Source organism: Dipodomys spectabilis, unplaced genomic scaffold (assembly GCF_019054845.1).
Source record: "Dipodomys spectabilis isolate Male_0828 unplaced genomic scaffold, ASM1905484v1 ptg000147l, whole genome shotgun sequence".
In the NCBI taxonomy this organism is placed as follows: Eukaryota; Metazoa; Chordata; class Mammalia; order Rodentia; family Heteromyidae; genus Dipodomys; species Dipodomys spectabilis.
In genome coordinates, this window is record NW_024870824.1 from 7,615,540 (window position 1) to 7,740,651 (window position 125,112).

General features: G+C 44.3%; 9 protein-coding genes, 1 long non-coding RNA gene and 1 other non-coding gene across 14 annotated transcripts; 6 read left to right on the forward strand and 5 right to left on the reverse strand.

The window, feature by feature from the left end:
* Window positions 1-11,305: 11,305 nt before the first annotated feature.
* On the reverse strand, window positions 11,306-13,181 carry Cd14 (CD14 molecule). Its single transcript, XM_042692057.1, has 2 exons — window positions 12,949-13,181; window positions 11,306-12,855 (listed from the first exon to the last, which is right to left on the reverse strand). Exons 1-2 carry the CDS (start codon window positions 12,949-12,951, stop codon window positions 11,728-11,730), a joined length of 1,131 nt encoding a protein of 376 aa, XP_042547991.1. The 5' UTR covers window positions 12,952-13,181; the 3' UTR covers window positions 11,306-11,727.
* A 1,770-nt stretch (window positions 13,182-14,951) lies between these two features.
* On the forward strand, window positions 14,952-21,931 carry Tmco6 (transmembrane and coiled-coil domains 6). Of its 4 annotated transcripts, XM_042691987.1 has the most exons (12): window positions 14,952-15,073; window positions 15,223-15,335; window positions 16,768-16,883; window positions 16,988-17,171; window positions 17,948-18,052; window positions 18,195-18,280; window positions 18,489-18,605; window positions 18,822-18,933; window positions 19,039-19,225; window positions 20,757-20,851; window positions 21,110-21,277; window positions 21,522-21,931. In XM_042691987.1, exons 1-12 carry the CDS (start codon window positions 14,989-14,991, stop codon window positions 21,630-21,632), a joined length of 1,479 nt encoding a protein of 492 aa, XP_042547921.1. In that variant the 5' UTR covers window positions 14,952-14,988; the 3' UTR covers window positions 21,633-21,931. The 4 variants fall into 4 exon arrangements, with proteins under 4 accessions (XP_042547921.1, XP_042547922.1, XP_042547923.1 ...); XM_042691988.1 differs by lacking the exon at window positions 21,110-21,277; XM_042691989.1 differs by lacking the exons at window positions 14,952-15,073; window positions 15,223-15,335 and having other exon boundaries at window positions 16,799-16,883; window positions 17,101-17,171.
* Window positions 21,932-22,136: 205 nt separating this feature from the next.
* On the reverse strand, window positions 22,137-26,377 carry Ndufa2 (NADH:ubiquinone oxidoreductase subunit A2). The gene is made up of 3 exons (XM_042691991.1): window positions 26,227-26,377; window positions 26,002-26,108; window positions 22,137-22,329 (listed from the first exon to the last, which is right to left on the reverse strand). Exons 1-3 carry the CDS (start codon window positions 26,325-26,327, stop codon window positions 22,238-22,240), a joined length of 300 nt encoding a protein of 99 aa, XP_042547925.1. The 5' UTR covers window positions 26,328-26,377; the 3' UTR covers window positions 22,137-22,237.
* Window positions 26,378-26,522: 145 nt separating this feature from the next.
* Ik (IK cytokine) lies at window positions 26,523-43,951 on the forward strand. The gene is given in 24 exon segments (XM_042691992.1): window positions 26,523-26,631; window positions 28,071-28,137; window positions 30,132-30,224; window positions 31,397-31,456; window positions 33,062-33,229; window positions 33,397-33,511; window positions 34,151-34,221; window positions 34,319-34,365; window positions 35,833-35,996; window positions 37,189-37,297; window positions 37,858-37,897; window positions 38,043-38,109; window positions 38,111-38,149; window positions 38,151-38,240; window positions 38,242-38,294; window positions 38,532-38,551; window positions 40,857-40,906; window positions 40,908-40,949; window positions 41,168-41,241; window positions 41,927-41,984; window positions 42,801-42,888; window positions 43,078-43,187; window positions 43,317-43,351; window positions 43,436-43,951. Coding segments are annotated over 24 exon segments (1,704 nt in total). The 5' UTR covers window positions 26,523-26,615; the 3' UTR covers window positions 43,464-43,951.
* On the forward strand, window positions 40,203-40,306 carry LOC122118275. Its single transcript, XR_006149313.1, has one exon. It is a non-coding gene; the product is annotated as a U6 spliceosomal RNA (small nuclear RNA).
* Window positions 43,952-47,143: 3,192 nt separating the features above from the next.
* On the forward strand, window positions 47,144-52,103 carry Wdr55 (WD repeat domain 55). The gene is made up of 7 exons (XM_042692046.1): window positions 47,144-47,414; window positions 50,512-50,612; window positions 50,694-50,781; window positions 50,890-51,069; window positions 51,150-51,249; window positions 51,339-51,508; window positions 51,589-52,103. The coding sequence occupies exons 1-7, from the start codon at window positions 47,227-47,229 to the stop codon at window positions 51,905-51,907; spliced, it is 1,146 nt and encodes a 381-aa protein (XP_042547980.1). The 5' UTR covers window positions 47,144-47,226; the 3' UTR covers window positions 51,908-52,103.
* Window positions 52,104-52,315: 212 nt separating this feature from the next.
* On the reverse strand, window positions 52,316-54,814 carry Dnd1 (DND microRNA-mediated repression inhibitor 1). The gene is made up of 4 exons (XM_042692047.1): window positions 54,789-54,814; window positions 54,520-54,637; window positions 53,790-54,251; window positions 52,316-53,246 (listed from the first exon to the last, which is right to left on the reverse strand). Exons 1-4 carry the CDS (start codon window positions 54,810-54,812, stop codon window positions 52,789-52,791), a joined length of 1,062 nt encoding a protein of 353 aa, XP_042547981.1. The 5' UTR covers window positions 54,813-54,814; the 3' UTR covers window positions 52,316-52,788.
* Window positions 54,815-55,227: 413 nt separating this feature from the next.
* Window positions 55,228-70,013, reverse strand: Hars1 (histidyl-tRNA synthetase 1). Its single transcript, XM_042692044.1, has 13 exons — window positions 69,863-70,013; window positions 69,526-69,615; window positions 63,503-63,622; window positions 62,132-62,227; window positions 61,018-61,143; window positions 59,846-59,953; window positions 59,611-59,709; window positions 59,297-59,390; window positions 59,036-59,163; window positions 58,706-58,948; window positions 57,656-57,772; window positions 57,281-57,427; window positions 55,228-55,669 (listed from the first exon to the last, which is right to left on the reverse strand). Exons 1-13 carry the CDS (start codon window positions 69,950-69,952, stop codon window positions 55,598-55,600), a joined length of 1,530 nt encoding a protein of 509 aa, XP_042547978.1. The 5' UTR covers window positions 69,953-70,013; the 3' UTR covers window positions 55,228-55,597.
* Window positions 70,014-70,145: 132 nt separating this feature from the next.
* Window positions 70,146-79,643, forward strand: Hars2 (histidyl-tRNA synthetase 2, mitochondrial). The gene is made up of 13 exons (XM_042692178.1): window positions 70,146-70,368; window positions 71,786-71,860; window positions 72,427-72,546; window positions 73,102-73,197; window positions 75,299-75,424; window positions 75,520-75,627; window positions 75,990-76,088; window positions 76,370-76,463; window positions 77,247-77,374; window positions 77,460-77,702; window positions 77,871-77,987; window positions 78,429-78,575; window positions 79,378-79,643. Exons 1-13 carry the CDS (start codon window positions 70,261-70,263, stop codon window positions 79,435-79,437), a joined length of 1,521 nt encoding a protein of 506 aa, XP_042548112.1. The 5' UTR covers window positions 70,146-70,260; the 3' UTR covers window positions 79,438-79,643.
* A 3,062-nt stretch (window positions 79,644-82,705) lies between these two features.
* Zmat2 (zinc finger matrin-type 2) lies at window positions 82,706-89,621 on the forward strand. Its single transcript, XM_042692168.1, has 6 exons — window positions 82,706-82,771; window positions 83,107-83,200; window positions 84,159-84,282; window positions 85,426-85,499; window positions 86,538-86,683; window positions 88,555-89,621. The coding sequence occupies exons 1-6, from the start codon at window positions 82,754-82,756 to the stop codon at window positions 88,696-88,698; spliced, it is 600 nt and encodes a 199-aa protein (XP_042548102.1). The 5' UTR covers window positions 82,706-82,753; the 3' UTR covers window positions 88,699-89,621.
* A 795-nt stretch (window positions 89,622-90,416) lies between these two features.
* LOC122118223 lies at window positions 90,417-104,932 on the reverse strand. The gene is made up of 3 exons (XR_006149300.1): window positions 104,922-104,932; window positions 101,553-101,556; window positions 90,417-90,612 (listed from the first exon to the last, which is right to left on the reverse strand). It is a non-coding gene; the product is annotated as an uncharacterized LOC122118223 (long non-coding RNA).
* Between the last annotated feature and the right edge of the window lie 20,180 nt (window positions 104,933-125,112).

The following is a 125,112-nucleotide window of genomic DNA, read 5'->3' on the forward strand; positions in this document are numbered from 1 at the left end:
TCAGCATTTCAGCTCCAGGCTAGCGCTCTACCACTTGAGCCACAGCACCACTTCTGGTTTTCTGAGTGGTTTATTGAGGTAAGAGTCTCATGGACTTTTCTACCCAAGCTGGCTTTGAACTGCAATCCTCAGATCACAGCCTCCTGAGTAGCTAGGATTACAGGCGGGAGCCACTGGTGCTCAGCCCGCCCCCTCCCCCCTTTTTGGGGGGGTCCGGTTGTGGGGCCTGAACTCTGGGCCTGGGCACTGTTCCTCAGCTCTTCAGCTCAAGGCTAGCGCTCTACCACTTGAGCCATAGTGCCACTTCTGGCTTTTTTCTTTTTGCTTATGTGGTGCTGAGGAATCGAACCCAGGGCCTCAGGCATGCAAGGCAAGCGCTCTACCACTGAGCTACCTTCCCAGCCCTTATTCCCCCCCCCTTTTTTCTTAATCTACTTAAGGACATGTCAATTTTGTTAATCTTTTCCAAGAAGCAGAATTAGTTTCTATTTTTTAATTTAATTTATCTCTGCTCTAATTTGATTGTTTTCTAGTTTCTTCTGGCTTTGGGTTTAGTTTGTTTTTCTTTTTCCAGTACCTTAAGATGGAAAGTTTAGTCATTGTTTTGAGATCTTTTGTAAATATGAAACAAAATATGTCATTTTAACCATGTTTAAATGTGCAGTGCTGTGACATCAATTACCTTTATAAGTTATGCAACCATCACCAGTATTTGCAACAGTTTTCATCACCCCAAACAGAAACTCTGCACTCATTAAGCAATAACTCCCCTATCTCCCTCCCCCTAGATCCTAACAACCTTTAATCTCCTCAATGGCCTATTCTAGATATTTAATATAAGTGGAACCATAACACATTTGTCCTTTTGTATCTTGTTTATTTCATTAGCATAATCTTTATAAGGTTTGTCCATTAACTCTACTAGAACTCTACATCTTTTTCTCCTTCCTTTCGCTTTCTTTCTTTCTTTCTTTCTTTCTTTCTTTCTTTCTTTCTTTCTTTCTTTCTTTCTTTCTTTCTTTCTTTCTTCTTCCTCTCTCATTTGTTTCTTTCCCCTCCCTCCCTCCCTCCCTCCCTTCTTTCCTTTCTTCCTTCCTTCCTTTTTTCATTTTTTGCCAAAACTGAGACTTGAACTCAGGGCCTGTACTCTCACTCACTGTTCTGGTTCAAGGTTGGTACTCTACCACTTAAGCCATACCTCCAATCTAGCATGTTGGTGGTTAATTGGAAATGGAATCTCATGGACTTTTCTGCTCAAGTTGGCTTTAAATCATGATCCTCCCACAAGCACCCAGCATAGTAATTTTCTCTTAAATATATTTTTATTGTTATTATTAAGGTTGTGGTACAGAGGGGTTATTTCATAAGTCAGATAATGACTACAATTCATTTTTTATAATTTTTTTTGGTCGGTCGTGGGGCCTGAACTCTGGGCCTGGGTGCTGTCCCTCAGCTCTTCAGCTCAAGGCTAGCGCTCTACCACTTGAGCCACAGTGCCACTCCCAGCTTTTTTCTTTTTGCTTATGTGGTGCTGAGGAATCGAACCCAGGGCCTCAGGCATGCAAGGCAAGCACTCTACCACTGAGCCACCTTCCCAGCCCACGACCCTCAGCTCTTTAGCTCAAGGCAAGAGCTCTATTGCTTGAACCGCAGCATCACTTCCAGCTTTTGAGTTTAATTGTAGATAAGAGTTTCACGAACTTTCCTGCCTGGGCTGGCTTTGAGCCATGATCCTCAAATCTCAGTCTCCTGAGTACCTAGGATTACAGGCATGAGCCACTGGCACCCAGCTTTTTTTTTTTTAATTTCTTTTTGTCAGTCGTGGGGCTTGAACTCTGGGCCTGGGTGCTGTCCCTCAGCTCTTCAGCTCAAGGCAAGTGCTCTACCACTTGAGCGACAGCGCCACTTCCAGTGATTTATTGGAGATAAGAGTCTCACAGACTTTCCTGCCCTGGCTGCCTTCGAACAGCAATCTTCAGATCTCAGCCTCTTGAGTAGCTAGGATTACAAGCGAGAGCCACCCACGCCCGGCACACCCAGCTTTTATAGTGATTTTTGCATGTATTAGTTTTCCAGTTATTTTTTCCTCATGACACATTTGTCAACCACAATGTTATACTTATCACAAACAATATTGAATCTCTAAGAACTACCACCATGAGTCAGTGGCTCAAGCCTGTAATTCTAGCTACCAAGAAGCTGAGATTTAAGGATCATGGTTCAAACCCAACCCATGGTGGAGACTCTTATCTCCAGTGAATCACAAAAAGCTAGAAGTGGAGTTATGGCTCAAGTGGTAGAATGTGCCAGATTTGAGCAAAAAACTTAAAGGACAATACCTTGGCCCTGAGTTCAAACCCCAGTACTGGCATAAAAACAACAAAACAATCTGATGGCTCACACTTATAATCTTAGCTATTCAGGAGGCTGAGATCTGAGGATCTTAATTTGAAGCCAGCCTGGGCAGGAAAGGCCATGATACTTTTTTTTTTTTTTGGTTGGTCGTAGGGCTTGAACTCGGCTTGGGCGCTGTCCCTGTGCTCTTTAAGCTCAAGATGAGTGTTCTTTTTTTTTTTTTTGGTCCGGTGTGGGGCCTGAACTCTGGGCCTGGGCACTGTCCCTCAGCTCTTCAGCTCAAGGCTAGCGCTCTACCACTTGAGCCACAGCGCCACTTCCGGCTTTTTTCTTTTTGCTTATGTGGTGCTGAGGAATGGAACCCAGGGCCTCAGGCATGCAAGGCAAGCGCTCTACCACTGAGCCACCTTCCCAGCCCCTCAAGATGAGTGTTCTACCACTAGAGCCACAGCACCAATTCCAGTTTTCTGGTGGTTTATTGGAGATAAGTGTCTCACAGACTTTCCTGCCCAGGCTGGCTTTGAACCATGATCCTCAGATCTCAGCCTCCTTAGTAGCTAGGATTATAGGAGTGAGCTCCTGGCAACCAGCACCATGATACTCTTATGTCCAATGAATTATCAGAAAACCAGAAGTAGTGCAGTGGCTCAAAGTGGTAAGGCAATAACCTTGAGCCTTGAGTGAAAATGTTCAGGGACAGCACGTAGGCCACAAGTTCAAGTCCAAAAACAAACAAATAAAACCTACTGGTTCCAGTGCTAGTGGCTCATTCCTATAATACTAGTTACTTAAGAGGCTGAGATCTGAGGATCTGTTCAAAACCAAGAATGGGCAGAGAAATTCTATAGACTCTTTTCTCCAATTAACCATCAAAAAGCCAGAATTAGCAACATTGCAGAGAACTAGCTCTGAAAAGGAAGGGAGAGACCACCAGGAGTTCAAGCTTTCGTATCAGCAGCAACAACAACAAAAATACTGAACCAAGCAAGGAACCAGTGGCTCATCATACTACTCAGAAGGCTGAGCACTGAGGATTGTGGTTTGAAGCCAGTCAGAACAGAAAAGTCCATGAATCTCTTATCTCTGATTAACCACCAAAAAGCTAGAAATGGAGCTGTGACCCAAATGGTAGATGGCCAAGACGAGAAAAACAACAACAACAACTCAGACATAGCACCAAGGCCCAGAGTTCAAGTCCTGGGACAGGCACAAAACAAAAACAAAACAAAACAAACCTCTCAACACTTGAGAGGGTAAGGTAGGAGGATTGTGAGTTTGAGGCCAACCTAGGATACATAGCAAGAGACTATCTCAAAAAACACAATGTTGAGAATGTGGCTTAGTGGTAGAGTGCTTGCCTAGTATGCATGAAGCCCTGGTTTCCATTCCTCAGTACCACATACACAGAAAAAGACAGAAGTGGTGCTGTGGCTCAAGTGGCAGAGAGCTAGCCTTGAGCAAGACAAGCTCAGGGACAGTGCCCAGGCCCTGAGTTTAGGCCCTAGTACTGGCAAACGTGTACACACACACACACACACACACACACACACACACACACACACACACACACACAAACTATCCACAGATTCTAGGCAGTCTTCAAATGTTCACTGAATATGATTTTATGTGTGTCATAAATAATATTTTGTGATCTGAAGAATAAATGGGGAAAGAAGAAACACTAGAAAATGTGCCTCAAATTTATAGTCTCTGGTTTTTTTTCAGCTCCATATCTAGCATAGGGGAGAACAAAGAAGACCCTGGAAGTCACCATTGGGTCCTGATGTTCTAATTGCTCTGCCTTTCTTCATCATCCAGAGTCTTCCTATGCTATTTTCATATATAACAACTGTAACTTTCAGTGTCAAGAAAAGTATGTCTACATCATCTTTCCTGAGCTGAAGTCACTCTGCATTTTAGAGAACTAGTCTAAGGAATAAATTCATTGTAAAATTGGGAGGCAGGAACAGAAAAAGAAAAAGTGCCTCAAATGTTTTTGTTGGAGGGCTGGGAAGGTGGCTCAGTGGTAGAGTGCTTGCCTCACATGCATGAAGCCTTGGGTTCGATTCCTCAGCACCACATAAGCAGGAAAAAGCCAGAAGTGGCACTGTGGCTCAAGTGATAGGGCTCTAGCCTTGAGCTGAATAGCTAAGGGACAGCGCCCAGGTCCAGAGTTCAGCCCCCACGACTGATCAAAAAAAAAAGTTTTTGTTGGAAAAATAAGAGTCAGTAGGAGAGAGCAAAAATAAAATAATTTTTGAGGATAAAGACCCTTGTCTTGATAGTAAGAGAAAAGAAGAGAAGGTGCCTGAGGAGGTTGAGATCTAAGAATTGAAGCCAGTATGGGCAGACAAATACAAGAAATTCTTATTTTCAATTAACCAGCAAAAAGCTGGAACTAGAGATATGCTTCAAGTGAATTTGTGTATGTCTAGTTTCAGATGACATAACAACAGAACAATAAGAAGCTACAGGGAAATAAATTTTAGCTCAGTAAAGAAAGTCCTTTGATCATATAATACTTTCAGTAGAAAAGCCATCATAGCACATGAGAAATTTGACGTTGCCATGTGGAAACAGGATCCTTGCTTCTCTTGGTCCATCTCTCCATACTTGCTTCACTTCCTTCCTTCTCTAGGGTTCATTATTCAGCCTTGCCCAGTCCATTGGATTTCTCAATCTCTGGGCTGCACTGGAGATACCCTCAACTCTTACCCAGGCTTAGACGAATGAATCCTGTCTCTTTGTTGCTTTCAAGAAAAAAAAAGTCATAGATCTTAAGATTAGAATCATGACATATAGTTTCCAGTCTTTAAATTCAATTGGGAAAAATCTCTCTCTTCCTCCCCACTCCCCCCCCCCCACTCTCTCTCTCTTTTTCTCTGTGCTGGGACTTTGAACTCAGAGACTGAGTACTTACCTTTATTTTTTTCTTTTCTTTTTTCTTTCTCTTTTCCTTTTTTTTTTTTGGGCCAGTCCTGGGGCTTGAACTCAGTCTGAGCACTGTCTCTGAGCCTTTCTGTGCTCTACCACTTGAACCATAACACCACTTCTGGTTTTTTCTGAGTGGTTTATTGGAGATAAGAGTCTGACAAGACTTTTCTCTCTGAGTTGGCTTCTAACTGCCATCCTCAGATCTCAGCCTTCTGAGTAGCTAGGATTACAGGCATGAGCCATTGCCTCCCCCCACTCCCCACTTTGGGTGGTCGTGAGGCTTGAAGTCTGGGCCTGGCGCTGTCCCTTAGCTCTTCAGCTCAAGGTGAGCGCTCAACCACTTGAGCCACAGTGCCACTTCTGGTTTTCTGAGATAAGAGTCTCACGGCCTTTCCTGAGCTGGCTTTGAACCTCAATCCTCAGATCTCTGCCTCTTGAGTAGCTAGGATTACAGGTGTGAGCACCACGCCTGGCTTTTTTTTTTTTTTTGGTGGGTCGTGGGACCTGAACTCTGGGCCTGGGCGCTGTCCCTCAGCTCTTCAGCTCAAGGCAAGTGCTCTACCGCTTCACTTCCTTTTTTTTTTTTTTTTTAAATGCCTGTCGTGGAGCTTGAACTCAGGGCCGGGGCACTGTCTCTGAGCTTCTTTTGCTCAAGGCTGGCACTCTACCACTTGAGCCACAGAACCATTTCTAGCTTTTTGTAGTTAATTGGAAATAAGAGTCTCAGGAACTTTTCTGCCTAGGGTGGCTTCCAATTGTGATCTATAGATCTCAGTCTCCAGAGTAGTTAGGATTACATGCATGAACCACCACTCCTGGCTGCTGTTTTCCAATGTTGTCTTGCATGTGGCTTTGGTTTTGATCCCTGGTACTGCTGCAAAAGGGAGGTACAGTATAGAGTGTAGCTAAGAGGTAGAGTACTTTCCTAACATGTAGTAGACTTGGGATTTAACTCTTACTTCCATAAAGAATTATATAAACATTACTCCTGACACTTTTTTTTTTTTTTTTTGCCATTCCTGGGGCTTGAACTTAGTACCTAAGCACTGTCCTTGAGCTTGTTTTGCTCAAGGCTAGCACTCTACCACTTGAGCCACAGCACCACTTCTGGCCTTTTCTGTTTATGTGGTACTGGGAAATTAAACCCAGGGCTTCATGCATCCTAGGCAAGCACTCTACCACTGAGCTATATTCCCAACCCTTATTCCTGAGTTTTGGATCTATCTCCTCATAGCACAGTAACAATTTGCACACCAATACTTGCCTTGGACCATACTTTGCTTTACAAAATCCTGTATCATGTGGCCTATTTATTTATTTATTGTCAGTCCTGGGGCTTGAACTCAGGGCCTGGGCACTGTCCCTGAGTTTCTTTTGCTCAAGCCTGGTGTTCTACCACTTGAGCCACAGTGCTACTTTCTGGCTTTTTCTGTGTATGTGGTACTGGGGAATCAAACACAGGGCTTAATGCATGCTAGGCAAGCACTTTACCACTGAGCCACACTCCCAGCCTATTTATTTATTTACTTACCTTCTTACTTGTTTACTTATTCCCTTCTTTTCTTTTTGTCAGTCTTGAGTTTTGAACTCAGGGCCCGGGTGCTGTCCCTGAGCTCTTTCGCTCAAGGCTAGCTAGCACTCTACCACTTTGAGCCACAGCTCCACTTCTGGCTTTCTGGTGGTTAATTGGAGATAAGAGTCTCACGGACTTTCCTGCTCAAGGTGGCTTTGAACCAAGATCCTCAGATCTCAGCCTCCTTATTAGCTAGGATTACAAGTGTGAGCCACCAACATCTGGCTCTGGCCTCTTTCTGATTTCTTTCTTACCCTCTATCTATCTTTGATTATTTAGCTGCAACCTCACTTCAGGATATTTCTATTTGCTGTTCTGTCTGAAGTGACATTCTTTCATATATCCTCAAGTTTTCTCAATTTACCCAGATTTCTGTTCAAACATTCCTCATCAGAGAGGCCGTCCTATACTATCCTATATAAAATATGAAGCATATGAACATTATCTCCCCCTTCCTTGGTTTTGATTATCTTTGCAGCATCATAATCAGATATATCACTACCACTGACTTAGCTCATAGACTAGATAGCCTAAACACCAGAAACCTAATTTTCTCACAGTTTTGGGGCTAAGGAGTCCAAGGTCAAATCCCATCTCAGTTGAGTTCTAGTGAAGCCTCACCTTCTGGCTTGGAAAGGGCTACTCTCACTGCATCCTCACAAGAACTTGCCTTGGTGCGTGCATGGGAAGACAGAGAGCATGTGTGGGTTCTCTATCTCTTATAAAGACACTAATTTTATTGGATCAGAGTCCCACCCTTATAACCAAACTACTTCCCACCTTCAAATACTACCCCTAGTAGGGCTTCAACACAGTAATTTTTTTTTTTTTTTTTGCCAGTCCCGGGGCTTGAACTCAAGGCCTGGGTACCATCCCTGAGCTTCTTTTGCTCAAGGCTAAGCACTCTACCACTTGAGACACAGCACCACTTCCGGTTTTTTCTGTCTATGTGGTACTGAGGATTCGAACCTAGGGCTTCACACATGCTAGGCAAGCACTCTACCACTGCGCCACATTCCTATCCCAAAAATCGTTTTTAATTTTTTTGAGACAGGGTCTTACTATGTAGCCTAGGCTGGCCTGGAGTTTGCAATCCTTCTACCTCTCAGCTTACTTACTACAGATATGCACCACCATGCTCACCTTCAATATGTTAATTTTGAGGGGATACAAACATTCATTCCATAATACCCACCATCCAATTAGAATATGAACTCTATATGAAAAGAAACTTCTGCTTTATCCCTGCTATATTTCATGTATTTGTGATAGTGCCTACCACAATTGGACGCTTGAATGAATTGAATGAATGTCTCCAGCTTCAATCACAGTGCTATGTTACCATGCAATTCATAGTTCTGCTCATCTATTTTCAGGTTTCTGAGCTTTTGAACATGTTGGCAGATTTTTTTTTCTGGGATTGTCTTCCTGAGGAAGTGATATTCATGTCACAAGACCCAGATTCTACAAATCTATTTTTTGCAAATCCTCACTAAGGCCACATTCCCTTACAGTGTTGATTCCCCATTCTCTTCGAATTATAACTAACTTTATGTATCTGCTTCCCTTAATGGAGTGATAGTTCCACGAGGGCATATATGTTTCTGATTCATCTTTAGCTACAAGGCACAGGGCCTGAAGTAGCACGGGAGCTCTGTAACTTATTGATGTAGTATTTGTTAGAAGAGCTATTCAAATGTAAGTAACTATCTCAGTTCTTAGATACTAGAAATTTCCCAACAGGCTGGCAGAAGTCTCCTTGGAAACACTCAAGTTGGTGTTGCCAGTTAGGTTAGCTGTGTCCTGCTATTCTTTGAGGCTCACTCTTGTGAATTCTAACTCTCATCAATGTTTATCTCAATCTCCATTCCTAACTGTGTGGCTTTGGACACTGGCCAGAGCAAGTGGCAACAATAGTCTACAGGGATCACCCTTGACCCATTTGTCCCACTAAGGCAGGAAAAGAATGTTGAAACCAACCCTAAATCCTAGTCACACCCTAGGAGATACTCAAGAGTTCTTTCTCTCTCTTCTATACCCCCTTTTAAGATTAAAAGGGACTAAATTCATTTAGGGGGGGAATTGTGACCAGGAAACAGGGAAATTATATAATTTAAAAAATTTTTTAATTAAAAATTTTGTTTATGTATTACTGAGGAATCAAACCCAGGGCCTCATGCATGCTAGGCAAGCACTCTACCACTGAGCCACATTCCCAGCCCTATATTATTTTTAATAAGTATATAAAGGGCTCAGGCCAGGTGCTGTTAGCTCATGCCTGTAATTCTAGCTACTCAGGTAGAGGAGATCTGAAGATCACTGTTCAAAGCCAGCCCCAGCAGGAAAGTCCATAAGATTCTTATCTCTACCAAGTAAGCATCAAAAATCAGGGAAGTGAAACTGTGGCTCAAGTAGTAGAGCACTAACCTTGAGCAAAAATATCTCAGGGACAGTGCCTAGGCCCTGAGTTCAAGCCCCAAGATTGGCAAAAAAAAAAAAAAAAGACCAGACAGAAGATGAAACCAGGAAGCAACTAAACAAAGCATTCAAGCTTCTTTCCATTAAGTACTAAGTTACAGTGTCTGGGAGATCTAAAAGAGGCTGTTTACCAGAAGCTGCCTCTTCCTCTGAAATGGTAAAAACCTGGCAACTATCTGTGAAGGGATAGAGACAGTAAAATGAGAAGCTTTATCTGAGATAAGGAAATCCTAAAGCTTATCTATTGCACCTACGTTTTAGATAGGCCCAGAAGCTGTCTCCAAATTTCAGAATATTAAGTAACACCTTCTTTGGCTACTCAGAACCTTTGCCTAAGGCTTGGGGGTTGTTGCCAGATACTGGTACCTCGCATAGGTAATCCAAGCTATTTAAGAGGCTGAGATCTAGGGGACCAGCCAGTGCAGGAAAGTCCTGAAGACTCTTATGTCCAATTAGTGACCAAAAAGCTGGAAGTGAAGGTGTGGCTGAAGTGGTACAGTGTTATCCTTGAGTGAAGGGTGGGGGGGTTGGGCAGGGTGGAGAGTTAGATAGCACTCAGGCCCTGAGTTCAAGTCCCTGTACAGGCACCAAGCAAATAAAGGTTGGGGGTTGCTGATGGTTGTATGTACTCTGCCAACTCATTAAAGTTAAAGGCAGTAGATGATAGCTGCCTTTTTTTTGCGTCTTTAACTCTCAATGTTTCTCATTCACTCTTGATTAAACTCCTTGCTTTGCCACTGTGTGTGTGTGTGTGTGTGTGTGTGTGTGTGTGTGTGTGTGTGTGTGGTGTGTTGGAGACACTAAGACTGTGATCTTTACCTCAGAGACCACCACCCATTGGTAACATGAGAGGTAGTGTTAGCAAAACGAGCTCCCTTTCCATAGCTTAGTCCAATCTTCCCTTCTCCACAGCTTAGTATGCTCCCTTCCTAGGCAACACTAGACCCATGTAGTAAAGGCAGTAAATTATCAGCCTCCAACCCCCCCTCTACCTTGGGATGGCACTTCTCTGGGGCAGATACCACCATATAAGGCAACAAGAGCCCCTTAGAGTGACCTTCAGGTCTGAGCAGCTGTAGGACCCCTTATCTACTATTTGGGCAGCTGCCATAAATCCTAGTCTGTGATGATGAAGCCCCTGGCCCACACCTTCACACTGGATCTCCACCTCCTTGCCCCTTCTAAGACTCCTAGGTTATATAGGTCACCCCAGACAATAGCTGGTGCTTCTTCTCTCTTCTCCCTTGTGAGAAGGGGACTTGCTGGTCCCTTTCCCAGAAATAAACCTTTGTTCTCTGTACCTGGATAGCCCCTTTCCCAGCAATAAACCTTTCTTTGTTCTCTGTACCTGAATGTTTTCGTGGTTCTCTGGCAAAGTCTAATAATCTTTCAGGTAGCAATCACGATCTCTGGTGGATGTGGCTGCTCCTCCAATGTAGTAAACTGTACCTCAGTAGATGACATCTCTGAGTCTCTGAGTTAAAGGGGTTTCCGATGGGGGGGGGGGGGAGATGGGAAGGGATGGTAAGGGGAAACAAAGGAGGAGGCAACAATGCTTGATAAGAAATGTACTCATTACCTTGCCCATGTAATTGTAACCCTTCTGTAGGGTATTTTCACAATAAAAAAAAGGGGGTGGGAGGGGGGTTCCAGGGCACATTCTGTCTATTCTGCAGTTGTGAATGCACTGAGATATCCTATTTGCAAATCAAAGAATTAGCCTGAAAAGGTTATACTCATAAAACAGAACAAAAGATCTTAGTTTGAAGATGGACCATACCTTGTTTCTTTTCTCCATGCTCAAATCCCCAAAATTATGGGGAAGTGACACAGTAAAAGCCACCACACATGTGGGGGCAGAGGAATTTAATGCCACCAGAGGATCCCTGGAATCATGACTTTTATACCTTATATGGGACGGGAGGCACCTTGGGCCCTGTTGGAATAAGGGAGAAAGAAAGAGTATAAAACAAACAAATGACTCGGGTTTATTATCTTTGGCTCTTAGAGACTGCATGGAAGAGGAAATATTTGGTATTTTGTGCCAGTTTGGAAAGTCCCTCCCCCCTCTCCCCGCAGACATTGTTGTTTCTTTCATGCTACAATTCTGTTGAGAAATGTCTCTGAAATTCTTCTCCTGGGAAGGGCAGGACGGGTTTCTAGTGGATTCCCCACCTGACACTTTTCCACCTGACACTGTGCAGACAGCCATATCAACTCACACAACTGACACCCAGTAAAGGTTTGTTGAGTGAACGACATGGACCTGTGGTTTAAGGTTTTAATAAAGCTAGTGCATCTTTTTGACTAGTCAAGGAATGCGATTGTTCTGAAAGCCCTCGGGGAAACTTGGGGAAACTAAGCCCATTCATTCTTCTCCTGCAGCCTTAGGCAAATCTCCGGGCTCCTTGGAGCAGAGCCAGCGTCCCAGACATCCCCACCGCCAGGGATGAATGTGCACAGGCCGGGACCACGCCGGAGTTCTCGCTGTCCTCTTGGGGTTCGAAAGCTCCAGGCGCTAGGAAGGGATTTCCGTGCAGTGACAGATTACCCACCGTGGGGAGCTCCTCTGGTAGAGGCGCCCTATTTAGCTGGTTGCAACTGAGATCAAGCACGCGAAGCTTGGCCGGCAGTCCCTTAGGCACCTGCTTCAGTCCAGCAGACGACAGGTTGAGAGAGCTGAGCTTGGCGGGCCACACACACTCGGAAGAAGTAGGGTCTGCCGTAGCGCGCAGCGGGTTGTGGCTGAGGTCTAGGTGGCTGGGCTGCACCCCCGCGCTGGCCAGCGCCGCGCACACGCCAGCGGGCGTCTGCATCCCCGCATTGCGCAACGCTAAACTCTGCAGTGCCGGGAACTTGTGAGGGCAGAGGGCCGAAAGCAATCCACGCTCACCCAGAGCGGGATTGTCAGACAGGTCCAGGGTGGTCAGGGCCGAGAAGATGCGGACCTGATCGCAGGAAAAGGCTAGCGAGTGTGCTTGGGCTATGTTCAGTACTTTGAGGCCGGGTTTGAGCCACTGCTGCAATTTGGCTAGCCAGGTACCTCCGGATGCCCAAGACACGTTGCGGAGGCTCAAGGTGGTGAGCTCAGGCCCGGTGGCCCCCAGCAGCCCCGGGGGCGCGGTGCCCGTTACCTCTAGGTCCTCCAGCGTCAGTTCCTTGAGGCGGGAAAAGCCTAGCACACGCAGGGCGCCGGCCAGCAGCGGGGCAGGCACCCGTGCGGCCCCGAGAGTCAGGCGCCGCACGCGCAGGGCTCTGACTACATCAAGGTACTGCCGCGGGTCGGCCTCGGGGTCCACACGGCTTAGAAACTCCTCCAGGCTGCGGCCGCCGCCGCGAATCTCCACCTGGAGCGCAGACACGCACTGAAGGGCGCTGGACCAGTCCGGCTGCGGATCGGTGAAGTTGCAAGCGCAGCGGACGTCTTCATCATCCAGCTCGCAGGGATCCGCTGTGGCTGCTGCAGAGAGGCGCAGCAGCGGCAGAAGCAGCAGCCACAGGCACGACACGCTCTCCTGGAGGGAGACAGCGGAGGTCAGGCAGGCTCCTAACCTGTCCCTGGAGGTCCTCAAGTGGCGGTGGTTCCACCCCCAAATCGCGTAACTCACCATGCTCACAAAGTCCTGTGAAAGCCTTTATGGCCCAGGCTGGCTCAGGGAGAGACTTCGGCTTCTCCCCTGTACAGCAGGGCTCTCCAGCCTAACTTCCACACGGCTATCTGTCCTAACTTTTTGGCAGCCTCGATGAGTTTATGTAATCCTGGGAGGTCACTCTGTTTCCTCCTTTGTACACACGCTGGTCACTGCCCCCCTTCTATTCCTCCCCACAGCGCCAGTCACTTCCTTCTAGGATACATTGCAATGAAGTATTGCAGGGTGGGAGGGAGGACCAAAACAGAAAGGACTCTTTAGGGCATTAAGGGGTTTTGATGCCAGGCAGACTGAATGACTCAGGCACCTCATGGTTGTCTGGAAGGTATGAGGAAGGGGAGTTCCCTACCAGTACCTTAGGCCAGGAACAAATGTCTCAGAGGATGGGAATAGAGACAGTACTTTTACAACAACCCTAACAATCCATTCCCCTAGACTCTTGGAGAAAGAACTAGCTGAAAGTCTTGTAAATTTATACTGCCTTTTAACTGAGGAGTTCTTCCCCTATCTCAAAGAATTCTTAGACTACACTGGCCCCTGTGTGCCTTTGTTGAGCATTCCTTGAGAGCCTGAGTCTGCCGGTGCAGGTCTCTATGACTTTCCTGAGGATCAAGATATGAATATGTCTCAATGTTAAATAACTAACTTTGGGGCAACAGCCAGGCTTAGAATCCTAGCTGTATTGCTGAAGTTGCAAGACTTGGGGGAAATTCTGGGCTTTGGTGTGTGTGTGGGGGGGGGGGGTGCACGTACCAATCTTGCAACTTGAATTCAAGGCCTTGTGCTTTTCTTTTCAAAGCTGATGCTCTACTATTTGAGCCACATCTCCAATTCCAGGATTTTGCTGGTTAATTGGAGGTAAGAGTCTCTGATTTGTTTGCCAAGGTTGGCTTCAAACTGTGATTCTCAGACCTCAGCCTTCTGAGTGGCTAGATTATAGGTGTGAGCCCTTGGTGCCTGGGTTGGCTTAGGCTTTTTAATTTGGAGATAAGAGTATCTCTCTGAGAAAAGTTCTTGGTTCAGAGCCATGTCATTGAAGGTAGCCTTCTTCCCCAGAGTCTATATTAAGATAACTCAGGTCGCTGAAATCTGGCTCCTTTGCAAAAACCAGCACCTTCCAGGAGGCACTCTGAACAGAAAGGTCCAAGCTAAAGAAGAAAAGAGCCCAACTTTCATATTAACTCCCATGAATAGCTATCATTTTTTCTACCAAGTGCCAGAGTTGGAGGGAAGCCCTGGAATGGAGACATGATTGAGATACAGTCCCTCAAGGACTCCAGTAGATGGTAGAAGCAAACCTCAGTCCTGAACTACAGTTCACTTACAGAGGAGAAATCTTCACTTACAGAAACTCATAGTGGCTCTGAAGAAGGAAACAGCCAGCCCTGTAGAAGTCAGGACACTGGGCTGGTTCTTATAGGGATGAGTGTTGCCAGGCAGGTAGATGCCAAAAGGTCTATCAGGAAGCTATAGCTGCTTGAGCAGATGCTTCAGTCCAAGTTTCTGGGCTTTTGCCTAAGAACTTCCAGGAAGTTCTTACTGGAGGAAGTAGCAACACCCAGGCCCCACCCCAGCCATAGAATGGGTGGATGAGAGCATGGAACCTAAGCAAAAAGTTAGAAAGACCCTATCTCAAGCAATAAACTGGGTCTGGTGGTGTGCAATTTGTAATCTCAGTTATACCAGGAGTTGGTAGGAGGACAGGAGACTAGCTTGATACACTGGTCAAGAGGGGGCAGATAGATCACCCTTGAAATAACGGCACAGAAATTCCGGGCTCCGCCTTTTGCTTAGCATATCCCCGCCCCCCGATATCGGCCCCGCCCCACCGCCGGTCTCATCGCGCTGGGTCCCGCCTTCATTTCCGCGCTCAGCCCCACCCTCCCAGCCTGTCTTCCGGATTCTGCGTCGCGGCTGCGCAGTCCGAGCCGTTCTTCCAACGCTTTGAGACCTTGCTGACGGGTTTGCTGGTCTCCTTGCCTATCTTCCAGCTCCATCATGTGGAGTCATCGGCAGAGTCGCCTCAGGCCGCTGGCCTGCGGAGTGGAGGAGCTACGGCAGCGGCGCCGGGAGCGGGAGGCTGGTGCGAGAGGACTAGGGAGGTGGGAGATTGGGGGGGGGGGGTGCGGGTTGGAGATTAAAGGAGTGGATCCCTGAGTGGGAGGCGCGGGTTCAGGTCCCGCGCGCCGTGCTTTCACGCTGAGCCGGCTTCCTCGGTTCCTCTGACCGCAGCACTGCGGAAGGCGCGGAGGGAGCAGCACCTGGTCAGCAAGAGGCTGCTGAGAGAAGATGCGCAGGAGGAAGCCGGGAGCTCAAACAGCGCCGTGGTTCTTGGGGAAGCGGAGGTGAGGGGGCCCGGAGGGGCGTGTGCTGCCAAACTCCCGCGGGTGCCTGAGGCTCTGACCCTTACTTGAACACCATCCACTCTGCACCTCATCGGGAAACTGGAATCAGCTGATTCTCCACATCAGCTCATCACCCTCCTGTCCCAGCCGTTTGTGCTCCAGTCTTTGCGTGCCTCGTCCGTGCAGTTGTCACCACCATCTCTGGATAATACAGTAGCTTCCTAGAACGTTTACACTTCCTACACTCAAAAATCACACCCAGGACTAGGAAGATGGCTTAGTAGTAGAGTGCTTGCCTAACATGCATGAAGCCCTGGGTTTGATTCCTCAGAACCACATAAACAGAAAAAAACTGGAGGTGTCACTTTGGCTCAAGTGGTAGAGTGCTAGCCTTGAGCAGAAGAAGCTCAGGGACAGTGCCCAGGCTCTGAGTTCAAGCCCCAGGACTGGCAAAAACAAAACACACACACAAAAAAAACCAGACCCAAATCCTTCCAGTGACCTGCATAGCTCAACATGATCTAACTGCTAACTTCCTCCAACTTAACCAAACCCAAATCCTTCCTGTGACCTGCAAAGCTCAGCATGTGTCTAACCTCCAACTTTGTCAGTTTACTCACCCTAACCACTGTCCCATTTTCAGTTACTGAAGCCATATACCAACCACTTTCCTGTGCCTCTGCTACTTTTTAGCAATCTCTCTCCTTTCCTCCCTCCTGAGTACAGTATCTGGAATATAGATGTTCTGTATCGAATGAGTAAACGAAAAAGTTCAGCACACACAGGTTTTACCTTGTTTTAGTATTGCCTGTATTTACCTACCTAGTTTACAGGGCACTTACTCCTTGGCTAGATTACTTATTTATTGTATGCTCTGTGATAGAACAGTGTGCTGGGCATTGAGGCAAAATAGAATTCTTTGAAGTGCTTATAGACCACTTTAGGAGAAAGATGTCCTACTTTTTACATAATGAAAAGAAACGTGGTGCAGAAGGGAGACTCCTAAGTGCCAAAGCAAGCCAGGAAGAGCCCATTTCTAGGGACAGTTGAGAAGAAACCCAAAGGGAGAGGGAATCTGGAGAGGATATTCCAGCTGAGTAAGTCATGAAAATCTTGGAAATGTTAAAATACACCAATTGCTGGAGTGTACATTGCATGGAGAAACTGAAGGAGTAGATTTTGCCAGATGAGAGATTTTAATGTTATGTTTGAAATAACATGTCAGGGTAGATAGTTTTATTCTTAGTGTTATTATGAGACAGATCCCTTTGTGTGGCAAGTGGCAGGACCCAATTCTGATCTGTCAGTCTACTGTCCCACAAAGAATGGTGCTTATTAATCATATTAGTTTCAATGACAATGGTTTGATATTGGAGGTCTTACAGGTGATGTGGACTTAGATCTTGTCTCTGGCAATTGTGTCCTGGTCTAGGTCAAGCAGTTCCTGTCACTAGCCCAGCGAGGGACAGATGAAAATGAGAGAGAAAAGGCTCTGGTCAGCCTTCGTCGAGGCTTACAGCATCCTGAGACACAACAGACCTTCATCAGGTCAGTGTGGGTGGGGTAAGTGATTGCTGGGACTCTGAGAGGATAGAAAAGTGTGGAAGGGATAGACTACAGGCTTAGCAGGGTTTTGATGTTCACTCATGTAGGCTGGAGGGCAGTATGCGGACCCTGGTAGGGCTCCTGACCAGCAACCGGGCCTTGTTGCAGCTTGAGGCAGCCCGGTGCCTTCATGAGCTCTCTCATTCTGAAATCTCTGCAGTGGCTGAAGCCTGCTTGCCAGCTACTTCCTACCTCCTCACCTACCTCTCTGGTCACAGCTCAGAATTCATAGTAAGTCCTGTCCCTTCCTACCTTATTCTGGGATTAGAATTTAAATTGAGCTTTTGCACAAATTTACATTTGCCAGTTTGAGCTGGCAAGTATAGGGACAAAAAAAAAAAAGTAATATATGTTTCCTCTGATGTCTACAGCAGTACATGCACTCATCATTTCCCCTCTCTCTTATATATATGTATTTTTTTTCATGCTAGTACTGGGGCTTGAACTCATCCTGGGCATTGTCCTTTAGCCTTTTTGCTCAGGGTGGGTGCTCTACCACTTGAGCTACAGTTCCACTTCTGTGTGTGTGTGTATGTGTGTGTGTGTATGTATTATTGGAGGTAAGAGTCTCATGGACTTGCCTGCTTGGGCTGCCTTCAAACTGTGATCCTCAGATCTCAGCCTCCTCAGTAGGATTACAGATATGAGCCACCAACCCCTGGCTCCCCACTCTCTTGTGAACTTCAAGAACAGGGCAGTTCTATGTTCCTCATCCCTGGCTGGTATGAAATGAGCCCAGCTTGACACTAAGCAAAAGGAAAGAAAGGTACATATCATCTGATTTAGTAGAAATAGTTTTATTGTTTAAGTTCATAGAGTTCATAAGCTTTGTAGATTAAGATGATGATTATCATTGTGAAGGTTAAAAGGTGTTTGTGACTTCAGCTAAGTAACTATGCCACATTACTGTGAAATTTATGTAATCACTTGATCTCAATAAAGAACTACTTGGAGGAAAAAAATAAGCCCAGCTCAATGTCCAGTCCAGTGCTTTTGTTGCCTGTCAGGAGCTGTGTCTGTATACACTGGGAAACCTCATCGTGGAGAGTGAGGCTGTGAGAAGGCAGCTCCTGCCACAGGGCATTGTTCTAGCCTTTGCTACCTGCATCCAGGTGAGTCCCTCCAATCTCCCTCCCTCACAAGCCTTCCCTCTCATCTATCCACGTGCCCAACCTCTGTTGGTTAAGGGGTGAAAGTCTCTGGAGACCTTATGACCCAGTTTCAGAGTCAGTTCCCTACACTGTGTACTTTTAGTCCCCTCACATGGCTGTGCTGGAAGCCCTTGGATATGCCTTGTCTCAGCTTCTGCAGGCCAAGGAAGCTCCAGAGAAGATTATTGGGTAAGTAAAATTGTATCTACTTCTTGGTATTCTAGCCCATGGATTCCTCATCAGCTCAGATTTCCAAAGCTATTGCACATTTAAACTTCAATGTGAATCTGGTTAGGAAGAGCTGTGGGTTTAGACACCATTCCATTTGCTTTAAGAGTTTGGGAAGATGCCAATGCATCTTCATGACTCCTCCTCACAGTTCTGCTTCTGCTGGCAGCTCTGTCCTGGACTCCACTCTCCCCCAGCACATGCTGCAATTGATGCAACCAGGTCCAAAGCTGAACCCTGGGGTCGCTGTGGAATTTGCCTGGTGCCTTCACTACATCATCTGCAGGTACATGGGTCACTTTGGAGAATTCCAGAGACCTTTTGTGGAGCTCTTTTCCATGTCACTTAGGTCTTTGAACTGAATTTGGCTTCTGGAATTGTGATTGTGGATTTTCATCTTTCTATAGTCCTTTCTTTTGTCCAGGAGACCTACCGGTTTAGGCTGTTTCCAGCTTAAAGGTGGGATTGACTAGATAGTGACTGCTTGCTTCCTGTTGCTCAGCCAGGTCAACAATGCCTTGCTCATCACCCGTGGGGCTCTGTCTACTCTGGAGCTGTTGCTGTTAGACCTGGCTGGGGCTGTCCAAAGAATGGAGGATGAAGGACTGGAACTAGTAGGTGAAAAGCATAGGTCTGAGTGACATTTTGTCATGTTTTGCCCATCTGGTGTCTGTATACCACCTTTCTCCTAACACTTGACCTTACAATTGTGTTTGCAGCTCATATGTCCTGTGCTTCGGTGTCTAAGCAACCTGTTAGCTGAGGAGCTGGTGGAGGCTGTGGAATACCAAATGCAGCCAAAAGATGAGCGTGTTGTAGTAGCCTTATTTATCCTCTTCCAGTTCTTCCTTCAGAAACAGCCCAGCTTGCTTCCTGAGGGCCTGTGGCTCCTCAACAATCTTACTGGTATGCAACACAATCTGCTTACACTGGACAGTTTATTTTTTTTGTTGGTTGTGGGGCTTGTACTCTGGAAGTGGGCACTGTCCCTCAGCTCTTCAGCTCAAGGTGAGTGCTCTACTACTTGAGTCACTGCACCACTTCCGGTTTTCTGGTGGTTAATTGGAGATAAGAGTCTCACAGACTTTCTTGCCTGGGCTGGCTTTGAACCACGATCCTCAGATCTCAGCCTCCTAAGTAGCTAAGATTACAGGTGTGAGTCACTGGTGCTTGGCTTGGACATTTTAATACCATCAAAATATTTATTAAAAATTAGGAGGGAGAAGTTGTTATGCAAGTGGAGATTGAAGAGTAGTACAGAGCTCTGGGGAACAGGGGACTTCAAACACCAGATGGGGCCCTGCATGCTCCTTTTGTTCATCCTACCTGCTATCCTGTGTGAAGGCCTTACACTCCCCAACCCATTTCTTTCCATCTGTGATGGGGGCACCTGGGGCCTTCAGTGATGGGACTACCTATTCATCTACCCACGGCTGCTACGTGGTCTCTTCTTATCCCCCGTCAATCACTTAGGCCTCAGTTCCTTCAGGATGTTATGAAAGAATCTCAGGGCCCCTATCCTCCCTCACTTAAGGTAAAGAAAAGGGGAATATAAGCTCCACACTCCTCCCACCTTTGTTCCTAGGCTTTCCCAAAGAGGCCTCAATAAATAATGTTCCAATAAAGCTTTGATCAGAAAAAAACATATTCAGACAGAAGTGCTCTCACCATCCTACAAATCCAGCTAGCCAAGGCCTCTCCACCTGACTTAATCATAGTGCAGGATTCTGGGAACAGGTGGCCAACCTGAATCTCATGGGGCTCCTGGAGTAAGGAGACTGAAAGTAAATAGAGCTCCCCAATCCCTGTGTGAACAGGGATGATCCATGCACACATTATGTGGACACACCAGGGCATGTCAGTACAGATGGATATGTTTACCACCACTGTCCTGAACTTATGCTCACATATACCCCAGGCACCTGGGTAGATTGCTGGGAACAGACATAGCACAAACATGGAATCCTTCCCTTCCTGGCTTAGTTAGCCTCCTAGTAGTAGCCAGACCCTAGAACTAACAGCTCTGGAGATAGATGAGCTTACACTTTGCTAATCAGGCTGAGAGGAGAGCCAGGGGCATGGGACTCTAGGTCTTCAACTCTGGGTCTGGGCACTGGCCTTGAGCTCTTTAGCTCTAGGCTAATGCCCTAGTACTTTGAGCCGCAGTTCCACTTCTGATGATTAATTGGAGTTGAGTCTCAGATCTCAGCCTCCTAAGTAGCTAGGATTACAGGCATGAGCCACTGGTTCCCGGCCTGGAAAAGCATTCTTTGTCCAGGAGGCTGCAGGGCAGTGCTTGCTCCAGACTGAGTAGGGACTGAACCTTCAAAGGGGCTAAGTCCTTATGGCCTAGGCTACAGTAGGTAGGATTAGGGATGGGAAAATAGCAATTTAAGCCCCAGTTCAGGGTACTTCATACTGATATTTTCCCTTCCAGCAAACAGTCCTACTTTCTGTACATCATTGCTCTCTCTGGATCTGATTGAACCCCTCTTGAAGCTGTTGCCACTATCTAATGTGGTGAGCATACTGGTATGTATCAGGAACATTGAAGTCCGAGATTTTGTAGTTGTGGTGTAAACAGGGGAAAAGGCTCTCAGATGTATGAGGGCTGGCAGGTGATATGGTATAGCTTCAGAGCCAGACCAGTCTAGCTTTGAAGTAAATCTACTAACCACAGCAAACAGCCAAGGTTTGTCTAATTGGCTTAGTGCCTAGGCATGTAGTCACAGTAGTTGTAATTGTGACCTCTGGTTTCCATCTCTCTGGGGACTGTATCTGTGTTTCTAGGTACTTAGGGTTCTGTGCAACATTGCAGAGAAGGGTTCAGCTTATTGCCAGCGGCTATGGCCAGGGCCCCTGCTTCCCTGCTTGCTGGACATCCTGGCCCTTTCTGACACTGAAGTAGTAGGTCAGAGTTTGGAACTGCTGCAGCTTCTATTCCTTTATAAGCCAGAGGTAGGTTTTTGGACTGGTTTCTAATTTCCCTTACTCAGTAGCCTTTAGTCTCATCATAGTCTTCTCTTTTAGTTAAAACTATTTTTTTTCCCTCTGGGCTGGGTTAGTCTATGTGGGCCATGGTTCAGAACCTTCATAAGTTGGGAGTATACCTATTTTCAAGAGGTGGGGTAACCCATGCAACTGTGGGAATTGACTCAGGGCACAAGGACCTTGGTGTTGAATTTTTCTCTTCTGCCCCCAGGCTGCCCAGGCCTTTCTCCAGCAGTCAGGGCTGCAGGCCCTGGAAAAGCATCAGGAGACCCAGCTTCAGGATCGGGTGCATGCTCTCAGGCAGACAGCTCTTCATAGGTGATCTGGATTCTTGATGCTGAGTGCCTTTCCCATCCACCCTCTCCCCCCCAATCTCCATATTTTTGGCCTACTTTCTTTGGCAGAAAACTAAGGAGCCTTTGTGGGTTAGAATCATTATGAGGTCTTATGTTTTCTCTTCTTATAACTAAGCCAAGATCTTTGGAATCCACCCCTGCAAACACCACCACCTCTGCACCCACAATGTACAGCATTGAGGACCAGAAGATCATCTCTGTTGCCAATCTATTCTTACCACCCTTCTTTTTTTTTTGCTTTAGCACCTAATGGCTTTTTAAGTAGCCAAAGTAGGGAGTGGACTCGATTCTACTTTATTTTCTTTAGCTTCTTGACTAGTAACTGACATGTCCCACAATGATAGCAGGTGGTGGTTTTTAAGAAGAAATAAAGTTTTATTTTTATATTAAACTGCTTTGTTTCAGTGGTCATTGCACAGTAACAGGCAGAGGGTAAAATAAGGACAAGAACATCCTGAAGGCAGCACTTACAGCCTAAGCTTTATAAGGAGTAAGAGAACACATTTTACCACATTGTTCTTAATCCAGCAGAGCCCAGGTACTCTTGCTCATAATTCACAGTGGCGAGACTTCAGGCTTTGACACTTAGTACATTCTCCAGGGCTTTGGTTACCTGATCAACATTGAAATTATTCAGAGAGACATTCTTCTCTTGGCCAAATGCTGAGGAAGAAAGAGAACAGTGACTATGTACTCTGAACAGTAGGACTAATGAAATTATACTTCTATAATTTATTCCTACTTCAGAGTCTTGTTAAAATCATAAAGGTAAATGTTAGAATTAATCCAGGAGTCTCATTTTAGCTGATTCAGGATGCCTACAATTAGAAAGTTTCAAGATCTTTTTTTTTTTGGTCAGTCATGGGGCCTGAATTCTGTGCTGTCCCTCTGTTCTTCAGCTCAATGTGAGTGCTCTACCACTTGAGCCACAGCACCACTTCCGGCTTTTTCTGCTTATGTGGTGCTGAGGAATCGAACCCAGGGCCTCATGCATGCAAGGCAAGCACTCTACCACTGAGCCACCTTCCCAGCCCTCAAGGAGATCTTAAGACATTTATTATTAACCACTATGAGCAATCCCTAGACAGTCTGGCTAACATTGGTTGCTGTGTGTTTAAAAATTAGTACATCTGGGGCTAGGAAGGTGGCTCAGTGGTAGAGCGCTTGCTTTGCATGCCTGAGGCCCTGGGTTCAATTCCTCAGCCCTACATAAGCAAAAAGAAAAAAAGCCGGACATGGCACTGTAGCTCAAGTGGTAGAGCGCTAGCCTTGAGCTGAAGAGCTGAGGGAGGACAGCGCCCAGGCCCAGAGTTCAGGCCCCACGACTGGACCCCCCCCCCAAAAAAAAAAAAAAAAATTAGTACATCTAATGCTGGGTGCTGGTGGCTCATGCCTGTAATTCTAACTACTCAGGAGGCTGAGATCTGGGGGATCGCATTTCAAAACCAGTTCGGGAAGCAGAGTCCATGAGACTCATCTCTAGTTAACCTCAGAAAACTGGAAGTGGTGATGTGGCTCAAGCAGTAGTGCGCTCGCCTTGAGCTGAAGAGCTGAGGGAGGGACAGTGCCCAGGCCCAGAGTTCAAGCCCCACGACCAGTCAAAAAAAAAGAAAAAAGCCTATCTAACATAATGTGCGGCACAGTATGTTGAGGTTAATTGTATCCATCTCTTCTAGTCAATGGGCTTTAAAAAATCCTTTTTATTTTCTTCAAACAGTTATTATTTGCCTGGTGCTGGTGGCTCATGCCTGTAATTCTAGTTACTCAGAAAGCTGAGATCTGAGAAGAGTGGTTTGAAGCCAGCCTGGGCAGGAAAATCCACAAGACTCTTATCTCCAATTAACCGAACCAAAGAGCTCCGGAACAGTACCCAAGACAAAAGAACAAAACAAAGAACAGTTGTATATGACATATAAAGATGTACATTGTTAGAACCAATTGCCTTAGATATGATTCTTTCTTCTCTGCCCCCAGACATTCCTAGGGCAGGGTATAATTAAAAACCAGGATTAAAATCACACCATTCAAATCTGGGCACTGGCAGTTCACACCTATAATCCTAGCTACTCAAGAGCTGAGCTCTGAGGATCGTGGTTCAAAGCCAGCCCAGGTAGGAAAATTCTGTGAGACTTTTATCTCCAATAAACCATCAGAAAAGAAAAACAGAAGTGGTGCTGTGGCTCAAGTGGTAGAGCTCTAGCCTTGAGCTGAAGAGCTGAGGGATAGCGCCCAGGCTCAGAGTTCAATCCCCACAACCGACAAAATAAATAAATAAATAAATAAATAAATAAATAAATAAATAAAATCACACCATTCATAGTCCAGCATCAGTGGCTCACATCTGTAACCCTAGCTACTCAAGAATCTGCAATGGGGGCTGGGAAGGTGGCTCAGTGGTAGAGCGCTTGCCGTGCATGCATGAGGCCCTGGGTTCGATTCCCCAGCACCACATAAGCAAGAAGAAAAAAAAGCCAGAAGTGGCACTGTGGCTCAAGTGGTAGAGTGCTAGCCTTGAGCTGAAGAGCTGAGGGACAGCGCCCAGGCCAGAGTTCAAGCCCCACGACCACCACCACCACCACCAACAAAAAAATGTGCTCTTTACCTGACTTTTGTAACTGTAATGCCTCTGTCTCACCTTTGCAATAAAAATTTAAAAATTAAAAAAAAAAAAAAGGAGCTGCAATAGGAGGATCCAGGTTATAAGCCAACCCAAGCAGGAAAGTCTGTGAAATTCATCTCTAATTAAATATGGTGGCACAAAGAGGTAGGGCACTAGCCTTCAGCATAAAAGCTCAGGGACAGTGACTTTGGCCTGTGCCTATGCCCTAGGTCCAGCAAGAAAAAGAAATGTCACACTATTCATGGTGGCTTGCACCTGTAAGCTATTTAGAAGGTTGAGATCAGGAAAGTTGCTTATCTCGTATAAACTACAAAAAATATTATAAGGCCAGGGTAATGCTGAATGACTAGTCAGAGAATCCCTGTGGGTTTTTTTTGTTTGTTTTTTGTTTTTGTTCTCTCATGGGGCTTGAACTCAGCCTGGATGAGTTCTCAGAGCTTTCTTTCTGAGCCATAGTACCACTTACAGTTGTCTGGTCATTAACTGGAGAGGAGTCTCATGGATTTTCCTGCCCGAGCTGGCTTTGACTCTCAATCCTCAGATCTCAGTCTCCTCAGTAACTAGGATAACAGGCTGCAAGCCCCAGGCGTCTGGCAGAATGCTTGAATATATGAGGTTAAACAGAATTAGAACCTTAGTGAATAAGAGCCAGTCTGCCATGGAAGATTGGGAGGTACACTCCAGGAAAAGGAGGTAAAATGTAAAAGGCATAATGCTGTTAAACACTAATTGCATAATTTTAGGTATATTTTATAAAGTTGTCTTTTTTTTTTTTTTTTTTGGGTCCGGTCGTGGGGGCCTGAACTCTGGGCCTGGGCGCTGTCCCTCAGCTCTTCAGCTCAAGGCGAGCGCTCTACCACTTGAGCTACAGCGCCACTTCCGGTTTTCTGGTGGTTTATTGGAGATAGGTCTCTCCTGCCCGGGCTGGCTTTGAACCGCGATCCTCAGATCTCAGCCTCCTGAGTAGCTAGGATTACAGGTGTGAGCCACCAGCGCCCGGCATCCGGCTTTTTCTCTTTTTGCTTATGTGGTGCTGAGGAATCGAACCCGGGGCCTCAGGTATGCAAGGCAAAGGCTCTACCACTGAGCCACCTTCCCAGCCCCTAAAGTTGTCTTTTCTAATCTTTCCACCTGCATAATTGAGGATTAGGTATGATTTAGGCAGGAAAACAACACAGGTTTAGCACGAAGTATCTGAACCCACACTGCCACATCTAGTTTGGTAGGGCATTCATCGATGGTAATGGACTAGTATGTTTTCTACTTGAAGCCTACTGTTTGTGTACCCGTATGCATGCCGGTACTGGAGTATGAAATTAGGGCCTGGCGCTGTTCCTTTTTTAGCTAAAGGCTGGCGCTCTACCCCTTGAGCCACAATTACACTTGGGCCCTTTGGTGGTTAACTGGAGATAAGTCTCGCAGCCTTTCCAGCCAGGGCTGACTTCATTCATCGATCCTCAGATCTCAGCCTCCTTAGTAGTTAGGATTACAGGCTTTGAAGACTATTCTGATCTACAGAAATCCCTACGCTACGAACCTGCAAGACTCAAATGTGTGTGTTACCCAAAGGCAAGGCATCATAGAGCGCTGTGAATGTGCACTTCATCGTTAGCAACAGCAAGGCTGAGGTTTTGGTTGTACTTTCTTCCCACATTTTTCTCGTGACCTTGGCCAGGGCCCTCTCTCGAGCTTCCAGCCGGGGTCCCAGCACTCACCATAGCGCGCCCAGAGCTTGGGCTGCACGTCGGAGCACTCGCGGATTAGAATGGGCAGGTCGGGGTGCGCTTTCTTCAGATCCACATAGCGTTTCTCGATGAAATCCCTGCGGGGTCGGAGACAAGGCGGCGCGTCCTAGGGCAGAGCGTCCCCAAACACTGGGGAGGTCGAGGTCATGACCCCGACGTCCCGAAGCCCTCCCGCCTCACCACGCCACGCCTCACCTGACCCCTTGGCTGCCCGGCGAGCGCTGGCACAAGTGGATGCGAATCTCACGAAGGACTTGCTTCGCTCCGGCCGCCCGACTAGCCGCGGCCGCCGCCATCTTTGCTAGTACGGAAAGCCCAATTCCAGGCCTTCCCAGTCAGACCAATAACGGAACCTTCAGCCTCTTCCACAGATTGGATGACGCTAGTGGGCGGGGTAAATATTAGCCAATGACATGAAGGTATGATAGATATCCGTGACGTCTCAGTTCAATCTCCGCGACCCAAACGAGGGGGAGGAAGCCGGAAGTACTGAGCGTTCCGAGGTGGATTGTGGGAAAAGCTTGACGCCGTCGGTTTATTGCCGGAGATTTGGCGCTTGCTTCTGTGGAAAGACTGCGGACAAAATGCCGGAGCGGGACAGTAAGACACTCGGGTCAACAGCTCTTTCTTGCTGTATCGCAGAACTGGGGACACTTAATTTAATTTGGCAGCGTTTAAGCCGGTGTCGTGTGGCGCTTGGAGCCCTACGAAGCCATTGGGCCTTCGGAGAGGCCAGGCTGCTTCACACTGAGTTTTGCTTTGGTTTTTTATGTTTTTCTGCGGTTCAGACCCACCAGCTTTGCCCTGGTTGGTCTCGAACTCTCACTCTCTTAGGTTTGCTTCTTTATTAGCTGGAATTACGGGCGTGGTCCACCACACCAGGTCTTTCCGAGCTTCCTTCTTGCTAATTTACGTGAGGACGGACGCTTTTTAAAAGCCCACTCTCACCCTTCCTTTATCTAAATAGTGAATTGTGCTCATTCCTCCGCCACAGCGTTGTTTTTGGAAACGGGGGAGGGGGGTGTCTTCCTCTGTTGCCCTGGTTGGCCTTGTACACTTGGTTCTCCGGCCTCACCACCCACTTCCCTCCGCCCCCCGTAGTAGTTGGGATTATAGGCATGCCCAAGGCTTGAGCTCTTTTGTTTATTGATTTTTGCCAGTCCTGGGGCTTGAACTCAGGAACTGGGCACTGTCCCTGAGCTTCTTTTGTTCAAAGCTACATTCTCACTTGAACCACAGCACCACTTTTCAGACTTTTTCTGTTTATGTGGAACTGGGAAATCAAACCCAAGCGTCATGCATGCTAGTCAAGCACCTACCACTAAGCTACATTAACCAGCCCTTGAACTCGTTTTGTTTTTGGTCGGTCATGAGGCTTGAACTCTGGGCCTGGGCGCTGTCCCTCAGCTCTTCAGCTCAAGGCTAGCGCTCTACCACTTGTGTCACAGCGCCATGTCTGGTTTTCTAGTGGTGGACTTTTCCTGCCCAGGCTGGCTTTGAACTGAGATCCTCAGATCTCAGCCTAGGTAGCTAGGATTACGGGCATGGGCAATTCGTGCCCGGCCTTGAACTTTTGATGTAGCATTTCAGATGTGCTTTTTAGGAAAGTGCTGATCCTCCACCTGAGGTAGAGGAACCTCTTTGTGCTCCCATAGCTCAGTTTTCCCATGTTAGCACTTACAACCTTCTTGATTACTGTTGTTCTTACCTCTTCCTTCTGTGTTGTTTACTGCTATAATTCCAGATTTTGTACAGGACTGACACATAAGAGCTGGATTAGCACTGGGGGGAAAAAAAGAGCTGAATTAATGTTAATTCTGCTTCCCCCCCCCCCCCCCCAATCCTGGGGCTTGAACTCAGGGCCGGGGCATTGTCCCTGAGCTTCTTTTGCTAGCACTCTTACCACTTGAACCACAGCACCACTTCCAGCTGTTTCTGTTTCTGGTACTGAGGAATTGAACCCAGGGCTTCATGCATGCTAGGTAAACACTCTACCACTAAGCCACATCCCAGCCCTAATGTTAATTCTTTTTTGTTAGGTGAACCGTTCTCCAACCCTTTGGCTCCAGATGGCCATGATGTGGATGATCCTCATTCTTTCCACCAGTGAGTATTTTGTTCCAGGACCCAGGAAATGAACTGAACAATGAATAAGTAGGAATGGTAGTGCTGATGAAAGAATCCTCTTGTCAGCAAAGATGGTAAAATATTTTACTTCCTGACCTTTATCTCTGGGAACCTTAAAGTGGATTGGATGTACTACATAAGGAGAAATTCTGGTAGGAAAAGGCCTAGTTTTTTTTAAAGTGTTGCTTAATCACATATACAGGGATTCTTCCCATACAAAATTAAAACATTGGAAATAAAAGTAAACTTGTGTTTGACAACTTTTCCAAATGCCTCCCCGCCTCCATCCCCTTTGGTTGCAAGTACTAGGGCTTGAACTCAGGATCTCTAGCTCTTGTTTTGCTTCCCCCCCCCCCCCCCCCAGGTCTAATGCCTAACCCTTGAGCCATACCTCCATTTCTGCTTTTTACTTCTGCCCAAGTTGTTTTGGAATGGAGGTACTCAGATCTCAGTCCCCTGAATAGCCAGGGTTACAGATGTGAGCTACCAGTGCCTGGCTTCACACTGGTTCTAATTTTTTTTTTTTTTTTCTGGTCATGGGGCTTGAACTTGGGGCCTGAGCGCTGTCCCTTAGCTCTTCAGCTCAAGGCTAGCACACTACCTCTTGAGTCACAGTGCCACTTTTAGTTTTCTGGTGGTTTATTGGAGATAAAGAGTTTCATGGATTTTCCTGGCCAGGCTGGTTTTGAACAGTGACCACTTGACCACTTTTGTTTTTTTTTAGGTTATGTATACCTGGCTGGACTCTAACCTATAGTCTTCCTGCTTTAACCTCTCATCACATGTGACTCCACTATGAGCTCAGTCTTCCTTCCTTCCTTCCTTCCTTCTTTCCTTCCTTCCTTTCTTTCTTTCTTTCTTTTTGGGTCCGGTCGTGGGGCCTGAACTCTGGGCCTGGGCTCTGTCCCTCAGCTCTTCAGCTCAAGGCTAGCGCTTTACCACTTGAGCCACAGCGCCACTTCTGGCTTTTTTCTTTTTGCTTATGTGGTGCTGAGGAATTGAACCCAGGGCCTCATGCATGCAAGGCAATCGCTCTACCACTGAGCCACCTTCCCAGCCCATCAAAGCTGAATTTTAGAACTAGGAGGAAAACTGGTTTTAAAGCAATACTGATTTTAAAGCAAAGCAGAAACAGTTGAATTAATAGCGGAAGTATTTTAGTTTGAGATAGCAGGATTACCTTTGGAGACTAGAGTCAGCAGGACAAAGAAGAGCTCTAGTTAGTAGATTCTCAAAGGAGTCCTGCTATAGTTTAGTTATGAAGGGAGTCCCTGTCAGGGTGCTATTTAAAATTGCTTCTTATACCATAAGTGCTCTTTCCTACAAATGAGAAATACTGTCATAGTGAATTGTTATTCTCTTAACAGATATTTATATTGTTTCCATCTTTCTTATTTTTCAGTCTTCTGTTGAACCTGCTTTGTAAACTTCTTTTTTTTTTTTTTTTTTGGTTGGTTTTGGGGCTTGAACTTTGGGCTTAGGCGCTGTCCCTGCGCCCTTCAGCTCAAGGCGAGTGCTCTACTGCTTGAACCATAGCACCACTTCTGGTTTTCTAGTTTATTGGAGATTAGAGTCGACTTTCTTGCTCGGGCTGGCTTTAAACCATAATCCTCAGATCTTAGCCTCCTATGTAGCTAGGATTACAGGGGTTAGCTACCAGTGCCTGGCTTAAACTTCTTGTATATATATATGAAAGTAATTGGCAAGGTTAAATTGAGATAAATGGAATTGCTGATTCATACGGTACATCCACTTTAGTTTTAATAAATACTGCCAGATTGCTTTCCAAATTGGTTCACATTCCCTTTAGCAGTATACTAGAGGATCCACTTCCAAAATTCTTATGCATATTTGATTTATTAAACTTTTTTAGTAAACACTAATGTGTTAAAGGACTTATATTTTCCTGGTTTCTATTAAAGTTTCATTTCCTATTGGATGTTAGTTTTTAAAATCTTTGGTATTTCTTCTAGATCAAAACTCACCAATGAAGATTTCAGGAAACTTCTCATGACCCCAAGGGCTGCACCTACCTCTGCACCACCTTCTAAGTCACGTCACCATGAGTAAGTCTTGAGGTGATCTCATCCTTCTCCCTTATTTCTTTATTCCTTCTTATCCCATTCTCTTTGTGGCAGTATTGGGGTTTAAACTCAGGGTTTTGTTCTCTATACTTGTGTCATGCCTCTAGCCCAAGACTAGTTTATTTTAATTAATTACTTATTTTTTGAAGCCTGTTGTTTGATTTTTTTTTTTCCCTATAAATATTGAAGCTCCAATGATGACTGGGATGCCATGGGTTCTGTTTCTTAGGGTTTGTTTCTAGGGACTACTTTAATAGTAGTCACTGGTGCTGCACTCAACAGCTATGTCAACTTGTTGTTGCCCTACACACTCTGGGACAAATACTTGGAGATATATAATGTCAGTATAGGTCCTTACATGTTTATGATACTCCTCAGAGGGGGTGGAATATGGTACTGGGTTTGAACTGAGGGGCTTATACTTGCTAAGCTGGTGTGTGATACCCCTGAACAGTGTTTACAATCTTGTTTTTCACGGTTTTGGTTTGGATAATAGTGTTGCTTCCTTTCCTCCTGAGCACAGACCACTGCATCCACCTTCCCTTTCATTGAGACAGTCTCTCAGATTTTCATCCCCAATGGCCTGGCACTACAATCATCCTAATCTCAGTCTTCCATGATATTTAGAATGACAAGTACATGCCACTGCACCCAAATATAGGTTGAGAAGAACTTTTCTTCCTGGACTCAAACTGTAGTCTTCCTATTCTCAGCTTCCTAAGTAGCTTGGATTACAGGTGTGAGCCACCAGTGGCTGGCTTAGGATGCTCTTTAAAGTGTGAGGACTACTTACCTACAAATACTGACTTGTATTTCTGCCTGATTGAAACTGTTGTTTTGGCTAGTTCTAGGCTTTTCTTTTTTCTTTTTGGTTGGTTGGTTGTGGGGCCTGAACTCTGGGCCTAGGCACTGTCCCTTAGCTCTTCAGCTCAAGGCTAGCACTCTACCACTTGAGCCACAGCACCACTTCTGGATGTTTCTGCTTATGTGGTGCTGAGGAATCGAACCCAGGGTCTCATGCATGCAAGGCAAACACTCTACCACTGAGCCACCTTCCCTGCCCTAGGCTTTTCTTTCGTCAGTCTTCAAGGCTTCTTGGGGTTCCCAGGGCTGAGGCAATATTTTACTATTGGTGAATTTCTTGTCTCTTCTAGGATGCCAAGAGAGTACAATGAGGATGAAGATCCAGCTGCACGAAGGAGAAAAAAGAAAAGGTGAAGGGATGGTGGGGAAAGAAATAGTTTGAAGTTTTCCTTTGTTGTTTTGAGGTTTTCTTTCTTCGTAGAGTGGAGTAATAAAATGCTAGTGTTGGTCTTGGGATTCAGCCTGTCTATATTTTGTTATCAGTCTCTAGCTAGAAAAATCTATTTTGTTGAACCTTTCTAATCCATGGATAAGATACAGATAATTTAAAAAAAAATTTTTTTTTTTTGTTGGGCGCTGGTGGTTCATGCCTGTAATCCTAGCTACTCAGGAGGCTGAGATCTGAGGATCCAGGTTCAAAGCCAGCCCAGGCAGGAAAGTCCATGAAACTCCTTTTTCCATAAATCCAGAAGTGGCTCTGTGGCTCAAGTAGTAAAGTGCTAGCCCTGAGCTGGAGAGCTGAGCCAAGGCCCAGAGTTCAAGTCCCACGACCGGAAAAAACAAACAAAACTTTATTTAGGCTCTTAAAACTTTTAACTATGTTAATGCATATAAACATTTAGCACCAGTATCTGGTATATAGTAACCACCACCAAATTGTAGTTACCATCATCATTATGTAATTTTTCTGGATCTACTTCTTTGCCTTCCTATTTTCTAAGTTATGGAGAAAAAAGAACAAATCATTTTTCAGCTGAAATTTAAAAGATAAAAACTCAGGGCTGGGCTGGGCGCTGGTGGCTCAAGCCTGTAATCCTAGCTCTCAGGAAACTGAGATCTGAGGATTGCGGTTCAAAGCCAACCTAGGCAGGAAAAGTCTGTGAGACTCTTATCTCCAATAAAACAACTCAAAAAACTAGAAGTGGCACTGTGGCTCAAGTGGTAAGAGCCCTCACCTTGAGATGAAGAGCTGAGGGATAGAGCGCAGGCCCAGAGTTCAAGCCCCACAACCGAACAAAAAAAAAAAAAACCCCAAAAAAACTCAGGGCTAGGAATGTGGCTCAGTGGTAGAGTGCTTGATTAGTATGCATGAATCCCCATGTTTGATTCCTCAGCATCATATAAACAGAAAATGCTGCAAGTGGCGCTGTGGCTCAATGGGAAAGTGCTAGCCTTGAGCAAAAAAGCTCAGGGACAGTGCCCAGGCCCTGAATTCAAGTCCAGGACTGGCAAAAAAAAAAAAAATTAAAACGGATTTTTTTTGTTGTTGTTGGTCATGGGCCTTAACTCGGCCAGGGTGCTGTCCCTCAGCTCTTCAGCTCAAGGCTAGCACTCTACCACTTGAGCCACAGCGCCACTTCCGGCTTTTTTTCTTTTTGCTTATGTGGTGCTGGGGAATTGAACCTAGGACCTCATGCATGCAAGCTAAGTACTCTACCACTGAGCCACCTTCCCAGCCCAAGAATTTTTGTGTGTGTGTGAATGTCTATGGAATCTGTAGTGTTAGGAGGCATTAAATAGCTGTATAGATACAGATGGAGTGTCCCAAGGAAGCATTAAAAAAGTATATCTGTGACCAGGAAAAAACTATTTCTGGTTTTGAGGGCTACCCACAGGTGATCTGCATTTGTATTAGAATATTTATAGCTGGATGGAATTATAAGGAAGCTGGCAGGAGCAGCAGCTACTCTGAGATTGTCGCTGGTGAGCCTTACATAATTGATTTTTCTTGTTAGTTATTATGCTAAGCTACGCCAACAAGAAATTGAGAGAGAGAGAGAGCTAGCAGAGAAGTACCGGGACCGTGCCAAGGAACGAAGAGATGGTGTGAACAAAGATTATGAGGAAACCGAGCTGATTAGCACCACAGCCAACTATAGGGCTGTGGGCCCCACAGCAGAGGCGTGAGTACCAAGGGGAACACTGCATGGTTCTCTTAGCATCTCAGAGTCTCATCTTAACATGAACCCTTCTTTCTATTTATCCTCCTTTGGAGCCTATTCTAAGTCATTTCAAGAGATACTTGCCACTTACAAAATACTTTACTAGTGTGGCCTTTTTCATTATACAGGGACAAATCAGCTGCAGAGAAGAGAAGACAGTTGATCCAGGAGTCCAAATTTTTGGGTGGTGACATGGAACATACCCACTTGGTGAAAGGCTTGGATTTTGCTCTTCTTCAAAAGGTGAATTCTGGGGGCTGGGAAGGTGACTCAATGGTAGAGTGCTTGCCTTGTATGCATGGTGCATAATGTTCGATTCCTCAGCACCACATAAGCAGAAAAAGCCAGAAGTGGTACTGTGGCTTAAGTGATAGAGTGCTAGCCTTGAGCTGAAGAGCTGAGGGACAATGCCTAAGCCCAGAGTTCAGGCCCCATGACTGACAAAAAAAAAAAAAAAAAAAAAAAGGTGTGTTCTGGTGAGCAGGTATGTAGTAATACTAGAATTCTGAGGGCTTTTATTGGGATTCCCCATAATCCTAATTATCTAGTCTAGAAGAAATAGCTTTTCTGTAGCACTAGCTGCTCATCTTTCAAGTATCACCTAAATTTTATTTCCTTTGGGGAAGCCTTTCCTGATCAGGTATGGTTAAGCCCCCTATTCCTTACTTCCCTTTTCCTGTATCCTTGTGTATCCCTTCTTTTTCACTTACTAAAACAATTATGACATTCTGTTGAAAGTTATTTCCTGCTATAAAGTCCATTAGAGTGTGGACAGTGCCTTGTTTATGATTGTATTCTTATTACCTGGCATTGTGGTACAGTGATGTTCAGTTAATGTATATAAAATGAATGGATGCTGGAACTCTACTGCTTTCCTGTTAGGTACGAGCTGAGATTGCCAGCAAAGAGAAAGAGGAAGAGGAGTTGATGGAGAAACCTCAAAAGGAAACCAAGTAAGTTAATAGCGAAGGCTTGAGAATTTAGACAGATGGGGCCTAAAATAGGAACCTATTTAACAACAATAACAACAAATCTTTTTGGTCTTTTTAGGAAAGATGAGGATCCTGAGAACAAAATTGAATTTAAAACACGCCTTGGTGAGTACAGAGTTTCTCTACTAGTGATGCATTCTTGGTGAAATTTTAGAGAATTTAATGGTGTTAAGAGGAGATGCTTCTTCTTTCTCTCAGCTTCTTTTCCTCTTGTTTTATGTTTTGTTTTGTTTTTTTAAATATACACACCATTAACCTCCCCCTTTTTTTTTTTTTTTTTTGGTCAGTCATGGTACTTGAACTCTGGGCTTGGGCACTGTCCCTGCACTCTTCAGCTCAAGGCGAGCTCTCTACCGCTTGAGCCACAGCACCACTTCCGGTTTTCTAGTGGTTTATTGGAAATAAGAGTCTCACCGACTTTCTTGCCTGGGCTGGCTTTGAACCGTGATCCTCAGATCTCAGCCTCCTGTGTCACTAGGATTACAGGTGTGAGCCACTGGCGCCCAGCTTCCTCTTGTTTTTGACCCTCAAACCAGCTAGTTTCCAGAAAGTATAATAGAACTCAGACATGTACATAGTTTACACTATTTATATCTCTTTAGACTAGTGGGTATTTGAGAATTAAGGCTTAGGGAGGGAGGAAGGGACTGAGAATTCAGAGTATAGCATCTCAGACCGGGGTTTGAATTCTTATTATAAAATCACTATAAGTATATGATTTTAGCTGACTTTGTTTACTGTTGTTCATATGTAAGAACTGGCTTAATGTTTACCTCGGGATTATTTAGAGATAAAGAGAAATAAAATATACAAAATATCTCTGATATTGAGCCTATAGTGTAGTTGTTTTTTCCATTATCATTAGTATTACATTAAACCTCATCCTTCCTCACAGGGCCTAATATAATGTGGCTATAGTGTCCTTGAAAAGGCATCATAGAAGAATGAATGGGAACCCAGGCTTTGGAGTTAGACTGCTTAGGTCCTATTCTTCTCTCTGCTCATAGCTATATGACTAGATAAATCATTTAATTTTCAGTCTTAGTGTTCTTCTCAGCAAAAAGTAATAATTCTTTTTTTTTTTAATTTAATTTAATTTTATTTGTGAACATACTGTACAGAGGGGTTACAATTACATGGGCAGGATAATGTGTACATTTCTTACCAAGCATTGCAGCCTCCTCCTTTGGTTTACCCTTCACATCCCTTCCCAGCCACCACCCCCCCCCCCCCCCCCCCCCCCACCGCGCACCGGCATTGTAAAGCTCGTTTTGGACATGACAACTTGTACTTCTCATTGTTGCAACAGGTCCACCTGTATCCTTAAATAACTGGTTTTTCCCCATCTCCTCTACAAGTTATACTGACATCAAATATAGTGAAAGCAGGGGTTATACTGTGGGGGAGGGACAAAAAGTAATAATTCTTATCTCACAAGGTTATTGTAAAGACTCACTAAAGCAAAGTATGAATAGTATTTGGCCTGATGTGTGGCACAAGTGAGCAGTTAATAAATGTTTGCTGTTATAGAAGGTTCCCATTGGCTGTTTGTTGGTTTTCCCCTTTGTGTAGGCCGCAATGTTTATCGTATGCTTTTTAAGAGCAAAGCCTATGAGCGGAATGAGCTGTTCTTACCAGGCCGCATGGCCTATGTGGTAGACCTGGACGATGAGTATGCTGACACAGATATTCCCACCACACTTATCCGTAGCAAGGCTGATTGCCCAACCATGGAGGTGAGTAACAGTTTTGAGGGCGCTTATACTTGGAATCTGTCTCTGCCCTACCCCTTAGTTACCATATCATCAAGTTCTGTTCAGTTTTTACCTCCTAAGTTTCCATTGAATCCATTCACTTTTCTTCATCTCTAACATTCTAGTCTATGCCCCAATCTCTTGCTACAACTATTGAATAACGACCCTGATTGTCTTTCCTATTCCTGCTCTGATTTCCTTTCTAGTATATTGTTATCTTGTTTTTATTGAGATATAATTAGCATGCTATATAATTCATCTTCTGAAAGTTGACTCAGTGGTTTTTAATACATTTGTTGAGTTTGTAGTCACAACCACAATCAATGTTAGAATATGTTCCTCATCCCTCCAAAAAAACCTTATATTCTTTGTCATCCATCACCCTATAGTCTCTCCATTTCAGCTTCCATTATGGTTTTTTTTTTTTATTCTTTTTGCTTATGTGGTGCTGAGGAATCGAACCCAGGGCCTTAGGCATGCAAGGCAAGCGCTCTACCACTGAGCCACCTTCCCAGCCCCTCCATTATGGTTTTTACACATGTCCAGGGGAGATCTTTTTTAAATGAAAATACCTCTATCACCACTCTTTAGAAGTGTCGTGAGGTTTTTTGTTTTTAGGATAAAGAGCAAAATCCCTTCCATGAGCTTCTGAGCTCCTGTAATATCTGGCCATTTTAGATTCTTTCACTATGCCTCCCTTCTAGTCTCTCAGCTTCCCTGGCCTGCCTGCCACTTTTCCTCTCTCCCTTCTATCTTTCTGTTATGGGGTTTGAACTCAGGGCCTGGGGACTGTCTCTGAGCTTTTCTCCTCAATGCTAGTGCTCTACCATTTTGAGCCACAGCTCCTGTTCAAGTTTTCTGGTGGTTAATTGGAGGTAAGAGTCTCATGGACTTTCCTCCCTGGGCTGGTGTTGAATGCAATCCTTAGATTATAGCCTCCTGAGTAGCTAAGATTATAGGCATGAGCCACCAGTGCCCAGCTGCCCTGGCTTTCTTGTTAGTTCCAGATTCACTCTTGACCCAGGGCCTCTTTGCATGCTTCTTCATCTGTCTTGAATTTCCTTCTATTGTAGCTCTTTTCCCTGTCTTCCTTCTCAATGTTGAATTGTGTAAATGACTAAATGAAGGGATTCTGGTCAGTCGGAAAACCTTCTTTCTCTTTGGGGTTTTTCAGGCCCAGACCACACTAACAACAAATGACATTGTCATCAGCAAACTCACTCAGATCCTTTCATACCTGAGGCAGGGTACCCGCAACAAGAAGCTCAAGAAGAAGGATAAAGGTATGTAAAGGATTCGGGAGAGAAATATTACCCACATTTTGGAGATAGAACCATGGTCTTCCAAAGCTTCTGCAGAAATTGGTAGATTCCAAAAGAGCAGAGAAAAACAGCAGTGAATCATTTACAAATGCTTATACCTAGGGGCTGGGAAGGTGGCTCAGTGGTAGAGGCCTTGCATGCATGAGGCCCTGGGTTCGATTCCTCAGCACAACATAAAGCAAACAAAAAAAAGAAAAAAAAGCCAGAAGTGGTGCTGTGGCTCAAGTGGTAGAGCGCTAGCCTTGAGCTGAAGAGCTGAGGGACAGTGCCCAGGCCAAGAGTTCAGTCTGCATGACCAGACCTAAGAAAAAAAAAAAAAAAAAAGCTTATACCTAGATTCTGTTTGTTTGGCTTACTTAAAAAAAAGCAGTGGTTAGGTTTGAAACAGGAGAGAGGGTAGGTAACTTTGTTCTATAATTCAAACAAGCTATCTAATAGGTCATTGAGAACTGGAGAGGATGATAAGTCTGAGTTGGAGTCACCTCAAGAGATTATTCCTGACTTCTCTCTTTCTATTGTAGGGAAGATGGAAGAGAAGAAGCCTCCTGAGGCTGACATGAAGTATGTATACTAGCCCAGGGAAATACACTCTTGTCTTTGGCAAAGACAAGAGTGGAAAGGTCTTGGTGTTGAAAATTTGTAGAAATGGTCAAGATAAGTAGAAGTATGTGTAAAATTGGCAGCTAGTAATACCTGTTTTTCTCAGCATTTTTGAGGACATTGGGGACTATGTTCCCTCTACAACCAAGACACCTCGGGACAAGGAGCGAGAGGAGATATCGAGAACGGGAGCGTGATCGGGAACGAGACAGAGGACCGGGACCGGGAGCGGGAGAGGAGAGACGAGATCGGAGAGAGGGAGCGAGAGCGGGACCGAGAAAGAGAGGAAGAAAAGAAGAGGCACAAGCTATTTTGAGAAGCCAAAAGTGGATGATGAGGTGAGATGTGAGCTCCTGAGGTGAGACGAAATGGTGGAGCTTACCTTCTTTGCCTGCACCAGCCAAGTATGAGACTCTTCTAGTCTATAGGAGCCTTGTGTCTCCACAGAAACAATCAGATCAAGAGCAATAATCTAGGATAGTAGTGATCCTGGAAATGAGGACAAGGTGGGCTTGGAAATCCATTCAGACTTGTGGGGAGGGATGAGTAGAATCTTATATAGTGACATTCACCTTGTTTTATGTTTTATTTGCAGGCCCATGGATGTTGACAAAGGTAGGTTGTATTCATAACACCTTGTATGGCTCTAGCAATGCTTAGGCTAATTATGATCTTGTGCTTACAACTGGTGAAGGTGGGATGGGGAAATTTCCTGGTTCTAGGATTTCATAAGAACCATGTTTTACTTTATGGAATAGAGTGAATCTGTTATCCTGAACAATAGCGGGAAATATTTGTTCTTTGATAAAAGTCTCCCAACTGGGTGGCTCATATCTATAATCCTAGCTACTCAGGAGGCTGAGATCTGAGGATCATAGTTCAAAGTCAACTTGAGCTGGAAAGTCATGAGATTCTTATTTATTTATTTATTTATTTTTTTGGTCGGTCGTGGAACTTGAACTCTGGGCTGGGCTCTGTCCCTCAGCTCTTCAGCTCAAGGCAAGCACTCTACCACTTGAACTATAGCGCCACTTCTGGTTTTTTGGTGGTTTATTGGAGATAGGAGTCTCACAGTCTCTCCTGCCCAGGCTGGCTTTGAACCGCGATCCTCAGATCTCAGCCTCCTGAGTAGCTAGGATTACAGGTGTGAGGCCACCAGCGCCCGACTTTTTATTTTTATTTTTTTATTTTTATTTATTTATTTATTTATTTTTTTCCATGTGATTCTTTTTTGGGTCCGGTCATGGGACCTAAACTCTGGGCCTGGGGCGCTGTCCCCGCAGCTCTTCAGCTCAAAGCTAGCACTCTACCACTTGAGCCACAGCGCCCACTTCCGGCTTTTTTCTTTTTGCTTATGTGGTGCTGAGGAATCGAACCCAGGGCCTCAGGCATGCAAGGCAAGCGCTCTACCACTAAGCCACCTTCCCAGCCCCTCTATGAGATTCTTATATTTAATTAACTCTCAGAAAACTGGAAGTCAGCTGTGGCTCAAAGTGGCAGAGCACTAGGCTTGAGTCAAAGAGCTCAGGGATAGCACCCAGTCCTTGAGTTTAAGCCCCTTGACCAAAAGGAAAAAGCCCTCCAGTCCTGAAGTTTTGAGGTTTGCCGTAGTTGAGGGTGTAGTGGTTCTGGGTAATCTATTGTTATCCCAACTGGAGTGACTCATTAAAAGATGAAGTTTGGTTAAAATTTTGTTAGATAGGGTTGGAGGTGTGGCCCAGTTAGTAGAGTGCTAGCCAATGAGCAAAAGTAGTAGGTATGGTAGTGGGTATGGTTGTGGGGCCTGAACTCTGGGCCTGGGCATTGTCCCTCAGCTCTTCAGCTCAAGGCTAGCGCTCTACCATTTGAGCCACAGCACCACTTCCAGCTTTTTTCTTTTGCTTATGTGGTGCTGAGGAATCGAACCCAGGCCTCATGCATGCAAGGCAAGCGCTTTACCACTGAGCCACCTTCCCAGCCCCAGAGTCCTGGTTTTGGACCTTAAAAAAAATTTTTTTTTTTTGTTAGATCAAAAGTTGTTATTAAGCCGGGCGCTGGTGGCTCACGCCTGTAATCCTAGCTACTCAGGAGGCTGAGATCTGAGGATCACGGTTCAAAAGCCAGCCCGGGCAGGAGAGACCGTGAGACTCCTATCTCCAATAAACCACCAGAAAACCGGAAGTGGCGCGGTAGAGTGCTCACCTTGAGCTGAAGAGCTGAAGGACAGTGCCAAGGCCCAGAGTTCAAGCCCCTACGACCGACAAAAAAAAAAAAAACGTTGTTATTAGTCCTCGCCTCAGCAGCACATATACTAAAATTCGAACAATACCGAGATTAGCATGATCTCTGCGCAAAGATGACATGCAAATTCGTGAAGTGTCCCAATATTTTTGTAAAAGTTGCTATTGCCTTAAAAACATGTTTTAATAAGCCAAAACTGATATACTACAATACTTCCAGCACCCTGGAAAATGAGGTAAGATCCTAATTTTGAGGTTAGCCAGGACAGCAAGACCTTGTCTGAACAAAATATAGTAGGCTGTGTGTGTGTTTGTGTGTGTGTGTGTATGTATGTGCGCGTGCGTGCGTGTGCGTGCGTGTGCGCACAACGCGCGCAGCAGCCCTGGGGTTTGAACTTAAGGTCCTGGGTACTGCCCCTGAACCTCATTGCTTAAGGCTGGTGCTCTGCCACTTGAGCCATGGCTCTACTCACTCCTGGCTTTGGTGTTTAATTGGAGATAAGAATGAGTCTCACAAGACTTTTCAGCCTGGGCTGGCTTTGAACTGTGATCCTCAGATCTCAGCCTCATAAGTATTTAGGATTACAGGCATGAGCCACTGGTGCTTGGCTTAAAATAGTTTAAAGGGAGGTGGATGTAGGTTGTGGGGAGATATTGAGAGAACTTGCTCAAAGTCTAAGCAAATTTCTCTTTTATTCTAGGACCTGGGTCTGCCAAAGACTTGATCAAGTCAATCAATGAAAAGTTTGCAGGGGTCTGCTAGTTGGGAAGGCACTGGAGTCATATCCTTTATGGTCCGAGAGAACTGTTTTTAATTTATTCCAACTCTACCTGTCTCCTCTGCTTTCTTCTGTGCTTGAATTTTGGCAGGGATAAAGCCATATGGTGTTTCACCCCACAGGACCCTGTTGGTTAAATCTAGAACTGGCTTCTGAGAATTTTCATATTGAAGCCATTAGCCCTTGAAGTTTTTCAATAAGTATAATTTTCTTTAACATAACGTATATTGAAGAAGCCAGAAGACAAAAAGCAGCTGGGTGATTTCTTTGGCATGTCTAACAGTTATGCAGAATGCTATCCTGCCACGTACGTGAGACCTTGAAAGGGAAGGGAGGGTGAGATGACTGGAAGACAAGTTCTGGGAATCAGGTGAAAATTTGAGGGCTGGGAAGGTGGCTCAGTGGTAGAGCGCTTGCCTTGCATGTCTGAGGCCCTGGGTTCGATTCCTCAGCACACATAAGCAAAAAGAAAAAAGCCGGAAGTGGCGCTGTGGCTCAAGTGGTAGAGCGCTAGCCTTGAGCTAAAGAGCTGAGGGACAGCGCCCAGTGCCCAGAGTTCAGGCCCCAGGACCGGACCTAAAAAAAAAAAAGAAAATTTGACTTGCTGGGATTCCAGGGTATTCTTGCTTAGATGAACTCTTTTTTTTTTTTTTTGGCCAATCCTGGGGCTTGAACTCAGGGCTTAGGTACTTTTCCTGAGCTTCTTTTGCTCAAGACGCGCACTCTAGTACTTGAGCCACAGTGCTACTTATGGCTTTTCTGTATATGTGGTACTGAGGAATTGAAGCCAGGGCTTCATGCATGCTAGACAAGCACTATACCACTAAGCCACTATTCCCAGCCCTTTGGATGAACTCTTCTATTGGGCTTTGAGTAGGAGGTAGAGGGGTGTGGTCCTGCCTAGAAAAAATAACCTCTTAACTGGATAGGTTTTTGGATAAAATATAGTAGTCTGGGACTATGGTATCTATTTAACTGCTTCTTGTCTTTAGGATGGATGACATGGCTGTGGATAGTGACGAGGAGGTGGATTATAGCAAAATGGACCAGGTATGAAGCTTAGTTATCCTTTGGGCAGTTATCCTTTAACATACTTCCTTTTCCCCACTCCCCAAATATTGTTTCATTTACTAGCCTCATTTTCCTTCATCTGCAGCTATAAAAACATTAACAGTTTAGATCATTACAGCTTAATTGTTTTGAGTAGTTTGCATAAGATTAAATGAGGTAAGGTCAAAACAAAATATCAGGCTTTAACTTCCATCCTAGGAAATGAACACACATTAATAAATGGGAAGGAACCTGGGCGCCAGTGGTTCATGACTGAAATCCTAGCTACTCAAGAGGCTGAGATCTTTGGATGGCTTTATGCCAGCCCAGGCAGGGAAATCCTTGAGACTATCTCATTTGCAGAAAAAGCTGGAAATGGTGCTGGTTCCAGTGGTTGAGTGCTAGCCTTGAGCAAAAGGAGCTCAGGGACAGTGCCTAAGCCCTAGGTCCAGCGTTCAAGCCCCAGGACTAGCAAAAAAAAAATGGAAAAGAGCCAGTGGCTAATGCCTGTAATCCTAGCTATTGGGGGGAGGGCCTCATGCATGCAAGGCAAGCTCTCTACCACTGAGCCACCTTCCAGCCCCCATAATTTTTTTTTTTAATGCTGGACCTGGGTTTTGAACTTAAGGCCTGATGTTGTCTGTGAGCTTTTTTTTGCACAAGCTAGCACTCTACCACTTGAGCTACAGCTCCACTTCTGGCATTATTTATTAGGGTGGAATTTTTGAATAATAGGAACTGAGATTATGGGAAAGTCTGGGTTTACTTAGGGCTAAATTCTTTATCTGTTGACATCTCTTTCTGTTTTTTCCACAGGGTAACAAGAAGGGCCCCTTAGGCCGCTGGGACTTTGATACCCAGGAGGAATACAGCGAGTATATGAACATAAGGAAGCTTTGCCCAAGTGAGTTGGTACTAAATACACCAGAGAATGAAGAGGGTGTGGAATTTTTGTGGACTAGAAGCCACTGATTAGAGTGTATGGTTTCGCTGAGCTATTTTCAGAGAAGTACTTTGTCCACAGAACCCTCTGAAAACCATGCTACTGCCATGCAACTTCTAATGCCCCTCTTCCTTCAATGGGCCTTTTTAGGGCTGCATTCCAGTATGGGTATTAAGATGTCTGAAGGACGGAAAACCAGGCGATTTAAAGAAACCAATGACAAAGCAGAGCTTGATCGGCAGTGGAAGAAGATCAGTGCAGTAAGTGGACTTTCTGGTGGAAGGTTTCAGCTGGAGGACAAACACTGGCCCACAGATGCAGAAACCAAGGAAGTGTGAGGTCAGCTTTGGACCTCAGGTGGGCTTAAACTAGCACTATTCATTTTACAGATCATTGAGAAGAGGAAGAAGATGGAAGCTGATGGGTAAACAGCATTATTTTTCTTCTGTGGGACTGGTGGGAATTGCTCAGTTGTTGGTTATGCTGACTTGTTTCTCCTTCCATTGCAGGTTGAAGTGAAGAGACCCAAATACTAATCTTTAGTTCCAACTGAAAAATCCACATGGGTATTCTCTCTACTTTCTATAATTTCTAGAAAGGTTGTAAGGTGGTATTTGTTGTTTTATTTGCAAATGTGTATAAAGTTTTATTGCATAACATCTGATTCCATTAAAATTGGTAGCCAGTCTTGTCTTGAGCATCCCCCTAGAACAGAAAGAAGCATATTTTACTAATTGTATAAAATTAGAAGTAGAAAGTTACATTTTTGTTTACTAGCCAATGTGCCCAGTGGAGGGAGAAGAATGACTTCCCTGAGAGAAGAGTATTAGGTTTAGGTAGGCAGATGTAAAGATGAGTTGTCTCAATTATCAGACTCATTCAGTTTTATATGAGGTTAGTCCTAGAGCAGAGTTCCTAAGATTGTCATGGTCTAAAACTGTGGACTAAAACGTGTATGGGACTTCGCTCTTGATGAAAGCATCTAATAAAAATCACATATGGGAATAAAAACTTTATCCCCTCCTGAGAGTTTCAGTAATGCTTCCTCCTAGGATGAAAAAATCTGGGGGAAATGCCTTGAGGCCGAAACTTGTGTACCCAGGCCATACAATCCAAGAATCCCCCTCCTATGCCAAAACGACTTAGTGCCCTTCATCCTGAAAAGTTTGCTCAGGATCAGGGTGGACCTACTCCCCATACCATTCTGTCTCTTTCCCCCTTTCTTGCTTTCTGCTCACTGTCAGTACTTTGGTATTTATTATTAGGAGTCAGCACTTCATTTAGATTAAATGTCTCCATGTCAATGTGTACTATGAGTCTAAGACCTCAGGTTCACCAGATCCAAGAAAAGCTAGAAAGTCCCTAAGCATAGCCATTATCCTTGATCATTTTTTCCTGATAGAAAAGGGCTTTTTTTGTTCATTTTTGCAGTGCCAAGCATCCAACCCAGTGCTTTATGTATATCAAACATGACATGCCCTCTACAACTGAGCTAAACCCCCAATTCCTAGAAAAGGGCTTTCTGAAGAAGCTGATTTTATCAGTGACATTTAAAGGCTAAACTTGGGCCCTTTCTGTGACAGCACTTGGAATAACTAATTTCAGACATGACATCATGGGTCTCATGGCTGTAGGCTGAACTCCTAATTAGGTAAAAGGCCATGAACTGGAGGTTGACTGCCAGTTTGAAATTCAATTTCTGCAAATACCACCCAGCCTCGGGGGATAAAAGCTCTAGTGCTGGTGCTGGTGGCTCACGCCTGTAATTCTAGTTACTCAGGAGGCTTAGATCTGAGGATCTTGTTCAAAGCCAGCCCAGGCAGGAAAGTCCATGAGACTCTGACCTTCAGTTAACTTCCAGAAAACCAGAAGTGGTGCTTAAAGTGTAGAGTGCTGGCCTTGAGGGGAGAAAGCTCAGAGAAAGTGCCTAGGCCCTGAGTTCAAGCCCTGAAACTGGGCGGAGTGGGGTGGAGGGGCAGAGCCCTCCCCAGTTAGCCAGCAAATTAGACATAACCTCCTGCTTGAAGCCCCCTAACCTCACTTTTCCCTCCTCAAGCATGTTAGGCATCAGCATATAAGAGGATTTAGAAAGTTCTAGCTGGATGGCAGTGGCTCATACCTGCAAGTCTAGCTCCTTAGGAAGCTGAGATCTGAGGATCAAGATTCCAAGCCAGCCTGTGAAAGAAAGTGCATGAGGCTCTTACCTACAATTAATCACCAAAATGATCCCAGAAGGAGCTGTGACTCAAACAGTAGAATGCTAGTCTTCAGTGAAGAAGCAAAGGGACAGTGCCCAGGCCCTGAGTTTAAGCACCAGTGCTAGCACAAAAAGTTAAGATCAGCAGCTACCAACAAGTTCTTTTCAGCTATGAGAACACCTGCTCCCTGTGTTGGTCCCACTCTGCAGAGTGTTCCTATCATGAACTTTGGTAACCATAAGTCCTGAACATCATCTATGTCATGCCTTGTTCCTCTTCACAGGCCTGCTAAGGGGTGGAACAAAACCGTATGAAAGGGCAGTAGTTACACTGTTCTTTTGGCCATGAAGGAGGAGTTTGATTTGATCTTGTTCATGGGCTGCTTCCTGTTCTCAGTGTCCATATGGTCATCTTTGGGTGCGATGGGCTTTGTTGCTTCTTGAGTACTCTTGCCTGCTGCTTGCTATGTTTTTGGGCCTCAGTAAGCCAGGTATGACTGGCCTCTATCTTTCCTATCAACAGGTCCTTCCCTGGTCTAAGACTTGAATTTAGGGCCTCACTGGTTAACTAGAATCAGATTTTTCTTTTTTGGCTCATTTTAAAGTTCCATCCTCTGATCTCAGGCTTCAGAGTAGATAGGATTGCAGGATTACAGGTGAGAATCAAAGAACCTGGCACATTTACGTATGTATTTTTTATGTATTTATTTTTTTATTTTTATGTATTTTATTTTTACATATTTTTTTTTCGTTTTTTTTTTTTAATCAATAAAAAAATCCATATGTGGGGGCTGGGAATGTGGCTTAGTGGTAGAATTGCTTGCCTTACATGCATGAAGCCCTGGGTTCAATTCCACAGTACCACATAAACAGAAAAAGCCAGAAGTGGTGCTGTGGTTTCAGTGGTAGAGCGCTGGCCTTGAGCACAAGAAGCTCAGGGACAGTGCCCAGGCCGAGTGCAAGCCCCAGGAATTGCAAAAATAAATAAAAAATTAAAAATCCATGTGCTGGGGCTGTGAAAGTGGCTCAGTGGTGGAGCGCATGCCTTGCATGCATGAGGCCCTGGGTTCGATTCCTCAGCACCACATAAGCAAAGAGAAAAAAAGCCGGAAGTGGCGCTATGGCTCACGTGGTAGAGGGCTAGCCTTGAGCTGAAGAGCTGCGGGACAGCGCCCAGGCCCAGAGTTCAGGCCCCACGACCGGACCCCCCCTCCCTCCCCCAAAAAAAAAAAATCCATGTGTTGAATGTCAGTGGCCCACGCCTGTGATCCTAGCAACTCTGGAGGCTGAGCTCTGAGGATCACAGTTCAAAGCCAGTCCGGGAAGAAAAGTCCACGAGAGTCTAATCTCCAATTAATCGCCAGAAAACTGGACGTGGCACTGTGGCTCAAAGTGGTAAAACGCTTGCCTTGAGCAGAAAAGGTCAGGGACTTCACCCAGGCCCTGAGTTCAAGCCCCAAGACTGGCAAGTCCCCCCTCTTCCCCCCCCCCCCCCCCCAAAAAAAATAAAACCCAACAACTTGCTTCTGTTTTCTGGGATTCATTTTGAAAAAGAGTATTTTAAATGTTCAGAGGAGTTATGCCTTTACTCTTTTTTTTTTTTTCCCTGTGGTGCCGGCCCTGGGGTTTGAACTCCAAGCCTGGGCACTTTTTTGGTAGTTTAGAAGTTCCTCCCTGGCCTGGCTTCCAGCTGCGATCCTCAGCTCTCAGCCTCCAGAGTAGCTGGGACGGCAGACATGAGCCCTACACTTATTCTTCAGCTGCTCCGCTCGTTAGGAAGGGGCGGAATAGGTGGAAAGGGTTCGCATGCCGTTTCCAGCTTTCCGTGAAGTGATTACAGGGAGCGTAACTATGGGAAGCACCTCGCAGCGTGAAGTGACGGCACACAGCCTCTGCGGCCAAGCACCCGCAGGGGGAGGGTGTGTGGGGAGTGGCCTCCCAGCTCCGTGCCGGTCAAACCCGAGGCGGCGGATCCTCCTCTTCCGACGAACGCGCTTCGGCACACTTCCGGCCCCGCCCCCGGCACGCAAGCCCCGTCTCAGACCTCACTTCTAGTGGTGCGACCGTTTCCTGCGCGGACGGCGGGGACTCCATCCCGGAGCATGGACTGCACGTGTGAGGAGAGGCTCACGGAGGAGGGGAGTGACGAGGACCCTGGCTCTGCGGAAGCCCCGGTCCGGATCCGCGACACGCCGGAAGACATTGCCCTGGAAGCTCCCGCCAGTGGGCTGGCGCTCCATCCGACCCGAGACCTGCTGGCGGCAGGGGACGTGGACGGGGACGTGTTCCTGTGAGTGAGGTGCGGGGCAGGGCTGCCAGGTCTGGAAGCTCCTCAGAGAGTTTGCTGGGACCGGGCGAGAGAATCGAATTTTGCAAGTTTCATCTGGTGCGATTCATTCAGTAACATTCACATTTAAACAAGTTATATAAAAAAGTTGCATAAAGAATCGGAAGATAAAGAAGCCAGAGTGTCGTGACTGTGCCCAGACACGTAGCAGGGCAAAAAGCATTTGCAGCCCTGTTATGTACCAGCAATTATATTGAACCTCAGAGTCTAAGCGGCCCCTTTGATCTTTACTCCCTTGGTTAAAATCTGTCAGTGAGCGGAGCACTGGGGGCTCACACCTGTAATCCTAGCTACTCAGGAGGCTGAGATCCGAGGATCGCCGTTCAAAGCCAGCCCGGGCAGGAAAGTCCGTGAGACTCTTATCTCCAATAAACCACTAGAAAACCGGAAATGCCGTTGTGGCTATAGTGGTAGAGTGTTAGTCTTGAGCTGAAGAGTTCAGAAACAGCAGCTAGGTCCTAGAGTTAAAGTCCCAGGAGGGACAACCAACCAATCAGTCTGTCAATGATGTCAATGAATAGTCTGCTTTGGGCTGGTCGCTGTCCCTTTGCTTTTTCGCCCAAGGCTGGCGCTCCACCACTTGAACCATAGCTCTATTTTCAGATTTTTGGTGGTTTAATTGGAAATAGGAGTCTCACAGACTTTGCTGCCTTTGCTTGCTTTGACCTTGGGTCTCAGATTTCAGCCTCCTGAGTAGCTAGGATTTCAAACACTAAGCTTCAGGATTTTATTTTATTTATTTTTTTGAACTCTGGGCCTGGGCGCTGTCCCTCAGCTCTTCAGCTCAAGGCGAGCGCTCTACCACTTGAGCTACAGCGCCACTTCCGGTTTTCTGGTGGTTTATTGGAGATAGGAGTCTCACGGTCTCTCCAGCCCGGGCTGGCTTTGAACCGCGATCCTCAGATCTCAGCCACCTGAGTAGCCCGGCTAGCTTCAGGATTTTAAATAAACTCTGTAATCTGATTTTCAAGGCCCTTTCTACCTGGCCTTTCTTTGCATGCTCTTCTGTATGCTTTCTGTGCCCATGATCCTCACTATATCCATCCTCCCTCCCTCCTTCCCTTCCTCCCTTCCTTCCCTCCCGTCAGTTGTGGGGCTTGAATTCAGGGCTGGCCGCTGTCCTTGAGTCTCTTGGGAACTTTTTTGCCCAAGCTGGCTTGGAACCTCAATCCTCAGATCTCAGCCTACTGAGTGGCTAGGATTACTGGTGTGAGCCATCACTTTTCCTATGTATTTTGAAGCCAAAGCTCCTTTGCACATTGTTGTTTCTTATGCTTGAACAATTCCTTTCCCTCATTTTTACCTTCCATCTACGAATTTTCAGCATCTCTTCTTCCGTTACTTAAATTAGGTAACTATTAGATGCCACTATGATACCAAGTGCCATGGTACTTTTCCCATATAAACCTTATAAGTAGGAGCTGTGAAGGTGGCTCAGTGGTAGAGCGGTTGCCTTGCATGCCTGAGGCCCTGGGTTCGATTCCTCAGCACCACATAAGCAAAAAGAAAAAAGCCGGAAGTGGCGCTGTGGCTCAAGTGGTAGAGGGCTAGCCTTGAGCTGAAGAGCTAAGGGACAGCATCCGGGCCCAGAGTTCAGGCCCTACGACCGGACCCCCCCAAAAAACAAACAAACAAAACAACTATAAATCTGCTTATTTGAATGCTTGTCTCCACTAAAGAAGTGTGTGTGTTATGTTTGGTACACTCTAATTTCTTGCTGCTGCTTCTCCTCTTCCTTCTCTTTCCTCCTCCTTCTCTTCCTTTTTTTGTGGTACTGAGGTTTGAACTCAGCCTGGCACTTGTTAGACAGTTGAGCCATGTCCCCATCCCTTGTTCTGTCATTATTTACAAACAGAATGCTCATTGTAGCTCCCTAGTAGGTTATGACAGGAATTGCAAAAAACAGTATTCTGTGGCTGAATCTGTAATCTATATTGTTTTTCATTTTATCTGCCTCCAGTCTAGGGTAAGTGTTCAATGTTTGTGTTTTTTTTTGGGACCGGTCGTAGGGCCTGAACTCTGGGCCTGGGTGCGGTCCCTCAGCTCTTCAGCTCAAGGCTAGCACACTACCGCTTTTGAGCCACAGTGCCGCTTCCGGCTTTTTATTTTTCTGCTTATGTGGTGCTGAGGAATCGAACCCAGGGCCTCATGCATGCAAGGCAAGCGCTCTACCACTGAGCCATTTTCCCAGCCCTACCAAACAATTTTTTACAAAAGATTTCCTAGCAGGGAGCTGGTGGCTCATGCGTGTAATCCCAGCTACTTAGGAGGCTGAGATCTCAGGATCATGGTTCATTTGAGGATACGGTTCAAAGTCAGCCTGCGCAGGAAAGTCCGTGAAATTCTTATTTCCAAATAAACCACTCAGAAAACCGCAAGTGGTGCTGTGGCTCAAGTTATAGAGCACTAGCCTTGAGCTGAAGAGCTCAGGGACAGTGCTCAGGCCCAGAGTCCAAGCCCCACAACCAACCAAAAGAAAAAAAAAGATTTCATGATTCATCTGACGTCATCAACTCAGTTTCTAGGTTGTTTTTTTTTTAATTGTGTTTCTGTATGTGTGTGGGTGGGGGAGAGGGATAGAGAGAGAAAGAGAATGAGTGAGAGTGAGATCCAGCCTTATGCCTATTAAGCATAATAAGTACATTCTCAGCCTCCAAGGCTTTTTCCTTCCCAAGTATTCTGTCAGTCTGGGACTTTTTTTTTTTCTCCAGTCCTGGGGCTTGAACTCAGGGCCTGGGCACTGTCTCTGAACTTCTTTTTTGCTCAAGACTAGCACCCTACCACTTGAGCCACAGCACTACTTTGGGCTTTTTCTGTTTAGGAACAGAACCCAGGGCTTCATGAATGCTAGGCAAGAACTCTACCATCTAAACCACATTCCCAGCCAGTCTGTGACTTCTTATTTGTTATTAGTGGAGCTTGAACTTGGGGTCTGGGTGCTGTGTCCCTGAGCAATTTTGCTCCAGGTTAACACTCTACCATTTTGAGCCACAGCACCAGCAGTTTTCTGGTGATCATGGATTTGTCCTCTTTTCTTTAGCTTTTCCTACTCTTGTCAAGAAGGAGAAACCAAGGAGGTCTGGTCCTCTGGTCACCACCTCAAGTCTTGCCGAGCTGTGGTTTTCTCTGAAGATGGACAGAGTAAGCATTTGAGAAGGCCTTGAAATGTGGGTGGGAAGGAAGCCATGGACAGTCCCATGACTTGGGTACCTGTTCTCCTAGAACTTGTTACTGTTTCCAAGGACAAAGCCATCCATTTTCTAAATGTGGAGGAGGGCCGACTAGAAAGACGAATTTCCAAGGCTCATGGGTAAGGAGATTCAATTGTGTATATGTGCATGAGGGTGAGGAGTCAGGACCTGGAGACTCCTATTAGAGAGCAAAGGTGCTTCAATAAGTTCTTCATCTGTGTCTCCAGCGCCCCTATCAATAGTCTGCTACTCGTGGATGAGAATGTTCTGGCCACAGGGGATGACACAGGTGGTATCCGCCTCTGGGACCAGCGGAAGGAGGGACACTTAATGGACATGCGACAGCATGAAGAGTACATTGCTGATATGGTTCTGGACCCAGCCAAAAAGCTGCTGCTGACAGCCAGGTAAATCTCAAATCTGCCACTTTCCCTCCCCTGCTTCCCTTATTCAAAGAGAACTTCTAACCCTTTGCTCTGCTCTGCAGTGGGGATGGTTGCCTTGGTGTCTTCAACATCAAACGACGGCGGTTTGAGCTACTCTCAGAGCCTCAATCAGGAGACCTGACATCTGTCACCCTCATGAAAGTACATCTGGGTATGATGGGATGGGATGTACCCCTAAAGAGTTTGGTCTAAGTTGGCTCTACAGACATGTTTTTTCCTGTTCCCTGCAGTGTGGTAAGAAGGTAGCCTGTGGCTCTAGTGAAGGTACCATCTACCTCTTCAACTGGAATGGTTTTGGGGCCACAAGTGACCGCTTTGCTTTGAAAGCTGAGTCCATTGACTGCATGATTCCAGTGACAGAGAGTCTACTGTGCACTGGCTCTACTGATGGAATCATTAGGTGAGTGAAGCCCAGACAGCCTTTGGGTCACCAGAGGGACAAATCCAACCAGTCAGTAACCAACCATTTCTCCTGTGCAGGGCTGTGAACATCTTGCCTAACCGAGTGGTGGGCACTGTGGGACAACATGCTGGGGAGCCTGTGGAGGAGCTAGCCCTCTCTCACTGTGGCCGCTTCCTGGCCAGTAGTGGCCACGACCAGCGCCTCAAGTTTTGGGACATGGCCCAGCTGCGAGAGGTGGTAGTAGATGACTACCGTCGACGCAAGAAAAAGGGAGGGCCTCTGCGTGCCCTGAGCAGTAAGGCCTGGAGCACTGATGACTTCTTCGAAGGACTAAGAGAAGAGGAAGAGGGTTCCAAGGCTCCAGAGGAAGAGGAGAGTGAGGATGACAGTGACTGAGGACATGAGTAGAAAACCTCAGGACAGCTCTTCACTGGGCAAGTCTTGCTTCCTGGTGTTGATCCCAAGAAGACTTGAATTACTTTTTTTGGTGCTGGGAATTGATGCTTTGAGCATGCTCAACCTGCACCCAAGATAATGTTGTGCCATTTAAGAAGTTAAAACGTTTGGGATACTAGGGCTGAGAAGATGGCTCAGTGGTAGAGCGCTTGCCTTGCATGCCTGAGGCCCTGGGTTCGATTCCTCAGCACCACATAAGCAAAAAGAAAAAAGCCGAAAGTGGCGCTGTGGCTCAAAATGGTAGAGTGCTAGCCTTGAGCTGAAGAGCTGAGGGACAGTGCCGAGGCCCAGAGTTCAGGCCCCATGACCGGACCCAAAAAAAAAAAAAAAAAAAAAAAAAGGAAAACGTTTGGGATACTGAAGTGGGGAAGCAATTGTTCTGTAACAGATGCACACTCCACCCGTATAAAACCCTCAACTCTGAGAAGACAGCACAGAAACATGTTTACTAACCAGGGGTTTAATATAAATACAGATAACAACATAGAAAAACTCAAGCCATATTAACTAAAACCATAATGACAAGCAGTAGAGACCAAGGACTTGGCTAGTTCCTCACATAAAAACAGAAAGATTCATTATAAGCATGTCACATAGGAAATGGCCAAGGAAGCGCACAGGGTAAAGACAAACCTTGCAACTTAAGCTAAACCTGAGCAGCTGCCAGGTATGGGGCTATGTTCCAGTGAGGAAGATGCGATGCAGGGCCCATGTCCCTCCCCATTTTGGGATCAGAAGTGGTTGCCCAGGCCTGCTGGGCTGGGTGTTGACATAGGCTCTGCCTACCCATTTAGGCTGCCTGTGGAGGGGAGAGAGGGATGTTACTGCTTCAATATAGTACCCGCCTCAGCCCCACCAGACCACAAGAAGCTGGCCTCAGACTCACTCAGTGCTTCTAGCAGCTGTGTAGAAACAGCATCCTTGGCCACTTCATGACCATCCTGCCCATCTGGAGTCAGCACAACCCAGATGAGGCCACTGAAAGGCACTGGATGCCCAGGGATCACTACTTGGTACCAGAAGCGATGCCAGCCAGCAGGTCCTGTGTCCAAACACTTGGTGAGGAACACTGGGCTGCCTAGCTTCATTCGTTGGCACAGCATCTGCAGGGCAGCTCGAGGCCCTTGGGACCCCAGCTTGTTCTTAGCCAGGGCCAGTTGACTACTATTTGGCTGTAGGCGCTGCAGGGAGGGACTCATGAGCTGGGGACGCAGTAGCTGCTTCAGGTCTGGCTTGAGCCACTCCACAGTCACTGGTTCTCCACAGAGGCGTGACTGCCCTGAATGAAAAGGTGAGAGCAAGACCTTTAGGCCTCTCATTTCCCGGTGGTAAAGCCCAGTTAACTTCTCAGGCTTCACTGGTCTTTATTTGTAAACAGGATGTGACAACTGCCACTTTATAAAGTTTCCTAGGAGGAGCTGCTGGAGAAGACAGGCTTTACCTATCTGATAACCATCACAACAGCTAACCTTGCCAGCCAGGACTACCTTTGTGTCAGGAAATATGTTAAGTAACCATTGTCAATTCTCTCAGCAGTCTGAAAAAACAAGTTCTGTAGTAAACAAAGGCAGGCTCAGCTGAATTCCCTAGGGCAAGTCTTTTTCATTGGAATGTTTAGGATTAAGAGATAATGCCTGCCTTAGAAGTGTTAAACTTGGGTATACTATAGCTCTATTGGAAATAAAAGTGAGCTCACACTTGCCTGAGGTTTTTCTTGGGGGGACTTTTAACTGCTTTACACTGACCTGACGGTACCCAGTACGTTTCAAACCAGACTCCCTCCTCCCCCCCTCCCCCCCGCCACACCCCACCTTTCCCCTACCTTCCACTAAGGCCTTTTTGGCCATGGCGGCTGCGCGATGGGAACTGAACTTGAGCAGCGCAATTTGAGTTGCTGTCGACCCTGGACTGGGCAGCAGCAGTGCTTCCTGGAGGCCGGGGCCCAGAGGCTGCAGTGCCAGCAGCAGCGCGCGGCGGGTCACACTCGACGGCAGCCCATCCACGCTCAGCTCGCACTTCTCCGTGCTGCGGCACACCAGCAGCGGGCAGGAGGGCCGCAGGAGGTGGTTGTGCAGCGTGGCGATGGCGGCCTGGGCACCGCGCCGCGAGCTGTAGCGCGCGTAGGCGAAGCCGCGATTGAGGCCGCTGAAGGTCATCATGAGACGGAACTCGTAGAGACGGCCCACGCGCTGGAACAGCGGGATCAGCTGGTGCTCATACACATCCTGGGGCAGCCTTCCGATAAATACCTCGGACCCTGCGGGCGGCGGGCTGCCCACCCAGCCTGGGGAAAGAGGGTGCGGAAGGACACGGTCACTCACGAGATGGTTTCATGACCTGAGCTCAAGGACTCAGAGACGGTCGGTGTCCGTCTAGGAAATGGGAATGCCCGTTCTGCGCCCGAGCTATTGGTGTAATTGGCCCTGCCGCACAGTAGATGCACCAAGACGGGCTCCCCTCCTCCAAACGGGGCCAAAGGCTCGGCCCCTCCCGACCAAAGGGTGCCGGCTCCGCCGTCGAGCGACAGGTGTTAGGGGCAGAGGCTACTGTACCTGGAGGTGGCCCGCCATACTTCCTCTGCCCGTTCACCTGCACCAGGCGGATGCCCGTCTCCCTGACCCACGCCTCCAGGGCCGCCTTGTTTTCTGGATTCACCCTCTCACACCATTGCTATAAGGGAAAAAAGCAGGATGGAGTGGGGGGAGGGCTCGCGGAGCTGCCCCCCCCCCACCTTGCCTGTGGTGCTGGGGCCGCTGTATCTACCACCCCGGCTCAGGCTGGGCTTGAAAACCCCCAGCCCCCCCAAGTCGCAGCTACGTACCTCACACTCGCGTTTGGACTGCATGGCGGTACTGCAGGGCTAACCCCGTACCTTATTTATGACTTCCTTCCCCCAGATCGCCTCTGGAAGTTTCCCTACCCTCCACCCCCACAAGCTCTCATTGGCTCTGTGCGCGACCCCGCCTCCCGAGGGTGGAGGTATCCACTGCACGTGCGCGGTGGGCTCTCAGACCCTCGGGTGGAAAGATAAAACCCCTTGCTGGCCAGTCAGTCAGGGAAAAGTCCTATTCCTGAAGAGTGGTTCAGACAGGGTGCGCGCTCCCGGCGAGATATTCCCGATGCGCCATTCACCCTAGAAAAGACGGGTGGGCCGTTCTGTGTCTTTTCTCTTTTCCACCGCTTATGTGGTCTAAATGAGTGCCCCAGGTTCTAGTGAGGAAAAGAGAGCTAGGCATCAGTGAGTGACACAGACAAGAACCAATGGTTGAGTGTTTTTATTGGACCTTTGGTGATAGGTTGTGGGTAGTCATCTGCTCCAACTGGTGTGGGGTCCTCTTGCATTTGAGGCCACCTCAGGTCCATTCCAGAAGTTTAGGAGGCAGTGACTGGGTCTTCTATAGAAAGTAGTAATATAGTTGTAAACGTATAGGCATAGTCCTGGCCATTTTTTTTTTTTTTGCCAGTGATTACCAATAAAATAATCATAACAGAAACAAATTAGATTTTGTTCTGAAAACTCTTCGAATGTTCTGCTGAAACCTGAAGTGTGCCAAGCTTTGAAGTACATATGTAGTTCTGTTTTGGTTTTAAATATTGCCAAGTCCAGCTTCCTCTGATAGATCACTTAATTCAGCAGATGCAAGGGGGCTTGTTTGTTCTCCTTCTGATCTCTTCCACAAGGTCTTCTCTTCTGACATCCACCTGGTCAGGATGGGAGAAGAAGATATGAGCATGAGCATCTTCCACTCCACTGCTCCCTGAATGATTATATTTTTTTAGGTATCATGTTTGGCTCAGATGGTAACAGGAACCCAATCAGATACTCCAGAATAGGCAGTGCCTCTTGGAGAAGCCAGAAAGACAGATATCTTTTTTTTTTTTTTTTTTGGGTGCAATCATGGGGCCTGAACTCTGGGCCTGGGTGCTGTCCCTCAGCTCTTCAGCTCAAGGCTAGCGCTCTACCACTTGAGCCACAGCACCACTTCTGGCCGTTTTTCTTTTTGCTTATGTGGTGCTGAGGAATCGAACCCAGGGTCTCACGCATGCAAGGCAAGTGCTCTACCACTGAGCCACCTTCCCAGCCCTGACAGATATCTCTTTTTTTTTTTGGTCGGTCGTGGGGCCTGAACTCTGGGTCTGGGCGCTGTCCCTCAGCTCTTCAGCTCAAGGCTAGCACTCTACCACTTGAGCTACAGCGCCACTTCCGGCTTTTTTTTTCTGCTTATGTGGTGCTGAGGAATCGAACCCAGGGCCTCAGGCATGCAAGGCAAGCGCTCTACCACTGAGCCACCTTCCCAGCCCTGACATATCTCTTGAGATTAAAGATTTTTTTTTTTTTTTTTTGCTGGTCCTGGGGCTTGAACTCAGGTAGGGCCTGGGCTCTGTCCCCAAGCCTCTCTGTACTCCAGGCTAGTGCTCTACCACTTGAACCACAGCACCACTTCTGGCCTTTTCTGTTTATGTGGTACTGAGGAATTGAACGTAGGGCTTCATGCATGCTAGGCAAGCACTCTATTACTAAAGCCACATTCCCAGACCCACTATTAAAGTCCCCTCCCGACCCCCCCACCATCCTGGGGCTTGAACTCAGGGCCTGGGTGTTTCAGCTCAAGGGGAGCGCTCTACCACTTGAGCCACACCACCACTTCCAGTTTTCTAGTGGTTTATTGGAGATAAGAGTCTCATAGATTTTCCTGCTTGGGCTGGCTTTGAACTGAGATCCTCAGATTTCAGCTAGGATTACAGGCATGAGTCATTAGTGCCTGGCCAAGATTAAAGATTTTAACTACCACAATTAACAGGTTAAGCCTTAGGTTCTTTTTTTTTTTTTTTTTTTGAGGGTCTGGTTGTGGGGCCTGAACTCTGGGCCTGGGTGCTGTCCCTCAGCTCTTCAGCTCAAGGCTAGCACTCTGCCACTTGAGCCACAGCGCCACTTCCGGCTTTTTTCTTTTTGCTTATGTGGTACTGAGGACTCGAACCCAGGGCCTCATTCATGCATGGCAAGCGCTCTACCACTGAGCCACCTTCCCAGCCCCCTTAGGTTCTTTTTTCTGGTTGTGGGGCTTGAACTCAGGGCCTGGGAGCTGTTCCAGAGCTTTTTTGTGCAAGACTAGAATTCTACCACTTTGAGCTACAGCACCACTTCCTGTTTTCTACTAGTTAATTAGAGATAAGCCTCCTGAGTGGCTAGTATTATAAGTGTGAGCTACCAGTGCCTGGCAAGCCTTAGGTTCTTTAAAAGTTGGTTCTATATGAATGCTAGGCTTTTGCTCAGGTCTCAAATGGGCATAGACTTCTTGCTTGAATCCTTACCTCTTCTCTGCTAGCCACCGAACGGAGCTTGATGACCCCATCCTTGAGCTCCTGCTCACCGATGATGGCCACTAGTGGGATACCTGTTTCCTCACAGTACTGCAACTGGTTCAGTAACTTTGGGTTCTTCTTGTAGAGCAGTTCAGCCTGCAAGGGACCAGGGCAGAACATGAGAGTTGTCCTCTGCTATCCTCAGGGACAACTTCCTGGGGGCCCAAGCTGGCATCTTGCTCTTACATCCAGTCCAAGAAGTAATGTCACTTCTAAGGGTGAATTTTATTTCATTTATTTTATTTAGATACCATGGGTGAATTTTATTTAGTTTGTGCCTATCACTCTCAAGTTTGCTGCCACTCAAGGGCTTGCCTCCTGTACCTTGATTCCAGCATCCCACAGCTCTGAGATAAGTTTCAGTCTCTCCTCCAGCAGCTTCTTTTGCGCAGATGCAACAAGCACCTGTGTCTCTGTGGTTCGTACTTTCTCTTCTAAAGCCTGGGGAAGGGGCAGATAAGTCAGAGACACTTCCAAGGAGCATATAGGGCAGACTCTAGTAAGGATTCTGAGACTAGGCTCAACTCAGTGTGTGCAACCAGGGAAGTGCAACAGTGTTCTCTTTTAGCAACTGGGGTTAAGGTAGCTCTTAGAAAACATGAAATTAACTGACTTGTATGTGACTGTGAGAAGGGCAAAGGTAACTTCCAGCTCATCTCAAACAATCTGATTAAGAATCTGTAAGAGCCGGGCGCTGGTGGCTCACACCTCGAATCCTAGCTACTAAGGAGGCTGAGATCTGAGGATCGTGGTTCAAAGGCAGCCCGGGAAGGAAAGTGGTGAGACTCTTATCTCCAATAAAAACCACTAGAAAACCAGAAGTGGCACTGTGGCTCAAGTGGTAGAGTGCTTGCCTTGAGCTGAAGAGCACAGGGACAGCGCCCAGGCCCAGAGTTCAAGCCCCGCAACCAACCAAAAAAAAAAAAAGAAAAAAGAAAGAAATGAAAAGCAGCATCAATAAGAAAGGCCTGAGCCCTCTGGAGCTTCCTTGGTATTATTCTAGGTCTACAAAGTTGAAATAAACACTTGAGTAATCCCATGACCTGGGTTTCCTACTGACAGAGAGCATTACAGAGTGGTAAGGAGGAAGATTTAAGGATATTTACTTTCTGGTTTCACAGTGTGACTCTGCCATTACAAGTTCCATGTCTTTGAGCAAAGTTTTTTTCAATTTTTATTACTTAAGTACTTTAGCATCCTCACCTAAAAACATGTAAATTTCAGAACCTTATGAGCTAATGCATGAAAAGCAGAAAAAACAGTGCCTACCACATGGCAGTAGTATGGTAAGTATTTTGTCATGAGGAAGATCTGGGTCTTGGATATGCCAGCATAGATTCCTGATAGCTCCAAGATGTCACTCCTAGGACCTACCTCCAGTCTTTGTTCCACAATGGAGAAGATGCGCTCCACTCCAATACTGACTCCCACACATGGTACCTTGCGCCCTTTAGGGTCAAACATGCCCACTAGTCCATCATAGCGCCCTCCAGCAGCCACACTGCCCACACCCAGGGGCTCGTCCCCTGCCTGGGCTGGGGTCTGTAGCAGCACAGCCTCATAGATCACCCCCGTATAATAGTCTAGCCCTCGAGCAAGGCTCAGGTCAAAGGAGATCTGTGGAGACAAGGACATGATCACTACTAGATTAGGATCTTAGATCCAAAGTCCCTAAGGTCAGACAAGGCTTCCATTTTGACTCACCTTGTCATCAATGCCAAACAGAGTCAGGTACTCAAACAGCAGCTTCAGGTCTCCCAGGCCCTCTAAGGCCTGCTTGTTTTGAGATAGTTTAGGATCTTGGAGCAGCTCCTCCACCAGGGACACCCCACCTAGGGAGACAGATTGGCTTATCTTTTTGTCTAAACTGCAAGTACACGTGCACATGAATACACACATACACAGATTCAATTTTAGAGGGAGGGCAGTGCATGGCTACTGAGGAGGCGGGGTTCTGTTCCTTACCATGCTGTTGAACATAGTCTCCGATGCGGTCAGCCACCTCAGGTGCAAGTCCCTTCTCTCCCACCATCTCATTCTTCACTTCCTCCCAGGATACCTAGGCAGACACTAGTCAGGGGCTTTTGAGCAGCTTCCCTACCACAGAGCAGAGGTGGTCCCTTCTTGGGGAACAGTCTTAGAAGCAGAAGCTGCCTTTCAACCTACGTGCTGGAGCTAATCCTCCTTTAGTGGGCATAGAGGTAAACATTAATGCTCGTTTTCCATTGCTCAAGGAGGCGTGGGTTCTGGGAAAAAGAATCAGGCATTTGGGTCATTACCTTGTCCAGCTTGTCCACCGAGGAACAGATGGTACGGAACTTGCTATCTGGAACACCACAGACGGCAAACATCCCATCTAGTATGCGCCGGTCATTTACCTGTAGGGACCCAAGGCATATCTCTTTAATAGCCTCAACAGTCTTGGTTCCTTGGGCTATTGGTTCCTTATAATAGGACTTTCTCCTACGAGAAGCCAGGTCCTGCCTTGCCCTCCCAACCCCATTTAGCTCTGACCTTGACCAGGAAGTTGCCTATCTGAAGTGAACTCAGGATTTCACACATGATTTTCAGGCATTCTGCATCAGGGATCATAGGGTCAAATTGTCCAGCAATGTCAAAATCCTGTAGGGAGAGGGGTAGACAGAGGACCTCAAGAGTTGAACTATATTAAAGAGGAATTTCTGGGAGTTCTGCTTTGAAGATCTCTGCTGTCTGTTTGCACTGAAGCACATGAAGGACTTCCCCACTTCATTCTCTATGTCTGATAATCAGCTCAGAGGAAAAGTCCAGCATTTTTGAGCTTCCCACCAGTCCTGGTATCCTTTCCATATATGGGATTCTATGTCCTTCATTATCTACTTTATCATTACCTCCTTCCTAATTCCTCCAACTTCTTCCTTTGATATTCTTTCCCATCCACTAGAAGTCCTGCCATCACTTGTGATAATTTGATATCTCACGTAGAAATTTCTCATTGATCCTACCACTATAGTTTCATATAAAAGGCACTGAACCTAGCTGGGTGCCAGTGACTCAAGCCTGTAATCCTAGCTTCTCAGGAGGCTGAGATCTGAGGATTGCAGTTCAAAGCCAGCCTGGGCAGGAAAGTCTGTGAGCCTCTTCTCTCCAATAAACCACTTAGAAAACCAGAAATGGCACTGTGGCTCAAGTGGTATAATGCTAGCCTTGAGCTGAAGAGTACAGGGACAGTGCCCAGGCCTAGAGTTCTACCCCTACCATCTCTTTATCTGTTGAATACTTAAAATGGGGAACATTTCCTCTTCATTATGAAATCTATATAAAAATATCAAAATGCAAGTGCTTTATCTAAGGACATCCACTTTACTCAGGATACCACAGTACTTGACATATGTACTGATTTCCTGGGCGCTGATGGCTCACACCTGTAATCCTAGCTACTCAGGAGGCTGAGATCTGAGGATTGTAGTTAGGAACCAGACTGAGCAGGAAAGTCCCTGAGACTCTGATCTCCAATAAACCACCAGAAAAATGGAAGTGGTGCTGTGGCTCAAGTGGTAGAGTGCTAGCCTTGAGCTGAAGAGCTCAGGGACAGCACCCAGGCCCAGAATTCAAGCACCTTGACCAACAAAAAACAAACAGATTGTTGAGAGACTGACTTGAGAGAGGGTCTGAATTACCCATCCTGCCCTTTTTTCAACACTCACACATTGGTAGAATTCCCGGTATCGGCCTCGGGTCATGGCTGGGTTATCCCGCCGATATACTTTTGCTATATGGTAGCGTTTAATGTTGGTCAGTTTATTCATTGCCAAATACCGAGCAAAAGGAACCTGATGACAGAGAGTTAAGGAGAACACCTTTCCTATTGCTGTTTGGAAATTATCATCACCTACAGAAGCTGTGGTCTAACCCCTCCCTGTCTGGGAAAAGCCACTGCCCGTAAGATTAACAGCATTTCTGAAGGTAGAGAAAGAATCAACTGTGCTACCACAGTTGAAGCCTCAGAAAAGACCAAGGTTAGCCAGGTGCCCGTGGCTCGTGTCAGTAATCCTAGCTACTTGGGAAGCTGAGATCTGGTTCAAAGCCGGCTGGGGCAGGAAAGTCCGTGAGACTCTTATCTCCAATTAACTACCAGAAAACCGGAAGTGGCACTGTGGCTCAAGTGGTAGAATACTAGCCTTGAGCTTAAGAGCTGAGGGACAGCGCCCAGGACCAGAGTTCAAAACAAAACAAAAAAACAAACAAGGCTCTGTGGATTAGAGGCTTGGCTCAGGGGGTAGGGTGCCCGCCAGTGAGCATAAAGCATCAGATACCAAGTTGGCATCTTTGTCTGACAGCCTGGCCTGCCCGCCCCCGCCCCCTCCAAAAAAAAGATCAAGGCTCCTTCCTATTTGGTAGTATCTCCCTTGGGCAGATTGACACAGAGCAGGAAATGGGCCCCATAGGGAATCCCTAAGCAGATGACTGAGTCTCTGTAGCTTACAAGCAAAGGAAATGTAATTTTGGTCAATTAAAATGAACTTTGCCCATGGACCTAGGCAGGGGAAAGCTATTCTGGGAACTGAACCCTGGCAGAAAGGTAAGGTCTCACCCAGCATTCAGATTTCTTTTCTTTTCTTTTCTTTTCTTTTTTAGCATTCAGATTTCTAAGGCTACACTCTGCTTGGCCAAAGTCTCATCCTACTTTACAGCAGAAAGAATTCACTAGTTGCCAAAGGCTTTATGTTTAATCTTACCTAGGTCTGTCTATCCCTAAATGTAAGGGTTAGAAGTAGCCCCAGCTCTGTAAGGGCCAAGAGCTGAAGGTTAGAAAGATACAGTGAGATCATAACGAAGGGACAGCAGCTCCCCTCCCTGGTCCTTCAGGTCATAAATAAGCTTCGAGTCTTCTCCATATTTTCCAGTCAGTGTTTCCTAGAGAGAGCATAATGAACTGTGATGACAATAAACATAACTTTTTTTTGTGGTGCTAAGGATAGACCTAGGCAAACACTCTCTACTGAACTACATCCTCATCTCCTAAAAGAACATTATGAAAAAACTACTATCCTAACATTCCTAATTTCAACTTGTCTATATTCCTTCTTTTTATCCCAATGCTTACATGCTTGATATAGTTATAATAAAAAATAAACATTGTTGATTTTTGGCTAATATACATTTTATAAGAGCTAACATTGCTTTTTAAAAATTTATTTTATCTTAGAGGTGATGTATAGAGCAATTAGTTACATATTGCTTTTTAAAGATATATACTCTTTTTTTTTTTTTTTGGGTCCGGTCATGGGCCTGAACTCTGGGCCTGAGTGCTGTCCCTCAGCTCTTCAGCTCAAAGCTAGCGCTCTACCACTTGAGTCACAGCGCCACTTCCGGCTTTTTTCTTTTTGCTTATGTGGTGCTAAGGAATCAAACCCAGGGCCTCAGGCATGCAAGGCAAGCGCTCTACCACTGAGCCACCTTCCCAGCCCCAAGATATATACTCTTTAGTAAGAAGCTCTATGCTTATTTTCTCACTAATGTTATCCTGTGAGATGGCTAGGTTATTCCAATTTAAAAACAAAATTTCTGGGCTGGGAAGGTGGCTCAGTGGTAGAGTGCTTGCCTTGCATGATTCCTTAGCACCACATAAGCAGAAAAAGCCGAAGTGGTGCTGTGGCTCAAGTGGTAGAGTGCTAGCTTTGAGCTAAAGAGCTGAGGGACAGCGCTCAGGCCTAGAATTCAGGCCTCACAACTGACCACCCCCCCAAAAAATAACATTTTAAGAAATGTTAATTTTTTTCTTGAGAATAAGATTCTGGGAGTGCATTACAGACCAGTGGTTGTTTTATTTTTAAACATCTGTAATCTGAACAACATTAAAAGCCAAAACAGAATGTCTTAATAGTTTTACAGTAGTTTGTACCCTCACATGTTTTCAACAGATAACAGATTTCATTTATCACACTGACAGATTTTAAGTGTCTGAACACTTAAAATTCCCAGTATGCAAATCAGTGTTCTGATTTGTACATTCTCAGTGTAAGACTGGAAACATTTGTACACTGGTTGGACTGAACTGTTCGTATCTTGCCCTCTACCCCATTCCTATGTTGAAGTTCTAACTCTAGTAATCTCATACTCTCTTATTATCTATTTTGGTTTCCTATACTCATTCTTCAATCATGTAGCTTCCTCTTACCCATCTCTCACCTTTAGTTCAAACACAGGTGTATCAATCACTTCCGCACCATGGCGTTTGAAGCAGCGGATGATTACATCAAACACTTTCTCCCGAACTGCCATATGCTTGGGACTGTAGTCTCTTGTGCCCTTGGAGTCAAAATTAACCAAAGAACCAAGGAAGAGATGTAAGCTAGACAATAATAAGTTCTGAAAATATATAACTGTGTTTGCACCAACAGGGAAAGCAAATCCTGTGTCAAACATAGATTTTTTTAACAGGCCACTGAATAGTAAAATCAATACAAACCATTCCTTATTGATTTCTATACTTATTTACTTGCCTTTTAAATCACTTTCCCTTTTAGGTTTGATTCTTAAAATATTTTTCTTAAAACATTTTTTTTCCTAAGCAGCTTTTTGACAACTCTGGGAATAAGAGTATTTCTGCCTAACAGAAGAGACCTGCCTGATGATAAGCATATAACCAAACCAAATTGGAACAATGAGTTGAATGCTAAAGTTTGTAAGGTGACTTTTCTTTCTTAGCATGCTTTTTTCTGATTAGTATAAATTAATTATACAAAGGGACTTCATTATAATATTACATACATGCAGATAATGTATTTTTGATCAAATTTACTCCTATTTCCCTCTTTCTCTTTCTTTTTTTTTTTTTTGTAGGTTACAGGGCTTGAACTCAGGACCCAGATTAGACAGAAACATTGTACAGATAAAGGTGTTGAGGAAGATGGTGAGAAGTCTTCAGTTTATGCCTCATAACAAATTTGTGGCAGAACAACTTTGTTCTTGTATGTCAGATCTTTTAGTCTTGGCTTTTACAATCTACTCTAAAGTCTTTGGTCTTAGGACCTCTTCACTCAATATAAATCCAAAGTACATTATACCTATCAATATTTTGTTACTAGAAATTAAAAAATAAAAATCTAAAATAATATATTAGTGTACCCATCAAATATTAACACATAATATTTTAGGAAAATATAAGAATTTTCTTTTTATTTTTCTGGACGGTCATGGGGCTTGAACTCTGGGCCTGGGCGCTGTCCCCCAGCTTTTCAGTTCAAGTTCTGTAGCTCAAGTGCTCTACCACCTGAGCTACAGCACCACTTCCTGTTTTCTGAGGGGTTTATTGGAGATAAGAATCTCAGCGACAGAAGTGGTGCTGTGGCTCAAGAGGTAGAGTGCTTGCCTTGAGCTAAAAAGTGTAGGGACAGTGCCCAGGCCCAGAGTTCAAACCCCATGACCAACAAAAAAAAAGTTTTTTTTCTGGCCGGGTGCCAGTGGCTCACACCTCTAATCCTAGCTACTAAAGAGGCTGAGATCTGAGGATCACCATTCAAAGCCAGCCTGGGCAGGAAAGTATGTGAGACTCTTATCTCCAATAAACCACCAGAAAACCGGAAGTGGCACTGTGGCTAAAGTGGTAGAGCGCTCGCCTTGAGCTGAAGAGCTGAGGGTCAGTGTCCAGGCCCAGAGTTCAAACCCCAAGACCGACAAAAAAAAAAAAATCACGGACTTTCCTGCTGGAGCTGGCTTTGAATCGAGATCCTCAGATCTCAACCTCCTGAGTAGCTAGGATTACAGGCGTGAGCCACTGGCACCTGGCAAATATAATCATTTTCAAAAAAACCTGAATAATAGTATTGATGACATCTTTGCAGATCTTTAATATATGCCTTAATAAAAGACAGATGATTTTATTCTGGGGCTTGACCTCAGGGCCTGGGCACTGTTCCTAAGCTTCTTTTGCTCAAGGCTAGCACTCTACCATTTGAGCCACAGTGCCATTTCCGGCTTTTTCTGTGTTTGTGGTACTGAGGAATCAAACCCAGGGCCTCATGAATGCTAGGCAAGCACCTTACCACTAAGCCACATTCCCAGCTCCAGATGATTCTTCTATGTGCTTCTTGTATTCAATATCTGTTTTAGAAGTAAATGAAGTATATCTAAACTGACATAGATGTGTACTAGTAAAAGGAGTACTTCAATGAACTTTCAGTGAACTGTGAATATTCTTTTTTTTTGATACTACACCTAACCTCCACAGAAGTTTCACTTTCTTTTTTTTTTTTTTTATTGTGAACATACTGTACAGAGGGGTTACAATTACATGGGCAAGATAAAGAGTACATTTCTTATCAAGCATTGTAGCCTCCTCCTTTGTTTCCCCTTCCCATCACTTCCCATCCTCCCCCTGCCCCCCCAGTTTCACTTTCTTAAAGACTGGTTGGTTGTTTTTTGTTTTTGCTGGCTCTATGGTCTGTGGGCCCAAGTCCTTGAGCTTTTTTGTTTTTTTTACACAAGGCCAGAATCACTTGTGCTTAATGTATACATCCCACATAATAGTATTTCCAGCCCCAGCAGGAAAGTCTATGAGACTTTTTGTCAGCCACAGAGCTTGAACTCAGGGCCTGGGCACTGTCCCTGAGTTCTTTTGCTCAAGACTAGCACTTTATCACTTTGAGCCACAGCTCCACTTCCATCTTTCTGGTGGTTAACTGGAAATAGATAAGAGTCTTACAGACTTTCCTGCCTGGGCTGGCTTTGAACTGCTATCTTCAGATCTCAGCCTGAGTAACTAGGCTTTCAGGGGTAAGCCACCAATGTCTGGCTCTATGAGACTCTTATCTCCAATTAGCCACTTAAAAACTAGAAGTGGAATTGTGGCTCCAAGTGGTACAGTGCTAGCTTTGGGCAAAAAAAAAAAAAAAAAAAAAAAAAAGCAAACTCAGGAACAGCATCTAGACTGAGGTAAAGTCTCTGACTGATTACCACCCCTTCCCTCCCAAAAAAAAAGTATAAGGGAAGATGTGCTTAATTTATATGTAAATACTACATGATTTTATGGAAGGAACTTGAGCAACTTCAGATTTTGTTATCTACATGAGGTTTGGAACCCATCTCCAGGATACTAAGGATCAACTGTATTGATTAGTCTAGTCTTGATTTCTGCTATAGGACCAGGAGTTCTAATTACATAGTTATGGTGATAACTATGCACTTTCAGAGCAAATGTTAACACAGTGAAAAAAGCAAATTACACATTATTACAAAAATAACTTTGGGGCTGGGAAGGTGGCTCAGTGCTAGAGTGCTTGCCTTGCATGGATGATGCCCTGGGTTCAATTTCTCAGCACCACAGAAGCAGAAAAAGCCAGAAGTGGTGCTGTGGCTCAAGTGGTAGGTAGATTGCTAGCCTTGAGCTGAAGAGCTGAGGGACAGCGCCCAGGCCCAGAGTTCAGGCCCCATGACCAACACAAAAACAAAACAAAACAAAATTTTTTTGGTCACGAAAGACTCCTTGAAAGTCTTATCTCCACATTACTGAGCTATCTTTTTTTTTTGGTTGGTCGTGGGGCTTGGACTCTGGGCCTGAGCGCTGTCCCTCAGCTCTTCAGCTCAAGGCTAGCACTCTACCACTTTAGCTACAGTGCCACTTCCGGTTTTCTGGTAGTTTATTGGACATAAAGAGTTTCACGGACTTTCCTGCCTGCGCTGGTTTTGAACCGAGATCCTCAGATCTCAGCTTCCTCAGCTAGGATTACAGGTATGAGCCACCGGTGCCCGGCCTGAGTTATCTTTGTTTTTTTGGGGGTCTGGTCATGGGGCCTGAACTCTGGGCCTGGACGCTGTCCCTCAGCTCTTCAGCTCAAGGCTAACGCTCTACCACTTGAGCCACAGCGCCACTTCTGGCTTTTTTCTTTTTGCTTATGTGGTGCTGAGGTATCAAACCCAAGGCCTCATGTATGCAAAGCAAGCACTCTACCACTGAGCCACCTTCCCAGCCCTGGCCTGAGTTATCTTATGTTAATATATTTTTTTTTCTTTTTTTTGTTGGACCTGGGGCTTGAACTCTGGAGTTCTGGGTGCTGTCCCTGAGCTCTTCAGCTAAAGGCTACTGCTTCATCACTTGAGCTACAGCACCACTTCAGGTTTCCTGGTGGCTCATTGGAGATAAGAGTCTCACAGATTTTCCTGCCAGGGATCTCAGCCTCCTGAGTAGCTAGGATTACAGGCATAAACCACTGGTGCTGGGCTGATGTTAATTTTTTTTTTTTTTTTGGTTGGTAGTGTGGCTTGAACTCTGGACCTAGGGGCTGTCCCTAAGCTCTGCAGCTCATGGCTAGTGCTCTACCACTTGAGCCACAGCGCCACTTCTGGTTTTCTGGTGGTTGATCGGAGATAAGAGTCACATGGACTTTCCTGCCTGGGCTGGCTTTGAACAGTGATCCTCAGATCTCAGCCTCCCCGGTAGCTAGGATTATAGGTGTGAGCCACAAGACCCCGGCTCAAAGAAAAGTGTTTTTAAAAGAAATTCTTTTTCTAAAAGAAATTCTTCCAGGGCTGGGAAGGTGGCTCAGTGGTAGAGTGCTTGTCTTGCATGCCTGAGGCCCTGGGTTCGATTCCTCAGCACCGCATACGCAAAAAGAAAAAAGCCGGAAGTGGCGCTGTGGCTCAAGTGGTAGAGTGCTAGCCTTGACCTGAAGCGCTGAGGGACAGTGCCCCAGGCCCAGAGTTCAGGCCCCACGACTGGACCCCCCCCCCCAAAAAAAAGAAATTGTTCCAGCTTTTATGACTTCTGCTGCTAGTCATGCTTAATAAAATACTAAGTTGTCTTGAATATGTTGAAGTATGATCACAAAAGGTATTTGTTTTTAAACTCTAAGACCTCCACTGACTGAACTTGATTTTTCTGTTGCGGCTATAACCTTCAATTATATTGAAAATTTAACAGACATCTAAATCAACAGCTAATTTTTAACATTGAATTGTAAATGCAACAGCACAATTTGAAAATACATTAAATGCTTAATTTGTTCAGACCTGATATTTTAATACAACAATGTTATCATTGCCATTATCAAGATAATAAACATTTCTATTATTTCCTACCACCCCCCCAAAAAAAAAACAAAAACAAAAGAAAGAAAAATGTGTTTTAGGTGGACACCAGTGGTTCATGCCTGTAATCCTTACTACTCAAAAGGCTGAGATCTGAGGACTGAACTTCAAAGCCAGCCCAGACAGGAAAATCTGTGAGACCCATATCTCCAATTAAGCACCAAAAAAGCCAGAAGTGACTGAAGTGGTAAGAATGTTATCATTGAGCAGAAAAGCTCAGGGACTGCACCTAGGCCCTGAGTTCAAAGACCAAGACTGGTATGTGTGTGCACGCACATGTGCGCTCACACACACATACACACAAAGTCGTTACAATAACAGAAATATGTATGAAAGACCATGGAAATCTATATGAAGGGATAAATACTTCTGTTTATAGAACCTCCAGAAAGTGACACCTAAAGTGAAATCTTGGAGATGAGTTAGGAAATTTCTACCTTCATTCCACTCTACTTTCCTACTCTATTGGGTTGTATATAGATCCTCCTCTAGTTCCTAGAGATTATCAAAGTACCATCATTCTTTCTTGTGTCAGGGTTTCCACATTCTATGGACCTATTTTCCTTACCCTCTTCCTCTGGCTATCTGTATCCATCTCAGAGGTTTATAGTGTACTCCTTCTTGGTGAGGCTTTCTTAGACTCTAGCACTCATGTTTTTGAGCATCCATATCAATTTCTTTATATTACTAACCACAACTTACAATTGCTTAATCATGTGTGGGATTATCTGTCCTAAAGTTTTCTCTTTCAGTAGCATGGAAGATACATGAAGGCAGACTGCAGTGTCCAGCATGGTATGATTAGAACTTTGTACTGTACTAGGGACATAGTAGTAAGCACTCAATGACAGCTTACTGAATGAAAGGGGTACAGAAGCAGGCTGGGCACCCAGCTGGCCTCCTTTCTGTCATCACTTTGCCATCCCAATATGACTCAAGTAGAGTTCAATCCAGCCCAGTAGCCAGAACAATGATCGTTTCCTCTGCAATATTTCAGCTCCTCCTCAATGACCTAGTTCAGGAAAGCAGATCTATCCACCCTTTTGAGTAGATTAGAAATTCTCTCAGATTCCCCTTATAGGAATAGTATTACCTTAGGTGTTTTTCCCTTATAGGAATAGTATTACCTTAGGTGTTTTGAGCACAAACTTTTGTTTGCTTTCATCAGGGCCCAGCTGTGCCTTCAGTTTCAGGAGTTTTGCCACCTCCTCCTCGATCTGTTGGGGAAAAGAATCAGTTCGGCTATTCGTCGTCCCTCTCCCTTTCACATCATTCATTCGATATTCTTCCCATATCAGGAACAAGTCTTTCGACTGGGGGCCAGCCATCCTTCTCTCAGGATCCGCCCTAGCTATCTCTCCATCCCAGCCCATCCTCCCTACGAGCCCAGTCCCGTCCTCCACAACGCTGTCCTCCAGCCAGACTACCTCGCTTTATGTCCTTCCCTTGTCTCCTGCGTCATACCTGATCAGCGCTGGCCTTCTGCTGCTTGAGGCTCCGCACGCGCTCTCCCTGAAGCCGCACCAGTTCCTCCAGCTCTGCACGATCTGCCATTCTGCCGGCCACCTGGAGCTAGCTGCCCGCCTTTCAAACCGGCTGGGGTGAACGCAGCCTGAGCCTGGATGACTTCCGGCTACCGAGACTCTGATTTCCAGGCCTAGAGAGCCTCCGTGGAACTCAGAAACCGCTTCCGGGTTAGGGAGCTTGGGCTGTCCGGATCTAAGTCTACTGAGCACTTCCTGCCGAATGAGTTAGGTGCCCCTGGTGAGCCTCTTGAGCGTCCTGCTCTTTCCTGGAGATTCTCCCGGCCTTGTTCGCTGGCCTTTGGCTTCTCTCCTGGAAATCAGGCGTCCCGCAGCACGATGCCCCAGCTCGGGCTCCTATGCCGGAAGGCTTGGGCTGCCCTGCTCAGCCAGCTGGTGCGACCTCCCCATGCCGTGAGCATCCGGACGGTCGGTGGTCACAGCCAGGTGAGCCAGGTCAGGTGAGCCTGGTGGAGATGGCTCCTGACTGTCCCGGCATAGGCTTGTGCGTCCTTGGTTTTTTTTGTTGTTGTTGTTGCTGTTGTTGAGTGACCACTTTGTAACAGAACTGAACTAAGTCTTTTGGAGGTCTTGGTATTTCATACGGAGACCAGTCTTGGCAGGTTGGAGCTTTTTGTTTTCAGTTCGCAGCAGCCAAGGACATGGCAGTGGAAAGCTCCAATGACTTATTTACAGATACCTGGAAAAGGAGTATTTTCATACAGATACACAATCCATCTGAAATCCTTAGAGTCAAATTCATACTTTTTTTCTTAAGCCAAATGTAAATGGAATGGGTAAAGACCATTAATAAACTGAGTTCGCAATAGAATTTACCCCAACATGAATTTCAGAAACACACTTTTAGTTTTCAGAGACTTGGCATTAAAGAGATTTTGACATTACAGAGAAGGGATTGTGGACTTGATTTAGGTTTCTTTTGAGGAAGAGAATATCCTATGGTATTTTGGAACTAACACCCTCCCTCCCCCCCCCCCCCCCCCATTTCTGAAAGGACATTAGCCTGCTGGCAATAAAATTGGTGATTGGTGTTTTGCCTTACTTAAGGAAATCCCTAGTGCTCTCAGAGAAGATGCTTTGTGCTCTCTTGCACAGCAGGGTTCAGAGCTTTTGTTTCTTTTTCAAAAGTTAGTTGAAGCAGGAAAAGCATTTCTTTTCCTCTATTCCTGGGTTGTTCTTTGTTATTTGGTTCCTTCTCTGATATCTTCAAATTGCATTTCCCTAAGCTGATAAACAGAATTCTTATTTTTGCTCTTGGAGTAGGAACTGAGAACTGGAAAAGATCATGCTAATCTGTACACCTAGATGGTTATTAGGGATAGTGTTTGTTTTGGGTTTTTATTGATATTAGGAGCTTAAACTTTTTATAAACTCAAATACAATGAAGTCACTTAAGAGATGAAGACAGTCCTATATTACCTGTGTAATAGTAGTTACAATGCGGGTTCTCGAGGGTGGTAGGTGGAGATCAGGATAGATAAAATGGTGCTCAGGCATCTCATTGCTTAGTGTCAAGAATCTTTTTAGGGGTGCTGGGAATGTGGCTTAGTGGTAGAGCGCTTGCATAACATCTATTAAGTCCTGGGTCAATTCCTCAGTACTACATAAACAGAAAAAGCCAAAAGTGGCACTGTGGCTCAAGTGATCCAGTGCTAGCCTGGGCAAAAGAAGCTCAGGGACAGTGACTAGGCACTGAGTTCAAGCTCCAGGACTGGCAAAAAAGAAAAAAGAAAACAGAATCTTTACAGGTTGGTGGACCATGGGGTTGGTTGGAGATGCCACATGTCTAACCTACATCATGAGGTGCTGCGTTTTATTTCGTACTCCTTTTTTTGTTGTTTAGATAGCAGAGGCAGTTTTAACATCTCAACTGAAACCACGTGAAGAGAAACCAAATTTTGTCATTAAGGTACCAAAGGTAATGCCTTTTTACTACTTTGTTTTCTCAGAGTGCCATAGAAGATAGACATCTACTTTGCTTGTCTCTCTGACCCTTTTTAAATCAAATTAAAGATCTAAATACAGGAATAGGGGTGTGGCACAAGTGGTAGAGTCCTTGCTTACCTTACATGCGTAAGGCCCCAAGTTCAATCCCCAGTACCATAATACTATCTGTGGTCAGAATCATCTGAATTGAAAAAAGCTCCACTTTCATTTTTTAAAATTGATTTTTGAACTATAGATTATATGGGCTGGGAAGGTGGCTCAGTGGTAGAGCGCTTGCCTCACATGCATGACGCCCTGGGTTTGATTCCTCAGCACCACATAAGCAGTAAAGGCCGGAAGTGGTGCTATGGATCAAGCGGTAGAGCGCTTACCTTGAGCTGAAGAGCTCAGGGACAGCGCCCAGGCCCAGACTTCAGGCCCCAAGCCGGCAAAAAAACAAAAACAAAAACTATAGGTTATAAATTATAAGCATAGTTTATGTCTTTGTCTTAGATACTTATTTCATGTTTTGAAACTACTGACATTTTTGTTTTCCAGGGTACCAGGGATCTTAGTCCCCAGCAGATGGTTGTGAGGGAGAAAATTCTTGATACGGTTGTCAGCTGCTTTAAACGTCACGGGGCAAAAGGATTAGACACACCAGCATTTGAGCTAAAGGTAGGGAAAAGAATGCCCCTAATGGGGGCTGGGAAGGTGGCTCAGTGGTAGAGCGCTTGCCTTGCATGCTCAAGGCCCTGGGTTCAATTCCTCAGCACCACATAAGCAAAAAGAAACAAGGTGGAAGCGGCGCTGTGGCTCAAGTGGTAGAGCACTAGCCTTGAGCTGAGGGACAGGGCCCAGGCCCAGGGTTCAGGCCCCATGACCGGACCCAAAAAAAAAAAAAAAGAATGCGCATAATGGGCTGAGAAGGTGGTCTAGTGATAGAGTGCTTGCTTGCATGCATGAAGTCCTGGGTTCGATTCCTCAGCACCACATAAGCAGAAAAATTGGGAAGTGGCACTGTGGCTCAAGTGGTAAAGTGTTAGCCTTGAGCTGAAAAGCTGAGGGATAGTGCCCAGGCCAAGAGTCCAGTCCCTATGACTGACACACACACACACACACACACACTCACAAACTTCATTGCCTAATGTGCTTTCAGTGTCCCACAAAATTTCTTAGCTGTGGTCTATAGTTATCCTTTGAACCAGCGCCCTTTCTGTTTGACCCCTTTAGGATATGCTCACGGAGAAGTCTGAAGAGAATTTTGGGCTCATGTATGACCTGAAGGATCAAGGTGGAGAACTACTGTCCCTTCGCTATGACCTTACTGTATCCTTCTGAGTGCTGGAGTCTGACCTCTCTTTCCAGAGCTACAGAGAGTTCTGTAACAAAAGGGAGGAGAGTAACTGTGTGGAGGGATACTTCTATTGGCAATAACCTGTAGTTTTGCTCAGAAGGCAGTTTTGCTGTCTGAGCCTGTCTTGTCCTTCCTTCCTTCCTTCCTTCCTTCCTTCCTTCCTTCCTTCCTTCCTTCCTTCCTTCCTTCCTTCCTTCCTTCCTTTCTTCCTTCCTTCCTTCCTTCCTCCCTCCCTCCCTTCCTCCCTCTCTCCTCTCCCTCCCTCCTTCCCTCCTTTACTCCCTCCCTTCCTCTCTCTGGCTCTCTTTTTTTTTTTGTCATGGGGCTTGAACTCGGCTTGGGCACTGTCCCTGAGCTCTTCAGCTCAAGGCGAGTGCTCTACCGCTTAAGCCACAGTGCTACTTCTGGTTTTCTGGTGGTTTATTGGAGATGAGAGTCTCACAGAGCCGGGCCCTGGTGGCTCACGCCTGTAATTCTAGCTACTCAAGAGGCTGAGAACTGAGGATTGTGGTTCAAACCAGCCTGGGCAGGAAAGTTTGTGAGACTCTTATTTCCAATAAACCACTCAGAAAGCCAGAAGTGGCACAGTGGCTCAAGTGGTAGAAGCGCTAGCCTTGAGCAGAAGAGCTGAGGGACAGTGTTCAGGTCCAGAGTTCAAAACCCAGGACCAACAACAAAACAAAACAAAAAATAAAAGAGAGAGCCTTACAGATTTTCCTGCTTAGGCTGGCTTTGAACTACAATCCTCAGATCTCAGCCTCCTGAGTAGCTAGAATTATAGGCGTGAGCCACCAATGCCCAGCCAGTCTGTCTTCTCTCTTCCTTTTTTTTTTTTTTTTTTAACTTTTTGTTTTATTAGTGTATATTCATTGTACAAAGGGTTTCATTGTGATATATCCATGTATATAATATACTTTAATCAAATTGATCTCTTCTTATTATGCTCTTATCCTTTTTGCCACTTAATTTCAGTATTTCTCTGGGGGAAATCTGTAGAAACATGGACTGCTGGTTCAAACCCTAGTAATTTCTATTTTTTGTTGGTTGTGGGGCTTGAACTGTAGACCTGGGCACTGTCCCTCAGTTTTTGCTCAAGGCTAACACTCTACTGCAACACAGCTCCACTTCTGTTTTGGGTGTGTGTGTGTGTGTGTGTGTGTGTGTGTGTGTGTCTGTGTGTGTTTAATTGGAGGTAAGAATCTCAAGACTTGGGGGCTGGGAAGGTGGCTCAGTAGTAGAGTGCTTGCTTTGCATGCATGAGGGCCTGGGTTCGATTCCTCAGCACCACATAAGCAGAAAAAGCTGGAAGTGGCTGAAGAGCTGAGGGACAGCGCCCAGGCCGAGTTCAGACCCCACAACTGGACCCCTCAAAAAAAAAAAAAAAAAAGAATCTCAAGACTTTCCTATACAGGCTGGCTTTGAACTGCAGTCTTTAGATCACAGCCTCCTGAGTAGCTAGGATTACAGGCATAATCCAACCTTGCTGGCTCAAAAAAATTGCATTTTAAACACATATTCTGGGAGTTAAATGCATGGTCGCTGGCCTGTCCTTTTAGAAATATGGATTGAAATTATTGGCAAATTTAGAATCTGCAGTTTTAACTATTTTGAGATCATTGAGTATTGATATAACTGGGACCTGTATGGTCCCACACCTGTATTTCTTGGGTTGTTTTTTTCATCTGTTTTCTGTCTTTTCTGTTCAGCTTTCAGTTTTTTTTTTTTTTTTTGTCATTTTTTTTATTGTGAAAATACTGTACAGAGGGGTTACAATTACATGGGCAAGATAATGAGTACATTTCTTATCAAGCATTGTAGCCTCCTCCTTTGTTTCCCCTTCCCATCACTTCCCATCCTCCTTGTCCCATCAGCTTTCAGTTTTGCATATGATTGCTTCACTTGACACATACTGTCAAGCACTATATGCCATGAGTAGTAAGAAACAAGACAGAGAAGACCCTTATTCTTGTATAGCAAATCCCAATTTATAGAGGCCCAGTCTTCCCTAATGTCTTTATGGGTGGGCCTAAGCTTTGAATATATTATCTTTCTTCCTTAATCTATTTATGTGAGGTTCCTTTTGCTCGTTATCTGGCCATGAATAAACTGAAGAAGATGAAACGTTACCAAGTTGGAAAGGTGTGGCGCAGGGAGAGCCCTGCCATAGTCCAGGGTCGTTACAGGGAGTTCTGCCAGTGTGTAAGTGACCTTAAAGATACAGTATAATTTTGTAGTTAACCTGAGAATTGGCTGATCAGCGTTTTGTTTTATCCTGTACTTTTTTTTTACTGCAGGATTTTGATATTGCTGGTCAGTTTGACCCTATGATTCCAGATGCAGAGTGTTTGAAAATCATTTGTGAAATCCTTAGTGGATTGCAACTGGGGGACTTTCTCATTAAGGTGAGGTTAGGGCTGAAGATTGGGGAAGTCTAGACTTGATAAGATGCATGCTCTCTCTCTCTCTGGCTATCTGTCTCTGTCTCTCTGTCCTCCCCCCAACCCCCTCACTCTCACTGTGTGACACACACATTAATTTTCTTTTCCTATGCAATTTCCTTTCTGTTCCTTTCTGGTATAGCCTATGTCTTATGAGCTGGAAGACTAGGGACAGCCATTGCTTTGAGGGAAAGATTATTTGCCTTGAATTCACAAGTCAGTGACTAGGGATCATAGATGGGATGTTTACTGTGTGTGATGTTCCCAAAAGTAAGTTCCATAGGGCATTGACAGGGTACTTAAATTACTTGTCTTGGATTCACAAGGTCAATGACCGGCGGATTGTAGATGGGATGTTTGCTGTGTGTGGTGTTCCTGAAAGCAAGTTCCGTACCATCTGTGCCTCCATGGATAAACTAGACAAGGTAATGAAGCAAACGTACTTAAGCAGATCCTGTCTGGGTTTATCTCTTTGTTCCAAATTTATACCATAGAGATGAATAAGGAGGCAGTGACTAGAAGTGAATTGTTAGTGGGAGAAGGCCAGGAAATAAGTTATATAGGGATTGTGCCTGGATATCTTAAGCTGCCTTTGATTTTTCCAAGTGTGCTATTCTACTCATGGCATATTGAATGAAAATGAAATGTCATTTTCTAGTTAACTATAAGATTATAAGGCTGAACTAACATCTTGCTGTTTATACAGATGTCTTGGAAAGATGTGAGACACGAGATGGTTGTGAAGAAAGGCCTGGCTCCTGAGGTGGCTGATCGAATTGGGGACTATGTGCAATGTCATGGTAAGAACCAGAGTCCTTAAAACTGAGAACCAGGGGCTGGGAAGGTGGCTCAGTGGTAGAGCGCTTGCCTTGCATGCATGAGGCCCTGGGTTCGATTCCTCAGCACCACATAAGCAAAAAGAAAAAAGCTGGAAGTGGCTCTGTGGCTCAAGTGGTAGAGTGCTAGCCTTGAGCTGAAGAGCTGAGGGACAGCGCCCAGGCCCAGAGTTCAGGCCCACGACTGGACCCCCCAAAAAAAAAACAAAACAAAACTGAGAACCAGGCTGAGAGTGAAATTTGTTAAACTTCTAACTCAGAAATAGCTTTTCTCCATTGATGTGTTAAGAGTCTGGCCTGAACTTAATTTCTCTTTTACTTATAAATACATTGCATCTTTATATGGTAAAAGTAGAGGTGGAAGAGGAGGAGGGTCTGGTCATATGAGACCAGGATCACCATCATCTTTTTTTTTTTTTTTTTAAAGAGGAGGAAAAGCTAGAGCCTATTACATATAAGTTTGGATGAAATACTCAGGGCACTGAGGTCTGAATATCCCAGTTCATAGTCAGTCTGGGCAGGAAAGTTCGTGAGACCCTTATCTCCAGTTAACCACCAAATATAATCAGGAGTGGAGCTGTGGCTCAAGTGGCAGAGTACCAGCCTTGAGTAAAAAAGTTCCAGGACAGTTGGACAGTGCCTAAACCCCAATACAGGCGTGTGCACGCGCGCTCACACACACACATGTGGATGACTCACATCTGGGTAAATAGAATAGAGCTTATTTTTCTACACTTCTTTCCCTAGGTGGGATATCCCTACTAGAGGAAATGTTCCAGGATCCCCGACTATCACAAAGCAAGCAAGCCTTGGAGGGTCTGAGGGACCTGAAGCTGCTCTTTGAATATCTGACTTTATTTGGAATTGCTGAGAAGGTAAGTTTAGTTGGGTGTGGACTTCCTACTGAGCTCTAGCTCTCTTGAGTCTGGTCTGGGAGTGACTATAGTCTTGTTCCTACAGATCTCCTTTGACCTGAGTCTAGCCCGGGGCCTGGACTATTATACAGGAGTGATCTATGAAGCAGTACTGCTGAAGCCCGCAGCTCAAGCTGGAGTAGAGTCTTTGAATGTAGGCAGTGTGGCTGCTGGTGGGCGCTATGATGATCTGGTTGCCACGTTTGACCCCAAAGGCTACAAGGTGCCATGTGTTGGGTTGAGCATTGGAGTAGAGCGAATCTTCTACATTGTGGAGCAAAAGATGAAGGTATGTCCTAGTAGGCATGAGGTGTGTGTTTTATAATCTATTTCTGGAGGTGTGGTTGGGCTGTTTCTGGTTATTATTTTTTTTGTGAATTATCAATATAGAAGAAATTTTTAAAAATAGTTTTACTCCCCTCCCCCTCCCCCCGCCCCCGGTCTATCTTTAAATCAGATTTTGGGTGAGAAGGTACGGACCTCAGAAACCCAAGTGTTTGTGGCTACACCCCAAAAGAACTTTCTTCGAGAACGGTTAAAGATAATTGCAGAACTTTGGGATGCTGGAATCAAGGTATGGTAGTGCCTATGTCTGAACCATCTAGGTATATGTGAGATATATGAGCAAGTCATATATCTACCTTATGCTTAGGGTGGAACTCAAGACTATTTTAGGGGGGCTGGGAAGGTGGCTCAGTGGTAGAGCGCTTGCCTTGAATGCATGAGGCTCTGGGTTCAATTCCTCAGCACCGCATAAGCAAAAAGAAAAAAGCCGGAAGTGGTGCTGTGGCTCAAGTGGTAGAGTGCTAGCCTTGAGCTGAAGAGCTGAGGGACAGCGCCCAGGCCCAGAGTTCAGGCCCCAGGAACGGACTGTTCCCCCCCCCCCCAAAAAAAAAAAAAGACTTTTAGGCTATCACTAGAGGGTTAGCCACTTATTTTTTATTTCCTTAGACATACATGTTCTTAGGGCTTATGTGCTGTGGTCAGTCTAAATGCTTTGTTTTATCTTTTTCAGGCAGAGATGCTATATAAGGAGAACCCTAAACTATTAACCCAGTTGCACTATTGTGAGGACATGGGCATTCCACTGGTGGTCATTATTGGTGAGCAAGAACAAAAGGAAGGTACCCTCAAGCTCCGTTCAGTGGCCAGCAGAGAGGAGGTGAGTGGGAGCTGGCAGAAATAGTAGCCAAAAATCTTCCCAAAATTAATTATATGAGAGTGGCTTGCTATGCAGCTGAGGCTGGCTTGGAACCTATTATTGTAGCGCAGGCTGTTATTGAACTTGAAATCTTCTGCCTCAGCCTTTTGAGTCCTGGAGTTCAGGTTCTCAAGGTGGGTGCCAACACACACAGCTCCCACATTATTTAAGAAATTAGATCTTGCTGGGCACTGGTGGCTCACACCTGTAATCATAGCTACTCAGGAGGCTGAGATCTGAGGATTGCAGTTCAAAGCCAGCTTGGGCAGGAAAGACTGTGAGACTCCTATCTCCAATAAATCACCAGGAAACCGGAAGAGGTGCTGTAGCTGAAGTGGTAGAGCGCTTGCCTTGAGCTGAAGAGCTGAGAGACAGTGCCCAGGCCCAGAATTCAAGCCCCATGACTGACCAAAAAAATCAGATCTTTTGGCTGAAGAAGTATCTCTGGGCTTAATAGTAATATAAACAAAGACCTGTCTTAAGTTACCACTAACCATTATAACTAGTGAGCATTTGCTGTGGGAGCAGGATGAACAAATGATGTGGTATTTTTTAGACTAGTCAACAAAAGAAACAGATCATTGTTTGAATTCTCTAGTCTTGAAAATATATATTCTCCAGGTCAGCTTGAAGCCCACTCCCCAACTTACTGGTTGTATAAATAGTGAAAATGGATGCAAAATGAAATGAATCTGGAAAAACATTGGCTGAGCAGCCAGTATCATTTTGGAGTTTGTCACATGAGAATTCTCTTATGTTTCAGGTGGCCATTAAACGGGAAAATCTTGTGGCTGAAATTCAGAAGCAACTGTCTCTGTCTTGATTGCTTGATTGCCATCTGCTGCCTTTTGTAGAAAAGTTTTCATATAGGATTGAGTTCCTGGTGGACTTTAACAGCTGGCCAGCATGAGTGACAAGTGCCTTCTGTGTCCTCTGTCTTTCCCGGATAAAGAATGACAGAAGGCTTGAGGACTTGAGAGCTAGTATAAGCAGCTACTCTGCATGGAAGCAGATGGCTGGTATGTGAAAAAGACACATTCCAACTGCAAACGCAAATTTGAAATGCTGTAAAATGCTGTCAAGAGGTGCTGAGGTGGTTAATATGAGCAAGGCTCACATCAGGCTGAAGATCCTGTACCTATGATATCAGAAGCCAGATATTTAGCTTTTTACTGTAGCTTCTGAAAAATTTGCCTACATCCAGCCCTTGGCCTGTCCATGGAATTTTGGAAAGATAGAAAGGATGAATAGTATCTGTTTTTTGCTTTGAAGATAGAGATGCTATCGTAAGAGCATGGCAGTGCCTATTTTGATCCCATCTACTGGTAACCGCAGTGGGGCTATCTTTCTTTTCTTTTTTTTGCGGGGGGGGGGGTCGGTCTGGTCGTGGGGCCTGAACTCTGGCCCTGGGCACTGTCCCTCAGCTCTTCAGCTCAAGGCTAGCGCTCTACCACTTGAGCCATAGCACCACTTCCAGCTTTTTTTTCTTTTTGCTTATGTGGTGCTGGGGAATGGAACCCAGGGCCTCAGGCATGCAAGGCAAGTGCTCTACCGCTGAGCCACCTTCCCAGCCCCATATCTCTATTTTCTTGAATGTTGAACTTAGTAACTTACTTGACAAGATGAAGATCTGATCTGCCCATTCTCTGTGCCAGAATCAGTACTCTGATTATTCCTATCTGTCATGAAGGTTGTTCTAGAAGTGTTTTGATAACATGTGAAATAAAATATTAAGGGAAGTAGTTGAGTAATTTGTTACTAAGGAACTTATTTGCATAGTCCATATAAAATCCTTGAGAGGACACAGTCCTGACTTATGTGTCTTTTTTTTGGTGCCAGTACTGGGGCTTGAACTCTGGGTCTGGGCACTTTCCCTTAGCTTTTTTGCTCAGGGCTGGTGCTTATCACTAGAGCCACAGCTCCACTTATGGCTTTTTTTGTGTGTGGTTAATTGAAGATAAGAGTTTCACAGACTGGTTTTTTTGTTTGTTTTTTTTCAGGTAAGGGGTAGGTTTATTCAGTACACCTGCTGGGACCAGGCAAGGTTGGCACTCCACGTGGCTGGGAAAGGCCTGGAGAGAGCTGGGAAAGAGAGAGGAAAGAGCTAGAAAAGAGCAGAGGTGGTGTCTAGGCCTGGGCTAGGCCTTATCTAGGGTATGGGCGGAGAAAGGTGTAGCAACATCAAATTCAGATGTGACCTCAGAGGATGCAGATGTGACCTCTTCCAGGTGTCCCAGTTGCCTAGGTAACGCAGGTACTGGGTGGAGACTTTGCTGCGAGGAGGGTGGAGTCTGCTAGCCATCCTGGAGTGGACCTTACATTCCAGCCTTTTAATAATCATGAAATAGGGTGAGGATTCTCTCTGGCTACTTCCAGCTGACAAGGGGAGTCGACAATAGGGGTAAAAGGCTGGAATTTGGTCCCCTCCCTGAGAAGGCAGTGAGCAGCAGCTGTCCCTTGGTGGCAAGAGTCCTTAGATGAAGTCTGGAGAAGTCTCATGAGCATTGAGGGGCTGGAAAAAAAAATACTAGAGAGCAAATAAATGGCAAGAGGAAGGACTTGGGGCTGAAAATGTTGGTAGAAATGTCCCTAGCTACTTTTCACAGACTGTTCTTTGGGCTGGCTTCAAACCATGATCCTTAGATTTCAGTCTCCTGAGTAACTAGGATTACAAGCATGAGCCATTGGCACCTGGAATCGGAAACTTTTGTATTTGGTGCAGGAAACTGCCACAGTTTCTCCTTTTTTTTTTTTTTGTCTCCCACTGAACTTAAAGACATATAGCTAAACATATTGAGCCATTTGCCAGAATGCTTTATTTATATCTTATGGTGATGCCGATGACCTGCCTTCCCAAGTCTAATATTGTGATTAAATAACAGATCAAAGAATTAATGTTCCCCAGTTGAAGAAAAGTTTGATTTAACCAAATGGTGGTGGTCCCAAGCTGGGTGCCAGTGGCTCATGTTTGTAGTCCTAGCTACTGACAAAACAGATGTGAGGATCTAGGTTCCAAGCCTGCCTGGAAAGTCCTTGAGACTTTAATTGGGGGGGAGGGAGGGTAGGGAAGGAAAATGCTCTGGAGCTTGGGTTCCAGCGGTTTGAGCACTAACCTTGAGCAAATAAACTCAGGCAAACAAACTCAAGCCCCAGGGCTGCACACAGGATCCCAAGTTCAAAAAGTGCTTTTCTTCCGTGCCTTTGTAAACACTGGTGTAGTTAGGGCTTTACCCCTCTAGTGTGCGCTGGTAAAAGGGACAATTAGAATCCATAAATAGCGCTTCAAAAGAAGGCTTAGTGTTGGGAGCCAAAAGTTAAGTCTCTCAAACATAATAGGCTTAACTATCTCACTGGAACCACCTGAGGCTGAGTTTACAGAATCCCACCTTTTCACCACCCCCTAAGTAAACACCCTGCAGCTACTAAAGACCACCTTTTCACCACACCCTAAGTCCAAGCATATAAATACCCTTGTGTGAAAAATAAAAATTGGCAGCTTGATCAGAATCCTTGTCTTGCTGTCCTTCTTCGTGTCTCTTGTCCCTTCATGTCCTGGTGCCCAACGTGGGGCACGAGCCTCTGACTGAGGAAGGAACTCAGTCCTCCGGGAAAAGTTGGCCAAGTACCGAGATCGTCTCGACAGACTCTGCCGAGAGACACATCCAGGAGGAGAGTGGGCACAGCGCATGGTAAGTGACCCACTATGGGACAAGCAATATCGTCACATGATCTATTTCTGTCAGACCTTCATTCCTTCTCGCTTAGGTTCATTGCCCTGGTTGAAGTCCTGCGGGTCAGGACAGCTTAGAAACTTTTGGTAACGCTCGCAAAGTTAATTAGATAAGAGGGCACTGTTCCCTAGCGTGGCTATGGAAGTTCTGAAGTGGTTTTTGATGGAAACCAATCCATCCAGGTTTGTTTTGAAAAGCATGGGGGGGGGGGGGGGGAACATTTGCATGAGCCCTTACTTCCGTGTTGCTTCACATACCCAGCGCGCCTGCGCGGTCTCCTTGGAGCAGAGGCGGGGCCAAGGAGGTTGTATTAGAATTTCTCTAATCTTATTGGAAGGATAACGTACCTTACGGCAGCAAGTCTCTTTTTGCGATATTTTACGGCTTCCCATTCACTCCTATGCGAAGATGGCGTCCGGCAGCGGGGTAGGTGTTGTGTGCGAGTAGGTTTGCGGGGTGAGGGTTCCCTTTTTAGTGCTGAATAAGGACAAACTCGGACATCTGACTGCCTGACATTTCTTTGTGATCCTGGGGTCCGGGTTGAGAACTGCCGCCAGGCTCTGGCGCGGGGACAGTGGGATTGCGGAGGTCTTTGGGGTTGGGGTCCAGAGGTTCGCCTTTGCCTCTGGATGAGGTCCCCAGAGATTGAGCTTCCGAAAAGTCGTGGGGTCGCCTTAGTGGCGAGGTGGAGGCTCTTTTCATCTTTTTCGGGGTCCGGATACGGGTAGCGATGGATTTTGAGCACTTTTTCCCCTCTACAGACAAAAAACTTGGACTTTCGCCGAAAGTGGGACAAAGATGAATACGAGAAACTCGCTGAGAAGAGACTCACGGAAGAGAGAGAAAAGAAGGATGGTGGGTGCTCGCCTCATCTTGGGCTCAAGGGTGCTTAGAGGCGATGCAGTGAGTGGCTTGAGATTGGGGAGGGAGGTGATGGGCGCTGCGCTCTTAATTCGGGCATTGTTGCTTCCCTGATTCTAGGTGTCTGCGAAAAGTGAGAACGAGGTGGTGGACTAATGTGGTTTTGAGGTGCTCTAAGACTCTGTCTTCCTCCCCTGCTTGGCTCATTTAGTGCTTTCCTGAAGTGTTGTGCTACTGAGGTCCCCCCATCCCCCGGTTCTGGGGCTTGAACTCGGGGCCTGGGGGCTGTTCTTTAGCTTTCAGCTTGGCGTTCCATCACTTGAGCCACAGCTTTACTTCTGGCTTTTTGCTGGTTAATTAGAAGTAGGAATCTCATTAACTTTCCTACCTCATTGACTTCAAACTTTCCTCAGATCTCAGCCTTCTGAGTGGTTGTGATTACCCACCAGGGCCCAGGCTTGTCCCTTGAATTGTGTGTTATGATAGGGTATCTGACTGCAAGCCTTAATTAAGCATCCTTACTCTTTTTTTAAAAAAAAACATATATTATTTTAAAGATACTGTACAGAGAGGGGTTATAATTACATGATTAAGGTAATGAGTACATTTCTGATCAAGCATTGATGGAAAGTTCGTTTTCAGTATCCTTACTCTTCTTGAAAGGATTGCTTCTAGTGAAAATTCAGAATTCCTTCTCCTCAGTTCAGTTAGTGAGTAGAGAACTTACTGCTTTTAAGTTTGGTTACTTTAGAGAAAAAACTGTAGAAAGTTAGGGATTCCTTACCATTTCTCTTTTCACATTCTTCCTAGCTACTGCTATATGCTGATGTACCTGCTGTGGTCCAGAATGAAAGAATGAGTGAGGGTTGTCCTCTGAATTTGGGGGTTCATGTATTTTCACTTTTGTCTGAAGAACTAATATATTGAGGAGCTTTCTTCCCCACTGTTTCAGGAAAACCAGTGCAGCCAGTCAAGCGGGAGCTTTTGCGACACAGAGACTATAAAGTGGACTTGGAATCCAAGCTTGGGAAGACAATTGTCATTACCAAGACAACCCCACAGTCTGAGATGGGAGGGTGAGTAGCATCTTCTGAAGCCAAAAGTGCGCCTAATAATTAACCCTATAGTTTGTTTTAGGAAGTGGTGAGGTAGGGCCTTTGCCCTAGGCTATCCATCTTGGTGCTTATAATTTTATCCCTAGACTTGTCTTTATTTGGCTTCCCAAGTCCCAAATTAATACTGTAGTATTTCTAGGAGTGGTCATACTGTAGGCTTCTTCCTATTAGCACTGTAACTTCTTTATATCTTCAAAGGGATTATTTTATTTGTTCCATGAGAAGAAATGAAGGAATTACTGAGATATCTCTAGGGAATAAGTTGGTTGGCATTGGATTGTATCCAAGGAGTTGTTCATGGTGAAAAAAGAGGGCTGAGGTCCTAGACTAGTAAAGGCTGTAGTTGTTATGTATTATTGTTATGGAAAGTGCCTGGTTATGTACCTTCTTCCCAAACCATAATTATATAGGAGCTTATCACCCTTTTCCTATCATTCCTGTCTAGTTATGATTTCCAGTAGGAGGGCAACACAGGTAGCAATGAAGTGACACTTCTTGGATCTGTTTAGTAAACCCAGTATAGTTATTCCTGTATGTTATCCTTTGTTTTGTACATTTGTAAATTACCTAACAGTTTAGCAGCATAAAATAACAACTGTAACTTCTGTGAGCAAAGACTCTGGAAGTAGCTTACAAAGTGATTCTATCTCAGGATCTTTTTTTGTTTTTTGGTGCTGGTCCTGGGGCTTGAACTCAGGGCCTGGATCCCTTTTTATTTAAGACTAGCACTCTATCACTTGAACCACAGCTCCACTTCTGGCTTTTGAGTGATTAATAGGAGCTAAGAGTCTCACAGACTTTCCTGCCTGAGCTGGCTTTGAATGATGATCCTCAAATCTCAGCCTCCTGAGAAGCTAGGATGACAGGTATCATAATTACTTTTGACATATTCTCTTTGTCACATATTGCTTTGATACAGATTGGGAGGAGGCTTCATAGGGTGGGAATAATGGGAGAGTGAGGCTATCATTGGCTCTCCTAGGAATGAAGGGTTTATGAAACTGAAGCCTTAAAACCTTACCATAAAGTTTTGTTTCTTGGTTGAAACCAATGAAGTTCTTAAAACTAGATTTGATTTGTGTATTGTTTTTTCTTTTCTGTCAGATATTACTGCAATGTTTGTGACTGTGTGGTGAAAGATTCCATCAACTTCCTGGATCATATTAATGGAAAGAAACGTAAGGCTTGGAGGTAGTTTGTGGCCAAGATTGGGACTGAGTTTTGGGTTTTGGAGGTGGGAGAGGAGGAAAAAGTTTTTCTCTGGGGTGTGTGTGTGTGAGAGAGAGGGAGAGAGAGAGAGAGTGTGTGTGTGTGTGTGTGTGTGTGTATGAAAGAGTAGTGAGTGAGTATGGGCACGCACACTGGTCCTTAGGCTTGAAGTCAAGGTCTGGGTGCCATCTGTGAGCTTTTTTGCTCAATGTTACCTGCTAGAACCACCGCTCCATTTTTGGCTTTTGGGGGATTAATTGGAGATAAGTGTCTCCCAGACTTTCCTACCTGGGCTGGGCTTCAAATCTTAATCCTCATATCTCAACCTTCTGAGTAGCTAGGATTACAGGTGTGAGCCATTAGCACCTGGCTTCAGAGCTGCTTTTATTTTATTTATTTATTCATTTATTTATTTATATTTTTGGTGCTGGTCCTGGGGCTTGAACTTCACCTGAGGTGCTGTCCCTGAGCTCTTGTGCTAAAGGCTAGTGCTCTGCCATTTGAGCCAGAGCTCTATTTTCAAGCTTTTTGGTGGTTAATTGAAGATCAGAGTCTGATGCATTTTTCTGCCTGGCCTGCCTTTGAACTACAGTCCTCTGATCTAGCCTTCTGAAGCAGGTAGGCTTACAGGCATGAGCCACCAGTGCCAGATTCGCTGGTCCTTTTTGATGATTAACTCTCCAGTTGCTTTAGTGCAGGTTATCTTTGCCTCATTATCTAATACTTTTGGAAGCCTTGAGGCTATGCTCTTCTAGGTTCTCAACAAACTGAAACCATGATTTTCTAGCATTGCCTTATTGGTGCTCATCTGTTCAGTTAAGGGCACTTGAAAGCCACCTGTGTCTTGGTGAACAGGTGAGGTCAAACTATTTTTGCCATTAATTTTTGCTGTGTTTTATATGAAGAGGTGTTTGCTTTTGTTTTTTGTTTTTCAAAAAGCTAGAAGTAAACTTTTTCAGAGACTGGAGATATTGTTATAACTTTGCCTTACTATTGACCTCACCCAGATCAACGGAACCTGGGCATGTCTATGCGTGTGGAACGTTCTACTCTGGATCAGGTGAAGAAACGCTTTGAGGTCAATAAGAAGAAGATGGAAGAGAAGCAGAAGGATTATGATTTTGAGGAAAGAATGAAGGAACTCAGAGAAGAGGTAAGGCTCTCTTATCTCCCTTCCCCCACCTTTTATTTTATCTTGGGAAGTATGGGATATAACTTTTTCATCCCACACTTCTTACCTTACTCCAAGTGATATCCTGAATTTTCGTTATACTAGGGAAAAACTTCTTTTTTTTGTTGGTTTTCGGGCCTGAACTCTAGGTCTGGGCACTGCCCCTGAGCTCTTCAGCTCAAGGCTAGTGTTCTACCACTTGAGCCACAGCCCCACTTTCAGCTTTTTCTGCGTATATGGTGCTGAGGAATCGAACCCAGGGCCTCATGCATGCAAGGCAAACACTCTATCACTAAGCCACCTTCTCATCCCCCGGGGCAAACTTTTTTTGGGGGGGTGAGGGGGGGTCGGTCAGGGGCTTGAACTCAGCCTGAGCTCTTCAGCTCAAGGCATTCTACCACTTGAGCCACAGTGCCACTTCTAGTTTTCTGGTGGTTTATTGGAGATCAGAGTCTCACGGACTTTCCTGCCCGGGCTGGCTTTGAACCACAATCCTCAGATCTCAGCCTCCTTAGTAGCTAGGATTACAGGCCACGAGTGCCTGGCCCCTGGGGAAAACTTTTTTTTTTTTTTTTGGGGTCCGGTTGTGGGGCCTGAACTCTGGGCCTGACCGCTGTCCCTCAGCTCTTCAGCTCAAGGCTAGTGCTCTACCACTTGAGCCACAGTGCCACTTCCGGCTTTTTTTCTTTTTGCTTATGTGGTGCTGAGGAATCGAACCCAGGGCCTCAGGCATGCAAGGCAAGCGCTCTACCACTGAGCCAACTTCCCAGCCCTGGGGGAAACTTTTTCCTTTGAGACTCATGGCTTTAAACCTAGCTTTTCTTTCTTACTCATGGCTTTAAACCTAGCTTTTCTTTTTTTCCTAGGTCATTAGGGCTATATATATAACTACAGGAGAGATTAACTAAACGTACTTAACCCTCAAGTGGCCTTGTGAGTCCAGGCTGATAGGGTTACTTACTGGCTATGAATTTTTTTTTTGGTTGGTTTTGGGACTTGAACCTCTGGGCCTGGTTGCTGTCCCTCAGCTCTTCAGCTCAAAGCTAATGCTCTACCACTTGAGCCACAGCCCGCCACTTCCAGTTTTCTAGTGGCTAATTGGAGATAAGAGCTTCATGGACTTTCTTGCCCGGGCTGGCTTTGAACCATGATCCTCAGATGTCAGCCTCCTCAGTAGCTAGGATTACAGGTGTGAGCCGCCAGTGCCCCGCCTGACTATGAATCGTGAGCAAGTTACTTAACCCTTCTATGTCTCAGTCTCTCCATATTATAGATCGTAGTGTGATATACATAAAGTACTCACAAGAGTTCCTGGCATGTACTCCATGTTCCACAATGTAATATAGTTTTGTTCCTATAAGCCTTTTAAAAACTAGAGTTAAACTGAGAATACTAAGCTAAAGCTTCCTTGTCTGTTGTTGTTTGCCAGTCCTAGGGTTTGAACTCAAGGCTTAGGCACTGCCCTTGAGCCTCTTTGTGCTCAAGGCTAGCTCTCTACCACTTGGGCTCAATTCCACTTCTGGCTTTTTCTCTAATTTATTAGAGACAAGAGTCTCATACACTGCACAGTCGTGTCAAACTGTGAGCCTCAGATCTCAGCCTTCTGAGGAGCTAGGATTAGCTTGTCCCTTACTTAATTTTATTTATCTATTCATTTATTTATTAATTATGACACTCGGATTGATCCTAGGGTCTTCCACATGCTAGGCAAATAAGTTCTCTACCACTGATTTTGAGATTTTACTGCTTTTGAGATTTTACTTTCTTCTAAGTATAGGAATTTCAAAGCTCAATATCGCTTTCAAAAACATCTATACTGATTCTGAGTGATTCTTCCTCATTCCCACTTCCAGGAAGAAAAGGCTAAAGCATACAAGAAAGAGAAGCAGAAGGAGAAGAAAAGGAGAGCGGAGGAGGACTTGACATTTGAGGAGGATGATGAGATGGCAGCTGTGATGGGCTTCTCTGGCTTTGGTTCCACCAAGAAGAGTTACTGAGCCTTTCTGTGACGGGCCTAATTTTGGCCTATGCTGGACCTAACTGTGTGTGTGTATGTTAGGGGGTGGGGTCATTCCTTTTGGATACTGGGGAAAGTCCTTTAGAGTGTTAATGGCAGGACTAGAGGGTGGGTGTTTGTGGTTTCCCTATACCTTAGGGGAGGGCACAGGATACAGAGGTAATGCTGCTGTGCATTCCTTGTTAGTTTGTCACCGGAGTTACAAGACCTCTTCCCATCTGAGTTCCTGATAAATGAAGACATCTCCATCAGAGGCTGCTCTCCAGAAACTTCCCCTGCATCTTTCCCTCTTCATCTATCCAACCTCTTGTCTGAGCATCCCAGTTTTTTGCTATGTTCTGCCTTTGTTTAAATTTTAACTCTTGTTAGCCTGTAACAGAAGGGATCTGATCAGATCCTCCTTTTGCCATTCTTCTCTATGGTTCTTTGCCACCTGTGCATGCATGTGTACTTCTGCCTGGGTCAGTGGTGTGTGTGGATATGTGTGCATGAATTTGTCACAAAGAGGGGGCCTGAGCTGGAATCTCAGAGCATTGCTGCCCTGGGGCCTGATGTTCTTGGTTTCCTCAGCGCATGTAACAGGCAATTAAATGGGATGAGTGGTGTGGTTTGTGTCTGGTAAGTTTTTTAACATTGTTCTTTTGATGTGGGCTGTTTCAGCTTTTCCTGTTTGTTTAACTTTACTGAGGATTTTTCTGTTTTGTCTTCCTTGTGAGCAGGCTCTTGGAAGACCTGTTTGATGCAAAGGAAGAAAAAAAAAAAAAGAAATGAAACAACAAAACAATATAACCCCTCCCCCCCCAAAAAAACCCCAACCAACCAAACAAGCTTGCTATGGGAATCCTTGGGTCTCAGAGGCTATACAACATAATAAATGACAGACTGGGCCTGTTTTACATTTGATGGGAACATTCCATATTCTTTCCTGTGTGTGTGTGTGTGTCCCTCCCACACTGAGAATTTACATACATGCAAATTCTGACATTCCCTCCCCCTTTTTTTTTTTTGGTGCTGGTACTGGGGCTTGAGCTCCAGGCCTTGCATTCTCGTGGGGTTTTTTTGTTTTGTTTTTGTTTTTTATGGATGTTGCTGTGCCACTGAGTCACATCTCCACTTCCAGCTTTTTACTGGAGTAACTAGTGACAAGAGTCTTGGGGATTAGGGGCTGGAGGGGAAGTTCACTTGGTAGAGTACCAGCTAGAGAAAGCAGCAGGTATCTAGTTTGAGTCCTGGTGTCCGGCCTTAAAAAAACGGGATGTCTGCCTGGGCTGGCTTTGAATTATAATTCCTAGATCTCTACCTCTTGAGTGGTTAGTTATAGGCATGTTTATAGGGCCTAGACAAAACTATTGAGCTTTTTTTTAGGGGGGGGTTCCCAGTCGTGGGGCCTGAACTCTGGGCCTGGGCACTGTCCTGTCCCTCAGCTCTTCAGCTCAAGGCTAGCGCTCTACCACTTGAGCCACAGCGCCACTTCCGGCTTTTTTCTTTTTTCTTATGTGGTGCTGAGGAATCGAACCCAGGGCCTCATGCATTCAAGGCAAGCGCTCTACCACTGAGCTACCTTCCCAGCCCCAGCTATTGAGCTTTCTATAATTTCAGGCTCCTTTGATCCTGAGCAGCAAAGCTTAGGGTTGAACTGGGTGTTTTGCTTTCTGCAATTTGCGTTTGCAGAAATTTTTTTTAATGTTTTTTCTTAGTGTTTAAGGTTTTTGAAGTCTTTATTGTAGGCAGGGCCCATTCTATACACTGTAGGATGTTTAGCAACTTCCCTGATCTACCCACACAATAGCACCCTTTCCTCCGATTTGTGACAACTAACAATGTCTTCCACAGATAACCACTGCCATCTCTGCTATGTTCTGACTTGATTAGATGGCACAGAGTGACTGTTAAACTCAAGCTGGGCGCTGGTGGCTCACACCTGTAATCCTAGCTACTTAGGAGGCTGAGATCTGAGGATTGCGGTTCAAAGCCAGCCAGGGCAGAAAAGTCGGTGAGACTCTTATTGCCAATAAACCACTCAGAAAACGGAAGGGGCAAAGTGGCTCAAGTGGTAGAGCGCTAGCCTTGAGCTGAAGCGCTGAGGGACAGCACCCAGGCCCAGAATTCAAGCCCCACAACTGACCAAGAAAAAAAAAAAAGCAAAACACTGCTTTCTCCTGGATGAGAAGGAAGAAGAAAAAGCCCTATATCAACAAGAATAGTAGTAACTTAAGCCTCAGATAACTTAGGAAATCCCCTTTGCTGCCTCTGTACTCTTGAGTAAAGAGATCCATTTGGATTAACAGATGGTCAGTATGTGGGTTTTCTTTCTCTGGCTCATATTCTCTCTCTGGTTTTGTGGTCAGTTGGAGATAGAGTCTCATGGACTTCACTGCCGGGGCTGGCTTTGCACTTTGATCCTCAGATCTCAACGTCCTGAGTAGCTAGGATTAGAGGTGTGAGCCATTGGTACTCATACACCTTTCCATAGCATCTCAAGTTGTGTGGGTCTTGCTAAGGAACTTATTTGATCCCCAGCACCAAAGGTAAGGTGGTGTAGTGGTTCATGCCTGTACCAAGCGCCTGAGTAGCTGAGGCAGGAAAGCCTGAGTTTTAGGCCAGCTTGGGATGTATATTGAGATCATATACTCCTTTATGTGTACGCAGATTACAAGGATGTTTACCATAGGTTTATAATGGTGAACCATTTGAAACTAGAACATTTGTACTTGAGTAAAATGCAGTAATTAATATATAGGTGACTCAGACCTATATGTACTGACAGGAAAAGCTTCCTGAGACAGGTAAATAAAATGAATATGCAACATTTCCTGTAAGTCAGAAATTTAACTGTTCTATGTATGGCTACATTAGCAGGTATAAGAAAATGTGAACAAAAATCTAACTTGAAAGGATCTACCTTTCCCTGAGAAATTTAGTAGGAGTTTCTAGGAAAGCTGTTTATATCACGTGCAAAAAGAATAGGTGTTTTTGCGTGTTTGTTAGAAGGCTAGAAATGCGTGTCACCTGGGAGAGGGACTGTGGGTTCCAAGACAAGTCTTGAAATACCTATAAAGCTTCACTTAGCAGGGAATCAGACACTGACAATAAAACAAGTACAGTGACCTCGTGTGGTGGTTGGGAGAGCGCGGAGGTCGCCGGGGTAGGGGCACCCAGAGAGTCGGTGTGTAGCAGAGGATTAGAGGATCTGCCAGAACCCTACAGCGTCGGGCACACCTCCAGAGTCAGGAAGTGGAAGCGGATAGGACAGTTCCTGGTGATTCATGTTACGTCATGACGTAGCTTCCCCTCATAGTCAAGAGCATATAATCAGAAGGTGTGTTCCGGGCTGGCTTTAGCTCAGCGGTTACTTCGACGAGCAATCTCCACAATCAACACGCGCAGCTTTCAGCTGTGCAGTTGGTTCGAAACCCGCGGGCGCTTTCCAGCCCTTTTGCTGCGGTCCCGGGCCAGACTGTCTTTATTTTCCTTCTTAGAAAGTTTTGGGATCCTTCCTTTGTCTGGAGCTCACAGAAAGCTCTTCTGTCAAAAGTTCAGCTCCCTTAAATCACAGTAAAAGGAACCAAAGCTTCAGGGAGAAGCCTGGGATTACAGGACTGGAGAAAGACAGAAACGAACCTGCGACATCGTCTAGTGCCAAAAAGGGAAATGAGACTTTCTAAATCACCTTTCGTGTCTGCTTTGTATTCCAACAGTTATCTATTGTATGGTTGTAACTTTTGTAATGTCGCTTAACCTGAGGCTCATAGGATTATTATTATTATTTTGGGCCCATTCTCTTGTTTGGGGACTGTATACAGTTGGTCTCTCCCTCCCTCCCTCTCCCTTTCCCTCTCTCTCCACCTTCTGTCTCCCCCCTCCCACCTCATTTCCCTCCCCTCCCCTTCTCCCTCTCTCCCTTTTTCTGTCTATTGTCTTGCACTGGTACTGGGGCTTGAATGCAGAGCTCCCTGTTCTTACTAGCTTTTCCTGTCAAGGTTGCAACTCTACCACTTGAGCGGCTCCTCCCCTCTGGCTTTTTGCTGTTTAGTTGGAGATAAGAATCTCATGGAGTTTCTGGCTTTGAATCTTGATCATCAGATCTCAACCTCCTGAGTAGCTTACAAACCGCAAGCGCCCAAAACATGTTGAATTTTCTTTGTGCTGTTTATGCCATTTTCTGGCTGATTCTAATTACTGATTTATCTTATTAGCTATTTGAATCCTCTCTTCAATACTAGTTACTATACTTTAAACATTACCCTTTAGTGTGTGTGTGTGTGTGTGTGTAGTTGAGCCCAGGACCACCTTGCTTTTTGGACAAGTGCCTACCACGTGAGTCATACCCACATGCCCCTTGGGATATCTAATTTAGCTGCCACTTTTTTTCCCCTAAATGATTCTTTTCCTTCAGTTTTGATTTAAAACATTATTAAGAAACAAAACAAGCTGGGCATCAGAGGCTCTCGCCTATAATCCTAGCTACTCAGGAGGCTGAGATCTGCAGTTCAAAGTCAGCCCAGGCAGGAAAGGCCTAGAGACTTTTTTTTTTGGTCGGTCGTGGGGCTTGAACTCTGGGCCTGGGCGCTGTCCCTGCGCTCTTCAGCTCAAGGTGAGTGCTCTACCACTTGATCCACAGCACCACTTCCGGTTTTCTAGTGGTTTATTGGAGATAAGAGTCTCATAGACTTTTCTGCCCGGGATGGCTTTGAACCGAGATCCTCAGATCTCAGCCTCCTCAGTAGCTAGGATTATAGGCGTGAGACACCGGCGCGCCCGGCGCGCCTGGCCCGAGAGACTCTTATTTCCTATTAACCACCAGAAAACTGGAAGTGGCACTGTGGTTCAAATGGTAGAATGCTAGCCTTGAACAAAAGAAGTTCATGGACAGTGCCCAGGTCCTTAGTTCCAGTCCCAGGATTGGCACTTTATATATATATAGTAAAGATGATATACAGAGAGAGAGGTTACACTTACATAAGTCAGGTAATGAGTACATTTCTTTTTGGGCAATATCATCCTTTCCCTCTGTTTCCCAGTTTTTCACTCCTGTCCCTACCCACTTTATCTATGTATCTATGTATCAGCTCTTCAGCTCAAGGAGAGTATTCCATCACTTAAACCACAGCGCCACTTCTGGTTTTCTGAGTAGTTTATTGGAGATAAGAGTCTCACAGAGTTTCCTGCCCGAACTGGCTTTGAACTGCAATCTTCAGATCTCAGCCTCCTGAGTAGCTAGGATTACAAGCGCAAGCCACCAATGCCTGACTACATGAATTTTTGATTGCATTTTCTCCCCCTTACCCTTCATTCATCTACCACTCTGTCCTCGGCACCACTTCCTCTCTTGCAAGTACTCATTTCCTGGTGCTTATTTTGTTGGGATTTGTCTTTCTAAAAAGTTACATTATTTGAACTTTCCATAGAAGTCTATCTTGACCAATTCTGCTCTTACTCTTGTGGTATAAATATTAAAGATATAATATTTGATTTAGGTACTTAGGCCCTGTAAAAATTAAAAATCTCTGCTTATCAATAATGATTTTGTAACTTTGTTTTTGTGGTTATAAAATTCAACTGTAATTCTGCTTCTGCTCCTAACTGAATGCGTCACTCCCATCTTTTGTTCTATTCCTCAAGGTTCCTGTCAACAGTCCCTAGCAGAAGGCCCTGGTGGACATTGTATACACTTCTGGAGTGGCCATTGGCCAAAATGGACAAAGAGCCCAACTGCTCAAGCTTTAGCCCTCCGCTCCTCTCCTTTCCGGTCAAAAATGCTTAAAAGCTGACACTCAGCCATGCCCTGAGATCCCGGCCCTGGGCATAGTCCTGACAGTCAGCGCTTTGTTCTTTTGTTCAAATAAAATTTTGTTTAAACCACAACTCACCAGTGGCTTTTGGGTCCTACTGTCTATTGATTCCTGAACAATACAATACTCTTTGTTCTTTGTGAATTTTCTGAGTTAATTTTTGGTGCAGTGTTTCACAGTGGGTTTTTTCTTTCATGTCATTAGGTGAATAAGATTATTTTAATTTACAGTGGAATTTTTTTGTTGTTTTAGGATTTTTGTTTGTTTGTTTTGGTCAGCTGTGTGGCTTGAACTCAGGGCTTGGGTGCTGTTCCTGGGCTCTTTTGTTCAAGGCTATTGCTCTACCACTTTAAGCCACAGTGCCACTTCCAGTTTTCTGGTGGTTAATTGGACATAAGAGTATTACAGACTTTCTTCTTCTGGCTGTCTTTGAACCACAATTCTCAGATCTCAGCCTCCTGAATAGCTAGGATTACAGGCTTGAGCCATCCACACCCAGTGCCCAGCACATGAGCCACAGCAACATTTCCAGCTCTTAAGAGGTTAATTGGAGATAAGAGACCCAGACTTTCCTACCTGGGCTGGTTTTGAGCTGTAATCCTCAGATATGGTATCCTGAGTAGTGAGGATTACAAGTGTGAGCTACCAGTGCCCAGATTGGTGTCTGGTTTTCAACTCAAGGTCTTGAGTGCAATCTACTTGCTTGCACAAGTACAACTGAGCTCAGCGGAGTGTTGTATTTTGAATTTCTTGTTTTATATTTAGTTTTTAAAATATTGATTTTCATTTTTAACTTTATTAATATAAAATTTATGCTTGCTGTTTGCATTTTGAAATGTTTGGTTTTCCATTTTCAATAATTGTGTAGAGGAGGCTATTTACCAGGTTTCTTTCTTTTTTTCTTTTTCTTTTTTTTTCTGCCCGTCATGGGGCTTGAACTCTGGGCCTGGGTGCTGTCCCTCAGCTCTTCAGCTCAAGGCTAGCGCTCTACCACTTAAGCCACAGCACCACTTCCAGCATTTTCTGCGTGTATGGTGCTGAGAAATCGAACCCAGGGCCTCATGCATGCAAGGCAAACACTCTACCACTGAGCCACCTTCCCAGCCCCAGGTTTCTTAGTACAAAAGTGCCTGCCCTCTTGTATTATCAGAACAGAACGAACTTTTTTGGGGTGTGGGGCGGGGAGGGGGAGTAAAGGAGCACAGTTTGAAGTCTTCTGATTTGTGATCTCTTTTGTTTCTGTGGGACTCTTTTTTATTTTTTATTTTTGGGTCTGGTCGTGGGGCCTGAACTCTGGGCCTGGGCGCTGTCCCTCAGCTCTTCAGCTCAAGGCTAGTGCTCTACCACTTGAGCCACAGCGCCACTTCTGGCTTTTTTCTTTTTGCTTATGTGGTGCTGGGGAATTGAACCCAGGGCCTCATGCATGCAAGGCAAGCGCTCTACCACTGAGCCACCTTCCCAGCCCCTTCTGTGGGACTCTTATTAACAAATTTTGCTACATGCTTCACTATTCTTTATAGCTGTCACCATTTTTCTTTTTGGTGTGCCAGTAGTAGGGCTTGAACTCAGAGCCTGGGCACTGTACCTCCGCTTTTTTATTTATTTATTTTTTGGCTTATCTTTGCTCATCTAGTGGTCTACCACTTGAGCTACAGCAACACTTCCAGCTTTTTAAGAGACCCACAGACTTTCCTACCTGGGCTGGTTTTGAGCTGCAATCCTCAGATATGGCCTCCTGAGTAGTGAGGATTACAAGTGTGAGCTACCAGTGCCCAGCTTGGTGTCTGGTTTTCAACTCAAGGCCTTGAGTGCAATCCAATGTGAGGTCTAGATTTCAAACTCTAGTATTGACACACTCACACAAAATGTCCTCTCATCGTTCCCCTCCCTCCTCCCTTCCTCCTCCCCTCCTCCCCCTCCTCCTCCTCCTCCTTTGCCTATTCTGGGCTTCAATTCAGTCCTGGGCAGTGTCCCTGAGCACATTAAAGGCTAACCTAGCACTTTAGCACTGGAGCCACAGCTCACATTTGAGATAAAACTCATGGAGTTTCCTGCCTAGGCTGGCTTTGAACTGTGATCCTCAAATCTCAGCCTCCTGAGAGTAGCTAGAATTACAGGCATGAGCCATGGCGCCTGGCTCAAAAATGTGTTTTTGATAAGGGTATAACCCATAGTACATAAAATTTACCATCATAACCATTTTAAGTATTCAATTCAGTGGTGGTACATTTATGTTGTTAGGCATGATCACTACAACCTATATTTTCTTTTCTTTTTTTTTTTTGTCTGTTTTTGTAGGTCATGGGACTTGAATTCTGGGCCTGGGGCACTGTCCCTCAGCCCTTCAGCTCAAGGCAAAGGCTCTACCACTTGAGCCACAGCACCACTTCCGGTTTTTTGAGTGGTTCACTGGAGATAAGAGTCTCACGGATTTTCCTGCCTGGGCTGGCTTTGAACCATGATCCTCAGGTCTCAGCCTCCTGAGTAGCTAGGATTACAAGTGTGAGCCACTGATGCCTGGCTTCCACAACTTATCTTTAGAACACTTTCTTTCTTTCTTCCTTTCTTTCTTTCTTTCTTTCTTTCTTTCTTTCTTTCTTTCTTTCTTTCTTTCTTTCTTTCTTTCTTCCTTCCTTCCTTCCTTCCTTTCTTTTTTTTTTGGGGTCCAATTGTGGGGCCTGAACTCTGGGCCTGGGCGCTGTCCCTCAGCTCTTCAGCTCAAGGCTAGCGCTCTACCACTTGAGCCACAGCACCACTTCCGGCTTTTTTCTTTTTGCTTATGTGGTGCTGAGGAATTGAACCCAGGGCCTCATGCATACAAGGCAAGTGCTCTACCACTGAGCCACCTTCCCAGCCCCTCTTTCTTTCTTTCTTTCTTCCTTCCTTCCTTCCTTTCTTTCTTTCTTTCGTCCTGTCTTTCTTTCTTGTCTTCCTGTCTTTCTTTCTTCAAAGATTGGGAGTCAAACTCAGATGATTTTGCTCATTGGATGGTACTCTAACAATTGAATCACACCTCCAACCCCTTGTAAAACTGAAACTCCAAAATAGTAAATAACAACTTTCCATCTTCCTCTAACTTCCAATACACAGCAACCATACCTGTATCTATAAATCTGCTTAAGTGGCTGGTAAAAGTGGAATCATAACTGGGTGCTGGTGGCTCACACCTGTAATCCAGCTACTCAGGAGGCTGTGATCTGAGAATCGCAGTTCAAAGCCAGCCCAGGCAGAAAAGTCTGTGAGACTCTTCTCTCCAACCACCAGAAAACCAGAAGTGGTGCTGTGGCTCAAGTGGTAGAGCACTTGCCTTGAGCTGAAGAACTGAGGGACAGCGCCCAAGCCCAGAGTTCAAGCCCCATGACTACCACCACCAACAACAAAAAGAGTGGAATCATATAATATTTGTTTTGGTATTTGTTTTGGTGACTGGTTTATTTTACTTAACAAAATTTCCTCAAGGTTCATCTATGTTGTAGCATGTGTCTGTATTTTATTCTTTTCAGAAAGCTTATTTCCTTTTCTGTAAATACTACATTTTGATTACTAATCTATCTGTGATGGGAATTTGGATTGTTTTTACTTTTTGACTATTGTGAATAATGTTACTATGAACATGGATACAGAAATATGTGTACAATTTTCTGCTGTAGGTATGTTGAGTTTATTTTCTTTCTTTCTTTTTTGTACCATCCTGGGTTTTGAACTCAGGGACTTGACACTGTCCCTGAAAATATTTTTTTTTTTTTTTGTCGGTTGTGAGGCTTGAACTCTGTGCTGGGGTGCTGTCCCCATGCTTTTCAGCTCAAGGCAATCACTCTACCACTTAAGCCACATTGACACTTCCGGTTTTCTGGAGATAAGGGTCTCACAGACTTTCTTGCCTGGGCTGGCTTTGAACCATGATCCTCAGATCTCAGCCTCCTGAGTAGCTAGGATTACAGGCATGAGCCACTGGTGCCCAGCCTATTTTTTTTCCCTCAAGGTTAGTGCTTTACCACCTGAGTCACAGCTCTAGTTCTATTTCTGGCTTTTTGGGAAATCAAATAATCCTGGTCTTGAACATTTTAGTTTACTTACAGCCAAAATAAACATTAAATGGTTGCCAGTGATTTAACTCCGTGTGTGTGTGTGTGTGTGTGTGTGTGTGTGTGTGTGTGTGTGCTGGTACTGGGGCTTGAACTTAGGATTTAGGACTCTTGCCTTTTTCACTGATGGCTTGCACTCTACCACTTGAGCTATACCTCTTGTCCAGATTTTTGCTGATTATTTGGAGATATAGTCTCTGAAATGTCTTTTGATCAAGCTGGCTTCAAGCCTCAATTCTTAGAGCTCAGCCTTCTGAGTAACTAGAATAAAAATGTGAGCCCAAACTAGTGCCCAGCTCAGAGCACTCACTTTTCAGTGAGTGTTGAGCCTGGGTCTTGGAGATTTACATCTGTCGTTATCTAATAATGCATGCATAACTTTCTCACTGATTATTTAATATTTATTTTTTGTAATAGATTTTCAGTGTTTTTCTGCATGTGAGGTTGGTGAATATTGACCTTTGCATGCAGAGAATTTGCTGTTCTTATGAATTTTATATTTTCTATAGATTTTTCTGGGTATTTTAATCAATTCTGAGGGAGTCTTATTTTTTCTTGTTCCTTTTTTTTTTTTGGTCAACCATGGGATCTGAACTCTGGGCCTGGGGACTGTCCCTCAGCTCTTCAGCTCAAGGCTAACACTCTACCACTTGAACCACACTGCCATTTCTGGCTTTTTCTGCTTATGTGGTGCTGAGGAATAGAACACAAGTCCTCATGTATACAAGGCAAGCACTCTACCACTGAGCCACTTTCCCAGCCCTTTTTCTTGTTCCTTAAAACATTTATATTTTTCTATTGACATTACACTGATTATGGCCTTTAAAACAATGACAGTGATAATTAAAATTAGTGATAGATAGCTAAGGACAGAAAAATCCCCTGCAAAAGTGTTCATTTTTTCTCATTAGCATTATGATGGATTAGAGAGATACCTACCACATTACTATCTCTCCGTAAGTCAAATAGAACCTCAGCATGTAGGTACAGAAAAGATGAGTTTGAAAGTGGGGTATGGCTCAAGTGATAGAGAGCCAGCCTTGAGTGAAAAAAAGGCAAGTGAGACTGTGAGGTTCTGAGTTCAAGCCCCAGTATGGGCACACCACACACACACACACACACACACACACACACACACACACACACATACAAGAAAAGATGGAAGCTTAGAAAGGCAGAGGAGGGAATCTGTAAAGAGTGTCCATATACCAAGGGAGATCCAAATATATTAAACATTGTATCCACAAAAGAAATAAAGGGAGGACTTTGCTCCAAGCCTGTTGTGGCTCCACATAAGGAACACCTGATTCTGCACAACGCTAAGTGCATGGGACACAATGAAATCTACCTTATGCCTGGAGCCACTGCCCCAGGTTACTTGGATAGAAAGTTCTACCTGTGCACTGGAGCCACATTGCAACCAGCCAAGTGGTTACAGGTGGAGACTGTAAATCTTGCTTAGGATGAATTGGTGCTGATTCCACTCCCCAAGTGCCCTCTCCTATCAAAATAAAGGCAGTGAAGATTGAAAACATTGTGAGATGAACCCAAATCTACCTCATAACCAAAGCCACTGCCCTGGATAGTTGACTGTAGAGTACTAGCAGTGGGCTGAAGCTCTATACCTTACCACAGCTGCTTCTATACCTTACCACAGCTGCTTCTCTGTGCCTGGAGATTCCAATTGCCCTGGAACTCCTGCTTCGGCCTAGAACTGTCATGTCCCTAGAGCTGCTACTGAGCCACCAGACTTTCCCTGTCCTCTGAAGTTGCTGGTGATCCACAGAACCTGCCCTATCTCCCTAAGCTGTTGCTGCACGTCTACAACCATTCATTCCCTCCTGCATTAGCTGATGCACCAGGCTCAGAGCCTTAGCCAACCATTGGACTTGGGCTGAACAGAGGGAAATGACAGGTTATCCTGTGTTTAGAGGGGAACTCAGAATAAACTCATTGGAAGAGCCACAGCCAGATCTCTGAGTGCCAGAAAATAGAGGAAAATGCATGATTCTCTGATGGAACCCAGCTGATATAATCAGATCTCCTTAGCAAGGAACAACTATACACACATATACGTGTATATGTATATATTCCTCATTTTTTTTACTGTTTTATTTTTGTTTTACCACATAGTACTGTATATCATATATTCTGTATTTTCTTTTCTTTTTTTTGTTGGTTTTGGGGCTTGACTCTGGGCCTGGGTGCTGTCCTTGAGCTCTTCAGCTTAGAGTGAGCACTCTCCAATTGAGCCACAGTGCCACTTCCGGTTTTCTGGTGGTTAATTGGAGATAAAGAGTCTCATGGACTTTCCTGCCCAGGCTGGCTTTGAACTGCAATCCTCATATCTTAGCCTCCTGAGTAGCTAGGATTACAGGCATGAGCCACATGTGCCCAGCATATACTCTATTTTCAACAGTATTACATCTTACATTTTTTTGCCCCATTTATTTCTTCCCCCTTACCCTGCCTTCTTTTCTCCTTCTCCTATCCCTTTTGTTTTACTACTTAATTTTTAATACTCATACCTTTAACAATTTTAAACTCCTAGTGTATCTTCTTTTTTTTTTTCAGTCCTGGGGCCTGAACTCTGGGCGCTGTCCCTCAGCTCTTCAGCTCAAGGCTAGCACTCTACCACTTGAGCCACAGCACCACTTCCAGCTTTTTCTGCTTATGTAGTGCTGAGGAACCAAATCCAGGGCCTCATGCATACGAGGCAAGCACTCTACCACTGAGCCACCTTCCCAGTCCAACTTAGTGTATCTTATAACCAAATTCCTTTTTTTCTAATCACAATTGATGTTTCTAATCACAAGTTGATGTTTTCAAATTTTCTTATTACATTTATTTATTAATTTTTATTTTATTTTTTTATTGGTTATGAGGCTTGAACTCGGCCTGGATGCTGTACCTAAGCTTTTTCTACTCAAGACTAGAGCTCTACCAGTTTGAGCCACAGCACTGCTTCTGGATTTCTGGTGGTTATTTGGAGATAAGTGTCTCATGAATTTTCCTGCCCAGGCTGGCTTTGAACTGCAATCCTCAGATCTCAGCCTCTTGAGTTGCTAGGATTACAGGCATGAGCCACCGGCACCTAGTTTTTGTTACATTTAAATTTTTGATTTAAAATTGATTATTTCATTGTTGCTATATGCTTTTTCTTTTTGGAGTTGTAACGAACATAACAGTTACGCAAATTACATTATAGGAACACAAGCAATATGAAAAGTAGGACAACATGACCCTCACAAAAATTCATTACATCTCCTTTCTTTTTTTTTTTTTTTTGGGTCCAGTCATGGGGTCTGAACTCTGGGCCTGGGCGCTGTCCCTCAGCTCTTCAGCTCAAGGCTAGCGCTCTGCCACTTGAGCCACAGCACCACTTCCGGCTTTTTTCTTTTTGCTTATGTGGTGCTGAGGAATCGAACCCAGGGCCTCTGGCATGCAAGGCAAGCACTCTGCCACTGAGCCACCTTCCCAGCCCCCTACATCTCCTTTCCAAGAAATGAAAATCCAAATATAGAACCTAAACCTTTAAATTAAAAAATGAGCAATTACCTTAAAGGAGATCCAAAGAAACAAGTAAATGTAGAAAAGAAATCAAACTGTAACCTGAAAAAGAAAGTCAATGATATAAAAGAGAAATTCAACAAGGAAATTGAGATTCTGAAAAAAAACCCAAGTGAACAAACAAGTGGAAATATTGTAAATGTAAAGCTCAATAAATCAAATAAACACAAAAGAGCTGAATGCTAGTCACTCATGTCTGTAATCCTAGCTACTTAGGAGGCTAAGATCTGAGGTTTGTGTTTCTTTCTTTCCTTTTTTTTTTGAGGTTTGTGTTTCAAAGGCAGCCTGGGCAGGAAAGTTTGTGAGACTCTTATCTCCAATTATCCACTAAAAAAAAAAAGCTGGGGGTGGAGCTGTGGCTCAAGTGGAGGGGCACTAGCCTTGAGAAAAAGACTCAGGACAGTACCAGGCCCTGAGTTTAAGACCCAGGACTGGCACATACACATACACACACAAACACGCACACATGCATGTACACACATGTATGCACACACATACATAAAAGACATACAGGATAGAGCATCATCAGTAGGCTTAAACAAGAAGAAATAATATCAAGGATAAAATAGGGGAGTTGGGGGGAGGGAGGGAGAAAAATGGGGGAGGGGGTAACAAGTTAGACAAGAAATATAATCACTATCTTACTTATGTAACTGTACCCCTCTGTACATCAACCTTAACAATAATATTAAAATTTAAAAAAAGGATAAAAGAGAAGGCCAAGGAAATATTATACATAGACACCATTATAAAGAAAAAAATAGCCGGGTGCTGGTGGCTCACACACAGTAATCCTAGCTACTCAGGAGGCTAAGTTCTGAGGATTACAGTTCAAAGCCAGCTTGGACAGGAAGACTCCTGCTTGGACAGGAGACTCTTATCTACATTAACCACCAGAAAACTGGAAGTGGTGCTGTGGCTCAAAGTGGTAAAGTACTAGCCTTGAGTAAAAGTGCTCAGGGACAGCATTTAGGTCCTGAGTTCAAGCCCCAGGACAATGAAAAAGAAAGAAAGAAAGAAAGGAAAAGAAAGAGAGAGAGAAAGGAAGGAAGGAAGGAAGAAAGAAAGAAGGAAAGAAGGAAAGAAAGAAAGGGAAAGAAAGAAAAAGAAAGAGAGAGAAAGAAATAGAGAGGGAGAGCCGGGCGCTGGTGGCTCAAGCCTGTAATCCTAGCTACTCAGGAGGCTGAGATCTGAGGATCGTGGTTCAAAGCCAGCCCGGGCAGAAGAGACCGTGAAACTCCTATCTCCAATAAACCACCAGAAAATCGGAAGTGGTGCTGTAGCTCAAGTGGTAGAGCGCTCGCTTTGAGCTGACGAGCTGAGGGACAGCGCCCAGGCCCAGAGTTCAAGCCCCACGACCGACAAAAAAAAAAAAAAAAAGAAATAGAGAGGGAGAAAGAGAAAGAAAGAGAGGAAGAAAGAGAGAAAGAAAGAGAGGAAGAAAGAACATGCATGACTACAACTCTCAAAAACTGAGGGCATGTGTGGTACTGTTTGCTCACATCTGTAATCTTAGCTACTCAGGAGGCTGAGATCTGAGTTTCACTGTTCAAAGTCAATCCAGGCAGGGAAGTCAGAGATGATTTTATCTTCAATTAACCAGCAAAAAGCCAGACAAAGAACTATGGCTCAAGTGGTAGAGCACCATCCTTAAGTGAAAAAGCCAAATGAAACCTTGAAGACTGAGTTTATTCCGCAGTATTGGCAAAAAAATTCTAGGATATGATAAAGACACCAAACATAGCCAGGTGCTGATGGCTTATACCCGGAATCCTAGCTACTCAGGAGGCTGAGATCTGAGAATCACAGTTTGAAGCCAGCTTGGGCAGGAAAGTCCATGAGACTCTCATCTCTAATAATCTTCTGAGAAAAGGCCAGAAGTGGCCTTGTAGTTCAAGTGGTAGAGATCTAGCCTTGAGCAGAAGAAGCTTAGGGACAGCACCCAGGCCTTAGGACGGGTCAACAACAACAAAAACAAAGACCCCCAAACCTAAGACCCCAGTGGTAGAAGAATGAGCTGAGATACAAACTAAAAGCACAGAAAACATAAATAAGTAAAGCATGGGGCTGGGAATGTGGCTTAGTGGTAGAGTGCTCACCTAGCAAGCATGAAGCCTTGGGTTTGATTCTTCAGTAGCACATACACAGAAAAAGCCGGAAGTGGCACTGTGGCTCAAATAGTAGAATTCTAGCCTTGAGCAAAAGAAGCTCATGGACAGTGGCCAGGCCTTGAGTTCAAGCCTCAGGACTGACCAAAACATATAAATATAAATATTATAAAACATATAAATATTAATCTTGGAAAATATATGGATATCTAAGTATAGGAGGCATTTGGAAAAGACACAGACTGGAAGGATGGAAAATGAGATACCAAGTAAGTGGAAACCAAAAGCAAGTAGAATTGGTTATACTTTTATGACAAAGTTGACTTTAAGTAAAAGTAGAAAGGATAAAGAATTATTACTCTACCTATGAACAAAAAAACACAACTCAGTCAGGCACCAGTGGCTTATGCCTGTAATCCTAGCTACTCAGCAGGCTGAGATCTAAGGATTGTGGTTCAAAGTCAGCCTGGGCAAGAAAGCCCATGAGACTCTTATCTCCAATAAACCACTAGAAGACCAGAAGTGGCGCTGTGCACTAGCGCCACAGAAGTTGTAGTGCACTAGCCTTGAGCTGAACAGCTGAGTGACAGTGCCCAGGCCCAGAGTTTAAGCCCTATGACTGACAACAAACAAACAACCCCTCCCCACAACTCACCAAAAGGTAGGTGTAATGACTACAAATTTATATGCATCAAATATATTTTGGGGGTTGGTCATGGGGCTTGAACTTGGCCTGGACACTGTCCCTCAACTCTTCAGCTCAAGGCGAGTGCTCTACCACTTGAGCCATAGCTCCACTTCCGGTTTTCTGGTCGTTTACTGGAGATATAAGCCTCATGGACTTTCCTGCTCGGGCTGACTTTGAACTGTGATCCTCAGATCTCAGCCTCCTTAGTAGCTAGGATTACAGGAGTAAGCCACTGATGCCTGGCTACATCAAATATTTTATACTAAATTTCATATAACAAACACTATTGGACATACAGGGAGAAATAAACCTAGGCACAATAATGGTGAGTGACTAACACTCACCCTCCTCCATATACAGATTATCCAGGCCAAAAAATAATAAAGAAAGAAACTTCAAAGTTTAACAATACCCTGGAGCAAATGAACTTATTGGACATCGATAGAATTTTATATCACAACTCTAGAATATACATTCCTCTCAGCGGTTCATGGGGCTTTCTATAAAATAGACCATATTTTAAACTATGAAGCAAGTCTTTTTTTTTTTTTTTTTTGGTCCAGTTGTGGGGCCTGAACTCTGGGCCTGGGCGCTGTCCCTCAGCTCTTCAGCTCAAGGCTAGCACTCTACCACTTGAGCCACAGCACCACTGCCGGCTTTTTTCTTTTTGCTTATGCGGTGCTGAGGAATCGAACCCAGGGCCTCAGGCATGCAAGGCAAGCGCTCTACCACTGAGCCACCTTCCCAGCCCCTGAAGCAAGTCTTAAAAAATAAATGTAACTGAAAGGGTTGGAGGTGTGGTTCAGTTGATAGAGAGCTAGCCAATGAGTGAAAACAGAGGATACCAAGTTCAACTATTTCAGATATGTGTGGAGATATATATATATATATATATATATATATATATATATATATATATATATATATATATTTGAAATAGTTTTTTGTGTATTATCTGAACACAACAAATAAAATTAGACATCAATAGCAAGAGAGGCTGGGTGCCGGGGACTCATGCCTGTAATCATAGCTACTCAGGAGGCTGAGATCTGAGAATCACAGTCTGAAGCCAGCCTGGGTAGGAAAGTCCGTGAGACTTTTATTTCCAATAAACCAGAAAATTGGAAGTGGTGCTGTGACTCTCAAGTGGTAGAGTGCTTGCCTTGAGCTGAAGAGCTGAGGGACAGCATCCAGGCCAAGAGTTCAAGCCCTACAACTGAACAAAAAAAAAAAAAAAAAAAAGCAAGAGAAACCACAAACTGCTCAAATACACGGAGTTGTACAATACACTTTCCAATGGGTCATTAAAGAAATCATGGAGGAGATATAAGACAATCCTAGGATTAAATGAGAAGGAAAATATAAAAACTAGAGCATGCAGGGTTCAACAAATACAGCTCTATGAGGGAAATTTATGGCTATGAATGTCTATATTGAACAATGAGAGAGACTACAAACAATCTAATGATATACTTCAAAGTCTTAAGAGAGACAAGACCAACCGAAACCCAAAATTAGTAGGTAGAAATAAATAGTAAACATCAGGATGGAAATTAATAAAGAATCAATGAAGTGTTCTCAGAAAAGATAAACAACATTGACAAGACCTTAATTAAAAATAACAAAATGGAGAGAGAAGACTCAAAGTGATAAAACTAGAAGTAACACATGGGTCTGTTTTGCAGTAGTAGGACTTGAACTCAGGGCCTTGTGTTTGTTTAGGAAGGTATTCCACTTGAGCCATTCATCCAGTCTTTTTTAAAAAATTATTATTTTGGATAGTTCTTTTTGCATTTTTGTCCAGGACTGCCCAGCAGTAAGCCATCTTTTTTTTGTGGGAAGAGGCCAGGGAGATGCCACAGGACCTGGCTTGAGAGTTCTAAGTTACACTTGGCAGCAAACCACATATATGGCAGGCTTGGACTCAGAGCTCTTCATCTCTGGTGATCCACAGTCATAAGAATTAAACCTGTCATAAGAACTGGGCCACTAACCGAAAGCCGAGTTCCCTACTGGATCCAGAGTTCTCTACTACTTGATCACCTCAATACCCTGTGACTGATCCTCTCCCTCTCCATCACTGCCTCTCATGGTGGGCTTTCACCCAGACACTCACTGTTAGAAGCAGTTCCTAGGTTACCTGACTTGAAATCTGACTTGTTTTCAGATTCTCCAGTTTAGCTACCTCCAGGCCTTCTCTCAAGATAGTGTTTAGTTATAGTTTCCTTTCCCTCCTTCCCTTCTTTTCCCTTCACTTCTATTTCTAATCCCTTTCATCGTTTCCTCGCCTTTCTTTCCTTTCTTACCTTTGTTTTCCCTTCCTTTCCTTTGCTTCCTCTTTCTTTTCCTTTCTCCTTTCATTTCCCTTCCTTCCCTTCCTTTTTCTTTCATTTCCCTTCCCTTTCTTATCTTCCTTATCCCCTACTCCTTTCCCTTCCTTCTCTTCCTTTTCCCTTTCTTTCCTTCCTTTTCCCTTCCTTTTTATTCTTCCTCCTTCCTTTCCTTTAATTCCATTCCCTTCTATTTTCCTTTCCCTTCAACTTTCGTTCCTTTTCTTCTCTTCCTTTCCCCTTTCCTTCCTTTCTGCCTCCTTCCTTTCCTTTCTCCATCCCTTCCCTTCAATTTCTCTTCTTCTCTTTCTCCTTTCTTTCCTTCCATCTCCTTTCTTCTCTTCCTCCTCCCCTGCCTTTCTCCTTCCTTTCCCTTCCATTTCTTCTTTTCATCCTTTCCCCTTTCCCTTTCCTTCCCTTCCCTTCCCTTCCCTTCCCCTTCCCCTTCCCTTCCCCTCCCCTTCCCTTTCCCTTCCCCTCCCTTCCCCTTCCCCTTTCCTTCCCCTTTCCTTCCCTTCCCTTCCCCTTCCTTTCCCCTTCCCCTTCCCTTTCTCCTTTCTCTTCCCCTCCATACTCCCTCCCTTTCTCTTCTTTTTCTTCTTTCCTCCTTTCCTTTCCTTCTTGTCTTTTCTTTCTGTCATCAGGGCTTGAACTCAGGGCCTTATGCTTCCTCAGCTTGCTTGCTCATGGCTGGTACTTGAGATACATCTTCAGTCATACTTTTTGCTAGTTTTTTTGGAGATGGAGTCTCTTGCACTTTTCTGTTCAGGCTCCCAAGTAGCTAGGATTATAGGCATGGACTACTGCCTTGTCCTGAAGGATAACAGAAAATCCCTTCACTGCCTTTAAGGCTTATGAAAACCGTACTCTTTTTTTATTGTGAAAATACTGTACAGAGGGGTTACAATTACATGGGCAAGATAATGAGTACATTTCTTATCAAGCATTGTAGCCTCCTCCTTTGTTTCCCCTTCCCATCCCATCCCATCCTCCCCCCATCCCCCCACCCAATCCTCCCCCCCACCAAAGATGTAAAGTTCGTTTTCAACATAACGACTTGTACATCAATTGCATTGTTGCAATGGGTCCACCTGTATCCCTATTTAAACGATTTGTTTTTTGCCTTCCCCTCCACAAATTATACCGACATCAAATACAGTGAATACAGTGAAAGCAGGGGTTATACTATGGGGGAGGGACATACAAAACAACAAAGAAATAATCTTATAAATGTGTTAGAAATAATCACATGAAAGAGAAAAACATTTGAATACGTATCTTAGGGTTCATTTCCCTAACATCAACTTATCTGACCTTTTCTGCTTGACTCAGACATATACTAGATATTGCAAATAAGGGAAACCATGGGACCTATGTTTCTTTGGGCCTGGCTTACTTATAATTCTTTGGGCCTGGTTTAATATAATTTTTTCCAAGCCTTTCCATTTCCTAACAAATGGGGCAATGTCATTCTTTCTGATGGAGGCATAGAATTCCATTGTGTATATATACCACATTTTCTTGATCCATTCATCTACTGAGGGGCATCTGGGTTGGTTCCATATCTTAGCTATAGTAAATAATGCTGCAATAAACATAGTCGTGCTGGTAGCTTTAGTGTGGTCTTGTTTATGAACATTTGGGTAAATACCCCAACGTGGGATTGCTGGGTTATAGGGGAGCTCTATGTGGAGTCTTTTGAGGAACCTCCATACTGCTTTCCAAAGTGGTTGAACAAGTTTATACTCCCACCAACAATGCAGTAAGGTTTCCTTCCTTCCGCATCCCCTCCAGCATCTGTTGTTATTAGAGTTTTTGATTATAGCCATTCTAACTGGAGTGAGATGGTATCTCAATGATGTTTTGATTTGCATTTCTTTTATGACTAAGGAGGTTGAGCATTTCTTCATGTGTCTATTGGCCATCCTTCTTTCCTCTTCAGAGAAGTTTCTCTTTAAGTCTTTCGCCCACTTATTTATTGGGCAGTTGTTTCTTTGAAGATTTGTTGTTGGGGGATTTAATTTTTTGAGTTCCAGGTACGTTTTAGATATGAGACCCTTGTCTGTTGTATGGCTAGCGTAGATCTTCTCCCAATCCGTGGGCTTTCTATTGATCTTGCTAGCTATGTCCTTTGCCATGCAGAAGCTCTGCAATTTCATGCAATCTCATTTGTCCAACCTTTCTTTGATTTGTGTTTCTGGGTCTCTATTAAGAAAATTTTGGCCTGTGCCAACAAGACCTAGGGTTTCTCCTATTCCATCCTGTAATGGAAAACCATACTCTTTTTTTTTGGGGTGGGGGGGTCCGGTCCTGGGGCCTGAACTCTGAGCCTGGGGCACTGTCCCTTAGCTCTTCAGCTCAAGACTAGCGCTCTACCACTTGAGCCCAGCACCACTTCTGGCTTTTTTCTTTTTGCTTATGTTGTGCTGAAGAATTGAACCCAGGGCCTCAGGCATGCAAGGCAAGCACTCTACCACTGAGCCAACTTCCCAGCCCTGGAAAACCATACTCTTTTTTTTGGTCGGTCATGGGGCTTGAACTCTGGGCCTGGGCTCTGTCCCTCAGCTCTTCAGCTCAAGGCGAGCGCTCTACCACTTGAGCTACAGCGCCACTTCCGGTTTTCTGGTGGTTTATTGGAGATAGGAGTTTCACGGTCTCTCCTGCCCGGGCTGGCTTTGAACCGCAATCCTCAGATCTCAGCCTCCTGAGTAGCTAGGATTACAGGCGTGAGCCACCAGCGCCCGTGGAAAACCATACTCTTATCCTGTGGCTAGGACTGTTAATCCATTGCCACCAGGACTGTCTGGCTGACCTTGGTGTTTATGGCTTAATGTTTTCTTTTCTCCTGAGGAGCCATGATTGTAACTGTGGGATATTTCTTACTTTTGTTTCTTTAGGTCTTTCTTTCTCTCCATGCTTTTAAGCTATCCTGTCCTTTCTTTGTGATTCTAACTACTGCTTTTCTCCTTTTCTCTTTCTCTCCTTTATTATTCCAGCTCTTCTCATTTACAGAGTCCTGGCTCTGTCAGGTTGGATGGTTCCATCCAGGCTCCTCACTGTATTCTTGTTTGCATGATGTGATGCATGTGTGACTTGTCTGGGTCACAGTGCCAAGATACGGGGTAAAATATTATTTTGCATATTTCTATGAAGATTTATTTTGGATGAGACATCTAAATCGTAGATGTTAGACTATAATATCCTGGGTCCAAAAGAGACTCCAAGACACCCAGTTAAAGGAGCTAGGAACTTCATTACAGCCTCGAAGGGTCTGCTTCCTACTACTGGGAAAGTAGGAGAATGGCCTTGAGCTCAGAGTAGGGCCAGTTTTTATAGGGGTAGGTTACATAGAGTTACATAGGCAAGCTATGCAAGGCAGATTTGGCACATTTTCATTGGTTATAGTTATATGACCTTTAAATCCATTTGTTCTTTATGGTAAATGTTACATGTAATAATTTGCAATAGGCTGCCCATAGTGGGACGACTCGGTGGTGGTCTTCAATTGAGGACAGGGGTGGTGTCATCCGTGGGCTCAAGGCCCTGTTACTGAATCAAGCAAGCAAGGTTACAGAAGCAAAACATAGCCCTAAGTCCCAGGAGCATAGGCAAAGCATAACCTTGACTTGGTCAGCATGACCAATACTATCAATGCTATGACACTATCACAGAAAATATTTTTATTATAATCTCCCGACTAATACAGCAACTCAGTGCAGCTGGTGATACGCCTCAAGGTTGTCAGTAACCTTCTGCAAAGCTGCCAGCTTGGTAAACTTGAGTGAGGAAGAGATGTTCTTTTGCTTTTTAGCAAGGATGGAAAAGATGCTAAAGCTGGCCAGTAGCCAGCCTTTGCTTGGGTTTTTCTTTACCAAGAGGTTTTGCCCTTTATCAATAATTTTGTCCTGTTTTCTGATTTTATATTTTTGTTCACATGGATATCCTTTTCCCAGGGAAAAGGGGGTTCAGGGGAGAGAGTAAATTTCTAACATCAGAAGGGACTGAAGCCAGACAATAAGAGGAACTTTCTGCCAGTAAATAGCAACTCAGATATTACACAGATGACTACTTTCCACAATATAGATGGGTTTCTTCCAACAAGTTGAAGGTTCAAGTATAAGAAAAGACTGGCTTATAAGCTATAATATTTAACTGTAATGTTGGCTATTCTCTGGTTTCTAGTTTTCTGGCTTACTCTGAAGATGTTGTGTGTTTACATATTTTCATTTGTACATAACTGCCTACTTCCAATTAGTTATGTTTACCTGCAAAAATATCCTACAACTTATTTCTGAGAAGAATCTAAAGTAATTTTTTTAGTATTGAGGCTTAAACTCAGGGCCTGTGCTCTTGCTTGGCCTTTTTGCCGATGGCTGGGCATCTACCACTTGAGACATGCCTCAGGTTATGGCATTTTGTTGGGTATTTGAAGATATGAGTCTCAAGGATTTGTCTTCCTGGGCTGGCTATGAACTAAGATTCTTTGATTTCATGTCTTAAGTAGCTAGAGTTGCAGGCTTGAGTGACTTGCTGTTTCTAGTGTTTTGGGGAATCTTCATAGTGTTTTTAATACAGCTATACATTCTCCTCACTAGTATATGAGACTCCCCTTTCTCCACATACTCCCCAACATTTTTTGTTTTTTGGTCGGTCATGGGGCTTGAACTCTGGGCCTGGGCGCTGTCCCTCAACTCTTCAGCTCAAGGCAAGCACTCTACCACTTGAGCTACAGCGCCACTTCCGGTTTTCTGGTGGTTTATTGGAGATAGGAGTCTCACGGTCTCTCCTGCCTGGGCTGGCTTTGAACCTCGATCCTCAGATCTCAGCCTCCTGGGTAGCTAGGATTATAGGCGTGAGCCACCAGCGCCTGGCTCTCCCCAACATTTTTAATGTCTTTTTGATGATAGTTATTCTTATTTGGGTGAGGAAATATCTCATTGGGGTTTTGATTTGCATTTCCCTGATGACTAGTGATGTTGAAAATTTTTCATTTAACTATTGACCATTTGTATGTCTTGAGAAACATCTATTCATTTTATTCACATATTTGAAAATAGGATTATATACTGTATTATTTAAGTAGGATTATTCTTGTTGAATCATCTGAATCTCTTGTATATTCTGTATATTAATCCATTTTCAGGTAGATAGTTTTTAGTATTTTCTCTCATTCTGTAGGTTGTCTTTATTCTGCTCATTGTTTTCTTTGCTGGGACAAAGCTTTTTAACTTGATATAATCCAATTTGTCAAGTTTTGCTTTTTTTTTTGCTACTGAATCAGATCCAAAATATCATTGCCAGATCAACATCTTAAAGCATTTACTCTATATTTTCTTTTTCTTTCTTTCTTTCTTTCTTTTTTTGTTGGTCATGGGGCTTTAACTCAGAGCCTAGTCACTGCTCAAGGCTAGTGCACTACCACCTGGAGTCACAACTCCATTCTATTTTTTTTTTCTGATGGGTAATTGGAGATAAGAGTCTTACGGACTTTTCTGCCTGGGCTAGCTTTGAACTGCCATTCTCTGATCTCAGCCTCCAGAGCAGCTAGGATTATAGGCCTGAGGTATCAGCATAGGCTACCCTATATTTTCTTCTCATAGTTTCATAGTGTTTGCACTTAAATTTCAGTCTTTTATCCATTCTGAACAGATAATCCATTTTGCTGTGTTGGCAGACTGAACCCAGAGCCTCACGTGAACTAGGCACTCATTCTACTATTGAGTACTTTTCTATCCCCAAGTGGATTTTGAGTATGGTGTGAGGTAGGTATTAATTTAGTTCTTCTCCATATAGATACCTAGTTTCCCAGGACCATTTGTTGAAGATTAGTCCATGGTAGATGTGTGGATTTATTTATTTATTTCTGGGTTCTTATGCTAGTTGTTTTCCATTTTCTGTAATAAGTACCTGAGAAAATCAACTCTTGTAAGTTTCTCTTTGTGGAGAAAGTATTTATTTGGTCTCATAGTTTCAGAAGTTCTAGTTTAAGGTCAGTTGTGCCTATTGCATTCAGCCCTGCAGTTAGGCAACACATGTTGGGCCAGTTACCTCATGGCTGGGAGCAAGAGAGACAAAGAGAGGGACTAGAGCCCCACATTACTTTTCAAGAGTGCGTTCCCCATGATCTTCCTACTTAGGCCTACTTCTTAAAAGATTCCACAAAATGGGCTGGGAAGGTGGCTCAGTGGTAGAGCGCTTGCCTTGCATGCCTGAGGCCCTGGGTTCGATTCCTCAGCACCACATAAGCAAAAAGAAAAAAAGCCGGAAGTGGCGCTGTGGCTCAAGTGGTAGAGCACCAGCCTTGAGCTGAAGAGCTGAGGGACAGCGCCCAGGCCCAGAGTTCAGGCCCCACAACTGGACCCTCCCCCCCCCCCCCAAAAAAAAAGATTCCACAAAATCTCAATCACATTTTTCTAGACTTCAAATCATGAGCCTTTAAGAGAAATTTAAGATCCACATTAGAGAAGTTCCCTATTCAGGCTCATTGGTCTTTGTGTCTATTTATTATTATTATTATAGAAATACCATACAAAGGGGTTACAATTACATGGGCAAGATAGTGAGTACATTTCTTATCAAGCATTGTTGCCTCCTCCTTTGTTTCCCCATACCATCCCTTCCCCTCTCCACACCCCCCACTCCCACATCCTCCTACCAGCACCCCCACCCCCTACCCCGCCAAAGTTATAAAGTTCGTTTTTCGAGATAATGTCTTGTACATCTCATTGTTGTAATGAATGGGTCGACCTGTAACCCTATTTAAACAGTTTATTTTTTTCCCTACCCTTCCACAAATTATATCAACATCAAATACAGTGAAAGCAGGGCTTATACCCTGGGGGAGGGGCATACAAAGCAACAAAGAAATCATAAATATGTTGGAAACACAAGAAAGAAAAAAAAAACATTTGAATCCTTATCTTGGGGTTCATTTCGCCTAACATCAACTTGTCTGACAGTTTCTGTTTGTCTCAGACATATACTAGTTATTGCAAATAAGGGAAACCATGGGACCTATATTTCTTTGGGCCTGGCTTACTTCACTTAATATGATTTTTTTCAAGTCTTGTCACATCTTTTTTTTTTTTTTGCTAGTCGTGGAGCTTGAACTCTGGGCCTGGGCACTGTTCTGAGCTCTTCAGCTCAAGGCTAGCACTCTACCACTTGAGCCATAGCACCCACTACCAGCTTTTTCTGTGTATGTGGTGCTGGGGAATTGAACCCAGGGCCTCATGCATGCAAGGCAAGCGCTCTACCACTGAGCCACCTTCCCAGCCCCTCAAGTCTTTCCATTTCCTAACAAATGGAGCAATGTCATTCTTTCTGATGGGGCATAGAATTCCATCGTGTATATACACCACATTTTCTTGATCCATTCATCTACTGAGGGGCATCTGGGTTGGTTCCATATCAGCTCTGGTAAATAATGCTGCAATAAACATAGTTGTGCTGGTAGCTTTAGTATGGTCCTGTTTGTGATCCTTTGGGTAAATGCTCAAAATGGGATTGCTGGGTCATAGGGGAGCTCTATGTGGAGTCTTTTGAGGAACCTCCATACTACTTTCCAAAGTGGTTGAGCAAGTTTACACTCCCACCAACAATGTAGTAAGGTTCTCTTCTGTCCACATCCCCTCCAGCATCTGTTGTTATTAGAGTTCTTGATTTTAGTCATTCTAACTGGGATGAGGTGGTATGTCAATGTTGTTGTTGTTTTTTGGGGGGGTCTGGTTGTGGGGCCTGAACTCTGGGCCTGAGTGCTGTCCCTCAGCTCTTCAGCTCAAGGCAAGCACTCTACCACTTGAGCCACAGCGCCACTTCCGGCTTTTTTCTTTTTTCTTATGTGGTGCTAGGAATCGAACCCAGGGCCTCATGCATGCAAGGCAAGTGCTCTACCACTGAGCTACCTTCCCAGCCCCTCAATGTTGTTTTGATTTGCATTTCTTTTACGGCTAGGGAGGTTGAGCATTTCTTCATGTGTCTATTGGCCATCCTTCTTTCCTCTTCAGACAAGTTTCTCTTTAAGTCTTTAGCCCACTTATTTATTGGGCAGTTGTTTCTTTGAGGATTTGTTGTTGGGGGATTTTATGTGTCTATTTTTATTCTGCTTTTGGTTACTATCATCTGTTAAATTAGGTAGTGTAATGCCTCTAGTTTTGTTCTTGTTTACGAGTGCTTTAGTTATTGGGATCTTTTATGGTTTCATACAATTCTTTTTCTGTTTCTGTGAAGAATTTCATTGAGATTTTGACAAGAATTGCATTGAATGCAATAGATCATGTTGGGTAGCACGAATATTTTAACAATATTAATTTTCCAATCCACAATTTATTCTATCAACATTATAGTTTTGCTTTTATATTAGGTCTCCATGCTACATTTATTTGTTTGTTTGTTTGCCAGTGCTAGGGTTTGAATTCTTCCTGAGCCTTTTTTTTTTTTTTTTTTTTTTGTACCTAGGGCTTCGGCTTAGGGCCTAGGCTCTGTCCCTGAGCCTCTCTGTGCTCAAGACTAGTGCTTTACCACGTGAGCTACAGCACCACTTCTGGCTTTTTCTGTTTATGTGGTATTGAGGAATCAAACCATGGCTTCATGCATGCTATGCAAGCACTCTCCCACATTCCCAGCCATTCCTGAGCCTTTTTGCATGAGATTAGCACTCTATCACTTGAACTACAGTTCCACTTCTGGCTTTTTGGTGGCTAAATTGGAGATAAGAGTCTCATGGACCTTCTTGCCTAGGCTGACTTTGAACTGTTATCATCAGATAACAGTTTAGCAGCTAAGATTATAGGTATCGGCCTCAGTTTCCTGGCTTTCAACTTATTTTCAGTCTACCTTTCTGGTTGTATAATAGGTTTGAATGCAGGGCTTTATACCTGCTAGTCAGGTAGTCTACAACTAAATCACACTCTAGCTGTTCCAATCCACTTTAATTGTGTTATGTTATGTTAATTTTATTTTGTTGGTCTATTTCTGCTAGTCTAAGGTTTGAATTCAGGTCTTCTGCTTGGTAGGCTTATCCTGTATCATTTGAACCATGGTTCCTTATCTTTAATAAATAATGGATGCTATTGTTTGAGTATATTTGTCCATATAAAATGTCTTATACTTGAATGAATCCCCAAAATAATAGTATTTTTGTTTTGTTTTTGTGTCCGGTCGTGGGGCCTCAACTCTGGGCCTGAGCGATCTCCCTCAGCTCTTCAGCTCAAGGCTAGCGCTCTACCACTTGAGCCACAGCGCCACTTCTGGCTTTTTCCTTTTTGCTTATGTGGTGCTGAGGAATAGAACCCAGGGCCTCAGGCATGCAAGGCAAGCGCTCTACCACTGAGCCACCTTCCTAGCCCCCCCAAAATAATAGTATTAAGAGGTGGAATATTGAGAGATGATTAGCTGTAACAGCTCTGGCTTCTTTGATAGGATTACTACTATTATAAAAAGATTTGAGGGGCCTGGCACCAGTGGCTCAGCCTGTAATCTTAGCTACTCAGGAGGCTGAGATCTGAGGATCACTGTTTAAGGCCATCCAGGGCAGGAAAGTCTGGGAGACTCTTATTACCAATAAACCACCAAAAAACTGGAAGTAATGCTGTGGCTCAAGTAGTAGAGTGCTAGCATTGAGCTCAAGAGCTGAGGGACAGCATCCAGGTCCAGAGTTCAAGTCCCATGACAGACAAAAAATAAAGATTTGAGGGAGTGAAGTTATTTTCTTTTGCTCTTGGATCAGGCAAGGATACTGTGTTTTTCTCTTCTGCCTTTTCTGCTTTACCTTAGAGGTAAAGATGCTGTGACAAGTCTACCTCACTGAATACTGAAGCTGCTGGTGCACTGGTCTTGGGCTTTTCAGCCTCCAAAATTGTAAGAAACAAATCTTTGTTCATAAATTATCTAAGATGAGGTATTTAATTATAGTAGTTAGGACATGGTTGAAATAATGAGCAAATCTGGAAGATTTCCATACTCATTTACAAAATACTCTATCTTTTGTCCATTGATTTGTAGTGCCATCTTTTCCATATATTAATTTCAGTTTTCAAGTGTTTTTCTTTTCCTTTTGGTGCCAGTCCTAGGCTTGAACTCAGGACCTGGGTGCTGTTTCTGAGCTTTTTTGTTCAGGACTGTTCTCTACCAGCTGAACCATAGCTCCATTTCAGGTTTTTGGTGGTTAATTGGAGATATCAGTCTCATGGGCTATATTATTTCCTGCCTGGCCTGGCTTCCAACCATGATCCTTACATCTCGGACTCCTTAGTATCTAGGATTACTAAGCCACCAGTGCCTAGCTTTCAATGTATGTTTCAGAGTTCTTTGGTTCTTTCACCTAATAAATTGGCAATATGCATCTTTCTTCACAGCTCTGTGACATATCTTAAAAGGCAACAGGCCAAATCCTTCATTTTTTCACTTTATTTTCAATGCTGACTTAAAATTTATTGATTTATATTCTACGTTTTAGATTAAAATTATCCAGTAGCTACAAAAATTCACCTAGAGCTGAGCACTAGTGGCTCACTCCTGTAACCCTAGCTACTCAGGAGGCTGAGATTTGAAGATCATGGCTTGAAGCCAATGGGGCAGAAAAGTCCCTATGAGACTCTTTTCTCCAACTACCCACTCAAAAACCAGAAATGGAACTGTGGCTCAAAGTAGGAGAGTGCTAGTCTTTAGCAAATGAGTTCAGGAACAGTGCACAGGCCCCGAGTTCAAGCCCCAGGGCCAACCAAAAAAAAATCCACCTAGAATTTTTGCATTTTTAACTTAAAGGTTAATTTGGGAGATTGTATTTCATATTGGACATTTGAGCCACATCTGCACTTATATATTTTATATTAGTCATTGGTATCCAGTTGATGCAGTTAGAATGAAACATCACTGTTTATAATTATTTCTGTACTTTATACATATATTTTCTCATTGAGAGCTTCTGTATTCTTAGTTAATTCCTAAATGCCCTTTATTTTTCAGTATTATGAATGTTCTGCTATTCTTATTTTTACCTTCTACTTGATTATTGATAATATAGTAAATATATTTTAATAATTTAATTTTGATTTGGCAGCCTTGCTAATAGTTCTTATCAATTTAAGAAGTTATCTGTTGCTCATGTTGGTATTTCTAAGCAGATTATCATATCAGTAGTAAATAAGGATACAATATTCCCCTCTATTATGTCATTTTACTTTATCTCCATTCAGTTACTGCTGCCAACTTTGGTGCAAAAATACTGTGGTAAATGGAAAACCCTGGGAATAAACAGTTTATGTGTTTTGTTTAATGCTTTTCTGAATAATACAAATCTCATACAATTTCTCTCCACTCTGTGACAGAAATCAATCCCTTTCAATGTTTCCACATTGCTTATGCTACCTAGTCACTTAATAATTGTATTGATCAGTTTCCTATTGCTGTGATAATATGCCTCAGATAAATAACAAGAAAAAAAGATTTGTTTGGATTCACAATTTCAAAGCTTTCAGTCAGAGATCATCCAGCTCCATTGCTTTGGGCTCGAGTAAGGCAGAATGTCATGGCAGTGTGCCTATGTGGTATAAAGGCTTCTCACCTCAGGGTAGCCAGTAAAAGGAGAGAGTCAGGTGCTAGGGACAGAGATACATCATTAAAATGCATTTTACATCCAGGTGCTAGTGGTTCATGCCTGTAGTCTTAGCTTCTTAGGAGGCTTGGAAACTGACTATCATAGTTCAAAGGCAGCCTGAGCAGGGAAGTTGTAACACTTGTATCATCAACTGTTTTTGCCAGTCCTGGAGCTTGAACTCAGGGCCTGGGCACTATTCCTGAGCTTCTTTTGCTCAAGTTTAGCACTCTACCTCTTCAGCCACAGTGCTACTTCTGGCTTTTTCTGTGTATGTGGTGCTGAGGAATTGAACCTAGGGCCTCATGCATGCAAGGCAAGCACTCTACCACTGAGCCACTTTCCCAGTCCCTTTTATCTTCAATTAAGAAGCAAAAATTCAAAAGCAGGAGTGTGGCTCAAGTTGTAGAGTGCCAGCTCTGATAAAAAGCTGAGGGAGAGCATCCAAACCTTGAATTCAAACCCTAATACTGACAAAACAAAACATACCCCTCCACTTTCCTATTTAGTCTAATTATGGCTCATCCCTTATGGTTCCTATCTCCTTCCAGCTATGTGCTCATCAATGGATTAATTCATTGATGAGGTTAGAGACCCCCAAATCTAATTATCTCTGGATACTGCTATATTGACTAAGTCTTCAACACATGAACCTTTGAGGGACATATATCAAACCATAACAGTAATTCTATAAGTTGTTAGTTTGACTATAATAAGATTGAAGTACTTGGATACAAGCGGTCCTTATTTTTCTTATTAATGGTATCAACATAAAGCATTATAGATTATTACAATTCATATATGCTAAAGAGAAGTCACAAAGTGTTTAAGATTTGAAAGCTTTCTTTCTTTTTTTTTTTTTTGCTTATGTGGTGCTGAGGAATCGAACCCAGGGCCTCAAGCATGCCAGGCAAGCGCTTTACCACTGAGCCACCTTCCCAGTCCCAAGATGTGAAAGTTTTCTATTAAAAAGTTTTCTACTGGGGCTGGAAGGTAGCTCAGTAGTAGAGCGCTTGCCTGGCATGCCTGTGGCCCTGGGTTCGATTCCTCAGCACCACATAAGAAAAAAGCCGGGAGTGGCGCTGTGGCTCAAGTGGTAGAGTGCTAGTCTTGAGCTGAAGAGCTGAGGGACAGCGCCCAGGCCCAGAGTTCAGGCCCCACAACCGGACCCCCCCCCAAAAAAGTTTTCTACTTTGTATTTCTGTAGAAAAATGGTATGGTGAAGTGATGAAGACCTATGGCAAAAATGAGTTTTTTATCTGGGAAATTGTGAATTATGAAAAAGAAATGTGTTAGTACTACTGTCCTGTCTCAAACTGCAAAAGTATGTGATAAGTGTTAAGTTAAAATTGAAAAGGTATTATTTTTCATGTATATGTATGTATAGGAAAAAGAGTGTCTATAGACAGTTTGATTCTATCCAGTGTTTCAGACATTCATTGTGCTCCTTGAAATATATATCTTACACATAAAGAGGACTTTTTTTTTTTTTTTTACCAGTCCTGGGGCTTGAACTCATGGCCTGGGCACTGTCCCTGAGCTCCTTTTGCTCAAGACTAGCTCTCTACCACTTGATCCAGTGACACTTCCAGCTTTTACTGTTTATATGGTATTGAGTAATTGAAGCCAGAGCTTCATGCATACCAGCCAAGTACTCTACCACTAAACCACCTCCCCAGCCCAAGGACCTTTATCTCTTATTTTTAAGTTTATCTCTTCCTTTAAGCTTTATCTCTTCTTTTTAAAATCTTTTACTTATAATATTGGGACCAGAACATCCAGCACTATGCTAAACAACGGAAGTGATAGTTGACATATTTTTCAACTTATTAGTAATGCACTTTAAAATCTGATATTAAGCTAATGTCTGCTGCACATTTCTAAACATTTTAATGCAGAATTATACATTGAACTTTGGGAAGTGTTGTCATTTACTGAATAGTGGTACTCTAACAAGATATATTTATTTTCTAATATCAAGATTTTAATTAGTATTTCTGTATTTGGAGAAGGTTCTTTGCACGTGTAATTATGTTAATGATCTTAAGCTGGAACAATTCTGGACCACTAGGGTTGTTACTAAATCTAATGAGAAGTATTATTATAAGGAATAGAAAAAATTACAGAGAAGAGGAGAGAGCTATGTAAAAAGGCATACATTGAAATGATATAGCCATTAGGAATGCAGAAAGTCACCAGAACTTGAAACAGGTAATGGACCAATTGTCCCCTAGTCCTGGATGAAGTAGAGCCTTGCTAACATCTTGAAGTAGGAAATTTTGCCTTGAAGGGCAGGGAACATGTCTTAGTAGTAGAGTGCTTGCCTAGTAGGCATGAAGCCCTGGGTTTGATTCCTTGGTATAACACAAACAATAAATAAATATAATTAATAAAAAGAAAAATAACCATTAAAGTTATTAAAAAAGAAAAAGAAAGAAATTTTTCCTTGAAGAATATGAGAGAATAAACTTTCTCTTTTGAATTACCATATATGTGGTAATACAGACTATCAAAGTAATATGAGTGCATAATTTGATTTAAATTTTTTCTTATTTGCAAAACCAACCTTGTCATTGCTCAGTGCCAAAATCAAATGATTGCAGAAAATTTTAATTAGGATAGTCATATAGAAATTATATGCTTACATCTTTATTAGAAGGGCTTAATAAGTAACCTTTACAAAAACTAGGTTATCTGTAGAACTATTTTATTAGAGACTCTCATTAAAGATATTTCAATCCAGTTCTGGATCATCTTTCACTACAACAGCTTTAGGACTCATAATTCTGGGATGTGGACACTAAAAATGTTAACCAGCAAGCCGGGTGCCAGTGGCTCATGCCTATAGTCCTAGCTACTCAGGAAGCTGAGATCTGAGGATCTCAGTTCAAAGCCAGCCTGCACAGGAAAGTCTGTGACACTCTTTTTTTTTTTTTTGTTCCGGTCGAGGGGCCTGAACTCTGGGCCTGGGCACTGTCCCTCAGCTCTTTAGCTCAAGGCTAGCGCTCTACCACTTGAGCCACAGCACCACTTCCGGCTTTTTTCTTTTTGCTTATATGGTGCTGAGGAATCAAACCCAGGGCCTCAGGCATGCAAGGCAAGCACTCTACCACTGAGCCACCTTTCCAGCCCAGTCTGTGATTCTCTTATCTCCAATAAACCATCAGAAAACTGGAAGTCTATTGTACTCAAGTAGTAAAGCGTTACCCTTGAGCTGAAGACCTGAGGGACAAAAATGAGCTGAAGACCTGAGGGACAATTCTCAGGCCCAGAGTTCAAGCCCCACAACTGACAAAAAAAAGTTAACCAGTGATTAAGGAAACCAATTAAGATGCAAAAACTTGACTACGAAGTTTGTTTTAGAAAAGATTGGAAGATAGCTAAGCATGGAGGTACATTTCTGTAATTCTAGCACTCAGAAGGCAGATGCATGAGGATCATGAGCTGAAATCCAGACTGGGCTATATAGCAAGGCAACATGGAAAAAAATAAACAGGGAAAGGAAAGGAAAAGAAGAAGTAAGGAAGGAAGGTAGGAAGGGAGGGAGGGAGGGAGGAAAGAAAGAAAAAGAAAAAAGAAAGAAAGAAAAGAAGTCATAAGCAAAAGACTTTTTTGGATAGTGTAAAGTTTTGAACTCAGAGCTTTGTGGGTAGGAAAGCACTCTACCACTTGAGTAACAGCCTTTTATAATTCAAACTCTTAACAAATTGGGAAAATATTTACTCTAGTTAAAAGTAATATAATTACAAAGAATATGGGATAATCTTCAGTAATGCCTATGTTTGCTTAACACAAGAGAACACATACTGGTGAAAAAAATCAATGATCGTAGGGCATAAAATATACATTTAGTTTTAATTATGGCCATACATACTATATTGTACTTACTCTAGTAAGAAACTACACATGTTAGGAATAGGAAAAAAGTGTGATTTTTTTAGAGTAATTTAGGCAATATCAGAGAATTCATACTGGTAAGAAATTATATGGATAGAAGGAATAAGGCAAGGTCTTGAAAATTGATTTTATTCTTTGAATCAGAGAACTCATAATGGTTATAAATTTTTATGAGCATTAGGAATGTAAGCCTAAACTATGTGTAGGCAAATTATTCAGTAAGAAAGAAGCCATAGTAATGAGAAACCTAATGAATTTAAGAAATGTGAATGATGTTTAGAATTCTATACTTATGAATATGAGAGAACTCATACTGGTAAAAAGCAGTACGAAAGTAATTCAATAAAATAATCATTGTTTGGGACAACTTATTCAACCTCATAGGATCCATACAGTTGAGAAATTTCATGAATGTAAGGGGTGTTAGAAATTATTTATACCAAATTGAGTTCTACTCATATCTACATAAATCATACTGTTGATAAATGTTGTTATTATAAGGAATGTGAAAATGGCTTTATTGTTTGTAAAAAAAAGTTCCTGAGTTCTATAGATTTAGTACTAGAGAGACATTTCACAAATGGAAAAAGGAATTGTTTATACTTTTGTCATGACTATAATTGCAAGAATTCATACTGATGAGAAGCCTTATCCTTAAGAAATTTAATAAAACCTTTATTGTATTTGAATCATTTAATTATGCCAGAACATTTATATTGATTGGTTGGTTGTGGGGCTTGAACTCTAAGCATGGGCATTGTCTCTCAGCTCTTCAGCTCAAGGCTAGTGCTCTGCCACTTGAGCCATAGTGCCATTTCTGGCTTTTTTCTGCTTATGTGCTACTGAAGAATTGAACCTAGGAACCCATGCATTCAAGGTAAGTACTCTACCACTGATCTACCTTCCCAACCCTTTATATTGATTTTTGAAACCCTCATAATGCAAAAAAAAAAAGGGAAAACTATTAGTGTGCATTGGTAAGTGACTCAACATCAGGGTATTTACATTGTCGAGAAACTCTTCATTACAAAAAATAAAGGAAGACTTTTGCATGAAAGTGAAATTTATACTGGTACAAATTAAGTCTAAGGATGTGAGAAAACATCCAGTTAGGAAGGAAAACACATTAACATGCAAGTAAGAATTTACACTGATTAATAATCCTTTAAATACAAATTAGAGAGCTAGAGCGATATTATATTAGTTACGTTTACATCACTGTGACCAACTACCTGATATAAACAACTGAAAAGAGGCAAGATTTATTATAGCTAATGATTTCAGTGGGTTCAGACTATGGATGCTTAGCCCCATGCACATAGGCCATCATAGCAGTGCCATCATGAGGTAGAACAGAGTTAATTCCTAGCAGACCCAAAGCACAGAGTATAATAGGAATGCACCATGGACAATATGCCCTCAACATCCACTTTACTGACCTACTATCTCTAAATAGACCCCACCCCCTAAAGTTTCCATAACTTCTCAAAATAGTGCCACAGCTGATGAACAAGCCCTCAGGTTCCTACCTGTATGGGAGACTTGCATTTTGAATCCACAACAAATTGCTCAACTTAAGAGAACTCATATAGGAGAAAAACATGAATGTAAATTATATGTGAAGATCTTTATCCATGTTAGAAACCTTTATTATTTCATCCAGTAATTATGTTTGGTGAAAATGAACATAAGGCTGGGAATGTGGCTTAGTGATAGACTGCTTGTCTAGTATCCATGAAGCCCTGGGTTCAATTCCTCAGTAGCACATAAACAGAAAAAGCCAGAAGTGGTGCTGTGGCTCAAGTGGTAGAGCCCTAGCCTTAAGCACAGAGAGGCTCAGGGCAGAGCCCAGGCCCTGAGTTCAAGCCCCAAGCCCTGCAAAAGAAAAGATTCCAAATCCCAGATATTGGGGCTTTTGGGTAATGTATGCCTATTTCTCAACATTGGGAAACCCAAATATAATTCAGTTAAACTATACAACCATTCAAAACTTTTTGTACCTTTGTTTGAAGTATATCATAGTATCTATCACCAAAGAATATTTTGAAAATACAGAAAATTGGGCTGGGAAGGTGGCTCAGTGTTAGAGTGCTTGCCTTGCATGCAAGAGACCCTGGGTTCAATTCCTCATCACCACATAAGCACAAAAACCAGAAGTGCCCCTGTGGCTCACGTGATAGAGCACTAGCCTTGAGCAGAAGAGCTGAGGGACAGTGCCCAGGCTCAGAGCTCAGGCTGCATGACCGGCAAAAAAAAAAAAAAGAAAACATGGAAAATTTACCTTTTACCTTAAGCTTTTATCTCTCTATATGGTACAATTTTACCAGGTAA

Excerpts from the sequence above, each read along its gene's own strand:
- Tmco6 (XM_042691987.1), top strand. The coding sequence starts at position 14,989 with ATGTGGAGTCATCGGCAGAGTCGCCTCAGGCCGCTGGCCTGCGGAGTG. Across the intron at positions 18,053-18,194 it reads CCTTTGCTACCTGCATCCAG|TCCCCTCACATGGCTGTGCT; the intron begins GTGAGTCCCTCC and ends GTGTACTTTTAG. Across the intron at positions 18,934-19,038 it reads AGGATGAAGGACTGGAACTA|CTCATATGTCCTGTGCTTCG; the intron begins GTAGGTGAAAAG and ends TTGTGTTTGCAG.
- Ndufa2 (XM_042691991.1), bottom strand. The coding sequence starts at position 26,327 with ATGGCGGCGGCCGCGGCTAGTCGGGCGGCCGGAGCGAAGCAAGTCCTT. Across the intron at positions 26,109-26,226 it reads CCGGGCAGCCAAGGGGTCAG|GGATTTCATCGAGAAACGCT; the intron begins GTGAGGCGTGGC and ends CCGACCCCGCAG. Across the intron at positions 22,330-26,001 it reads CAAGCTCTGGGCGCGCTATG|CATTTGGCCAAGAGAAGAAT; the intron begins GTGAGTGCTGGG and ends TTTCTTCCTCAG.
- Wdr55 (XM_042692046.1), top strand. The coding sequence starts at position 47,227 with ATGGACTGCACGTGTGAGGAGAGGCTCACGGAGGAGGGGAGTGACGAG. Across the intron at positions 51,070-51,149 it reads AAGCTGCTGCTGACAGCCAG|TGGGGATGGTTGCCTTGGTG; the intron begins GTAAATCTCAAA and ends TCTGCTCTGCAG. Across the intron at positions 51,250-51,338 it reads CATCTGTCACCCTCATGAAA|TGTGGTAAGAAGGTAGCCTG; the intron begins GTACATCTGGGT and ends TGTTCCCTGCAG.
- Dnd1 (XM_042692047.1), bottom strand. The coding sequence starts at position 54,812 with ATGCAGTCCAAACGCGAGTGTGAG. Across the intron at positions 54,638-54,788 it reads AGTCCAAACGCGAGTGTGAG|CAATGGTGTGAGAGGGTGAA; the intron begins GTACGTAGCTGC and ends TTTCCCTTATAG. Across the intron at positions 53,247-53,789 it reads CAAAAAGGCCTTAGTGGAAG|GGCAGTCACGCCTCTGTGGA; the intron begins GTAGGGGAAAGG and ends CTTTTCATTCAG.
- Hars1 (XM_042692044.1), bottom strand. The coding sequence starts at position 69,952 with ATGGCAGATCGTGCAGAGCTGGAGGAACTGGTGCGGCTTCAGGGAGAG. Across the intron at positions 59,710-59,845 it reads TAGGCAACTTCCTGGTCAAG|GTAAATGACCGGCGCATACT; the intron begins GTCAGAGCTAAA and ends GGGTCCCTACAG. Across the intron at positions 58,949-59,035 it reads TGTTTGGCATTGATGACAAG|ATCTCCTTTGACCTGAGCCT; the intron begins GTGAGTCAAAAT and ends TTGTCTCCACAG.
- Hars2 (XM_042692178.1), top strand. The coding sequence starts at position 70,261 with ATGCCCCAGCTCGGGCTCCTATGCCGGAAGGCTTGGGCTGCCCTGCTC. Across the intron at positions 72,547-73,101 it reads CACCAGCATTTGAGCTAAAG|GATATGCTCACGGAGAAGTC; the intron begins GTAGGGAAAAGA and ends TGACCCCTTTAG. Across the intron at positions 76,464-77,246 it reads GGACTATGTGCAATGTCATG|GTGGGATATCCCTACTAGAG; the intron begins GTAAGAACCAGA and ends TTCTTTCCCTAG.
- Zmat2 (XM_042692168.1), top strand. Across the intron at positions 84,283-85,425 it reads CCACAGTCTGAGATGGGAGG|ATATTACTGCAATGTTTGTG; the intron begins GTGAGTAGCATC and ends CTTTTCTGTCAG. Across the intron at positions 86,684-88,554 it reads TGAAGGAACTCAGAGAAGAG|GAAGAAAAGGCTAAAGCATA; the intron begins GTAAGGCTCTCT and ends TCCCACTTCCAG.